At 54.1% G+C, this 138,634-nt stretch overlaps 5 protein-coding genes across 15 annotated transcripts in view; 3 read left to right on the top strand and 2 right to left on the bottom strand.

Annotated features, from left to right (window-relative positions):
* Positions 1–9,513, bottom strand: part of UNC93B1 (unc-93 homolog B1, TLR signaling regulator) — a 9,889-nt gene extending 376 nt beyond the window's left edge. The window contains exons 1-11 of the mRNA XM_070457739.1: positions 9,352–9,513; positions 9,055–9,196; positions 8,341–8,494; positions 5,767–5,928; positions 5,418–5,550; positions 4,981–5,074; positions 4,324–4,448; positions 3,675–3,857; positions 2,570–2,843; positions 1,323–1,441; positions 1–386 (exon numbers count right to left, since the gene is read on the bottom strand). The exon at positions 1–386 is cut by the window's left edge and continues 376 nt beyond it. Of these exons, the coding sequence (XP_070313840.1) occupies positions 51–386; positions 1,323–1,441; positions 2,570–2,843; positions 3,675–3,857; positions 4,324–4,448; positions 4,981–5,074; positions 5,418–5,550; positions 5,767–5,928; positions 8,341–8,494; positions 9,055–9,196; positions 9,352–9,447 (1,818 nt within the window). The 5' untranslated portion in view covers positions 9,448–9,513 and the 3' untranslated portion in view covers positions 1–50. The remainder of the gene's footprint in view (positions 387–1,322; positions 1,442–2,569; positions 2,844–3,674; positions 3,858–4,323; positions 4,449–4,980; positions 5,075–5,417; positions 5,551–5,766; positions 5,929–8,340; positions 8,495–9,054; positions 9,197–9,351) is intronic.
* An 8,690-nt stretch (positions 9,514–18,203) lies between these two features.
* Positions 18,204–38,149, top strand: ALDH3B1 (aldehyde dehydrogenase 3 family member B1). 5 transcript variants are annotated; one of them, XM_070457741.1, is made up of 11 exons: positions 18,204–18,354; positions 23,834–23,996; positions 27,358–27,477; positions 27,948–28,058; positions 28,160–28,280; positions 28,570–28,655; positions 29,096–29,177; positions 31,355–31,741; positions 32,521–32,687; positions 35,648–35,747; positions 37,473–38,149. In XM_070457741.1, exons 2-11 carry the CDS (start codon positions 23,835–23,837, stop codon positions 37,661–37,663), a joined length of 1,527 nt encoding a protein of 508 aa, XP_070313842.1. In that variant the 5' UTR covers positions 18,204–18,354; position 23,834; the 3' UTR covers positions 37,664–38,149. The 5 variants fall into 5 exon arrangements, with proteins under 5 accessions (XP_070313842.1, XP_070313841.1, XP_070313845.1 ...); XM_070457740.1 differs by lacking the exon at positions 18,204–18,354 and adding an exon at positions 19,405–19,509; XM_070457742.1 differs by lacking the exon at positions 18,204–18,354 and adding an exon at positions 21,289–21,608.
* Positions 38,150–39,842: 1,693 nt separating this feature from the next.
* Positions 39,843–43,856, top strand: NDUFS8 (NADH:ubiquinone oxidoreductase core subunit S8). Of its 2 annotated transcripts, none has more exons than XM_070457747.1 (7): positions 39,843–39,943; positions 40,827–40,890; positions 40,979–41,029; positions 41,600–41,689; positions 41,787–41,959; positions 43,464–43,592; positions 43,678–43,856. In XM_070457747.1, the coding sequence occupies exons 2-7, from the start codon at positions 40,827–40,829 to the stop codon at positions 43,807–43,809; spliced, it is 639 nt and encodes a 212-aa protein (XP_070313848.1). In that variant the 5' UTR covers positions 39,843–39,943; the 3' UTR covers positions 43,810–43,856. The 2 variants fall into 2 exon arrangements, with proteins under 2 accessions (XP_070313848.1, XP_020736425.2); XM_020880766.2 differs by lacking the exon at positions 39,843–39,943 and adding an exon at positions 40,154–40,372.
* Positions 43,857–46,745: 2,889 nt separating this feature from the next.
* Positions 46,746–58,468, top strand: TCIRG1 (T cell immune regulator 1, ATPase H+ transporting V0 subunit a3). Of its 3 annotated transcripts, none has more exons than XM_020880772.2 (20): positions 46,761–46,878; positions 49,098–49,218; positions 49,578–49,656; positions 50,734–50,954; positions 51,040–51,125; positions 51,395–51,521; positions 51,604–51,686; positions 51,808–51,901; positions 51,983–52,195; positions 52,836–52,980; positions 55,420–55,559; positions 55,647–55,804; positions 55,882–55,972; positions 56,442–56,560; positions 56,637–56,850; positions 57,242–57,364; positions 57,469–57,573; positions 57,649–57,766; positions 57,924–58,101; positions 58,187–58,468. In XM_020880772.2, exons 2-20 carry the CDS (start codon positions 49,102–49,104, stop codon positions 58,263–58,265), a joined length of 2,490 nt encoding a protein of 829 aa, XP_020736431.2. In that variant the 5' UTR covers positions 46,761–46,878; positions 49,098–49,101; the 3' UTR covers positions 58,266–58,468. The 3 variants fall into 3 exon arrangements, with proteins under 3 accessions (XP_070313847.1, XP_020736431.2, XP_070313846.1); XM_070457745.1 differs by lacking the exon at positions 46,761–46,878 and adding an exon at positions 46,962–47,341; XM_070457746.1 differs by lacking the exons at positions 57,649–57,766; positions 58,187–58,468 and having other exon boundaries at positions 46,746–46,878; positions 57,924–58,047.
* A 1,877-nt stretch (positions 58,469–60,345) lies between these two features.
* CHKA (choline kinase alpha) lies at positions 60,346–119,824 on the bottom strand. Of its 4 annotated transcripts, XM_070457748.1 has the most exons (13): positions 119,208–119,821; positions 93,235–93,346; positions 83,411–83,440; positions 82,424–82,477; positions 75,494–75,607; positions 74,044–74,177; positions 73,586–73,690; positions 72,720–72,778; positions 71,500–71,587; positions 70,981–71,089; positions 68,182–68,288; positions 66,815–66,896; positions 60,346–61,428 (listed from the first exon to the last, which is right to left on the bottom strand). In XM_070457748.1, the coding sequence occupies exons 1-13, from the start codon at positions 119,546–119,548 to the stop codon at positions 61,369–61,371; spliced, it is 1,395 nt and encodes a 464-aa protein (XP_070313849.1). In that variant the 5' UTR covers positions 119,549–119,821; the 3' UTR covers positions 60,346–61,368. The 4 variants fall into 4 exon arrangements, 3 of the variants coding, with proteins under 3 accessions (XP_070313849.1, XP_070313850.1, XP_070313851.1); XM_070457749.1 differs by lacking the exon at positions 83,411–83,440; XR_011484421.1 differs by lacking the exons at positions 60,346–61,428; positions 66,815–66,896 and adding an exon at positions 68,769–68,941 and having other exon boundaries at positions 68,202–68,288; positions 119,208–119,824.
* Between the last annotated feature and the right edge of the window lie 18,810 nt (positions 119,825–138,634).

Consider the following 138,634-nt stretch of genomic DNA (forward strand, 5'->3'; position numbering starts at 1 on the left):
GCCCCGACCTGAGACGCGTTAAACCTAGGCCGGAGATCACGCTTGGTCCCTCACTGCTCCTCTGGCCCATCGCCTCCCTGCGCCTGTTCGTAGGGGCAGGGCCGGCGGTAGAGACCGGCTGGCTCCGGGCCGGGTCGTAGCCCCGCGGGCGGCGCCTCCTCCTCCGCGCAGTCCCCCCGGCCGCCGCCTCCGCAGCCGCCGCGCTCGCCCTCCGCGTCGCTCTCGTCCGAGTTGTCCTCCTCCAGGTAGCGGTAGCCGCGCACCTTGTGCTGGGGCCGCGGGATGCGGGGCTGGCGCGGGACCACGCCCCGCCGCAGCTTCTGCTCCATCCACAGGTACGAGGCGGCGGACGCCACCAGCGTCACCAGCAGCACCGTCAGCTTAGCCTGGGCAAACGGGGAGAATGCAGGGGACCCGCGGGCCACCGGCCGCGGCCCTCCCGGCCCAGCCCCTCGCCCGGATAGGCACGCTCAGTCCCTCCTCCAGGGGTCCAGCCAAGCTTCTTGGGTACTGTCCTGCCGGCAAGGCCCGAACCCCAGCCCTGTCCTTTATGGCCACCCTACTTCTCAGGGCCTCGGTTTCCCTTACTGTAATGATAATCCTTTTGCCTCCCGGGGTAGACGTGAAGGGAGGTTTGGCCCGCCTTAACAGGGCTTAAATTACTCTCTCCCTTACATCTGAGGACCGTAAGTGACACTTGTTACAGGGTTTGACTGTAACAGGCAGTCAGAAATAATTTTACATCATAAGGCAGTACATTCACACATATTCACAGGCATACTCCCTGCTATTCCCTATGCTATTTCATTTAAAAAAAAAAAAAAAAGTTCACCAGGGACTTCCCTGATAGTCCAGTGGCTAAGACTCTGTGCTTCCAATGCGAGAGGCCCAGGTTCAATCCCTGGCCAAAGAACTAGATTCCACATGCTCCACCTAAGATCCTGTGTGCTGCGACTAAGACCCAGTGCAGTCAAATAAATAAAAAAATTTTTTCATTGTTTTTAAAGTTGGCCAGGACCCTTGAGGGTCAAGAAGGGAGACAGACTTTCAGCATCCAGCTCGGAGCCCAACATCTAGTTAACAGGTGGCCAAACAGCCCACAAGGCAGCTGGGACATGCCCACAAGGCTAGAGGGCAAACCATGAACCCTTTCAGACACGGGTAAACTGAGGCTGGCAGGAGATGAAGCAGTAAGTAACAAGCCAGTGGGCTTTGCCCAGGGTCTGGCTCTCGGACAGAGAATGCCTTTCAGGGTCTGTGAGGCCAGGGTGGGCACTCAAAAGTACCTGTTGTCTAGGGAGTCAAGTAGGGAGGGTCCTCACCTTCATGGGCAGGCTTGAGCCCAAGTAGACGGTGAAGATGGCCACAGCCTGCCACCAGTGATAGATGGTGAAGATGAAGTCTTGCCTCTCCTTGTCCTCATACAGGATTCCCAGGAGTGCTGCAGACAGGGCAGGGCAGAGAGGGGAGAGGAGCCAGGTGGGGCCCAGAGCTGCGGTTCTCCCTCTGGGGACCCCCCCATGCCCTGCGCTGGTCCCAGCCCTTGGCAAGAGCCCTTAGAAAGCTGTTGTAAACCGGTCCTGGCTTGCCCCCTAGTGGTTCGTTGTTGTTCGGTCACTCGGTCGTCTCCCACTCCGCGATCCCGTGGGCTGCAGCACTCCAGGCTTCCCTGTCCTTCACCATCTACCGGAATTTGCTGAAGCTGATGTCCATTGAGTCAGTGATGCTAACTAACCATTTCATCCTCTGTTGACCCTTTCTCCTTTTGCCTTCAATCTTTCCCAGCATCAGGGACTTTTCCAGTGAGCCCCCTAATGGACACACCCTGGTTATTATTCTGGGATGCAACGGACCTGTTCTGGGGAAGAGACCTTGGTATGTTTCCAGTGTTCTGAAAACTATGCCAAGGTGGACCCTGCCCCCTAGTATGAAATAAGGCCTCCCCAGTGTTTTTTTTTACATGATTCCTAACAGGTGTCCAATACTTTGGCCACCTGATGTGAAGAACTGACTCATTGAAAAAGACCCTGATGCTGGGAAAGATTGAAGGCGGGAGGAAAAGGGGACGACAGAGGATGAGATGGTTCGATGGCATCACTGACTCGATGGACATGAGTTTGAGTAAACTCCGGGAGTTGGTGATGGACAAGGAAGCCTAGCGTGCTGCAGTTCATGGGGTCGCAAAGAGTTGGACACGACTGAGCGACTGAACTGAACTGAACTGAAGGGGTGTCCACAGAGCCCCATACTCAGCTCACGGAACCACACAATGTCACCCTGGATCCCATGCCTGCCCTGGGAGTCGACAGGATGTTCATGCAGGTGACTCCATACCTGCTTTGAGGGTGTCCACAGCCCCCATCTGTCCCTGCAGTGTCCACGGGACTTCCCCCCACCAACAGTGTGCATAGGGATCCCACCTGCACCCACCAGGGCACAGTCCTCATGACAGCCCTCCAGAGCGTCCATCGACCCTACGTCTGTCCCTGGGATGTCTGTGCTCCCCACAACTGACCCAAGGAGCCACTGGATCCCCTGTCCAGCTACCCAGGGCCACGGCTGTACTCACTGCTGATCCCAGTCTTGTTGAGGGCACTGCCCACACCCCAGAGCACGGCTACTGCGTAGAGGATCCAGATGTGCTGCAGGGTCCGGGGCTTGGGGGCCCAGAAGAAGAGGCTGAGAGTGAGCAGCAGGTGCAGTCCAGCCCCAGCCACCAGGGGCACCGGCCGTGGCAGCCACAGCCCCAGCAGGCCCAGGGCCGAGGAGGCCGAGGCGCCCAGGCTATAAGCCACGAGGAGGTACGCCAGGCGTTCCAGCCCCACCGAGCACACGCCGTAGCCCTAAGGGGGACGGGGGTGAGGTTGGTGGTCAGCTGGCCCAGGCTCTTTCACTCAGGTCAGGCCACACCCTGCCCTCTCAACGGCCACCACAGGGCCAACTTCCTCCAAAGCTTGTGGGGAGTTTCCTTAGGGATAGACCACGAGGGAATGCTTGGACAGTGGCCCCAGACACCAAGGTTGGAACCCGTATGGAACCAAACACTTTCTGGGCCCGATTCTGTCTCAACTGGAAGTGAGTCATTAGACACTTCCCAGATGAGGAAGCAGGCTGGGAGAGGTGAAAGTAACTTTCCCAAGGTACACGGGGATTGGGGGAGAGAGGCAAAAGGAGAGGGAGAGGATATCTGGGCCTATGATTGTCCCTCGGTGTCTTCGGGGGGTTGGCTCCAGGACTCTCTGCGGATGCCCTCTGTGGATGCTCAGGTCTCTTCTATAACATGCGGTAGTACTGTGGGCCCTGTGGATCTGCACAGGTGGAGGGCTGACTGTATTTGTATTACACATACTTATAAATTCGAAATTTGAAAAGACCCTGATGCTGGGAAAGATTGAAGGCAGGAGGAGAAGGGTACAACAGAGAATGAGATGGTTGGATGGCATCACCGACTCAATGGACATGAGTTTGGGTAAACTCCCAGAGTTGGCGATGGACCGGGAGGCCTGGCGTGCTACATACAGTCCGTGGGGGTCACAGAGTCGGACACCACCGAGCCACTGAACTGAACTGACTGATCAATTCGAAACTTATTTGAAACTTATTCGAAACTTGTTTTTCCAAAGTTCAAATGTCGTGGACTTTATCTGGCTTTACCCTCTGCAGGCTGCACTTACCAGCGCGAGACCAGTGCAGGCAAAGAGCACCTCGAAGCCGCTGTAGATGAAAAAGGGCACGAGGTGGCGCAGGCGGAAGTCGCGCACGTGCTTGAAGGGCAGCTGGAAGATGTTGCCCCAGCCCACGCTGCGCAAGTCGATCTCCTCCGTGGGCCGGTATGCGGCTCCGCACAGGCCCAGCACCTGCGGGCCAGGTGGTGAGGGAGGGGGCGGGCAGCCGGGAGTCCTGGCTCCGCCCCTTGAACTCGGCCCCGCCCTCTCAGCCCCAGCCCCACCCCCGGCAAATCCCAGGACTGGCCTCCCGGCCCCGCCCCCAGGTTGAAGCCACACCTCGGACCCACACCTCGGACCCTCGCCCCGTCCCCCCATTCCCCTCAACCCCGGTTCCGCCCTGTGTCATAACCAGTCCTCCAGGACCCTGTCTCCAGCTCGACCCTGGATCTGGCCTGGACCTTCTCTCACTGGCCTCCAGTATTCCAACTCCTCTCTCAGTCCACAGGCATCGGCCACGCCTCCGAGCCTCAAGCCCAGCGTTAGGCTCAGGTCCCCTCCGAGGATTCAGCCCTGACTCCGGACTCAGACGAAGCCGCCTCGCTCCCCGTCAGGAGCCCCAGACCCGACCCCGCCACACCCCCACCCCGGGCCGCACCAGCAGCATGGCCAGGAAGGCCACCGCCATGAGCACGCTCTCCACCACAATGAGGTTTCGGCTCCGCGGTAGCGTTCGCAGAACCGTCTTGTTGAAGCCGAGAAGGATGCCCTGGCTGTTAGTGCCTGAGAAACGGGAGGGTGGGGGGCATCGTGAGGCAGGGAGCAGGGCACACTGGCAACTCAGCCATAACGAAACGGGACCAAGCAGACGGGTGCGGGGAGTGTTAGCGGGGGTGGCGGAGGACCCGTGCCTGCAAAGGCAGGGCTCCTTTGGAAAGCACTTTGGAGGTGAGGGCCAAGGAGGCTGAAAGTACCTCTCCCCAGGTTGCCAGCCCACCGCCCACCTCCATACATCTATCTCCCTGCCTTGAGGGTGTACTTGATCCTGAGAGGTTCCACAGGCAGCCTCAGCCCAGACGGCACCTCCTCTAGGCGGCCTTCCCTGATGCACCCTACCCTGAGCCCAGGCTGAGTCAGACGTCCTAAGGACAAGGCCCTTTGCTTTTCCTGATCTCCAGAGCTGTGACAGCAGGCTCTCAGCTCTGGATCCTGTGAGTGAGGGCATCCTTTCCGCCCTTAAGGGCCCAGTGTCTGCCAGGTGACTCAGTGGGGGAGGCGAGCAGACCTTAGGGAACCCACCCCCCTGAGCACTAACCGCAATTCTGCACATTGTATAGCGTGTGGTTCAGGTCATACAGGTAGTGGTTCAGGAAGTAGATCATGGGCAGCTGGGCACAGGCGAAACTCAGCTGTGGGCAGAGGGTGGTGTGGGTCAAGTGTGGGGCGTGGAACCAGGCGGAGAGCACATGCACCATCTGGGAGGGGTCTGGGCACAGCCTTGGGAGGACAGGGACCCTCCCACCTCTGGGGGGCAGTCCGGTGGTGGGGGGTGCCCATTGCAGGAGGACTTCCTCCTGGTCAGCACCATGGACAGTGAGGTAATGAGGTCTCTGTCACTAGAGGTAAGCAAGCAAGGGTTGGCCTAAGAAAGGGCAGTGGACTAGAGGGCTGGAAAGACTGTGGGATGGGCTGCACTATGTGATTCTGGGCCTGGAATAGCCTGCCCCCAGGGTCCCCAGGTATGGCACTCACGTGGAAGAAGCTGTAGAAGATGGCTTGGAAGACCAGGAGGTAAGGTGCATGGGAGCCCCGTGGTGGGCGCTGCTGGGGGCCCTGCTCATCCTGCTCCTTGTAGTGGGAGTACTCATAGTATTTCTGGGCCATCCTGGACCACAAAGGAGAGAAGGCTTTCCCCAACTCTATGTCAGCCAGATGCCTTACTTTCTGTACCCAAGCATATGTGCTACCCGGCCTGTGTCCCACCTATGGGGAAGCTGAGGCCCAGAGGGCAAATAAGGCTGGCCTAAGGTCCACCAGCTGAAGTGGGCAGTACAGCTCTGTTGGGTTCCCAGTCTTCCACCCTGCTGCCCACCAGACTCACCTGGTGATGTAGTTGCCCATGGAGGCCCAAAGGGGCACAATGGCCATGCCCAGGGCCACGGCTGAGGGCACAAGCGTGTAGTAGCGCTCCCAGTAGTTGGTGGAGACAAAGAGGGCATAGATGCCCACAGCCAGGAACATCATCCACTTGGTGCCAAAAAACCTGCAGGTGGTAGGAAGGATGCTGGCACCACGGGCCACCTAGGCAGCTGCGGCCCCAGACCACAGGGGCCACAACTCTGGGTCCCAGCTCCTGAGGCTGGGTGAGGTGGGGAGAGACCCCTGGCCTTGGAATCGAGGGACCTGAACTAGAGTCTCAGAGATACGGACTTGCTGGTGGCCTCGGGTGAGCCACTGTAACCACACAGATGTAATGTGCATCGTGCCCCAGCTGCGAGCTTCTCATGGCCACCGCAGGGATAGAGGAGATAAAGCGAGGAGAAGGTGTCAGGAGACAGTGGCCTGTGGACACAAGGCCCCTCCTCTACCCACGAAAAGTGACTGCAGGACCCAAAGCGAATGTCTAAGGAACTTGTCCCAGGAAACTGGGTGGAGGAAAACTGAGGACCACGGAGAGAGCCCTAGCGCCACGTCCCCTCTGCACTTTGCCCTTTCAGTCCAGCATGGTCAGTTGGGAAATTTCCTCTTCACTGGCTCCTAGAACAACAGCCTCACTGGCTCTTGGAAAGTGTCACACTGTGTTAGGAAGGGGTTGACAAATGACAGGATAAGGGCCCATTCAGAGCGTGGAGGCTGATCAGGTTAGAAACCACCCCTCTGATCTTGGGATTAGCTTCGTTCTGGTTTTTGTTTGTCTGTTTTGAGTATTTGTGCTCATTATTTCCTTTCTTTGAGTTTCCAGCAAGCTCAAAGTTCAGTGACTCTGGTTTTCTGATACAATTGCTATCTTTTCTACAATAGGGTCCTGGTTCTTTTTTATTTTATTTTATTTTATTGGAGTATACTTGCTTGTGAAGAGATTAAGAAGAGGTAGCAAGAATACACAGAACTATACAAAAAAGGTCTTAATGACCTAGATAGCCATGATCATGTGGTCACGCACCTTGGATCAAAATAGTCAATCCTAAAGGAAGTCAACCCTGAGTATTCATTGAAAGGACTGATGCTGAAGCTCTAGTACTTTGGCGACCTGATGTGAAAAAGTCGACTCATTAGAAAAGACCCTGATGCTGGGAAAGATTGAGGGCAAGAGGAGAAGGGGGTGGGCAACAGAGGATGAGATGGTTGGATGGCATCGCCGACCCAATGGACATGAGTTTGAGTAAGCTCCAGGAGTTGGTGATGGACAGGGAAGCCTAGCATGCTGCAGTCCACAGGGTCACAAAGAATCGGACAAGACTGAGAGACTGAACTGAACTGAACTGCCATCTAATAAACAGACATTCAGCCTCCCCTGATCTATTTGGGGAAGGGCACCGAAACTGCACTGTACATTTTGAAACTGCAAAAAGTAAAACTACTAACACTCATTGCTGGTGAGGCTGTGGTTTTTAAAATGACACAGTCAGTGCTCAGGCAGGTGGTACAGTCCTTTGGAAAGTCCACCTGGGAGTATGGGGGTAGGGAAAGCGTGGGGGTTCCAAGTCACTCTGCCTGGGTTCAGGCTTTCCAGTCTGCACTTCTGCCTGTGGGAATCGGTTCAATCTCTTGGCCTCCCTGTGTCTAAGATTAGAGCATCCACCTTGGATTGTAGGGAATGCGATACACTTATAAAGTGCCCAGCACAAAGGAAATGAGGTTGCTGTGAATAACAGTGATAGGTTTCAAGAGCCATAAAGCCTTTTATATGCCTCTGACCTAGTCAGGGCAGGTCTGAAAATTTATCCTAGGAGGTTTTCTTCCTTCCTTCCTTTCTTTCTTTCTCAGCCTCTCTCTCTCCCTCACCCCCTCTCTCTCTTTAATTTTAAGACAAGGAAACAGCCCAGAAGCTTGGGAGTGGGGTGGGGTTGCTCCTGTTTTGGAAAGACAGGGGAAGAGATCCAGTATACGCACTGATCTCTGGGTCCCATCTGAACACAGACCTACCACCTGGTGGTTAGGTTCTTGTGGAGGGCCCGGCGATGGCCCCGGATGCCAGTAAGGCTCAGGTCTGGAGTAGACACCCCCAGGGCACCAGCCCAACCATGCCCTTTGCAGTGAGCAATGCCCCTCAACACTGCCACCGCTGATGGGTCCTGGAGTGTGTCCCTGGGCTTTGCTGGCTGATCAGATTCTTTCCAGAAACGCCACAGCCCTGACCTCATAAGCTCATTGTGGCTCCAGGCCACAAAGCAGGGCACGAGAATGATGCCATGTGGGGTACAGGCAAGCTGAAGGAAGGAGCCAGAGCGAATTTCTCTTGCTTGAAACCCACGGTGTCCCAGGTCAAAGCTCTTGTTTCTTCCCCAAACCTGGGTTTCACCCCTTCTCTCTCACCCCTCCAAGTCAGCAAGGCCTCTCCCCAGCCCCCAGGAACACCAGGGCAGCTGGAGACCCTGATGTCCAATAGTCCTTGTACCCCTTCAAGGTCGGAGTGCGGGCAGCCCAGCCCCGGCAGGGACGGTGGCCGGCGCACCTGATGAGCACCGGCGTGTAGAGCAGGGCCGCGATGGGCGTCACGTTGATGCCCATCAGCATCTTGCTGTCGATGTCGGGCAGCCCCATGTTGCCGTACTTCACCTCGCGGTAGGTCTCGTCATAATGCAGGATCAGCTGCATCTGCAAGAGGCCTGGGGGGCAGGGAGCGGGCATGGAGGGGGCCGCCTGGCTCTGGGGCAACCCAGCAGAGGCCGGAATGCAAAGCCCAGCAGGGAGCTCCAGGCACCAAAGGGATCCCTAACTGCAGCACCCAGGAGAACAGCCGGGAGGCCCAGGTCCCACCGGGCAGTGGCAACGACGGGGACTGGAATCTAGACTCCCCCCTCCCCTGCCGAAAGTCTCTCTGCCAGACTTTCGGACCCCAGAGCCCCCATGCCCCCAACCCCGAGGATGGCAGCAGATCCGCCCAGGGCCCCCTGAGCCGCCCACAGACTCTCGAGGGCCGAGGCTGGCCCCCACCCCGGGATGCCCCCACTGAGGGAGCGCCGCAGCTGCATCTGCGAGGGCGCAGACGGAGAAGTGAAAGAGGAAGGAAGGCCGAGGTTTCTCTTTCCCTGAGAAACAGATCCGCAGATGGAGCCGGAGGAGGATGGGGGAGCCTTGGGTCCCCGCGCGGAGCCCGTGGGCAGTGCCTCCTCGCCGGGCCCGGGGCCCAGCCCGCCCCCAGCGGGGCGCGCCGCCGGCCACCTACCCAGGTAGACGCCGTAGGTGAGCATGCCGCCCGCGCTGGCCGCCAGCACGTTCTTGAGCACGCCGAGCCGCTTGCGGCGGTAGTAGCGGCGCTCCTCCTCCTCCTCGTTGTAGTTGGGGTACGCGCCCACCAGCTCGTCCAGCTGCGGGGCACCACTGCCGCTCGCAAAGGCACATCCCGGCCGCTCCCGCGTCCAGCCCCGCTGCCCCCGCCCCCCGGGGCCGCATCCCACTCCCGCCGGGGAGACCCAGGCCCTCCCGGTGCCCGCGCCCCGACGCCATCCGCCTCCCCGCTCACCGGGGCCTCGGGCCCGTCGGGGACTCCGAGCCGGTCCTCAGCGCCCTGCGGCCCCGCGGCCCCCGCCACCGGGTAGAGCGGCGGCTCCGCCTCCATGGCCCGACCCGCGGGAGGACTCGCCCGGGAGTCCAGGCAGGGGGCCGGCACTTCCTCCGGGCGCCGGGACTGGCCGCGCCCCGCCCCCGGGCCACCTCCTCCGCTAGGGGAGGCCCTGCGCGGCCGAGGGCGTGCCTGGCGTGTGTGTGTGTGTGTGTGTGTGTGTGTGTGTGTGTGTGCGTGTCCGTGTCTGTTTCTAGGTCTCTGTGTCTGCGTGTCTCTGCGTGTAGGGGAGCACCCGTGTGTCCCTCAGTGGTCTCAGGGATGGGAGGTGCTAGTTCGAATCCCCACTCTGCCACTTCCCTCTGTTGTGACTCTGGAGATTAACTCCACTTCTCTGTGCCTCAGCTTCCTCACCTGTAAACCAGGGATTGAAAAGCAGAGACATCACTGCCGACAAAGGGCTGTCTAGTCAAAGCTACGGCTTTTCCAGTAGTCCTGTATGGATGTGAGAGTTGGACTATAAAAAAGGCTGCTGAGCAGGGAAGAATTGATGCTTTTGAACTGTGGTGTTGGAGAAGACTCCTGAGAGTCCCTTGGACTGCAAGGTGATCAAACCAGTCCATCCTAAAGGAAATCAGTCCTGAATAGTCATTGGAAGGACTGGTGCTGAAGCTGAAGCCCCAATACTTTGGCCACCTGATGTGAAGAACTGACTCATTGGAAAAGACCCTGATGCTGGTAAAGATTGAAGGCAGGAGGAGTAGGGGATGACAGAGGATGAGATGGTTGCATGGCATCACTGACTCAATGGACATGAGTTTGAGCAAGTTCCGGGAGTTGGTGAAAGACGAGGAAGGCTGGCGTGCTGCAATCCATGTGGTTGCAAAGCAGTCGGGGACTGCTGGACTGCAGTGGGGCGACCACCCCCAGCACCACACTGCGGCAGGGTTCAGAGCCTCCTGCCCCCTTCTGACTGGACACTGGGTCCGGGGTTTCAGTGAGAGCCCAGGAAATTTCTCCTCTGCTGGAGGTGACACTCCACAGCTCTGGGTATCTGTCTGGTTAGAAACACCTGGGAAACTTTTTAAAGTATTGATTCCAGGATAGTCTCTTCAACAGATGGTGCTGGGAAAACAGGATAACTACATGCTCAAAATGAAATTGGACCTCTCTCTGAAGGTACTCACAGAAATTAACTTGAAATGGATCAAAGACACTTTGTTGTTCAGTCACTCAGTCACATCTGACTCTTTGCTTCCCTGTCCATCACCATCTCCCAGAGTTTGTTCAAACTCTTGAACCGTTGAGTCGATGATGCCATCCAACCATCTCATCCTTTGCCACCCTCTTCTCCTCTTGCTTTTAATCTTGCCCAGGATCAGGGTCTTTTCCAATGAGCTGATTCTTCACATCAGGTGACCGAAGTATTGGAGTTTCAGCTTCAGCTCAGTCCTTCCAATGAAAATTCAGGGTTAATTTCCTTTAGGATGGACTGGTTTGATTTCCTTGCTGTCCAAGGGACTCTCAAGAGTCTTCTCCAGCACCACAGTTCAAAGACATCAATTCTTTGGCTCTCAGCCTTGTTTATTGTCCAGCTCTCACATCCATACACGACTACTGGAAAAACCATAGCTCTGACTATATGGGTGTTTGTAGGCAAAGACACATAATACCTAATAAAACTCCTAGAAGAAAATGTAGTAGCTCCTGAGAATCATGTACACACTTCTATATTCAAAATAGATAACCAACAAGGACCTACTGCATAGTACATGGAACTCTATTTAATGTTATATGCCAGCCTGGATGGGAGTGAGGTTGGGGGAGAAAAGATACTGTGTAAGTATGGCTAAGTTGCTTACTTGTTCACCAGAAACTACCACAACATTGTTAATCGGCTATATCCCCAATACAAAACAAAAAGTTTAAAGCTTGGAAAAAAAAAAAACCAGTAGCTTCTCAATATGGGTCTTGCAATAACATCTCAGTTATGACATCAAAAGCACAAATAACAAAAGAAAAAAAATCAATAGGTAGGACTATATCAACTTAAAAGTTTCTATACCTGATGCAAAGAACTGACTCATTAGAAAAGACCCTGATGCTGGGAAAGATTGAAGGCAGGAGGAGAAGGGGACAACAGAGGATGAGATGGTTGGATGGCATCACCAACCCAATGAACAGGAGTTTGAGTAAGCTCCGGGAGTTGGTGATGGACAGGGAAGGCTGGTGTGCTGCAGTCCATGGGGTTGCAAAGAGTCGGACATGACTGAATGACTGAACTGAACACTGCAAAAGAAACAATTAAAATAAAAAGGCACTCTTAGGACTACCTTGGTGATCCAGTGGTTAAGAATCCTCCTGCCAAAAAAAAAAGAATCCTCCTGCCAACGCAGGGGACACAGTCTTGATCCCTGGTCCAGGAAGACTCCACGTGCTGAGGGGGCAGCTAAGCCTGAGCGCCAGCACTGCTGAAATCTGTGCCTGCGCGCTCTGGAGCCCGTGCTCCGAGATGAGAGAAGCCACGACAGGAGAGGCCTTCCCTGGAAGCTCAGCTGGTAGAGAGTCCGCCCGTCATGCGGGAGACCCGCGTTCCATCCCTGGTCGGGAAGATCCTCTGGAGAAGGGAAAGGCTACCCATTCCAGTATTCTGGCCTGGAAAATTCCACGGACTGTGTAGTCCATGGGGTCGCAAAGACTCAGACACGACTGAGCGACTTTCACTTTCACCACAAGGTGAGGCCTGTGAGAGTAACTCCCACCCACTGCAACTAGAGAAAGCCCAGGCACAGCCCAAGGACCCAGCGCAGCCATAAAAATAAATTAATGATAAAAAGGCAGCCTATGGCATGTGGGGGAATTATTTCAAGGCTTGCATCTGATAAGGGGTTCATATCCAAAATTCATAAAGAACTCATACAACTCAATAACAGCAACAACAAAAACCGCTTTAAAACTGGGTAGGGGAGACTTCCCTGGCAGTCCAGTGGTTAAGACTCCGTGCTTCGGATGCAGAGGGTGCAGGTCCAATCCCTGTTCGGGGAACTAAGATCCCATATGCCTTGAGGCGAAAAAAAAAAAAAAAGAGAACAGGAGCTAAATGTGCTTTTTTTTTTTTTTCTGAAGAAGACATACAAATGGCCAACAGCACACAAAAGTGCTCCATAGACGAGTATCACCTGCCACATCAGTAAATAAAGGATGTTGCTGCCCTCAATCACTGCGGCGGCCCCGGACTCTGCTCCCCGAGGAGACTCAGGATGGAGAAAACGATGCTGGCCCTAGACAGTTCAGGTGTGAATCAAAGGAATGATTTCACTAAGCCTAGATTCTTGCTTCCCATACCTAGAAAAGCACTAAATTCATTAACTTTGGCATGTCTGATTTTCTTTCATTGTTGTAACAGTAATATTTTGATGTTCCCACTACGTGGTTTTTGTCGCATAACCTCCTATATATCCTAGCTCCTACCTGACCTCTTCAGAGCATTTCCTCAGAGCTTATTTGAGAGGCTGCCTCCCAGACTTAAGTCCTTAGCAGGTCTGTTGAATAAAACATGCTTCAACTTTGAGGTTGTACATTTTTCATCAACTGCAGAGCATCACCAATCATTAGGGAAATGCAAATCAAAACCACAAGCTAAGATATCACCTCACACGTGTAAGAACGGCTATCATCCAGAGATGACCGGTGCTGGAGAGGATGTGGAGAAGAGAGAACATCTGTACCCTGTTCGTGGGAATGTAAACGGGCCCAGCCATTGTGGAGAACAGTCTGGAGATTCCACAAAAAATTAAAAACAGAACCACCGTATGATCCAACAATCCCACTTCTGGCTACTTATCCAAAGAAAACGAAAACAGAACATCAGGGAGATACCTGTGTTCCCATGTGACTGCAGTTTTATTCAGAACAGTCGAGATATGAAAACAACCTGTGTCCACCAGTGGATGAGTGTGGATAAAGATGCAATAGACACATACAATGGAATACTATTCCGTCATGAGAAAAAAAGAGAATCTTGCCATTTGTGACAACTTGGATGGATCCTCAGGTTATGCTAAGTGAGATAATTCAAAGAAGTATGACGTCTCTTCTATGTAAAATCTTAAAAAAAAAAAAAGAATCTGAGAAAACAGGGTGGGATGCTGGTTAGCAAAGGCAGGTGATGGGGTATGGGAGAAATGTTGAAGGAACACACTTACAGCTAGTAGATAAATAAAGCCTGGGGACCTAATACACGGTACAAGGACTACACACAACAAAACTGTATTATAAATATTAAGCCTACTGAGAGAATAGATCTCAGTTGTTCCGCCACTAGAAGAAATTTTGTTGTTGTTGTTCAGTCGCTAAGTCGTGTCTAACTCTTTGTGACCCCATGGACTGCAGTGCACCAGGCTTCCCTGTCCTTCACTACCTCCCAGAGTTTGCTCAGATTCATGTCCATTGAGTCAGTGATGCCATCTAACATCTCCTCCTCTGTCGCCCCCTTTTCCTCCTGCCTTCAATCTTGCCCAGCATCAGGGTCTTTTCCAATGAGTCAGCTCTTTGCATCAGGTGGCCAAAGTACTGGAGCCTCAGCTTCAGCGTCAGTCCTTCTAATGAATATTCAGGTTTGATGTCCTTTGGATTGACTGATTTGATCTCCTTGCTGTCCAAGCGACTCTCAAGCGTCTTCTCCAGCACTGGAATTCTCCAGTGCACAGCCTTCTTTATGGTCCAGCTCTCACATCCATACATGACCGCTGGAAAAACGATAGTTTTGACTACATGGACTTTGTCAGCTCCTAGGAGTGCACCCTCCTAAAGCCATATCAGAAAGGGGGCCCTTGGACTGGGTGGAGACTAGCATCTATAGTCTGTTAATGACCTTCCTGTCTGCCACCTTCTGCACTTGAAGCAGTTAAGGAAAGAAATCACTCAGCCGAGTGTACCAGACTCCTCCAGCCCCTTGGATGGAGAACTGAAAATCCCAGACAAGCCAGGGCGGAAGGGTGGGGGACAGGCCCTGTCACCATGCAGGGGGGTCCCCAGGGTGCCCGGTCTTCTTTGGGTGTTCGTGTGGGAAGTCCCTTTGTCTCATTTCCTCTCACCCCAATATTCCCTCCCTTGGAAAACAGGCATACGTGAAAAAGGCTTCCGCCGACTGAAAACTGGGTGGAGGGGAGTGAGCTGGCGGCCAGGGAAAGAGAGGAGTTTTAGAGACTGGAGCAGAACTTTGGGGGTGAGCACGGAATGTGACAGCTGTGGATGAAAATAATCAATAAACAACCCATAATAGGAATAAAAAAGGGTTTTATTTGAGCCAAACTGAAAACGATAGCCCCAAAGAGAGCCTCTCAGGCTATTCTGAGGAACTGCTCCAGAGAAACAGGGTTTTCAGCACAATTTTATGTCTTGTCAGAACACAGAATGTCAAACAAGTCAGGGAGATGTTCCTTCAAGGTTTCACAGAAAACAAATCAGGGTGAATACAGTGAGTCAGTACGGTCTTAAATACCAGGTGGCCGGGTATTTACCTAGAGTGGAAGTGTGTCCTCCAATAAAGGTCAAAGGTCACCTGGGTAGGCTTGTGAGCTCATGGGCAGACACCCTTGGGCTGTGAATCTCTCACTAGGAGGGACCCCCAAGATGTAATCAGATGGAGTGTATTTTATGAACCAGCCAGAAAGCAAAGAGAAGGTAGGAGGAGATCAGGGACGTTGCCCTAGGAAGTGGGTGGTTTGCCTGTACAAGTGGGTCCCTCCGCCTCCTCTGTGCTGAGCACCACTGGAAGCTACTTCTTCTTTTATTTATTTATTTATTTTTTCGGCCTTGCGGCACAGCATGTGGGGTCTCAGTTCCCCAACCAGGGATCACACCCACACCACCTGTGTTGGCAGCACAGTCTTAACCACTGGTCTGCCAGGAAAGTCCCTGGCATCACTTCTCAGATGCTGGCTTTCTACAATATTGCTTGTTTTATGTGGGATCTTGGTCCACACCTAAGAAGCAGGTTACTGTACCGTTTAGGGTCCCAGGAATATTTAATTAGGTCTTAGAGTCCTTGTTACACGTGGACTTCTTCTGTGATTTTGCTAGCTTTTACTTTTGAATTACTTTCTTAAAATCGATTCATTTTAGAACATTTTGGGGAGGGGGGTCATGGTAGCTCATTTCCAAATCTGACTTTATGGCACCCACTGGTTAATGACACTATCTTAATCCTATCAGGCTTCCCTGGTGGCTCAGTGGTAAAGTATCTGCCTGCCAAGTAAGAGACGTTGGTTCAATCCCTGGTCCAAGAAGATCCCCTGGAGAAGGAAATGGCAGCCCACTCCAGGATTCTTACCTGGGAAAACCCATGGACAGAAGAGCCTGGTGGGCTGCAGCCCATGGGGTCACAAAGAGTCAGACATGACTTAGTGACTGAACCACAACTTAATCCTATTAAAAGCAAAAAGAAAATATATTTACACCTAAATAACAAAAAATCAATTATTTTTTCTTAAAAACACTGACATAAAGAGTACAAATTCAAATGTCCCAAGTTGTGAGTGCATGTATGCTAAGTCGCTTGGTCATGTCCATTTCTTTGTGACCCCATGGATTGTAGCCCACCAGTCTCCTCTGTCCATGGAATTCTCCAGGCAAGAATACTGGAGTGGGTTGGCATGCCCTCCTCCAGGCGATCTTCCCGACCCAGGGACGGAACCCTAGTCTCCTTTGGCTCCTGCATTGCAGGTGGATTCTTTACCGTTGAGCCATTTGGGAAGGTCCAGTTTTTTCTGTACTAGGTTCTGTTTTTGTCCTCATTTGAAAATAATAGATGCTCCTCACAGAAAAGCAAACAGGAGACATACACATTATTCCTGATTCAAACACCTTGAAACAGCTCCAGAGGCCTTGTGAAGTGTCACCCCTACACTGAATCCAAAAGAGCACTCAGGGTCCACTGCTAATTCCCCTAACACTGCTTCTGTGGCCTTGAGGCAGATTTTTGCCATTTTTTGAAACTAAAAAACATGGGAGGACTTCCCTAGGGGTTCAGTGGTTAAGACTCCACACTTCCAGTGGAGGGGGGCCGGGTTGGATCCCTGGTCAGGGAACTAGCTCTTACATGCCTCGACAAAGATTGAAGATCTTCGCACACTGCAACTAAGACCCTGTGCAGCCAACAAAATTGATTAAAATAGCTATTTTAAAAAATCATAAAAAAACACTGAGAACCACGGGGATGACGATTGTCACAAGCTATTGGGAGGTCCCGAGCTGGGATGTGCCACAGACCCTGCCTAGTGCCTGACACAGCAAGTATCCAGGATAGATGCTGCTTTCAACTGAGACCCAAAGGCTCCTGGGAGTGGGGGTGACCCCCACCCGGCTCCTAGGCAAGACAGCAGGGCCCCATGGAGACGCCAAGGGCTGGGCACTCAGACCTGGTCGGGTTAGAATCCCCACTTGTCCCTCTGTGCGGCCCTGGCCCGGCCACTGCCCGTCTCTGAGTCTGTTGCCTCGTCTGTGAAGTTCAGACCACACGTCTGAGAATTATACGAGAGTCTGTGTCCCGTGTGAGTGAAGCTTTGCTAAGTGAGCACACGAATGAGTGCCGACTATATGCTGGGCACTGTGCCCCAGCGGTCTCTGACTGCACCCCAGGGTCACACTGGCCTCCATGGGGGTGGCTGCCGGGGCAGAGACAGGTCCTGCCTTCAAAGCTGGGAGCAGGAAGGAGGGTGCGGGCAGGGTCCTGGGGACAAGGCCTGGGGTGGCCACTCCCATAGGAGGGTGGGCAAAGGGGCAGAAAATCCTTCACACCTACTGAGCACCTACTGTATACTGGGGGCTTTCCAGACGGATTTCACCCTCACAGCAGTCCTGTGAGGCAGAGAGCCCCGACCCCGTTTTAGGGGGAGGAAACAGGCCCGGAGAGCGGTCGGGACTTGCTCAAGGTCGCCAAGCAGGGGGCCTGGAGAGCCTGGGCTGGCCATGGGGTCAGATGCTCGGATCTGAGGCTCTGTGAGTCAGGCTCATCAGGTGAGGGACAGAATGAATGAATGAACGAATGAACGTGATGCCTTAGCCCATGACCTGCTCTCTGCCCAGAGAGGGAGCCCAAAGGTGATGATCACAAGGGTCTTTCATCCAGATCTCCAATCTGAAACCCAGAGGAGCTGCAGAAGGGCAGGGCCCGGCTGGTCAGATGTGCCCCCCTCCGCCAGCCGCCAATCTCTGTGCACCCCCAACACCACCCCGCCGGCTGACCTGGGTCCTCAGAAGACCCTCCCACCACCAGACTGGCTCCGAGAGTGGCTCCTAGTGGTACCTTGGCAACATCCCCTCATCTATCCCGAGCTCTCTGGGACAAGCGTGTCACCCCAGGTCCCATATGAGCCCCTGGAGCTTTAAGGATCAACACAAGGCATCCAACCCAGAGAGGGGAGGGGGTTGCCCCCTGTCCCTCCCCATGGGGAGGTGCCCCTTAAGGCTTGGGGAGCTTCCCTCCCAGGCCAGTTTAGGACCCTTGTGCCAGGAGGACAGTCCTCTCTGGGGACTTCCCAGGCTGAATTCGTGACAAGTTCAGGGGTAACCCCTGCAGGAGGGATCCCCAGTCAGGGAGGGGCCCCTCAGGATCCTGCAATACCCCTGCCAGCCACCAATGTCTCCCCAGGTCGGTCCCTGATTTGCTGTGTGGCCTTAGATCAGTGACTGCCCCTCTCTGGGCCTGGTTCCAGGCTGACCGCTGCCAGGCTCAGCTCCAGCCCTGCCCCGCCTGCCGCTGGCTCTGCCTCTGCCTGGCTCAGCTCCAGACAGCAGGGCAGGGCTGTCACATGCCGAGCCACGTGACAGGCAGCGGCTGGGGGCTCCATCCCACGCAGAGGACGGGGGCCCCAGCAGCCCCTTACCCCGTCCCAGTGGCTGAAGCCTCTGGGGGCTACCAGATCCTACAGGAGGGCCCAGAGGCCTCTCCTGCCCTCCCAGGTAGGCAGGGGCCGCGGGGAGGGCGGGGGCCGTGAGGAGCATCTCCCGGGGGCCCGGTCGGCCCAGAGGCCCTGGGCCACAATCCCGGGCAAGACCCAGGGCACCAAGGTGGAGGGGCAGCCGTGGGCCCAGGGCAACAGGCCTGGGGTGATGGCAAGGACGATACGCCTGTCCCCAGGCCTGTAACCTAATCACCCACCTGTCTGACACCAGCACCCGCGGGGGGATCTTCCCCCTTTGTGCTGGCTCTGACAGGTGTGCAGGCGTGGGGGCTGGGGTGACGCGGAGGAGCGGGCACATGGGAACCTCCACGGCTGCACTTGTCACCACGGCGGCTCACCTGGAGGGCAGAGGGCGGCGCTCTTTCCCGGGAGGTAGGAGGGGGCTGCTGGAGACCGACCCAGCCCGGCGCAGAACGACTGACTTCTCATGTGGGTCCCAGCCCGCCACTGTGCCCTGTGGCATCAGATCCTCCCCTCCCTGGGCCTCCGTCTCCTCCTTGTAAATCGTCATGTTGCAGGGGTGACAGGCGCCGCGAGTGGGGTGCTGGGGGAGGCAGATAATGCTGATGGACACAGATACGCGGCCGTCAGGACGAAGCCTGCGGCCCGCCTGGGCCCTGAGTTTGTGTTTCCAGACTCCAGCTGTCTTTGGATCTGATCTCTTCACTTTGCAGATGGGAAACTGAGGCTCAGAGGGGCAGAGGTGGGGGGGTTGTGGGGAGCAGGCTTTCCCTGCCGCTCCAGGCCGCCGCCCCCATCCATACCGGAATTCTACTCCCTGGACTCTCTACTCCTCCTCCAGCCAGGCCTGGGACCCTTCCCACCTAAGGCCTCAGGATGGAGCCTCAGCTCAGAGCTCCCTTGAGGCCTGCTGTATGGCGCTGGCCTGGTGCTAGCCCTCTCTGGGCCCTGGCCCTCTCTCTGTGGTCCAGGGAAGGACCTAGAAGTACCCCCACGCCCCCAACCAACTGAAGGAAGTGGTAATGAAATCTCAGCCTGCAGCCTCCGGCCAGTCCAGAGTCAAAGTCAGGCACGAGGCCAGGGCGGCCCCGCCCCAGGGGCCGGCCCAGCCCTGGACATTTCATAACAGCAGGGCGGGCAGCTAGGCAGAACGCGGTCGACCAGGAAGACGGGCATCTGGGCAGGTCCTCAGGTATGGTGCTCCGTGGCAGCTGGGGAGGCAGTGGCCAGTGGTCAGGGCCAGGGGCCTGCCGGCGGGCTGGCATGGGGACTCTGGGCTGCTGTCGGGACTCTGGCTGCTCTGGGTCATGGCAGGCCTGACCCCTTACGGTCGCATGCAGAAGCTAGCTTTGTCTTCTCAGAGCTGCTCTGCCCGCCTGGGGAGAAAGGAGGAAGAGGAATGGACTTCCCTTCGCCCCAACCTCAGAGATCAAAGAGAGGAGCAGAGGGTCCCTGAGACAGCCAGCACCCGTACTGAGTCTGAGCTGGGCTGGGGTTACTGAGGGAGCCAGGGGACCCAGCTCTGGACTGGCTGCCTCAGGAAGGAATACACCCCTGTCCCTGGGGTGGAGGGGAGTGGCGTCAAGCATCCATCTGACAGCACATTTCCTGGGCATCGGCCACACGTACCCACTGCTAGGGTAGGGTTCACTGTGAGTGGTTCTGAGCTATCACATTCTTGGGAATGGACCCTGCCAACATCCAGGAAGAAAGGTCAGCCAGGCCCCGCCCTCCCTGCCTCAAAGAGAAGCTGTTATCAGACGGACCTGACCAGCATCAGGGAGTCTAGCTGCCGGCACAGCCTCTCCATGCAGCGGGGCTGGGGTTGGCTCAGCCCACGGCCAAGGGTTGGTCCCCAGCTCCCCACGGCCCCCACGGAAGGGAGGCTGCTGCTGCCCAGAGTGTGGGAGACCTTGGGAAAATCCAGGTTAAGGCTACACAGGTCCCGGGGTGAGGCCAGACTAGAGACTCTAGGGTACTGGGGCCTGTGGGGCTTTCGAGGCAGGCCGGGGACCTCCACCTGACGGTCGAGGGGCTCCCCAGGCCCTCAGACCACCAAGGTCACCTCTGTTGCTCTTGCTGGCTCCGCTTCCCTGCCCCCACTGGGTCCCAAGTTGATGTCCTTGCCTCCCGGGTGTCCACACTGGGCCAAGGTCTCCTTGGGTTCCTACCCCAGGGTCTTCTCCTCTTGGCCCCCTCGGCACAGACGTCCTTTGCGGTCTTGTCTGAATAACAATCGTCAGCACTCATGGGGCTCGGCCCGGCCCCAAGCGCTTCCCAGCACCACAGGGTAAACATAGGCATCATGCTCATTTCACAGATGGGAAAAGCGAGCCACGGGGAGGCCAAGCCACCTGCCCAAGACCCGAGCTGATAACCTGGGATTTGGACCCAGGTCCTTGGGCCCCTGACACGGCATACTGGGAGCATGCTTTTAGAGGGACTGTGGTATAGATGGGGAAACCAAGGCAGAAAGCACGAGAGGGTGGACAGGGGTGACGGCTGGGAGGTAGCTCATCGGCAGGACCAGGCAGGGTGCAGGGGCAGGGCCCGGGCAGCAGCGGTTTCCCGATACTGCTTTGGAGGCGGCAGACCTGAGTGTCCACCCCGCCTGCCAGTGTCCTCGATGCCATGGGCCTGGGGTCTCAGCTTCCTTCAGGGATGCCATCCGAACTCCATGCTGTACCCACGTCTGGTGCCCCCGCCGCTGACACAGTACCTGCAGCATCAGCACCTGGTCGTTATTATTCTTACTAGCGCATCCCCGGGCCCCTGGCCTCAAGGGAAGGTTCCAGGGCCCCCGGGAAACCAGCCGTCCCTTGTCACATCAAATGACTTAACAGCTCCCAGGGAGGTGGGCTCAGGGCCCCCAGACCCCCCGGTGCAGGAACCCATGCACTGATGTGTCCACAGCAGCTGCTTGGCTCCCTTGTGAGGTCACAGGCCCAGGGTTCCCTCAGGCCCCAGGCCCCACAGGTAACTTTGGAGTCAAGCTCCCCGCTCCCCAGCAGGCACCCCTGGGGGGTGGGGGGGACTCGGTCCTGACCAAATTGCAGGGGGCACTATTGTGTGAGTTGGCCTCAGTGTTGCCGGGAGAGGCTGCTGGAATGTTCCAACCAGACCTCCACCCCCACAGAGCTCCCCGCCCCTCACTGCACCGGGAGATGCTCCCTTCAAGTGAGATGCCTCACATTTTTGTGGGTTCTGCGGAGACGCTTAGGAAAGGAACCCTGCAGAGGAGGGAGGGGGCAGGTGTGGTTTGCCCTCAGCATCGTCAGCAAGAATCTGAAGGTGAGAGGGGGTGGGGGCAAGGGAAGAGGGATAAATAAATATTTGCCGAGCACTTGGTAACAATAACCACAGCTGACCATTAACTATGCGGGCAACGGCCACTGCTTCCCAAGGTGATACATCATTTAATCCTCCGGGCAGTAGCAAGTGTTACTGGTAATGGTGGTTTAGTCGCTCAGTCGTGTCCAACTCTCTGTGACTCCACGGACTGTAGCCCGCCAGGCTCCTCTGTCCGTGGCATTTCCCAGGCGAGAATACTGGAGTGGGTTGCCGTTTCCTTCTCTAGAGCAAGTGCTATCGGCATCCCTATTTTACAGACACGGAAACTGAGGCAGAGAGAAGACGAGTGACTTGCTCAAGGTCACACAGCCAGAAGAGGCCGGGTCAGGGTTTGAGCTCACGAGGCGGCCCTGGGGGTCATCAAGGCTCTGGGCTCCTGGGCCTCTGGCTGCTATGCCTTCTTCCCAGGAGGAGGGTGGGAGCGGAGGGTGAGCCTGGGGCTGAGAGCGGCCCTGACAATGTGCCTGCTCTGGGGCACTGTCACTCTATCTGGGGGCCATGGAGCCCGCCCTGTGCCCAGACAACTGCCCGCTTTCTCCTGATCGCAGCAGGAGGCCTGTGGGCTCAGTCTGGCTTCCATCACGCGTATGGGGACAGCGCAGGGCTCCTGTCAGGCTCCGGCACAGAGTCCATCGTGCCAGGCCATCCTGTCAGCTGGAGCAGCTTGGCCCAGGCGGTCATGGAGCCCTGCAGAAAACTTAGGGCTGTGGCAGCAGTGGCCACTTAACCGTAGCTGACTGCCCTGGGGGCACTGATGCCGTGCCCTGGGCCCCGAAATGGCTGGCAGGGTCTCACCCTTGATAAAAAAAAACCCTGTCAGCTGGTAGGTGGAAGGGAGACTCTAACAGATGGGGAGCACAAAGACCCAAATGACAGGCCGAGAAGGCAAAGTGGGGTCCTACCTCCCAGTCTAGTGGGAGAGGAGAGGGATGGGGGTGGGGACAGAGAAGAGGATAGAAAGAAACCAGGTATTTACCACAAAGTACGACAGAGGGTGGGCTTCCCTGGGCTCAGAGGGTGAAGAATCTGCCCGCAATGCAGGAGACCCGGGTTTGATCCCGGGGTCAGGAAGATCCCCTGAAGGAAATGGCAACCCACTCCAGTGTTCTTGCCTGCAGCAGTCCATGGACTGAGGAGTCTGGCGGGCTACAGTCCATGGGAATCACAGAGTCGGACACGACTGAGCAACTCGTGGTAGGGAGCACGGTCGCGGGACCCCTGTGAGAATGTATGAGGGAGTAATCATGGTGGGCTGCCTGAAGGAGGCATCAGCCAAGCAGAGACCCGAGGGGAGTCAGAAGGGAAGAAGGAAAGGGCCCCCATGGGTCCTTGGCACCAGGCCGAGGACCAAGTGCGTCAGAGCACTCCTCTCATGAGCTTCAGGTAAACAGGCGGGGGCCCCGGGGAATGCCAGGGCCCTCACCCAGTTTGCCGGCCCAGGCTGATGCCAGCACGCGGGCCGGGCTGCCCCTCACTGCTCGCCACCCCCGACTCTCTGTTCCTCCTGCACCATGGCCGCGGGGTGGGGGTGAGCTGCGGCACCTGTGGGAGGCGAGCTCTTCCTTCCCCATTTTGCTGTGGAGCTGGGCCACAGCGGGGGCGGGGGTCCTGTCACCCGGCCTCTGAGCCACCGCCCACCAGCCTGTTCCTCTCTGGGCAGGGCCCCCCGCCTAGGGACCAGGGGTGGCAGGGCATTCTGCATCGGGAATGTCCCAGCGAGGTGTCTGCAGGGGCCGTTGGTGGCCACACTCCCCCCGTTTGCTCCACTCAGGCCTGCTGGGCTCAGGGCTGCCATCTCCGGGAGGGGTGCGGAGCGGGGGCGCCATGGCTTAAGGCTCTTCTCTGCGCGGCAGGAAGACACGTGGTCCCCCGACCGCCTGCTCGCCCTTAGGGGCTGTGGAGTAGCTGTCCCCCAGCCCAGGTCCAGGCCCGTGACTGCCCACTGGCCGAGGGGCGTGATCTGTAGTTCTGTCAGTGGCTGTCTAAGTGTGTCCTGCGTGTGCATGTGTGTGGTGTGTGTGTGTGTAGGTGGGGCAGCCCGGGTCCCTGGGATTATGTGTGAGTCCCTGAGGGGGTGTCCGTGGGCCCATGTGGGTGCGAGCAGGGGCCGTGGAGGGGGCCATGGAGGTGGCAGCACCCCGACCCACGCTGCCCCCGCCCAGCAGGATGGACCCCTTTGCAGACACCCTGCAGCGGCTGCGGGAGGCCTTCAGCTCGGGGCGCACACGGCCAGCAGAGTTCCGGGCCGCCCAGCTGAACGGCCTGAGCCGCTTCCTGCGAGAGAACAAGCAGCTTCTGCTGGAGGCGCTGGCTCAGGACCTGCACAAGGTGGGTGGGGGGCGGGGTGGGGGGAGGAGGGCAGGGGTGGGGAAGGGAGCAGGGGTGGGGACGGCAGGGGTGGAGGGAGGAGGGCAGGGGTTAGGGGAGGGAGGTTGCAGGGAGAGGGGCAGGGGTGGGGGGTGGGCAGCGAAGGTAGGGACAGCTGCATCCTCCACAAAGGGGAACTAAAAGCCATCACGAACCTCCTTTCCTGTATCAGAACCCACTCCTCTGCATTCAGCTAGTTGTTCATGCCTACCTCCTCTCCACTGCCATTTGGGGCTTCCCAGGTGGCGCTAGTGGAAAAGAACCCACCTGCCAATGCAGGAGACATAAGAGACACAGGTTTGATCCCTGGGTCAGGAAGACCCCCTGGAGGAGGGTATGGCAACCCACTCTAGTGTATTCTTGCATGAAGAACTCCATAGACAGAGGAGTCTGGTGGGCTACAGTTCATGGGGCTGCAGAGTCGGACCACGACTTAGCACGCATGCACATGAACAGCTTTTGGGATTTTAGTCCCCCGACAGGGAATTGAACCTGCACCTCGTCAGTGAAAGCGCTGAGTCCTAACCACTGGACCTCCAGGGAATTCCCCCACTCCACCGCTATTTATTGAACACTTACTATGTGCCAGGTTCTGTTCTAGGCTCTGGGGACACAACAAACACCAAGTCCCTGTGTCCAGGGAGCTGGCCTCCCGGGGAGAGACACAATTAGACAGTAAATAAATACAAAGCATGTTGGGTGGTGATAAATACCATGGAGAGACACTCCCAGTGTGAAGGGGGTGAGAGTGGGCCAGGGTCAGGGTGCTGTTTCATATGTGGGAGTCAAGGGAGGTTTCCTGGAGATGGTGATGTGTGAAGGGGGAGGGGGAAGTGTCCCAGGGACAAGGGGGAAAACGGCAGAGGGCCCAGCACATGCAAAGGCCCTGAGGCTGGAGGTGCTTGGTGAGTTTGTGCTGGAGGAGCAGCAAGGAGGCTGGCGTGGCTGGAGGGGAGGCCTCGAGGTGGAGACACATGAGGGATGAGGTCCAGCAAGGAGGGTCGCACCCCTAAGGCCATGTGTGTTGGGGGGACTCTGGCTTCACCAGGTACTGTGGGCATCACGGCCTCTGTCCAAACCCTGGAGGCCTGGGGCTCAGTCCCTCCCATTTCCAGCAGTAGCCATGACAGGACCCCAAGAAATATCCTTCCTTGTAGTCAACCTCCCACCCTCTCAGCCAGTAGGGCCCACCCATGTGGCTGCCGCTGCCCCAAGACAGCTGTCCCCGGGTTTCTTCTCTGGACAAAAGATCTCTGTGCTTGCCACAAAGCCACAGTGTCCAGACTCACCCTGGCGCCCCCCTGCCCCTCACCACCAATAACCCTCCAAGGCTGTGACTCTTTGGCAACAGTAAAGGTGCTATTCCAATACTTCACACCAGGACAGGCCCAGGATGCATGTTGGCTGCTGGGCAGCTGCTGTGGTCACCACTTGTCCCCAGGGGCTGCAGCAGTCCCACACTGGCTCGTGCTGAACACCGAGCTTTTCTTCAACCCTCCTGAGTCCATAAGCAGAGCCCTCCAGGGAACCCTGGGGTCATCCTTTACCGCCCTCGGGCCATCTTTGCCATTCTGCTGGGCCTGCTGGCTCCACCCAGTTCGTAGGAGAGATGCCAGCCCTGGCAGACCTGGGGGTGGCTTTTCAGCCTCCTTGGGACCCACCTGATTTGCAGACCCCCAGCCGGGTGTCCACCCTGGCTCCAGAGCAGGCCTAGACTCGGAGATTATGGGGTTTCGTGGCATCTGAGGTCATGGATCAAGGCACCCCCATTCCATGGGGACAGCAAAAGCTGGTGACAAGGACTTGTCCTTAGGACATGGCCTCCTGGTGATGCCTAGCCACTTTCTCAGTGTCCTCAACCTTCGGTTTATCGCCATGCTCCAGGACTATAGCTGGGCTCCCTCATCAGCTGTTTCTGGAATCAACTGTTGTCCCATTTATGAAACCAGGGTGCCAGAGCATGCTCTCCTTGGCTCTCTGACATCCAAGGGGCCTGGCTCTGCCTCCCTGTGTGGAGTGTCCTCACTGGACCTGGTCCACGACAGAGGGGACTCCCATCCCCTAACCTGGCTTATTGGGCTCCCTGGGGGCTAGTACCCCCACGGAGCCTCTGCCCGCACACCTGCGGGCCTGGCCTGTCCGCCTCTGTGACACCTGACCCGACGGTCTATCTGGTCCCTCTTCTCCCTACAGCTCAGTTTTCACCTCCCGCCTCCAACCCTCAAGGCTTTAGGAGCCAGGGCCCCATAAAGGGAGCAGCAGCCCAGGAAATCCAATCCGTCCCTCCCTCTGGTCTCAGTCAGCCCTGTTCCCACCCTCCCAGCAGGCAGCATCTGCCCTGTCTGCCCTGCACGGATGCTCCCACTTAACCTCCAACAGCCCTTCCAGGTACAGGTGGTCACACCCAGTCACCCTCAGAGGTGACTGAGAGACGGCATGTTCTTGCCTGAGGGCACACAGCCCCTGCTGAAAACAGCCTACTCTTCCACGGCATTCAATGGGGTCCAGATCATCCCTTGAAAACAGTGAAAGTGTTAGTTGCTCAGTCGTGTCCATCTATTTGTGACCCCATGGACTGTAGCCCACCAGGTTCCTCTGTTCATGGGATTCTCTAGGCAAGAGTACTAGAGTGGGTTGCCATGCCCTCCTCTAGGGGGTCTTCCCAACCTGGGGATTGAACTCGGTTCTCCTGCATTGCAGGCAGATTCTTTTCCATCTGAGTCACCAGAGAAGCCCCTTAAACAGGCCCAAACCTCACGCAGGTCACAGGAGATCTCGCTGGGCAGGAGTGTAGCTTGTGAGCACAGACACGGTAGAAGGCATGCCTGAAGCAGGCTCAGCTCCCAGAGGAGCTGGTGGCCAGGGCTTCCTCCTCCAGGTCCCCACACCCTTCCCGCTCAAGACTCAGCTCTGGCACCCTAGGCCCATCACGCTCATCTCTGGCAGGAAGGTGCTCTCACTATAACAGCAGAGTCTCAGGCATGAGGACAGCTTGGCTCTGGTGCCCCGGGCTATGGGCCTCCAGTTGCCTGCGGCCCACGCGCTGGGTCCCTCCTCCCTTGTGGGGGTGAGGCAGGCATGCCAGCCAGCAGAGATCAGGACAATGTCCCTATTGATTTTTGCCTCTTTCTGACTCCTGCCCTCAAAATCTGCCCTTGGCCCCTGGGCTGTGGGAACTGATGGCAATTATCCAGAGACACCTGTCCCCAGTGTCTGCTGCGGACTGACATCCACAAAAGCAGGACACAGGGGCCACACGGACAGTCCTGTTCAAACTTGAGTTCGATCCTGTCCCTGCTCTGCTCCACGGTCCTCACCCCAGTGGCTGGGCCTCGTCACCTCACCCACTCTCCTGCTTGCTAACCAGGAAGAGAGCCAAGCCTGCACCACCTCAGGACCTTCACACATGCCACACCCTCAGCTTGGAGTATCCTGCCTCCAGGTATCCATGGGCTACCTCCCTTTCTTTCTTCACTGCTCAAATGTCACGCCATCCCAGAGGCTGGTACTGACCATCTCATGTAAAATAGCGCAGAGACACACACACATGCACAGGCACTCACGCACACACCCTGAAACCCTGTTCCATCCTTCTGTTTCACTTGTCACGTCTTAATGGAGTAGTCAGTATTCTCATCATCACGTGGACTGTGCCCCACACCACAACGTCAGCTCCGTGGGGCAGGTCTTCTGTCTGCTTCATAACCACTACGTTCCCAGCATAGGAGTGGGACCCATACATTGTAAGCATTCAGTGAACGTGGAGTGAATAAATGAATGAATGAATGAGTCAACAAGACAGGCTTTGCCCTCCCCAGGGCTCCAGCCCTCTCCAGGGCTCCAGCCACATGTGGATCCTGGGTCCCCAATCCTAGCCCTGACCCTGCCCCTTCCCCCTCACCCACCCTGCAGTCAGCCTTCGAGGCAGAGGTGTCTGAAATCAGCATCAGCCAGAACGAGATTAACTTGGCCCTTAGGAACCTGAGGGCCTGGATGAAAGATGAGAAAGTGTCCAAGAACCTGGTGAGTGACGCTGGGATCAGGGGGCCTCTTTGGGTGGAGGGTAGCTGACAGGCTGAGACCCCAGCCCCTCACTGTTCTCCACCACTCTGGCCCTGGCCCAGGCCACTCAGCTGGACTCGGCCTTCATCCGGAAGGAGCCCTTCGGCCTGGTGCTGATCCTCTCCCCCTGGAACTACCCCTTGAACCTGAGCCTGGGGCCCCTGGTGGGCGCCCTCGCAGCAGGTGAGAGGGACCCTCGGCCTTCCCGGCCCCCTGCCCATCCCCTCCCAGCCTCGTGGCAGCTGCCCCAGAGCCAGGGAGGAGTGGGGGGGGGGGGGGCTGGCACCAGGTGCCTATGACGGCCTGGTTTCCATGTATGTGGCCTTGGGGCTGGCACCGCACCTCTCTGAGCCCAGCTTTATTCTTCGCCTGGAGGGGGAGCGAGGTGGGCTCCTGCCCTGCAGGTGTGAGGACCCAGTGGAGATGGGGCGTGGCTACACACAGCCCGCCCTCTCCCCGCCCCACCCCACAGGGAACTGCGTGGTCCTGAAACCCTCGGAGATCAGCAAGAACACTGAGAAGGTCCTGGCCGAGGTGCTGCCCGGATACCTGGACCAGGTGAGCCGGGCCAGGTGCAGACCGGCAGCCACACTGGGGCCAAGCAGGGCCAGGCCGGCCCCCTGGGCCCGGGGCAAGACCTGAGTTCCGACCTCCTCTGGGTTGTGTGGCCTTGCCCAGGTCACCAGCTTCTCTGTTCCCCTCTGCATGAAACAGAGGGGTGGCGCCTGTCCCCAGGGGCTCCCTGCCTGTCTCTGGTCACCCTGGCCTCTGTCCCCACCTTAACTCTGCCAGGCCCCAACCTCACACGTGGTGGGCTGGTACTGCCCATGCCCAGTGTCCCTGGGGGGCTCCCAGCTCCCCACCCAGCCCACCTGGAGCCCTGGCATCACTGGGTCAGGCCAGGCAAGGGCGGAACAGCCCCAGGCAGGCAGGCAGCCACCTGGGCTCTCAGGCTGGGACCCCAGAGGGAACCTCTGTTTGTCCATCCCCCCTTGCAGAGCTGCTTTGCCGTGGTGCTGGGCGGGCCCCAGGAGACTGGGCGGCTACTGGAGCATAAGTTCGACTACATCTTCTTCACGGGTGAGGGGCCGGGTGCAGGGGGCCGGCTGTGGGATGCCGGCTGCGGGGAGCATGGGATGGGAGGGGCAAGAGGCCTGAGCCCAGCTCCACCCTCGGGGCCTTGTCCCCAGCTGCTGGAGAGAGGCTCAGAGGACAGAGGTAGACAGCCAGTCAAGGAGGACACAGGGGTGAGTGCTGGGGGCTGCGCTTGGCTCCGGGACAAGCAGGCTGGAGAGCGGCCCTGGACCCCTGGGACCCTTGGGGAGCTGGGCCCTGTCCCAGGGAACAGGCCTCTCCATCAATCACAGTCTCACATGTCACAGCATCTGCCCTTGCTGAGTGAGCTCCGGCTGTGCCAGGCACTCCCTCACCACCCCACGGCCCTTCTGGAAGGCTGGATGGATGAGGGTCCAGAGACTTGGGTGACAAAGTGATGCAGTGCCCACCTCACTAGCCAGGGTTAGGCTGGATTTTGCCCCCAGAGGTCACCTGCCATCACCCTGGCATGTGCCCATGGGGCCCAGACACCACCTAGCTTCAGGGGACCAGGGCAGAATTCCCAGAAGAGAAGCCCACACAGCCGTGTGAGTGGGCCAGGCCCCGGAGGAGGGAGGCCAGACCTGCCTCCCCCATGGCACACCTTGTCCCTGTCCGGGGATGCTGTCTAGGCCCCTCTCCTCCCCAGACCCTGCCGCGAACCCAGGACAAGGCCTGCCAGCTGCCACCGTAACAGACAGTGAAGGAGACGGGATGAGCACAGAGGCAGGGTCCTCAGCTGTTCCTCCAGATTCCCAGGGGGCGGGAATACCAGGAGGAGGCAGCCGGCGGGGGGGCCTACCACCCACCCTCCACTCACCTTCCACTGCCACACCCCAAATCTCAGTGGGCTTTGGGCCCTGGTCCCTCAGGACTGAGGTTGCAGAGGCAAGGCAGGCAGACCCCAGAGGCCAATGTCCAGGTCAGGCCCTCGAGGCAGTCTGTGCAGAGGCTGATGGGCCATCAGAAGGCATTCTGCCACATCTCCTGACTTGTCCAGGCCTCAGTTTCCTTATCAGTGGGACAGGGGCCATCCCCAAGTCTCAGGCCTGTCCTAAGGATAGTGGATGAATGAAAGCCTTTGTCACAGCACGTGGCCCGGGCAGCATCCACTCACTCGCTCACCTGCTTGCTCAGTGAATGTTTACTAGCGCGCAGACCGGGCCTGGCACAGCCAGGCCTTGGGATGAAGTAGGGCTAGGAAGACAAGGTCTCCTGCATTGTCATGGAGCCCATTCCAAGTTGATCAGGGCAGAGGTGGGAAGGCACGTGGTGGGGGTTGGTCAGGATGGCCTCATGGTCAAGGAGGTGTTTGACAAAGATAGGAGGCCCTGAGAGAGGAGCTGTGGTCAAGGGAGGGCACCTGGGGGGTGAGGGGGGCCTGGATAGAGGGGACCAATGACAGGGAAGCAGGAGGAAGTGAGACCAGAGAGGTGACTGGGCTTCGGGCTCCCTCGGGCCGTGCTGGCTGGGGAGAAGGACCAGGGTCATCACGACACAAATGGCAGCATGGCCCCTTGGTCAGGCATGGGCAGGAGGGCCTCAAGGCCTGGGGGGCATCGGGAGTGGTTGGGGTGGCTGAGCGGAGGAGGGACTGTGAGACCAGGGCGACCAGCACAGAGGAGAGGCAGCAGCCGGGGGGAGGTGCCAGGGCTGCCGCGTCAGGTCAGAGGGACAGGAGACCTGATGTGGGCCAGCTGGACTGGGACGCTGACCTTGGGCTACAGGGGTCATTTTCAGAGGCCAGTGGAGAGAAGGGAGGGTGCAGAGGGGCGGGTTTGAAAGAGTCCCTGCAGGTCCCAGCCTGGGATCAGGAGCCGGGAGACATTGTAGGGGGTGGGGGGGTGGGGCGGTGGTATTCCTGGACGTCTAAGCCGGCAAGTCAGGTGAGGGAGCCGGCCGGCTTGCTATCAGGGACAAAGCTCCTGGGGACCTTCTGCTGTGTGGGGCTGGTCAGGGTTGGGGTAGGGGGAAGATGATGGGAGGAAGGTCCAGGTGTAGCAGCAACTGACAAGGAAAGGCCAGATGAAACCCCATTCAAAGGCCTCTCCAGGAAGGCACAGGGCAGGGAGTGAACCCCCTTGAGGGTGCCCAGCCCTGGGCTGGGGCCACCCTGCCTGGTCAAGTGATGGAGAGCCACTTTGGTTTCCTTCCTTGCCCAGGGAACCCTCAAGTTGGCAAGATTGTCATGACTGCCGCCGCCAAGCACCTGACGCCCGTCACACTGGAGCTGGGAGGCAAGAACCCCTGTTACGTGGATGACAACTGCGACCCCGAGACCGTGGCCAACCGGGTGGCCTTCTTCCGCTGTTTCAATGCCGGCCAGACCTGCGTGGCCCCCGACTACGTCCTGTGCAGCCCTGAGATGCAGACGCGGCTGGTGCCCGCCCTGCAGAGCGCCATCACCCGTTTCTATGGCGACGACCCCCAGAGCTCCCCGAACCTGGGCCGCATCATCAACGAGAAGCATTTCCAGCGGCTCCGGGGCCTCCTGAGCTGCGGTCGCGTGGCCATTGGCGGCCAGAGTGATGAAAGTGATCTCTACATCGGTGAGCCCCGCCCTCCCTGCCACTGTGCCCCACACCCCCCACCCCAGCGAAGGCCCCTCCACGCTGGAGGCCACAGCTTGGCCCCGAGTCTGGGCTCTGAGGCTCCCCCGACCCCGCTGCTACAGCCCAGCCTGGTGCCACGACTTCGTGACACTGGTGTTCCCTGTTGCTGGGGTCTGAGCCTGCGACCCCACGACTCCACACTCTGGCCCAAGTTCTCCAAGATCAGACAGACCCTAGAGTTCTAGGCTCAGGTTCCCAACTTCAGCCCCTTGATCTGCTGCTCCACGGGCCACACGACCCCAAGTGCTACGTGCCCACGATTCCGGTTCTCAGTTTCCACTGCCCGTCCTGAGTATCCGCTCTGCTGTGAACAAAGAACCCTGGTCTCCTGGGCCAAACGACTTGGAGGGTCTGACAGGCTGGGACCTGCGGCCTTAGCCTCTGGGGTCTAAGATCGGGTCACCCTCTGACTGTGAGACCAAGGCTGAATGCTTCTCTGGGCCTCACAGACCCTGTCAGGTTGGGGAGCCCCTCGTGGTCACTTCCCGGGGGCTGCGGGGATGGTACCATCCCTGGGACATCTGAGTCCCTGGGCCCTGACATCCCGCGGGTCCGCCCACCAGAGGCCCCACCTACCAGAGGCCCCACCTATCAGAGACCCCGCCCACCATAGGCCCCACCTATCAGAGGCCCCGCCCACCATAGGCCCCACCTACCCGAGACCCCGCCCACCAGAGGCCCCGCCCCTGGGCTGAGCAGACCCCTGTCCTGGGCAGCCCCCACGGTGCTAGTGGACGTGCAGGAGACCGAGCCGGTGATGCAGGAGGAGATCTTCGGGCCCATCCTGCCCATCGTGAACGTGAGGAGCCTGGGCCAGGCCATCGACTTCATCAACCGTCGGGAGAAGCCCCTGGCCCTCTACGTCTTCTCCAAGAGCAGCCAGGTGGGGCTGGACGCAGGCGGGGGCAGGTGGCAGCAGTGGAGAGTGGAGTGGGGTCAGCAGAGGGCGATGGCTCCACGACCAGAGTGGACCAATGGACCTGGCAGGAGGGCAGGGGGTCCTGGGCCCTCGGGGGCACTGACAGGAGGCACGCTTGGCTCTGTCTCTCTCCTTTCTCCTGGGGGCAGCAGGGCCTCCCCCCTGCCTTTCAATCTAGGCCACGTTCTCCTGGGCCTTTAGTGGGCAGCTCCCCAGGGTCTCCTCTAGGGCCCAGCGTCCCCTCTAGGTCAGCCCTGGCCTCTCTTATTCTGCATCATCTCTGCCTGGTGGCCACACTGTCCCCTTCAGTGCTTGGCTCGTGGAAGGCACACACAACATGGGATGGAATGACTGAGAGGGGATGAATGACCAGAACACGCAGACCCAAGAGTGAGCCCTGGTCCCCTGCCCCTTCCTGGGGTCCCCTGCCCGTCCCCAGGAGGGGAGGCTCACATGTGTGTGGCCAGCAATCTCCAGCTCAGAACACACGTCCCTCACCCCCAGCACTCCTGAGACCCCTCATAGGCTGGGCAATGCTTCCCTCCTGCCCCCCGCCCCATCCCGGTGTGCTGTGTAGCATGCAGTATCTTAGTTCCCAACCAGGGCTCGAACCCATGGCCCCCGCAGTAGCAGTGCAGACCCTCCAGGGGATTCCCCTGGACAATGCTCTTTTACTTTCTATTTTATTTATTTAGGCTGTGTCAGGTCTTAGCTGTGGCATGCGAACTCTTAGTTGCAGCAGGCATGTGGGATCTAGTTCTCCGATCAGGGGTGGAACACAGACCTCCTGCCCTGGGAGCATGGAGTCTTACCCACTGGACCACCAGGAAAGTCCTAGCAAGCCTTTTTTAAAATAAACTTTTAATTTTGGAATAATTTTAGATTTACAGAAAAGTTGCAGAGAGTCCAGGGAAGACCCATATACTCCAGTTTCTCCCCTTATGTTGGTCAAAACTAAGCAACTGACATTGGCACATTGCTGTCAACCACACTCCAGGCTTTAGACAGATTTTGCCAGTTTTTCTTTCCACCCCAGGATCCAGGCCAGGGTCCTGAGCTGCATTTAGTTGCCATGGCTCCTCTGATCCCCTTGTGGTCATCTCTCAGCTTACGCGGTGCTGGCCTTCTGTCCTGCAGAATGTCCCCCATATCAGTGGCCAGCTGTTTCTCTCATGAAAGAAACCCACAGGGCCAAGGGCCCATCTCTGCTCATCCTCAGGGGACTATGAGATCCATGCATCACTGGTGAGGTTAACCTTCATCCCTGGCCAAGGTTGGATCTGGCACAGGTCTCCACCAAGGACTATTTTTCCCTTTCCTTATTCTCTTCTGTGAGAGCAAGTCACTAAGTCTAGCCTACCTTCAATGGAAGGTGGTTAGAGTAAGCTCTACCTGCTGGAGGGGGAACACCTACATATCCTACCTGGAATCTTGGCCTGGTTCTTTATATCAATGCCTTTTTTCTTTTTGGCCATGCCACGTGGCACGTGCAATCTTAGTTCTCCAACCAAGAACTGAACCTGTGCTTCCTGCAGTGGAAGCACGGAGTCTTAACCACTGGCCCACCAGGGAAGCCTGGTTCTTTATATCAACATGGACTCCAGTGCATCTGCTTTATTTTCCGGGTTACAACCAAATGCCACCTGATTTGTTTCCTTGTTCAACCTGTCCCCAATAGCAACTGATTTTCATTCAACCTGTCCGGCCTCTGGGCCCTGGGAGCTGCTCTGTCCCAGACACCTGCCCATCCTTTGGTTTTCCCACCACTTCCTTCTTTTCTGGGTCTACAAGCTTCCTGGCCCTAGAATCAGCTGTTCCTCCAAGGAGCCCTTGTTTATCTGCATATTGTTAACTTTAGAGAATGCAACCCAGGGACTTTCCTTGTTATCCAGTTAAGGCTCTGTTAAACCTGCTCCCAGTGCAGGGGGCACAGGCTCACTCCCTGGTGGGGGAACTGACTCCACATGCTGCACAGAGCAGTCAAAAAAGGAAGTGCTACACAGGTGTTTGGAAGCGGGGAGGGGGGTCATCTGGCCAATCAACTTTCAAGCTTTCAAGCACTGTTCCAGAGCAAACCCTCATCCCACCCCGCGTGCCCTGCCCTGGGTCCTCACTGAGCACTGATGGTCTCAACTCCGCCTTCTGCTGTCCTTACTGCAGGTCTCAACGGGATTTTCTGACCCTGAGGATGGGGTTCCACTCTGCAGGCAGGCCCTGATCTAGCTGTGACCTGAGGGTCACACGTTGTAATTAACTACAGCCAACTTTTTGTGCAACAAGTCTTTAGTGTCTGCTCATCTTGGTGATGGGACAGGGAAGCCTGGTGTGCTGCAGTCCACGGGGTCGCAGAGTCAGACACGACTGAGCTACTGAACTGAATCTTTCTTTAGGGTCCACAGACTGAAGATGAAGGGCCCTCCCTAAGTAGAGCAGGGGTCAAGTTCATGTTTCCAAAGTACAAATCTCAGTGTCCTCCCGGTGGTGCAGACCGTAAGGCCTCCCACAGCTTCCCTGCCCCTCGGCCTCCCCACCTGGCCTTCACCCTGGGTGGGGGGGTCCCTCCTACTCACCTCTGCCCTCTGGACACCCAGCAGTCACCTCACATCTCTCCCAGGGCATCTCCCTGATCGCCCGCCCCTCCACGACCCTGGGAGGAGGCGGGGTTTCCCGCCTCCTCTGCCAGCCTGAGTCTGTGTCCGCGGCCGCCTTCATGGACCACACTCAAGGGAGGCTCAAGACACACATCTCCAGTGGGGATGTGGGGGTGGCAGGCTACTCTTCAGCTCACATGGTGGCCTCAGACCCTGCCATGGGCCCCGGTGTGCCAAGGGGGCCAGATGGAGCCTCGGGATTCTGAGGAGGGTCAGGTAGAGCCCTGGGGCCCCGGCAGCTCCCTCACCAGCCTCACCGCTGCTTCCCCTTAGGTGGTGAAGCGGGTCCTGGCCCAAACCAGCAGCGGGGGCTTCTGTGGGAACGACGGCTTCATGCACTTGACCTTGGCCAGCCTGCCTTTCGGAGGAGTGGGTAGGTACCATCTCTCACCTCCCCCCGTTCCCCTCCGCAGAGCCTGGAGTGGAACCTTCCACGCCGGTCCTGGCACTTCCATCCGCAGGCGGACCCACAGACACACAACTTAGGTTGTTTTCAACATCACTGTGATTTCCGTCCACGGTGCCTGCTGCGGCTTTTCTCCCCGAATGGCCTGGCAGCGCGTGCAGGGCGGCCCGGCTGTGCTCTCTACTCCACATGCGGCTACACGCGGCTCCTCCGAGCCCTCCCACACCCCCTCGGGCCCATGACGGAGATGGGGGGCTGCTGTCAGCTCTCCCCTGCACCAGGCCCTAGCAGCCCCCAAGCTGGCTGCAAGGTCCTGGCCTCTGAGGCTGGCCCCAGCAAGCCCGATGGCTGTGTGAGGTGGGGCCACCACGGCCCCTCTCTGAGCGACCGCGTCCTCAGGGGACGAGAGGGCCCACAGTGGGCACCGCAGTAAATGACTGGCAGGGCCTGGCGGGCTGCCCTGGTGGTCACAGGCCCTCCCAGGGCTGGGCACGGACCGACCCCCTTCTGGAAGTCCCGCCCCCAGCCCACCTGGCTCCCCACCTCCAGGCCCAGTCCCTCCTCCTCAGGGAAGTGAGCGGGTCTGTCGGTGGGTGAACCTGGTCCTGTTACTCCCCTGACGAAGCCCCCCATAATTCCCAGCCCCTGACGGAGCCACAGGACCCCAACTCAGCTTCTGGAGGCTGGCCCTGCCTGGCCTGGCCGTGGAGTCCTGCTCCCGCCTCCTCTCCCGTTTCCCTAGCTGCTGCCTCAGCCACACGGAGCTTGACCTGGGTCCCAGCACAGCCAGGTCACCCACCTCCAACGCTCTCTTGAGTTGTCCCTCAATCTGGGGCCTTCCTGCCCCCACATGCCCACTTTATCTGGTCAATGCCATATCCCTCAGGCCTCACCCACTCCAGGAAGCCCTCTCAGATTGCCCCTGCTTCCATCAGGCTGCATCCCCTGGACTTCCTACTACCTGGTCCTTGACTGCCTCCCTACCTAGCTAGACATTGTGGACTCAACACAGCACTCACTGTACCTATGGGGCTGAACACTTGTTCCCACGACTCTAGAAGGTAGTGCCACTGTCACCCCATGTCACAGAGAGAGACCAGGCGAAGTCACTTGCCAGTTCAAAGCTGGGATTCAAACCTAGGGAGTCACCCCAGAATCCACTGTAGGGTTGCTTTCCTTACTTTCCATCTTGCCTCCCTCTTTTTTTTTTTTTAACTGAAGTATATTTGATTTACAATAATGTGTTGGTTTCAGCAATTCAGTTTTATACACACAGACACACACACACACTACTTCCCTGTAGCTCAAATGGTGAAGAATCTGCTTGCGATGCAGGACACCAGGGTTCGATCCCTGGGTTGGGGCCACTCACCCACCGTCCACCCATCTTGCCCCAGACCTGGCGTCCTCAACATTTATTTGACTGGGTGCTGGTGCCAGGGTGGGGCTAAGCCCTTTACCCACAGCATCTCATGACTAGCCCACTTTACAGGTGGGGAAACCAAGGCTCAGGGGATGAAGCAGCCCACCCAGGTCCTACCCCGTGACCAGCAGAGCCCAGTGTGTCTGACAGCCCTCGGCTGGCCACTGGGGGGCCTGACCGTCGCGCCCCCTGCCCCTCTGGGGGGCCTGACCGTCGCGCCCCCTGCCCCTCTGGGGGGCCTGACCGTCGCGCCCCCTGCCCCTCTGCAGGCAGCAGTGGGATGGGCAACTACCACGGCAGGTTCTCCTTCGACACCTTCTCCCACCACCGCGCCTGCCTGCTGCGCCCCCCGGGGCTGGAGAAGATCTACGCCATCCGCTACCCGCCCCACACTCCGCGCAACTTGAGGGTGCTGCTGATGGCTATGGGGACCCGCAGCTGCAGCTGCACCCTGCTCTGAGCCCACCCCAGGCACGGGGGCACCGAGCGTCCCTCCCAGCCCACGTCCACGAGTCCTCTGCTGCCGTGGACACCTGAGGCTGGCAGAGACACGACCTGGGATCCACGACGCAGGGGGAAAGGATCTGCCAAGGCCTCAGTCCAGACCAGTGCTTGCCTTCCTCCCTTCTCTTTTCAGGCCCTCAGCTGCCCCCCAACCAGGATGGGCCAAGGTGTGGGAGCGTGGGAAACTGTAGCCTGCTCTCTAGCTCCCAGACTGGCCACCTATGTCCCAGGAGAGTCGGGCAGCTGTGGGCACTTCTCGGGACCCCTCTTTCTGTGGAGGGGTGCAGAAGGGGCCCTGGCATCTGGTCCATGCCCTGCTGTGGACCTGCCATGACCTGGGTCGTCCCTGCCCTCTCTGAGCCTGCCCCCCTATCTCATGTACAGAGGAGGTGATGAACATCATCTCCTGAGATCATTGTGAGGATTAAATTTTGGAACATAATTGCGGACTCCAAGCTCCAGCGTCCTGTCTCCTGATTCGGGTGGGGGGACACTGCCTCCCTTGTCTCTCTCCCCACCTCTCCCTCCAGGAAAGATTGATGAGATGCCCGCAGTAGATCCCCCTTCCCTTCAGCTTGGGCCCCAGAGGTGCTCTGAACATGCTCCTGTCCCCCAAATGGCTGGCCCTGGGCATCCTCCCCCTCCATGTCCCACCCTGGGCTCATCCGTCTCCCTGACCTGCTCATCCTCCTGAACCTTGATGCTATGGAGTGGTCCCCACCCATTCAGCTGTCAAACTCCCAAGCCTCCTGCTGGACACTCCCTTCTACCTCCCAAGTCCCATCTTTGAGCAATTCCTGATGATTCGATGACGCCACAGATCTCCCCAATTCACACTCTAAAGGCTGTGCCCAGGGCCATCCATCACCTACCCTCTTCCCGCAGGCCCGGTCCTTCTCCTCAGTGCACCCACAGACCTTCCCAAAGCCCACTGGACCATGCCAGGCCTCAGCCTGAACCCCTTCACTGGCTCCCTCTAGCCCACGTCTGGACGGGAAATGTCCCTTCGGAGGCTCTGCCACAGCCCCGCGTTCGCCCTGCACCGCCATCCTCGTCCTCTTCTGATGCCCTTGATGTGTCCTGCTCACGCCCTGGGCGCGCCCTCTGGCCCTTCTTGTTCTGCCCAACCCCTCCGTGCTCTCTGCTTGGATGTCAGCTCTTCCAGGAAGACCTCCTTGTCCACATTCCACTCCTGGCCCCCCTCTCCCCCCCAAGATACGGGCGGCCTTCGGGGTCTTCTCAGTGTCTGCAGCCTCCCAGTTCCCTCTGCAACACAAGTCACCGGGAGGAAACATGGGTTTGTTTGGTGGCTGTTTGGGTTATGGGGCTCCCAAGTCGTATACATCCAGGAGCGGTTGAGGCGGCCGCACTGCGCGGCTCTCAAGGATTGGCCCAAGCTCCTGCACAAGCCCGGGTCTCAGTTTTCCCATTCGTAAATCGTTCCTCCACATAGGGTTGTGGTGAGGATTAAGTGAAGCTGCCCGGGTGGAGGTTTGGCATAGAGCAAGCACAGCTATGATGATAAAGCGTCTGCATGCAGTGCGGGAGACCCAGGTTCGATCGCTGGGTCGGAAAGATCCCCTGGAGAAGGGAATGGCAACCCATTCCAGTATTCTTGCCTGGAGAATCCTAACTGGAGGATTCCTGACTGGAGGGCTCCAAAGTGAAAGCGAAAGTCGCTCAGTCGTGTCCGACTCTTTGTGACCCCATGGACTGTATATGGAATTCTCCAGGCCAGAATAATACAGTGGGTAGCCTTTTCCTTCTCCAGGAGATCTTTCCAACCCAGGGATCGAACCCAGGTCTCCCGCATTGCAGGCAGATTCTTTACTAGATGAGCCACAGGGAAGCCCAAAAGCCTACCAAGGCCCAACTATGGTGCAGAATCACCGTTATCACCCGTACCCCGCCGGGGCGCAGCGCGTCTCCCTTCACCCGGAGGGCCCGGTCGGATAGGAGCTGCACCCTGAAACCACTCCTCGGATGTCCCGCCTCTAAGGGTTCGGGAGTCCACGCCCCTTCGCCCTTCCAGCGCCTGCTCTTCCCTAGCCAATCGGGAGAAGATTGTCTTTTATCCCGCCTCCTTCGGCTGCACCGCCAGCCAATCAGACCACGCCATGGAGAGTCAGCGCGGAAATGGCGAAGCCAGCCGGCCCAATGGCAGCGTCTCGGGAGGCAGGCTCCGCCTCTCTGCGGACGGGCGGCGCCGCACCGGACGGAGCGGCCGCGCTTCAAGGTGGGTGATGCGGTCTCAGCCCTTAAGGCCGAGTCTAGGCAGCGCGGCATCGGGGGGCGGGGGTGCGGCCCCCGTGGGCCCTGCCGGCTCCGCGCCCAGGTTTCACCTCGGCCTGCTCAGCACGCGCGGCCGCCGTGTCCTTGGGCGTGCAGCCGGGGGCGGGGGTGACCGAGACGCCGGCGGCCTCCAGGGCGCATGCGCCGCCGACTCCGTGGGGTCAGAGGTCGGGAGGAAAGTTAAGGAAGGAGCCGGTTTGGGCACCTGACCCTGAAGTCAGCGGTCGAAAGAAATGGGCCCGCCAGAGGTCGCAGGTCACGGGAAGGGCACTTTGCGGCTCTGGCTAAGTGCCAGGCTCTGGGCTAAACCCGTGGCCTCTTCGAGCCCCCCTCCATCCTCCTGACCCCCTTATTACAGAGGAGAAAACCCAAGGTCATTCGGCAGGCAGGGAGGCAGTTCCAGAAGGACCTTGATGCGGGGGGCAGGGGAGAGGAATTTGATCTTGAGGGTTATTTAAGCCTTTAAGGGGTCCCAGCAGGGGAAGGCTGGGGGGTGTGAAGGGTGGGGTTTGGCCTGGTTCACATCAGGAACCCTCCCTTCAGTATGCGACTTTGGGCAAGTCACTTAACATGACAGTGTCTCACCTGTGATCCCTAGCACTGTGCCTGGCACGGCTAGCTCTCAATAAATGCAAGTCAGTGTTACTTGGGTCAGGTTGGAGGTTGAGAGGGGCAGCTGCTGGGAACAGGGAGGCCATCTGTGCCTCTGGCAGGAACGAGGGTGAGCAGGGGCCGAGACGCCACAGTGGCGTGCTGGAGTTTCATATGGGGAGGACCACACCTGTCTGGGACCCACCTGTGCCTGCCTCTCTTTTCACACCCCACAGATGCGCTGCCTGACCATGCCCACGCTACTTCGGGCCCTGGCCCAGGCCCAGGCCGCACGTGCAGGTAGGACCAAGGGCACCTTTCCAGGGTGTGGGCGCCCAGCCTCCTGGCATGAGGTCACATCTGCATGGCGTAACCCTTCTCCTTGCAGGGCATGCCAGTGGCCGGGGCCTTCACAGCAGTGCAGTGGCAGCCACCTACAGTGAGTCCCGGGGTGCCTCGAGCCTCAGGCTTGGTGATCATGGTCCTGCCGGGGGCAGGGGCGAAGGCCTGGGTTCTCGTCCTGGCTTTGCTGGGGGCTCCCCCTCTCGAAGCCTGTTTCCCCTCTGTAAAACGAAGCGGGTGATCAAGATGATTCATGGGGGAGGGGTCTGTTATTGCAGGGCAGCGGGGGTGGGGTTGGGGGGGGGGGTCCTTTCCTGTGGCTGTGCCTGTGATCTCAGACCTCCCTGCGTGGGACCAGGAGGGGACTGCCAGGTGTGAGCCCTGGGAGCCTGTACCTCCTCCTCAGGACCCGAGCACCCAAGCCCCACCTGCGTCCCCTCCGGGCCTGGATGGCCACACAGGCGGAGGGAGAAGCAGGCCAGGGCTGCCCCTGGCCGGAGGCCAGCCTCGAGGGTTACTGAGGCAGGGGGCGTTTGGTGAATGAACAAGCCCCCCAGGGACCCAGATCTTATGTCTAGGAGGCCAGGCCTCATCTCCTGAGCTGGAGTCCTTGAAGAGGGCCTGTGCGTGGTCCCTGCCATGGCCTCTCTGCCCACCTCCCCTGCAGAGTATGTGAACCTGCGGGAGCCCGCGATGGACATGAAGTCGGTGACCGACCGGGCAGCACAGACCCTGCTGTGGACCGAGCTCGTTCGAGGTGGGCCCGGGGGATGGGAGGCTCAAGGCAGGCTCAGGGTGGGTAGAGATGTGGGAGGGAGGAGGGCCCCCCTCCACTGCGCCCGTGCTGCCCCCAGGCCTGGGCATGACCCTGAGCTACCTGTTCCGCGAGCCGGCCACCATCAACTACCCGTTTGAGAAGGGCCCACTGAGCCCGCGCTTCCGCGGGGAGCACGCGCTACGCCGATACCCATCCGGGGAGGAGCGCTGCATCGCCTGCAAGCTCTGTGAGGCCGTCTGCCCTGCCCAGGTATGCCCCGACCCCAGCTGACCGCCACCCTGACCCCGGCCGCTGGGAAGGGGTGGCCACAGTCTGCTGCAGAGAGAAAGAGAAGCGGGCAGCCCTGGGTCCCAGTTCTCAACCCCCTGCTGGGTGTGTCCCCAGGGAAGTCCCCTCCCGCTCTGAGCCACTTGCCCCGGGATAGGAACCATGAGGCCTTTTTGCCGGAGCCGACTCAGAGGTGGTGAGTCAATGGAGGGAAGCTTCCAGTCCTGAGCAGACCACAGGACACACTTGGGGCCTGCCCTTGGGGGTCTGGTCGTGAGTGTGAGAGCCAGGCCAGAGCCACCACTTTGACATGGTGCAGCAGCAGTGTCAGGAGCCCTGCCTACACGTGCGCCCTTCACAGGGCCGGACCCGGGGCCACTCGGGCCACAGCCGGGCCGCCTGCTGCCCCTGGCTGCAGCTCCTTTGAGCCCCTGGCATTTGGTTCTGTCTGAGGGTCCCGCACGGACTGCCAAGAGTCACAGCCTGTGGGTGCAGAAACAGACAAAGTGGGGGGCGCTCAGGTGGTGGATGTGCCCGGCAGTACACAGCAGTCACAGGGTCCTCACTGTCCACACAGCGTCCCCCTCCCAGCGGTTGCTCAGGACGGCTTCCGCCCGAGTCCTGGCTCGTCTCCTGCATCACTCCCAGGTTCTGCAGCCCATGAGCTGTGACCTTGCAGTCCCCAGTCTCTGGAGCACATAGGAGCCCCCCCAGAAATAACAGTGGCATCTGGGCAGTGAGTGCCAACCATAGACCAGCACTGTGCCAAGCTCATGACCTCTCTCTGCAGCAGCTCTAGGTGGTCAGGGTTATTATCCCCATTTTTATAGAGGAGGAAACTGAGGCACAAAGAGAGAGGCTGCTAGGCAAAGGTCCCTCTGTGAGTGGTGGGCCTTATGCTCCTGGGGACGTCTCAGGGCCATGGCCACATCCCTTTGAAGGTCCTCGCCTCTGCGGAAGCCCTGGGCCACCCCTTCCTTCGGCGGTGCCAGGCTGCACCCGGGAACTGAGAGTTAAGGACCTGTGTTTGAGTCTGGGCTCTGCCCCTCGTTTACTCCTTGGCTTTGGGAAGGCCCTCCACCTTTCTGAGCTTCAGTTTTCTCATCCATTAAGTGGAGATAACTAGGTGTAGTTGGGAGGGTTGTTCAACTTGCAGCCAGCAGAAAGTGCATTATTTACAGGGTGAAACCCCCTGGGGCTGCAGGTGCTATGGTGTGCCAGGCAGGCAACAGCCCTCTCCTCGTGGGACTCGCGTCCTCGGGCAGGAGGTGCTGGCCGATAGCAAATGAGAGTGTCGGCTCGGGCAAGCATGCAGAGGCCGGCCTCATGGCCATGCCACGTGGCCTCTTAGGAGGGGAGTCAGGAAAGGCCCACGAGGGCTGAGAGTGGACGACAGAGGAGCCTTTCTGTAGGCCCATGCAGGGCTGAATCCTGTGCCAGGGGCCAGTGTGGCTAGCAGCTGACAGTCCCCTGTGCCACCGCCCAGGCCATCACCATCGAGGCTGAGCCGCGGGCCGATGGCAGCCGCCGGACCACGCGCTACGACATCGACATGACCAAGTGCATCTACTGCGGCTTCTGCCAGGAGGCCTGCCCCGTGGACGCCATCGTGGAGGTGAGTGGGGCCCCGCGGTGGGGGAGGAGGGGGCGGGAGCTCCTGGGAGGGGCCTGACTCACCTGCTCCTGCTCCCTGCCCGCAGGGCCCCAACTTTGAGTTTTCCACGGAGACGCATGAGGAGCTTCTGTACAATAAGGAAAAGCTGCTCAACAACGGGGACAAGTGGGAGGCCGAGATCGCCGCCAACATCCAGGCCGACTACCTGTACCGATAACCGGCTGGCCGCAGCCCCTCCTGCCCAATAAAAAGCTCTGACCTCCCCCACTGCCTCCGTCATGCGTCTGCTGTCTGGGCCGGGACCGTCCGCAGCCTGTGGATTCTTCCGTTGGATCAGATCCTTGGACCAAGTTGCCTTCCTGTGGGACCTGCCAGGCCCTCCCTGTGGCTGGGCCCCAGCCCACAGCAGCCCGCGGCCCACACGTCTTCCTGGGCTTATTCCACAAAGGCTTAGCTGAAGGTCGGCTCAGGGCACTGTTTGCATAATCCTGTGTGTCCAGTTGGTGAGGCCGGGGCCTGTCCTCTCCTGAGGACCACCCACAGCTGAGACCCTTGAGAACCTAGAGCCTTCTGAGAAAGGGGGCTCTCCAGAAATAAGTTGGGCAAAGTCTCATTTGCCCAACCGCAGGCAGAAGTACATCAAGTAGCAGGAACTTGGAAAGGCCAGGGCATCCTTGCCAGGGGTGGAGTGGGGGAAGGCTGCTCTGGGGTAACAGTCACGAGGGGATGACACAAGCCCTGCTGCCCGTGAGCTGGCGTTGCCTGTCCTCCAGCCACATCCCTTTCCTCCCCAGGTTCCTCGGAGCAGACTGCTCGCGTGGCCTCTGCTGCTCAGCACTTCCTGCTTTGTGGCCCCGGCAAGGCCATGTGGTCCCTTCTGGGGCCCGGTGCCAGAAGAATAGCCCCCACAACAGCCCCTTCTGACTTGGTGCCGAGCGGTGTGAGAGTATTTCAGTTCATTCTCAGCAGTGAGGAAGCTGGCTCAGAGAGGTGAAGTGACTTGCTCAAGGTCACACAGCACACATCTTGAGGAAAAAACTAACTGAGGTCTGAGAGATCTCAAGAATTCCCTTCATCATTTCCAAAAGTGCTTTTTTACAAAACACTAATCTCCCCAGATGCATCTTAGAAGGGGGAGGGTGTTCTTTGGATCAGTAAGTGTAGGAAGTGCCCCAAGGGGCCTCTCCTGGGACAGGCTCTGCCCGGGAGCATATTCAAGGCTCTGAGAAGGCCTGCAGCAGAGAAGCCCAGACTTTGCCCAATTCATTCCCGGAGACCCCCCTTTCTCAGACCACCTGTTGACATATGGGCCTGCTTACCAGGACCTGCTGGGCCATCTCCCAGGACCTGTGTGGTCCCACCATTGGCCAAGGTTTGGGGGACCTTACATCCCACAGGGTGGCTCAGAGGTAAGAAGTACAGGACCAGAAAGGACAACTTGAGCCCTGGGAGTGCCAATGAGTCCAGCACTGTTAGTCCTGGCGGCTGCTGGCAGCAGGAACTCCAAAAAACAGGCCAGCTGTCAGAGGCAGGCTTGAATATCCTAAATCACTTCTAGTTTTGCTTTCTTTTCAGACATAGCTTGACATTGAGTCTATCTGTACACAGGGAAATTGTTCACTCAGTCATGTCCAACTCTTTCTGACCCCATGAACTGCAGCACACCAGGCTTCCCTGTCTTTCCCCATTTCCCAGAGTTTGCTTAAACTTACGTCCATTCATCCGATGATGCCATCCAACCGTTTTGCCCTCTGTTGCCCCCTTCTGCCCTCAATCTTTTCCAGCATTGGGGTCTTTTCTAATGAGCTGGCCTTTTGCATCAGTTGGCCAAAGTATTGGAGCTTCAGCATCAGTCCTTCCAATGAATATTCAGGGTTGATTTCCTTTAGGATTGAATGATTTGATCTCCTTGCTGTCCAAGGGATTCTCAAGAGTCTTCTCTAGCACCACAGATGAACCTGTCCAGCCCCTGACTTAATTCCTTCCCTTACTGCTGGGTCAGAGTGCAGCTCTTAAGGCCATTTTGAAACATGTTAAGAGTTCCAGTTTGCCCTACACAGGAAGCACTGACCTGAGGCCCCCAGTGGTACTAAGTTCAATTGTGTTGAAGTTTCTCCTTGAAAGTAACCCTACCAAAAGTGTCCCCCACTCTTCTGAAGACACCTTGGCTGTGACTCAGTTTCCAGCCCCCAGCTCTGGGGCTCCATTTGCCCACCCCTCAGAGACCCTTGGGCTTCCCTTATAGCTCAGTTGGGAGAGAATCTACCTGCAATGCAGGAGACCCAGGTTCAGTTCCTTCAATTTGAGAAGATCCCTTGGAGAAGGAAATGGCAACCCACTCCAGTATTCCTGCCTGGAGAATCCCATGGATGGAGGAGCCTGGCGGGCCACAGTCCATGGGGTCACACGAGCTGGATACGACTTAGCGACTACACCACCACCACCAGAGGCCCCTCCTCTGCTGTGGGGGTTCAAGGATCACCAGATCTGACGGGCCCCAGTGGGTACAGTCTTGGCCCGTCCAAAGTGCAGGCAGCTGGACAGTGGTGACCCACAGGCTGGGACCGGACAGGCTGCATGCAGCTAATTAGGAGTAAGGACACAGGGACAAGTCCAGTCACAGGAGCAGCGACAGTGAGGGCAGCGCACTGCCCAGTGCCTGCTGGCTGCGGTCTGCCGCCTGGCCCTCGGGGTCCTGCTGCCACTGACGGGGAGGCCCAGAGCACTGGGCCTGGAGTCCCGGTGGCTGCTCAGAAACAGGAAGATAGAAGGACCTGTGTGACTACAGCCTCACTCAAGAGGGAAGGGGGCCCAGAGGTGGGGACACGTGGGTCGGGCCTGGGGCCCGAGTGTATTGGGGGTCTTGTCAGCCATAGGCCCAGGTGGAGGAGGTCGCCACATGTAGCCCCTGGGCCTGGGTTGAGCACTTCCCCACATCCCAGCCTTGTAGACGTGCACGGTGGGCGCCAGTGTCTGCCCTGGGGTCTGGGCTTCCTCGCCCAGATTTAGGCGGCTCACGGCTCTGAACGGTTTCCCACCTTGGGGGCGAGGAAGCGAGGGCCCAGCCCAAGGCCTGCCTCCCGCCCGCCCTCGGCCGGGCTCGCGCACCCGCTCCAGGACTCCGGGGGCGGGCCCGGGGCGGCCTGGGGGCGGGGCTTCCCTGGCTCCGCCCCTCCCGGCCCCGCCTGTCGGGAAAAGTGAGTTGCGTGGGCGCCGCGGAGGCAGAGAGAAGTTGAGCCAGGAGATCCGGGTGGAGTCGAGCGGTGCCGCGTGCGGCCGACCCGGGGTGAGTGCCCCAGAGCGGGCTGCGGGGCCCCCCGCTCTTCCTGCCGCCCTCGCTTCCCTCCGCCCCGGAAGGGAGTCTTGGCGCCCCCACCCGTGTGGATCAGTAGAGGCAGCTCAGTCCGCAGGCCCGCGGGTGTCAGCCCTTGTTGGGGAGTGGGGGTGCACAGTTGCGACTCAGAGGAGGAAGAGGAGGAGAATAGGGGTGTTAACAGCCTGTGATCCCTCGTATTGAGCTCTGCCGGGCCAGGCTCTGCTCAGAGCTTTCTCTGCTGCATCTTTCTGGGAGGGAGGAACCCATTCTACAGATGCGGAAACTGAGGCCCAACCGAACGAGGAAGAGGCAGAGCTAGAAGAGAGCGCAGACCCTCGCCTGCAGCGCGGCTCATCGTGGCGAGCCAGGGTCTCAAGAGGAGAGGTGTCTGGAGGAGCTGGCCTTAGCCTCCAGCCTCCCAAGGGAGAAGGAGGTGGGGGGTACAAAAGTGACTAGTCTGGATCCTGAAGGGCCTCGGCCCCTTCATTTGCTCTGTAAATGTCGCGGGTGCGGGTCCTGGCCCAGGCAGGGGCCAAGGTAGAGGAGGGGGAGGGGATGAGCCGGTGGAGGGCTGAAACCCCAGGGGAGGGGTCTGACCAGGTCTCTGGACTCCTGTGCTGACCACCCAAGGGGAGGGCCAGGCCCCGTGGCCCTGTGAGCCGGGCACCAGGCCAGACTGGTCACAGCAGCTGTCCGGGACTGCTGCCCACCGCGATCCCGGATCTAGCTCCCTGCCACCCCTCATTTGGCCAGCCCCGCCTTTCAGGGAGCCTGGGGCAAAGAAAAACCCTCCCTCTGAGGACATACTTCAGGCCGGAACTTCCAAACCTGCAGCCCGGAGACCCGGCTCCTGCCTGACTTGGCCATCTACTGACCTGTCTATAAAACAGGGGTACAGTGCTTCTCGCCTCCAAGGCCTGCTGTTAGTTTTAAATGAGGTAGTGGAGGTGAGGAGGTACATGGGGACCCTGGTTATTTTTATCTCCCCACCAGGTCCTGCTTCTGCTGAGTGGCCGAGTCCCGTTCACCCAAAGAGGAAGTGGAGGCCCAGAGAGGGTGGGAGAGTCCCCCAAGGACACACAGCTAAACCCCAGCTTGGGCAGGGCTCAGAGCCTCCGTCCCTGGGCCGTCTGCTCACCCTCCCCTATTCAGGACCCCCAGCCGTCTCTTGCCATTCTCTCCAGCTGGGGAAGGGGCTGCTTTTCCTATTTACTCCTAAGTTAACCAGACCCAGAGGAGGAAGTGACCCGCTAGGTGGTCCCAGCCCAGGCAGCGGGTGGAGCGCTCTGGCGCCAAACGTTCACCCTCAGCGGGGCCCTCGCCCAGCCCTGCCCCTCTCCCACCTCAATGGGAGAGCTAAGGAGAGGGAGCCCCACAGAGGGGCCGGGGGCCGGGGGCCGGCCCCGGGCCCCCAGGGCAGCAGCTGTCGAGGCCTGGCCTGTGGGCCGGGTGTCCGCAGGGCCCATCGGAGGCCAGGGGAGCCTCCCCTGCCAGGCCCTTCCTGCCCATTCAGTTTCCATAGTTTCACTTTCGGTGGTTTCGACACCTGGAGGACTCCTCCCGGGGCTGTGGCAGGGCTGCCTAGGCCCCAGGGGAAGGTCCTCCGTGCTCAGAGGCCCTTCCTGTCCACAGTGTCTTCCCCGAGGCCCGGGGGTGGCCCCCACCCCCTCAGCACATGGCTGCCGCAGGAAAGAGGCGGGCTCCGACCGCCCAAGGGGACAGGCCAGACCTCAGCCCCGTGTCCTTGTCATGGATGCTCCCCGGGGTGGAAAGGCAAGGGCTCCAGCTGGCCACGGTGGGTCAGGGGCCCAGCTCTGGAGGTGGCCTTTGACCTGGGGCCCTGAAGAGGTGAGGGCAGGTCACAGAGAGGGGACACAGGAGACGGGGCCAGGTGTGAGAAAAGCCAGTGTCGCCAAGAGCTGGGGGTGCAGGGGTCTCAGACAAGTCAGATCCAGCTGGGAAGGAGCTTGGTGTTGGACTCTGGGTCTGGCCGTGGGGTCAGCTGCGCCGCCTACTTCTGGTGTGACCTCAGCATGCTGCTGAGCCGCCCTGGGCCTCAGTTTTCCCATCTGTCAGATGGGGTAATGACAGCACCTTGCAGGATCATAGAAGCATGGAGTTCCTAGGCGATGGGCAGCTGCCTGTTTCTTGCCTCCCAGCCTGAGCCCCCATCCCTGCCTGCCCCACAGGACCATGGGCTCCATGTTCCGGAGCGAGGAGGTGGCACTGGTCCAGCTCTTCCTGCCCACAGCTGCCGCCTACACCTGCGTGAGCCAGCTCGGGGAGCTGGGCCTGGTGGAGTTCAGGGATGTGAGTGGGGCTGGGATGGGTGTGGGGGGAAGCCTCATCCCTGGGCATCCCAGAGGTAGACCATCGCCCTGTTCTGACCCCCTGCCCGGCTCAAATCCCGGCAGCCTCTGTCCCTGGGTACTCTGTTCTCAAGAAGGCTGGCTTTACTCACGCTTGCCCCAGCCTGGGTTCAGCCAGGCCTCCTCGGCCCTGGTCCACGTGGGGCTTGGTCGTCCTCACCTGGGCATTGAGAGGGTCATGGTGTGGTCAGCACCTTTTGGGGGAGGCAGCTATGGCCTAAGGAGAGCCAGCCTGGCCCTCGTGGGGGACCTCCTTGGCTCCCCGGCCTGGAATACTGATCCCTCCATGCACAACCACAGCTCAACGCCTCGGTGAGTGCCTTCCAGAGACGCTTCGTGGTGGATGTTCGGCGCTGCGAAGAGTTGGAGAAGACCTTCAGTGAGTTGGCCCTGGGCCTGCACACCCCAGGCAGGCTTCCTGGAGGAGGTGCCAGTGGAGCTTGGTCTGAAAGGAGGAGTCCCAGGCACCCAGTAGGAAGGAAGAGAAGGGAGAGCCAGGCCAGGCCCTGCAGAGCCAGGCCAGGGCAGCTGGGATCTATGGGGTGTTCCTGAGTGAGCTGAGCTGATGCCCAGGCCAGGGTTTGGACGAGCCCTTGAGTGCCGAGTGAGGACTCAGGACATCATCCTGCAGATGCTGAGCGCCACCTGTAGGTCTCTAAGCAGGAGAGAAGCGTGGACAGAACTTTCTCTGCTGCCGTTGGACTGGGGTGAGCAGAGGCCACCAATCTTGGCTCGGTGCCCCAAGGAGTAGCTTCTCCAAGAAGGACCCCTGCCCTAGGTTGTGTTCCAGAAACCCCTACCAGGAGGACCCGGCACAGTGGGAGGATAGAGCATCTGGTTAATGGTTGGCTTGCCTGATGGGTTTTAAGTAGTCAGGCAGGTCCTCCGTGGGCCTGCATGCAAGCTGCTGTCCGAGGCCCTGCCCTAGGCCGCCTGCCGGAAGACCGCTGTGGGACCCAGGCCAGGGGCTGGGGACGGACGGAGAGCAGCCCAGAAGAGCCCCGGGGCGGGGAAGCCAAGTAAACACACAGGGGTGGACGTTTAAGCCTGAGGTTTTTCTGGGGTCTTGGACTCAGTGAATCAGTTGGCTGGTGGCCAGGGGAGTTTGAGGTGACATTTGGAATCCCCTAGATGTTAGCCAGCCCTTGGCTGTGTATGCGCTCAGTTGCTCAGTCGTGTCTGACTCTTTGCGACCCCATGGACTTCAGCCCACAAGGCTCCTCTGTCCATGGAATTCTCCAGGAAAGATTACTGGAGTGGGTTGCCATTTCCTCCTCCAGGGGATCTTCCCGACCCAGGGATTGAACCTGGGTCTCCGATGTCCGCTGCACTGGCAGGCGGAATTCTTTGCCCGATGAACTGCTGGGGAAGCCTTCCAGCCCTTGGCTAGTAGCGGCCATTAGCTGGTGGCGGCCCCCGAGCGGCGCCTCCTGACACCCCTCCCCTCTGCACCCAGCCTTCCTGCAGGAGGAGGTGCGGCGGGCTGGGCTGACGCTACCTCTGCCCGAGGGGGGGCTGCCGGCGCCCCCGCCCCGCGACCTTCTGCGTATCCAGGAGGAGACTGATCGCCTGGCTCAGGAGCTCCGGGACGTGCGGGGCAACCAGCAGGCCCTGCGGGCCCAGTGGCACCAGCTGCAGCTGCACTCGGCCGTGCTGGGCCAGGGCCACAGCCCCCCGGTCAGTGTAGCCCACCGGGAGGGGGCGCAGGGTAGGGGTGCTGGGCCCCCCCAGGCTGGGGCTCACGGTGCCTCTCGGCTCCTAGTCGGCAGCCACGCACACAGATGGGCCGTCAGAAAGGACCCCTCTGCTCCAGGCCCCCGGAGGGCCGCACCAGGACCTGAGGGTCAAGTAAGTGAGGGGCAGCTTGGCGCTCTTTCCCGTCAGCGCAGACTCCCTGTCCAGTGCTCCCTCAGACTGTCCCCTGCCTCCTCCTCCCTCGGGCCTGGGATTCCCCCTGGCCCACGGGTTTCTTCCCCTCCTGGCTGTGTGTGTGTGTCGGGTGGGCTCCTGCCTACCCCATGGGGGTGAGGGGTGGTGTGCCTGGCCCGGATGGGGAGGCTGGGTGGAAGAGAGGGGAGGTCGGCGCAGCCCCTGCCCAGCCCTGCCTGGCCCCGCAGCTTCGTGGCCGGTGCAGTGGAACCCCACAAGGCCGCAGCCCTGGAGCGCCTGCTCTGGAGGGCCTGCCGCGGCTTCCTCATCGCCAGCTTCCGGGAGACGGAGCAGCAGCTGGAGGACCCGGTGACGGTGTGCAGGCGGGGGGCGGCCTGGGTGGGGGTGCGCCCCCCCAGGATGGGGACTGCAGGGTGACCTGGGCCCCCCTCTGCAGGGAGAGCCTGCCACGTGGATGACCTTCCTCATCTCCTACTGGGGCGGGCAGATCGGGCAGAAGATCCGCAAGATCACTGACTGGTGAGACCCCCAGGGCCCTGGGTGTCCCTCCCACCCTCGACGCTGAGCCCACGCCATCCTCCACACTCCCGCGGGCACGGCCTGGACCCTGGGCCCCGCTCACCGCCCGGCTCCCTGCCAGCTTCCACTGCCACGTCTTCCCGTTCGCGGAGGAGGCGGCGGCCCGGCGCGCGGCCCTGCAGCAGCTGCAGCAGCAGAGCCAGGAGCTGCAGGAGGTGGGTGCCCGCGGCCGCGGTGGACCTCCGGCCGCCACCCCAGCGGCCCACCGCCCCCCTGACTGCCCACTCTGGCCACAGGTCCTGGGGGAGACGGAGCGCTTCCTGAGCCAGGTGCTGGGCCGCGTGCAGAGGCTGCTGCCGCCCTGGCAGGTGCAGATCCGCAAGGTGAAGGCCGTGTACCTGGCCCTCAACCAGTGCAGCGTGAGCTCCACGCACAAATGCCTCATCGCCGAGGCCTGGTGTGCCACATGCGACCTGCCCGCCCTGCAGCAGGCCCTGCAGGACAGCTCGGTGAGTTGGGCTGGGGGGCCTCCCACCCACCCCGCTGCTAGGCAGGAGCTCCTCCTCACAACACACTTCCCGTTCCCCGTGCCGTGGGTGTGCTGCCTTTCCCGGGGCTCACCCTCCTCCAGGGAGTCCTCCAGGATGACTCTGGCCCCGCAAGCCCTCTCCCCAGCCCCATTTCCCCCTGAGGCCCTGGGATGCCGTGTTGGGTGTTAGAACCATGTTGAGATCCAGGCTCTGCAGGCCCCAGCCCTGTGACCTTGGGCTGATTGGAGGGAGCCTTGGGCTCATCTGTGAAATGGGTGTGCTGACCCTGCCTCCCGGGCGTGGCCACGGTAGGCAGGGTCTCTGGCGGCAACAACGGGCTCCCTCTCCCCAGCCACCTGGATGGGGAGAAGCACGCTTGTGTCTCCCAAGTGACTTCTGGGCCAGTCTCTGGCCATCTCTAAAGCTCCCTGAACAGGGGGCAGGTGGGGCTGGTCGTCCGATTTCACTGGGAGAGAAGGGGCTGCCCCAGGTGAGTCCCCACAGTGCTCTGCCTCTCCAGCTCTGCCTGGCTGGGGAGGTCCGAGGCCCCTGGAGGCTCCTGCATTCAGCCTTCTCTGTCTGTCTGTCTGCCTGCCTGCCTGCCTGCTGGATGCTCCAGAGCGAGGCAGGTGTGAGCGCCGTGGTTCACTGCATCCCCTGCCGGGACATGCCCCCCACGCTCATCCGTACCAACCGCTTCACGGCCAGCTTCCAGGGCATCGTGGACGCCTACGGTGTGGGCCGCTACCAGGAGGTCAACCCCGGTGAGGGCCACCGCCTCCCACAGCCCCGGCCTTCGGGAGGGTCGCTGCTGCCCTGGGTAGAAGGCTGGCAGGGCTGCGTCTCCACGCTGGGGCTGCCCCGGCCTCCTGGGATGAGACACGCTCTGCTTCTCATGCTCTCAGGGGGCGCCTTGGGGCTTCGAGTTTATCCCCAGAAAACCCCACCTTGTTAAACGTACAAGGGAGCCAGCTGAGTTGTGCAAAGGAGTTTGCAGTAGGAGTGGCCCGGGTTTGAGATCCTACTTGCTTACTTTGATGAGTTTTTTAGCTTCTCTGAGCCTCAGTTTCCTCATCTGTAAAATGGAGATAACAGTTCAGCTCTGAGCAGTCTTGGGAAGATGAATGGTCACCAGAGGTTGCAAACCAGTGGCCCACGAGGCCAGAATCCGTCTGCTGGTGTGTTTTGTTTGGCCATGTTGTCCAGACATGTTGAAAGGTTTGAGTTGGGTACAGCCCTAGGTCAGGTTTTCCCAGAAGCAGATCCTGAGGTGGGGTCTCTGGTGCAAGTGGTCTCTTAAGAGAGGTGCTCCCGGGAGAAACCAGTAAGGGACCTCAAGGAGATGGGGAGGCATGCGGGGAAGGGACGGCTGAGCAGGGCCAGGCCTGGGTGAAGTCCGGCCACACTGGAGCGTGTCTGTCTCAAGGCCAACGAGCAGGGCTTCCACACCCAGCGCCCTCAGTTGTCGGCCAGCCCTAGTGGGCAGGCAGCGAGGCCATCAGCTCCTGGCACTTCCCAGGTGCTCACCAGCCTGGTGAGGCTGCTGCTTGGAGACTGGTGCACCCAGCAGGGGCCCACACAGAGCTGCCGAGGGCCCCGTGCCACCTGGGCCGAGCGTCTGCTGCAAGCACCAGGGAGTTTTGGCAAAAGTCTGCATTTTCCTGAGACTTTGGCAAAAAGTGAGAGATTTGGCATCATGGTGCCCGCCCCCAGGAGGCTGGAGCTGGGTGTGGCCGCCCCTCCCGTTTGGGTCCGTCCTGGGGTCAACGGGCACTGGCTCCCTCTCTCCCTGGCCCTGGCCACCTTCCCGAGGCCCGTGGGACCTGGCCTGTCACCCGCCCGGTCCATCTCCTTCCAGACAGCACTCCCCCTGAGGCAGGCTGGCTGCCGTGTGCCCAGTGGCCCAGCGTCCCCAGTGTCACTGGGCGAGGGCTGCAGGGCGTCTCCGTGTGAGCCCGGAGGAGGGGTCCGGGGGTGAAGCGTGAGGAGGGCCCTTTCAGGAGTGGGACTTAGTCCGAGGCCAGGGAGGGGTCCTGCCTCACCCAGTGGGCAGGAGAAAGGGTTTGGAGCCCCCAAGGTGGTGCGAGCAGGACCTGAGGGTGGAATCCGGGGCTGTGTGGACCGAGGCCTGGCTCACATGTCCCCTGGGCCTGCTGGCCCTCCGGGACGGCGCCTGGGAGCTTGGTGTGCGACCCCCACCCATTTCCACTGCCCGTAGTTCCTCTGTACTGGCAGGTGGCAGTCTGCTCGGAGCAGCCCGATCCCCAGATATCACGGCTGCTGACGTGCCCCCAGCTCTCAGCAATGGCTCTGGGGAGGTATTCATTTGCTCGGGCTGCCGTAACAGAGCATCCCCGATGGGGTGGCTTCAACAGTAGGTATTTATCATCTCTCCACTCCGGAGTCTGGAAACCTGAGATCAGGGTGTCGGCAGGGCTGGTTCCTCCTGAGAGCTTGAGGGGGCTTCTGTTAAGGCCTCTCTCCTTGGCTGGCAGGCAGCCGTCTTCACGTTCGCATGGCCTTCTCCGGTGTCTGTGTCTAAGGTCCAAATTCACCCATTCTATAAGGACAGCAGTCATATTCGATTAGGACCCACTCTACTGACCTCGTTTTCACTTGGTTACATCTGTAAAGATTGGATCTCCAAATGAGGTCACTTTCTAAGGAGCTGGGGGTTATGATTCCAACCTACCTTTGTGGGGGCGGGGTGCACAATTCGACCCATAACTGGGATGTGCATTAGAATCCTAACATCTATGAGAAATTCTCCCTATTTGCTAAATGGGAGCTGAGGCCCCAAAGATTAAGTGACCAACTTGGCCTTCTGGAACTTGCCACGGGCCAGCCAGGACTTCCACTGGGCTCTCTGTGCTTCTGCTTAAAGCTCTTTTCATAAATAATAGCTGGAACTAATGAGTTTATATTGCTTATTTATGGCCTGCTGTCTCATTTTTAATAGCCCCAGAAAGTAGTGGTATTATCATCTCCATTTTGCCCATGGGCAGATGGAGGTTCAGAGAGGTTAAGACACTAGCCAAAGGTTGCACAGCTAGTAGATGGCTGGCTCTTGCATGCGGGCGAGTGGTGTGGCGGCCCTGCCTGGCAAACACCACCTTTGTGTCTCCTGGGGCCCTGGACCCTGGCTTGGGGGCCCCTCTACAGGGCCGGGGTCCTGGCTGACCATGTGGCCCCTCTGCCCACAGCACCCTACACCATCATCACCTTCCCCTTCCTCTTTGCTGTCATGTTTGGTGATGTGGGCCACGGGCTGCTGATGTTCCTCTTTGCCCTGGCCATGGTGCTGGCCGAGAACCAGCCGGCTGTGAAGTCAGCGCAGAACGAGGTGAGGGGTGGCGGGGGGCTGGGGGTTGGGGGAGAAGCAGGGTGCAGGCACGGCCAGGGCTGGCTCTCACCATACCCACACCCCCAGATCTGGAGGACCTTCTTCGGGGGCCGCTACCTGCTGCTGCTCATGGGCCTGTTCTCCGTCTACACTGGCTTCATCTACAACGAGTGCTTCAGCCGCGCCACAGCCATCTTCCCCTCGGGCTGGAGCGTGGCAGCCATGGCCAACCAGTCTGGCTGGAGGTGAGGCCCGGCCACTCCCCTGCTGCAGTCCTGAGGCCCCTGGGCCCCTGACCGCCCCCTCCCCACTCTTGTCACAGCGATGCCTTCCTGGCCCAGCACCAGCTGCTTGCCCTGGACCCCAACGTCACCGGCGTCTTCCTGGGACCCTACCCCTTCGGCATCGACCCTGTGAGTTCTGGCCATCCGTCCGGGGTGGTGTGGGCGGGAGGGTGGGTTGGGGCTCTCCGCTCAGGGTCCCTCAGACCAGGGCCTGCCTGGCAGGGCCCACACTGCAGCCTCTTGAAAAGCAGAGAAGTGAGTCCTGATAAGGACAGTGTTCTGTGCCAGGCGGGCACCGTTCTGAGGCCTTGTTGAAACGATTTCGTGTCCAGTCCTTGTGACAACTCCATGGAGTGCATGCCAGTGCACACTCTCCCCATTTCATACATGAGGAAGCTGAGGGTACATGCCCAGAGTTGCCCGGCCAGGAGGAGCTGGGGTAGGGGCCCAGGCTGTGCTCTTAACCACGACGCTCTGCTGCCCCTCATCGGTGGGTGACGGATTGTGCAGGGGGCCCTGGAGGGGCACACGCAGGCCAATGAGAGTGACTCGGGTGGGGAGGCCCCTTCGTGACCCCCCGGCCCTCCTGCTCCCCCAGGTCTGGAGCCTGGCGGTCAACCACCTGAGCTTCCTCAACTCCTTCAAGATGAAGATGTCCGTCATCCTGGGGGTCACCCACATGACCTTCGGGGTGGTCCTGGGAGTCTTCAACCACGTGTGAGGGCCGGGGTCCTGGGGTTGGGGGGCCTGAGCAGGGCCAGAGTGGCCTGGTGACCCGATGCCCCTGCCCCAGGCACTTCGGCCAGTGGCACCGGCTGCTTCTGGAGACCCTCCCAGAGCTGGTCTTCCTGCTGGGGCTGTTCGGCTACCTGGTCTTCCTGGTCATCTACAAGTGGCTGTGCTTCACGGCCGACAGCGCTGCCACGGCCCCCAGCATCCTGATCCACTTCATCAACATGTTCCTCTTCTCGCGCAGCCCCACCAACCGGCCGCTCTTCCGGGGGCAGGTGGGCGGGGCCGAGGCCGGTGGGCTCGGGCCGGTGGGTGGGGCGGGGTGGAGCCGGTGGGCTCGGGCCGGTGGGTGGGCTGGGGCGGGGCGGGGGCGGGGCCGGGTGGGCCCACCCACCCCCACGACGGGGCCCCGCCCCTTGGCGGCAGGCTCCTGGTCTGAAAAGCGGGATGCAGACCTGAGGCCGTGAGACGAGGAGGGAGGTCGGACGGAGGACCAGCAGAGATGGTCCAGCCGAGGGGGTGCTGGAAGCCTGGGGTGCCATCCTCCCAGAACTCCGTGTGGGGCGGCGTCCCTGCTCCGTGAGGGGCCCCGGCGGAGGAGTCGGGGGCAGGCTCCTTGGGCCCCGGGAACCGCGTGGCGCCCTGACTCCCGCCCCTCCCTCGCAGGAGGTGGTGCAGTCCACCCTGGTGGTCCTGGCCCTGGCTACGGTGCCCGTGCTGCTGCTGGGCACTCCGTTGTTCCTGCGCCGGAAGCACCAGCGCCGCCAGTTTCGGAGGCGGCGACCGCTGGTAGGGGCAGGGGAGGCGTGTGGGCTTGGCGCGGAGGGTCCCGCCGGGCCGTGAGAGCCCCCCGGGGCCCATGCGTCTGCTGATGCTGCTGCTCCCACCTCCAGGATGAGGACAAGGCCGGGCTTCTGGGCCAGCCCGAGGTGTCTGTGGCCAGCCAGAACTCTGATGAGGAGAAGGCCGGATGCCCCGGGGACCAAGAGGAGGAAGAGGTGGGTGTGGGGACTCCCTGGGTTGCAGGAGGCCAGCGGCCCGGCTTGCCCCTCACTGCTGCCCGTCCCCCCCAGTTTGTCCTGTCCGAGGTGTTCATGCACCAGGCCATCCACACCATCGAGTTCTGCCTCGGCTGCATCTCCAACACGGCCTCCTACCTGCGCCTCTGGGCCCTAAGCCTGGCCCACGCCCGTGAGTCCCGGCGCCTGCCCCCACACATCTCCTCCCAGCACTTCCCAGTGTCCCTGTCTGGAAAGGGGGGTGGGGGGGTGGGGTCCCCTGCTGACCTTGGGGAGGATGGACTTCGGGACGCCAAGGCGGTTCCCACTGCTCCCTCCCTCACCTGCAGAACTGTCGGAGGTCCTGTGGGCCATGGTGATGCGAGTTGGCCTGGGCCTGGGCGGTGAGATGGGCGTGGAGGCCGTGGTGCTGGTCCCCGTCTTTGCCGCCTTCGCCGTGATGACCGTGGCCATCCTGCTGGTGATGGAGGGGCTCTCAGCCTTCCTGCACGCACTGCGGCTGCACTGGTGAGAGGCCACGGGCTGGTGCGGGCAGCGCGGGGGGTGGGCCGGGGGGCAGGTGTCCTCTCACCAGCTCTCTCTCGTCCCCCAGGGTGGAGTTCCAGAACAAGTTCTACTCGGGCTCCGGCTACAAGCTGAGCCCCTTCACCTTTGCGGTGGAGGATGAGTAACACCCACAACCTGCCCTTATTGCACGGAGCGGGAAACAAATACCGAGGCCGTGGACTTCCCTGGTGGTTCAGCACTTAAGACCTCATGCTTCCAATACAGGGATGGTGCTTCCAATACAGCCCGATCCCTGGTCAGGGATCTATGATCCCAATGCCACATGGTGCGACCGAGTTAAAAAAGTAATAAAGGCAAAGAAGGCCTAGGACCCGTGTCTTGGTCTTGTCTGAGAGGCAGGGCCTGGGAGGCTGGTGTGCAGGAGCCTGGGCTCTCGCTGGGCTGGTCCTTCCTCAGGAGCCTCTTCTGGTTTGAGGGACACCGTCCCAGCCTGTGTCTCTCTGAGGTCTGTCTTTGCAGCTGAAGCTGGTATGGGGTGTGGAGAGGTGGGAAGCACTATCTAGGATCTGGGGCCTCAAGATGTCACCAGAGGCCCAGAAGCACATCTGCAGGACCCCCAGACTCGGGGAAGCGGGGAGAGGGCAGAACTAGGACAGATGACAGATGTGTCTAGTGCATTTTAGCTCAGGATGACTGTTGTCCCAGGCTGGACCAGGGGGAGTGAGTGAGCTCCCTGTCCTTGGAGGTAGGCAAACTGTAGGATGATGTCTCGGATACTCAGGGTGTGGAGGGAGGTGCTTGGCATGAATTGGCCAGATTCTCATGTCCTTATGCTGGCGCTGGCCACTGGCACTCACAAAGCTCTGGAGTGGAGAGCAGCCTGGGGCACTGTGTGACCCGCACTGCACAGGGGGCAGTGCATCACTCCACAGGGGATGGCGGGTCACACCCAAGGCCACCTTCCTGCAGATGTGGGCAGAAGCTGTCCAGGGCACCCCGAGCATTGCCCAGGGCTCTGAGGGTCAAAAAAGGGCTGAACCGGACCCCACGGCCTGCCTCCCTTCCTGTCCCCAGAGGCCACCATCTTACCCGTTTCCCACCCCCCCACCCTGGTGGGCAATCCTGCCCCCTGGCTGTCCAGCTGCTGGGGGGAAGGTGGCACCCTGTGGGCATCTCTGACCTGGGTCCCACCGCTGGCTGGGGGGCAGAGCCAGTGCTTCCCCGAGGCCTCGCGCTCTCCCTCCGAGGAGCTGCCAAGTGGTTCTTCCGGCTGCAGGCCCCAGGAACAAAGGCTGCCTTGAAGGCAGAGACGCCCCGGGCACAGCCAGCAGGGAGGAGGCCCCACCACTGTGGCTCCATCTGGCCAGCTGCTGGGAGGAGCCTGTCCCTCTGGAGTCCAGGGCTGCCCCGGCTCAGGGCCCCAGGCCTCTGGGCTACAGCCCACATGCCTGGCAGAGACCTGGCTCCAAGAAAGAGCAGCGTCTGGTTAGGAACAGAGGGTGGCGTGTGTCTCAGGAACTGGACTGAGCCCAGGACTCCGAGCTTCACCTTCCTGGGGAGCAGAGCTGAGCACTCGCAGGTGGGGCAGGTGCCCAGCGCTGAGCCGGGCGTGTTTGGGGGGAGGGAGGTGTGAGCCCGGAGAGAGGCTGGCCGCACGGACAGCTAGCAGCCTGGCTGAGAGCGCTGGGCGCTGTGGGACCAGCACACCCAGGGCTTGGGGTGGCACACCCCGGGGCTGGAGGTCACCCTCAGGAGACGCAGGGACGGGGTGGGTGGGGGGCCACCTGCACCAGGGACAAGCCTGACCCCTGCTCTGGCGAGCGTGCGGTCTGACCCAGGAGGACACTGAGGAGATGGGAAGCCGGGAATGCTACCTAGGATGAAAGCAGTGAGGAGGGGGCGAGGGTGGGGCTGGGAGGAGAGCTGCCACCCGAGCCGTGACTTCGGAGCTGACCTGACCCCGCGGGTCGCCGCCCGGCAGAATCCTGGGGTCTAAGGCAGATGGGGCTGGGGCGGAGGGCCTCGTGGGCACAGGCAGCGTTGGGGGCTGTGTCCCGAGACCTTGCACAGAGGGTATGGCTTCGAGGGCCCCTCCCGGCCAAGCTCCAGACATCTGGAAGGACGGGTGGTGGTCTCCCTCCACCTGCCCGGCCACCCCGCCGTCCCGCCCATCCTGCCGCATCGGGAACAGCTGCGTCCCCCCAACCCCGAGACTCAGGACACATTCCAGGGTGACAGCAGAGATAGCCTTTTATACTTTTTATTGTTTGTATGGTACAATCTTTGTGGTAGCAGGAATGTATGCACAAAAAAACAATTCAAATAAGAGTTCAGAGTAAAAAACAAAAGGATTTATCCCAAAGGACATTTAATATACATGGACTTCACAGCTATACTCTATCCATGCCCCAGACTCCACCCACGGGCTGTGGTCTCCCACTGGGATGGCCGCGTGATGACCACATGAGTGGGCAGCGGGCGCGGGCACGCCAAGGCCCCAGCACCGGGGCGGCAGAAGGCTTCCGAGGGCACGGGGCAGGACCAGGCCTGGGGGCCGGGGGCCAGCCCTGCCGGAGCAGCCCCAGCTCCAGGCTGAGCAGGGGGTGGGAGCTGGGGGCAGAGAGCAGGTGGGGGGACAGGTGTGTCCACGTGGCCCTCGGTGGCCATGGCCTGCCACCCGCCCCGAAGCCAGGGTTAATAAAGCACTTTGTTAGAGGGCACGGGGTAGGGCACATCCAGTTGGGGTGAGATTCACCAGCAGAGGGAAGTTCGGACGACAGGAAGCAGGTAGCCACGTTCCTCCTGGCCTCCGCGCCCCCCGCACCGTTGGGGGTGGTCAAGCCAAGGAGCATGGTCACAGTGTCACCGCCCCCTCGGGAGCGGGCAGTGTCTGCACACCCATCACAGGGCCCACTCAGCGCTGTCCGCCAGCACGGCCATTCTCATCGTGTAAAGATCAACATTAACCACAAAAGGCACCTGCGACAGAAACGTCTTCTCTAGATGAGAGGGGTCTGAGATATTGCACTATTGCACTAGTGTACTATAATTCTGCTTCCCAATCTCAGAGTCCTAGTGAGGTCGTAAACGAGATAAGAAATAAATGTTACTCAATTTTAATACAGTCTTTCGTATCATACACATCTGTGTTGGGCGGCGAGACGTCTCAGCCTTCTGGCCGCGGGTACAGTAGTCGGAGCATAGAGGCGCCGCGGGCTCGGCCACCCCCATGCCATCCAGGGATGCAGGCGGGAAGGCCGCACATGGTCACACCCCGAGCTTCCTCTTCTGGTCAAAGTAGGCATCGAACCTGGCCTGGGCGTACTCCTAGGAGACACAAGCAAGAGTGGCCTCACCAAGGGTCCCACCTGTCCCCGGCACAGACGGAGCCGCTGCAGGCGGTCCAGCAGCAGTGCTGCCCCCAGGCCGTCCTCTCCCGCTGGCAGCCCAGCTCCCCGCTGTGGCCTGCTGCGCTGGCCCGGCCCTGCTGACCCAGACAGGAGACGGGACGTCCGTCTATGGACCTGGCGCTGCCACGGTGCACCAACTCATTCATTCCAACACTATGGACACAGGCTGACAGCCCCAACAGGCTCCCCTTCCAAAGCCCAAGACCCTTGGGCGTCAGCAAGTGTGGCACCAACGTGGAAGACAGGATGCGTATGTGTGTGTGCGCCACATATGCGCTGGGATCACCGCAGCACACTTGCTAAAAGGAGGGAGTGAGCACAGCTGGCCAGCCCCCGTGCCCCCAGTCTGTCCCCCGTCGGTCCGTCAGTGTGGGGACGGTTTCTGAAGGACCACTCCCAATTGAGAAGTCTGCCATGCCAGCTGCCAAGATGACAGCGTCACCTTAAAAAACCCGAACACTGAGGGAGAATTTATAAACCAACACGCACTCACTCATCTAAAACGTGCGCTGTTGGCTAAAGCACACAGCCGGCCTGCCACCGGCACCGCCGTCACCCTCCGAGTTCTCCGGGGCCTCCGCAGTCAAGCCCTCCAGACTGCAACAGAATGCTTCCACGCGAACGCAATCGTCAGACACGGCCCCGCTGGGGTCAGGGACACTTCTGCGCGGCTGGGGAGGGCAGTGTTCGTCCGTCCGCTGTGGAGCAGTTCTCTGTGACACGGCCCCAACGCAGCGTGGTCACACACTCGTCTGATGTTGGGCACATAGGATGCTCCCGGTCTGGGGCTATCAGAGCATGCGAATTCGAGTCTTGGTGTGGAAACAGGCTTTCATTTCTCTTGGCTCAGTACCAAAGAGAGAGACTGCTGGGCTGTATGGTTAAGTGTGTATTTGACTTTATATAAGAGGCAACTGTTTTCCACACTGGTCACCCCCTCTTGCAGTCCCACCCGCAGTGTATGTGACATCACCTTCTTGCCAACATTCAGCATTGTCGGTTTTAATTCTACCCACTGACACGGGTGTGCAGGGCATCTCTCTGGGCTTTAACTGGCATTTCTTTCATGACTATATCAGCACAAGAACAGATGCTTCCTGGTCATTTATCTTCTGCATCGTGTTCAAATCTTCTGTCCTTTCATAAAGTAAGTTGTTTGCTTTCTTGCTGAGTTGTGAGTTCTTTAGGCATTCTAAACACAAGTCTTTGTCAGATGTAAATTTGCAGTATTTTCTCCCAGTCTGTGGCTTGGCTTTTCATTTTAACGATGTCTTTCAAAAAACAAAAAGTTGTAAATTTTGAATCAGTCCAATCTATTGTATCGTTTTTCTTTGATGGTGAGAGCTGTATGTAACCTCCAAAACTCTTTGCCACAGTCATGAAGCTTTTCTCCCATTTCAGCTTTTCCATTTAGGTCTATTATCTGTTTCAAGTCAACTTTTGTGTACGGTACAAGTTCAAAGTTCATTATCTTTTTTCCGTACGGCTTATTCAGTTGTTCCCATGTCACATTTGGAAAATCTAACCCTTCCTGCAATGAATTTTCTCGGCCTTTCTGGGGAATACCAGTTGCCTATGTGTGTAGGAGGCCATTTCTGGGAACTTGATTCTATTCCATCTGATTTATGTATGTCTTTATACCAACACCACATGATCTTAATTATCTTGCTTGGTAAACTGTGAAATCAGGTAGCATGTCTTCCAAACTCTGTTCTACAATTTTGGTGTTTTAGTTATTCCAGGGCCTTTGCATTTTCACCTAAGTTTTAGAATCACCTTGTCAATGTCTATCAAAAGCCAGTGGGGTTTCGATGGGGTCATGGAGATGCATAGATTGGTTTGGGGACAATGAGCATTTTAAGTCTTCTAAATCCATACATGTGGTTATTTCTCTATTTATAATTGTCAGTGTACAGATCATGCATGTTATTTTAAGTATTTCACATTTTTTATGCCAAACTATTAAATTTTTTTTTTTTACAAATTGTTTCCAGCACATCGGAATGCAGCTGGTTTTTGTATATTGACCTTGTGTCCTATGACCTTGATAAACTCAGTGATTTAAACAGCTTTTCTATTGACTCTTTTCTATTTTTCCATGTACACAATCATGTCACCTATAAAATAAAGGCAGTTTTCTTTTCTCACCTTCCTGTACTGGCGAGAACTCAGCACACACACCCTGGCCGTGCTCTCCACTTGGGGCACGTGTGGGAGGAACATCGCGTCCTTTACTGTTAATGGTCACGGCCCACTGTGGGCCCCCATAGAGCCCTTTACCTGGCTGAGGAAGTTCTCCGTTGCTAGTTTGCTGAGACTTTCTGCTGTGAACAGGTGTTCCAAATGACTGAATTCTGTCAAACACTTTTCCTGTGTTCACTGAGGTGACTGTATGATTCTTCTCCTCTCTTCTGTTAACATGGTGAATTACACTAACGGGTTTTTCAAATGTCTTGAATGCAGTCTTGCATTTCAGTGATAAATGCCACTTGGTCATACAATAATTATCCTTTTATACATATTGGATTTACTTTTGCCAGTATTTTGGTAAAGGCTTTTGGGTGATGTCCATGAAGGGCACTGATGTGTAGTCTTCTTGAAATGTCTAGTTTTGGTGTCAGGGTCATGCTAGTCTCGTCAAATGAGCTGAGAAATGATCCCTCCCCCTTTATTTTCTAAAAGCTTCTGTTAGACTGTTATTTCTTCCTTAAATGTTTGATAATATTCACCAGGACCTGAAGTTTAGTCTACATGTTTTTGATTATCAGTTCAATTTAATAAATACATGGCCATTTATGATGTCAGTTTTGGCCATTTTTATCTTCCAAGAAATTGGCACGTTTCAAGCAAGTCATCAGATCTGCAGACAGAGTTGTTTCTCATTCTTGTACTTTAACATCTACCGACTTTATGAGGATGGCCTCTCTCTGTACCTGGTTTTGGTAATGTCTGCCTTCTCCTTTCTTGCTCAGTATAGCCAGATATTTTAAAATACTTTTGTGGTATCATTGATTTTTTTTCTCTATTTTTAATATTTTATATTTCAATGATTTCTGCTCTTACCTTTATTCTACTTCTATATACTCTGGCTTTAATTGGTTTTTCACTTTCTAGCTTCTCAAGGTAGAAGCTTATGTTACTAGTTTGAGAACTTTCTTCTTACCCAGAACAAACGTTTAAGCTACAAAACCAAAAGATTTCAAACACTGTTTTAACTGCATCCCACAAATTCTAGGATGTTGTGTTTCCACTCTTGTTCAGTCGCTAAGCCATGTCCTTTAAAACCCCATGGACTGCAGCACGCCAGGCTTCTCCGTCCTCCACCATCTCCCAGAGTTTGCTCAGATTCATGTCCATTGAGTTGGTGACGCTCTCCAACCAGCTCATCCTCTGCTGCCTCCTCCTTTTGTTTTCAGTCTTTTCCTGAATCGGGGTCTTTCCCAACGAGTCTGTTCTTCACAGCAGGTGGCCAAGTATGGGAGTTTCAGCTGCAGCATCAGCCCTTCCAGTGAACATTCAGGACCAATTTCCTTTAGGATGGACTGGTTGGATCTCCTTCCTGTCCAAGGGACTCTCAACACTCTTCTCCAACACCACAGTTCAAAAGAATCAATTCCTTGGTGCTCAGCTTTCTTTATGGTCCAACATGCATGTCTGTACACGACTACTGGAAAAACTATAGCTTTGACTATATGGACCTTTGTCAGCAATGTGATGTCTCTGCTTTTTAAGACACTGTCGAGGTTTGTCAAAGCTTTCCTTCCAAGGAGCAAGTGTCTTCTTTAATTTCATGGCTACAATCACCATCCACAGAGATTTTGGAGCCCAAGAAAACAAAATCTATCGCTGCTTCCACTTTTTCCTCTTCTAAAAAAATGGTGTTTCCATTATAACTCAATTAAAATGTTTTCTAATTGTCCTTTTAATTTCTCCTTTGACCTAGGGTTTATTTAGAAGTATACAGTTAATTTCCAAAAAGAATTTTCCAGATATTTTTGTGGTGATTGGTGATTTCCAATTAAATTGCACTGTGGTCAGAGAACTTACTCTGCAGCAAATGTGAGGGCTCACAGCCCAGCCCGTGGCCTATCCTGATGAAGGCTCCCCATTCTCTGAAAAGGAAGTGTGTCCCGCAGCCACTGGGGCTCCGCACATGTTCGTCAGGTCGAGCTGGCTGGGGTGCTGTTCAGACGTCAGACATCCCTGCGGCAGGGCTCCTGGCTCCACCTGCTATCGCCAGGGGAGCAGCCTACCAGGTGAAGGAGCCCCTCTGTTCTTTCAGCTTTGTCAGTTTCTGCTCTATGACTTTCGTTCTGGCCATGCTGTGAGCCACGTGAGATTCCAGTTCCCTGACCAGGGACTGAAACCATGTCCCCTGTGGTGGAAGCACGGAGTCCTAACCACCGACCACCAGGAAAGCTCCTGCCCTGTGTCTCCTGAAGAAGACAGGGGCACACACACTCAGGACCTCTGTGTCCCACGGGTGAAATGACACCTGTTCTAGGATGCAACCCCTTTCTCTGTCTTCAGTGGTCCTGTTCTGAAGTCCACTCGGTCTTACAGTAACATCTGGTCATGACTCCAAATCCACTTTAAAAAACCTGAATGTTCTCTTGTTTACGAGTGTCTGTGTGTTGCCAAAGCTTCTGCCCATCAGCAGAAACCATCCTCACGGTGGACTGAGGACAAAAGGAACTGGCCATTTCCCACCACAAGTGCCAAAGCCAGGTGCCGCTGCACTCGGGAGCACTCCTGCCCAGGACACCCCCACCACTCACTACGGAGCGGAGTCAAATGCAGGGTCTGTGCCAAGCACAGTTCTCAGGATAGAATAAAAAGACAGCCTAGTATGCTACAAAACTTGCTGCAAAAAGAGGTCTAATTCATTCAGCTTCCAGTTCTTAGGCCGGGCACTGCAGGCCGGAGGATGGGGTGGGAAGAGATGAATAAACTAAGGCGTGGGAGGCACAGGCCCCTCCCCGTCAGGGGGACTGAGGTCGGGGATGGGTCTTGAGGGGCCGGATTTCTACATCCAACATCCGAATCACAGGACCTGAAGCAGGGAGGTGGGGACTGCGGGCCCGGGAAGGGAGGGCAGCTCCAGAGGCAGACTCCGCACCCGCAACAGGGGCTTCTATTATGCGGCCGGGGGAGCCCGCAGTCCCGGTGTTGGTCACCTGGCACAGGTACATGGAGGGGAACGGATGACCCTCTGGAAGGAAGAGCCATGTACTGCCAGGTGCTCGTGTACAAGGATGCATTTCCCCTGGGAGTAGAAGAGAAAAACCACCTGCAACACATACCATGTACCCAAATTCAATGGAGGAAATCTTGGCCTGAACGATGGACCAGAGTCCCCAGAAGAAATGGGATGCAAGGGCAAACCTGTAATGACAGAAGCAGGACGTGCAGTGAGACAGGGCCCAGGACGTCACCCCCTGCCCGGCGGGGTGCTCTGACTCGGCAGGGTGCAGGGGACGACATGCCCCAGCAAGGGTGGCGGGAGCCCTCGGCCAGCCGTCCCCGCCCCCAGCCGGCGGCCCTGCAGGGGTGAAGCCCTGACAGCCCGTCCCATGTCGGGCACATGGGCCAACACTCACAGGACCCACACGGGGGCCCTGGTGGCCGTGCTGGTGAAACAGGGCTCACACGAGGAATGAAACCCTCTGCACGTAGGTGGGCACCAGTGGCCCCCAGCGCACACCAGCGATAGGCGGACAGCCCGGACCCGGGGAACCTGCTGCCGGTCCCGTCCCTCCTGCCCCGGAGGTGGACTGGGGGGAGGTGTGGCCAGGTCCCACCTCTAGGCTGTGCCATGCCTCTCGCCACCGCGAACCCATACTCCCCTCCAACAATGAAGATGAGCTCTCACTCGGGAATGAGCGCTTTGGGGCTTCTGCTGCTCTTGCCCCTGACCCACTGGATCCCTGGCACCACCATTCTGTCTGGGCCTCTCCTCCATAACCCGCTTCCTATTTCCATCTGTTCAGGAGCCAGAGAGGGAAGCTCTCTGCTGCAGGAGGAGCTGAGGGGCCACCGCGGTGGCCACAGCTCAGACAGAGGAGTTTGGACACTTCTGAGGCCTGCGAGGAGGGGGCTCTGTGCCAAGGGAGGGAGGTCACAGGGACTCCAGCCATCCCTGGTACCACGGAATCTCACGGGAGAGCCCAGAGGCTAGGGGTAACTCGGGCTTCTCCACTAAAGAGATGAGAGAGGGTGAAAACACCGTGCTCTAGACTTCTGTGGAATCTGGGGGTTTCTCAGCCTTGCTTCAAGAGCTGCCCAGGACACAGACGTTCGGTTATTTCCTCGTATTACCTGATGGAGCCCCCACTCCAGGAGCATGAGTGACGGGAGGGCACGGGCCCTGGGGGCAGGGGCTGGGCAGCGGGGTCTGTGGTGGGGATGACGGCTCGGAACGCCACCCCACGCACTGACCCTGTGCACAGACCCCTCTCCTAACTTGCCGTGTGCTGAGAGCTGAAGGATCCTAACACACTCAGCCACGTGGGCCAGAACCAAATGGTCTGGTGTTTTTTTTGGGCAAACTACAAGACTCATAGATGTAGGGTTATGAGGAAGCTCCTAAAATACTCTTATTTGCAAGGAAGCATCCCAAGTTCGCACCTTGAAGGAAGCTATTGTGACAGATCAACAAAGGAAAAGTTACCTATTGACTTCAAGCAGCATTTCTTCTTCTATAACAGACTTTTCTTCATTGCTGAGGTTTTCAAATTCATTTTGGAATGCAGCCAAGTAATTGGAAATAAAATGGAGCTTTAAAAAAAGTAATGACATTAGGATCAATGATGGTTAAAAATAGATGATGTCAAAGTTGTCACTCAGTGGACATCTCGCGTGACTCTTCCAGATGTCAGAGAAGCCCACACGCTCCTCTGCCCAGGGGCAGGGATCCAGGGAGCTCACCCACCCCGTTGGGGTGCCGGGGTGACAGAGAAGAAAGGACTCTCCAGGCTGTACTGTCGCCGAGACCACTACTACTTCTGCAGAGGGTTGTTTAGGTAGAGTCGCTCTTCTCCTCTTACCCACACTCCTGTCTCCCACTGTCTGCCCACAAAGCGAGGCCAGCCAACAGCACACCCCCCAGCCTGGATGGCACTCCACGTGGCATGGGCTTGAGGCGCCAGGGCACCCTGACCTTCACCAGTAAATACTCCCTCAGGGCAGGAGCTGGCCCGGGCGCTGAGAAGGGGCCTTTTTCCACCTCTCAGATGCCTTGACTATCTACACACTCACGTCCGTGCACTAGCAGCGTCTGATTCCAGTCCAGAGGAGACACGGTTTACCCTGATGTTCTACCAGGTGGCACCATGGGTCTGCGTGTGAATTCGGATTTCTCAGAGTCCCTGTGCTTCACTATTTCATACTGTATCAAAAGGTGACAGAACATGGCCAACCACTGCAGTTTGCTTTTGTGAAGAAGAAAACAGCCATCAGTCTTTCTTCCAGGTAGGAACCCCTGCTAACTGGTTACCCGGCTAGAAGTAACCAGTACCTCTCCCTCCCCAACCTGCCTCTCTTTCATCCTCCTGCTCTGAAATCAGCTTCCCACACTCTGCCCTTCCTCCATCGGAAAGCATCCTTCACGTTCTACCCCTGTTCCAGGCTGGGGGCCGTGGATTCTGCAGTGAACTTGGTACAAGACACCTATTAAACTCTGTGTGCCAGGCACCAAGCTGAGCATCGTTTCCGCACAGTAACTCACTCCCAAGACACAGTAAGTTCCACAAGATGAGGAAACTGAAGCATGGAAACAGCAGGTCAAAACCAGCAGTGGCAGACCTGGGATTCAAATCCAGGCCTATTAGTTTTTAAAGCCCATGCTGGAACCACCACCCTAGATGGTTGATTTCTGGGAGACTCTAAATGCTGAAGGTAGCAAATGAAGATAGAAAATTTGAAGAGACGGAAACCCTAACAAAGTGGTAATTAGTGGCTCTCCCTCCCAAAAAAGTTCTAGGCCCAGATGGTTTTATGGGCAAAGTCTACCAAACTTTCAAACAGCACCATCTTATGAAAATTTGCTCCAAAAAATAAAAAGGGACACTCAATTATGTAAACTAGCATAATTTTTTATTCCAAAAGTAGGTATGAATAATTTTTTAAATCAACACTGAAGTCCTGTTTCACATACATAAAAACCGCGAAAATAAGAAACTGCCTAACTGGATCCAACCGAGCATCACAAAATAACATAACTCACTCAAATAATTTATTTTAGGAATTCCAGTATCGTTTAACATTTTAAAACACCTCAATGCACTCAAGAGAGAAAAGCATGAGATGACCTCCGGAGATGGTGACAGGGTAGGTGGCCAAGCCGGACACAGCATGTGATTGTTAAAACCTCTCAGAAAACAGAAACGGCACTTCCGTGCCTTTCCACCACTGTGCAGTGAGGATGGCCACACAGCTCTGCCTCCACTAGAATGCAATCCTTCTTCTTACTGACAATCTCCCCTTACTGGTTTCAGAGCTCCCTCTCTGGAGACAGCTGCCCAGTGTCACAGCAGGAACCTGAAGCCTGCTATGTGCTGCCCTCCATGGGCTCACCAGCCTTCCTGCCCACAGAGCATGGCCCTGAGGTTCCAAACCATCCTGGCCACTTTGGACATAAGCAAGGTCATCAGGTCAGCCTGAAACATGGCCAGAGGGAAGCGGCCCAGCTCTGGCTGCACAGTGTTTCAATGGCTGCCCCTGAGCATGGGCACCTGCTGGAGACAATGCCTGTGCCCAGCTCAGGCGGGCACTCGAGAAGCCTCTCCTGAGTGAGCTACTGCAGCAACTGACCATCTGTGTCCTCGCCCCCAGCCCCTGGGCAACGCTTTGATCAGGCAGGGCTCCTGGGAGAAGGCTGACCTAAAGCAGGGCTGCCCAGCACAGACAGAGCTGAGGCCCTGCAAGGCTGGGAGAGTTGGGGTGGTGTCCCCTCTGCCCAGCCTGCTTGCTTCCACATCGCAACTTACTCATCCTCAACCCAAGGCTTGGGCCATGGCTTACGAATAGAACAGAGAGCTTCCCGGGAGAAGTCCCACAGGACTGACTCCAGTCACTGGACTCCTCTCACTCAGGACAGAAAAGGGGGCTGTGGGTGCTGCAACAGCTGCTGAGTCAGTGCCCCCAAGACCACCTTTGTCTGTGCAGAGTGAAACACAGAGGAAAGTCAGTGACCCCCAAAAGGCCAGAGGGCAGGGCAGAAAAAACCGGAAGGAGTTATCAAGGAGACTGTGGTCCTCTCTGACTGGCTACAGGCCACCTCTGGCAAAGGACTTTAAAAGGCTGGACTCCAGTACTGTTTGTATCTCAACACAACATTTTAAAGCAAAAGGACCTGTTTAACCAAAACAAGCATCTTTAGAAGTGAAGCTGCAGTCAACTCTAACTGGGTAAACCGACATATGTATGAGTCACTCACTTCTCAGCAAGTGTGCATGCATGAGGCGCCTACCTGTTGCTTCCTGGTAGGGTACTTCAGGATGTTTGCTCTGAAAAAAGGATACTTTTCATAATTATAATCATACATCCATTCACAGAAATGATTCCCAACGTCGAATCCCCTGAAAAATAGTGACAGGCAGAGAATGAGGCAGCAGGCCTGCCACGAGCCCTCCCCGGACCGCAGGGCCCCGAGAACACGACTGCGTCAGCGACAGGCCCGCCAACTGGGCAGCCCCAGTGACCACAGCGCCCAGGCCCATCGTCCGGAGCAACTGCTCGGGAGCCCCTCTGCGGTCAGCGCTCTGAGGAGCCAATGTCAGGCCAAGCTCTGGACTCTCAGGAGCCCGGGGCTGCTCCTCACTAGCTCGACTGAGAACAGGCTAAGTGCCCATCTCATCCACTGGGACAGAAAGTGCCAGCCCCCAGCGAGGAAACTCGCAGCTCAGGGTGGTACCGTGACCCAAGATCTCCTTCAACTGTTTCATACACGTATTAAAATGCTCACAGAAATAAAAACATTTGACATTACCTATAGTTGTAACTGCTGTATTCAAAATCGATGAGCATGAGTTTCTGTTTTTCGGAATTCTCCCTGCCATCCAGCAGTAAGATGTTACCTGCAGAAGGGTTTGGATGACATGACGTTTACTCTGGGCATGTTCCGTCACCGAAGATGCAGGTCCTCCAAGAGCTGGGCCAAGAGTGGTTCTGATCCGCTCAAGGCATCCTACACACGAGGCTGCCTTCCCACACCCTGCCCAATCTGACTTGTCCAGCAGTCATCAGTTAATTAGTAAAAGGTATTCTGGCTCAAACTGACATCTCATTGATGACAAGTCTTCACCAGGGGATGTTCTCAAAATTAAAAACAACCTGAAGAGCCTGGAAAGGGCCCAAGGGTGGACCTCAGCCAGCTCTTCTGGGAAGATCAGGATGAGGACAGCACGGCAGAGCCAGGTGCCACGGCAGTGTCGGAGAGGGAAGCCCGCCAGATGGGGCCTCGGAGGAAACTGTTTCGGTTTGAAATGACACTGAGTGAAGTTTGATTACAGTCAGCAGTACCTGGCATTGCAATTTTTAAAAAAATTTTAATAGCTTTTAAAACAAATTTATTTCTTTGACTATATTATGTCTTAGCTGCAGCATGCAGGATCTGGCTCTCTGACCAGGGACTGAGCCCGGGCCCCCTGCATCGGGAGTGTGGAGCCTTAGCCACTGGATCATCAGATAAGTTCCTGCAGTTTTTCAAAGAGGAGAAACCCAAGGTCATTAGAAGCACCTGAACCAGCGCTGAGAGAGCAGGGGCTCTAGCCAGTGCAGTACACGCAAGGTGCAGAGGCCTGGGCCCCCGGGCTGGTTGAGGAGGCCACCTTGCTCTTTAATGCTTCTTCACATCAACAAGGTCACATGTTGACCAAAAGGAGTTAAACACTACACAAATATGTAGCTTTGTCGATCCCAGATCTCGGTTTAGTGGATCCTCTCAGAAGTTTTTCTTACGGAAATAGGATGATCTTACATATTTTTCTAAAACTTGCTCTTTCTGCTCCCGGAGGTTTTTCTGTTGGTCTGTATAGAACTCAACCTCATTATTTTAATAGTCGCACAATACACATGCACGGCTGGGCCATAAATCCATGTATCTCACCACCCCCTCAGGGGCCCCTGGCGGTTATCACACACACTGGAGCGAACCTTCTAAGCAGACACACAGGGCCCAGGTTCTGCACCACGGGCAGCGTTTCTTACCTTCCTGACAGTCGTTGTGACAGAACACGACGGGAGATGGAGTGGATTCAAGCAATGACCTGGGAGAGGAAGGTTCTGCTGTTACTTCTCAGACCTGCAGCTCCCTCCCCTGGCAGGGCCTCTGAGCACATGCTCCCTGCCCGGGGGTGGGGGGCCTCCTCCTCAGAGCCCTCTGACCACGGAGCCCAAGCAGAGCCCTGTGTTGGGTCTGTTTGGGCCTCTGGTTTCCTTCATAGCGCTCATCACAACCTGACACTATTTTATTTACTTGTCTCCTCTCTCTCCTAACAAAAGAGACGCTCCCTGCAGGATGTCTTGGTCATAATAGCTCGGAGCCATTCCTGATGTCGGTACAGCAGATGCTCAAACTTGTGAGAAATGAAAGATGGAAATACTGACACTCAGCTATGGGTGAGAGTCTAGAACCCTGCACGCCCCACAGCCTAGGGATACCCCTATAGTCTCTACTCAGAAACCTGTGTCAAGCTTCCTGTTCCGTGCCCTCCCAAGCTTGGGCTCAACTGTATCCCTCGTCTGCTGACACCCTCCGGCCTGTCCCAAGGGTTCTTGCTTTTTGTTTTTGTTTCAGAAAAAACCTACTGCCCTAGTCACTGACCGGGCCTGGAATTCTGGCATTTTACCTCCTCCGTGAAACCTTCATGAATGATCAGAGGAAGGTGACGCCGCTCATGTAAAATTGAGACGGCAGAATTAACCTGTTTAAACTCACCCCACCAACCCCATGTAAGACACCAGGCCTGAGACGATGCTTGCAGTGTTGCCTGGCAGCAGACGCAGTGACTCAGAGCGTTGCCCTGTCTGGGCAGATGCGCTCACCAAGGCAGGACATGGAAGCAAACACTCACCTCAGGTTTTCCAGCTCCAAAGGCAGGTTGTAGCTGAGGAACCTGTGCAGCTGCTTCACTTTGGACTCCCCCGTAAATCTAATTCTCAGCACTTGATTCAGGTATCTTGGAAGAGAGGGAAGCAAAGGATCAGGGCTCAGTTCACCGTGACCTCGGCTCGGGGCTCCCACTCAAGAGACCATGCAGGATCTGCAGGGTCCCCGACCCCAGAGTCTAGGAAGTTGATTTTCTGGCCACCCAGCCTGTTCAGGAGCATTTCTGCAAACACTCTTTCATGGCTCAGGAACTGATTTTTACACGCTAGAATGATTTATTCATGAGACCATAAGTGCCAGCAGACAGCCTGTGTGCCGGGGGACTGAGAAAGGCCTCTGACCCTCAGGGCAAACAAGAACCGCTCCGGAGACTCGAGGAGCCCTGGGGAAAGCCACGGGAGAGCCGAGCGCCCGACCACTTACTTTTCCATTGTTCCAAAGAGCCATTTTGGTTCCTTATTGAATGGCATTTTCATACCATGAAATCTGGCCATTTTCTCAGCTATTTCTGCAGAAATATCTGGCAAACTTAATTCTTCAGTTTCTAATCGCCGGCTCTGAAATAAAAGAGGAGTGAAAAGATGGCATTTATCCAGGTAAACTTGACATGTGGGGTCACATGACCCTAGACCTAGAGTCTCTTTGGGGGCATCTCAGCCTTGTCCAGGGAACAATTCCTCCTGAAAGGGCACCGTGCCCACAGATAGCACTGCTCAGGGAGGGGCAGGCCACCTGCAAAGGTCCACTTCTTGGAGAGAACGTCCTTCCCACGTACAGTCGTAGCACCCCAGGCCTGCCTTCCAGTGGCCCCACCCCATGCTGAAGGGGGCCTCTTCCCCGGGTGCAACACGCTGGGCGCGTCTCCAACAGTTTACGACGGGATTGCATCCAGCTCTGCCCCTCCGCCTGCACAGCTGGCCCGCGAGGCGCGACGCTCAAGGCAGCTGCTGACTGGAAGCGTTTCCCGCTCCTGCCCTCGGGCAGCCTGGCACCCAGCAGCTCTGGGTGGGGACCGTGCCCACGACCCTGACCGGCAGACGTTAAGGTGACACTGACGACGGGCCAGCACAGGGAGAACAGGCGCGTGGCCCTGACTCTCGGAACCGGGATCGGAGCCAGGCCTGGCCACGTGAAGGAGCCGACAGGCACATGGGGGCAGGGGAGGCTCTACAGTAAAGCAGGCAGCTGGAGACAAGGAGGGGAACAGCAGTGGCCCCGCCCCTGCAGGGCAAAGACACGTGTCAGTGTGGCCAGGACCACCTCCTGCAGTGGTTCTATGACCAGGGCCAGCGAGATGAGACCTGGGTGACCGGGCTTGGTTCCAAGGCAAGCAGCTTTAGAGGGTGATGCAGTGCCAGGTTCCATGAACAGCTGTACCTGGAGATACCAGGATCGGTCCCAGATCACCACAGTCACAGTGATGCCACAACAAAGCAAGTCACATTGATGTTTTCATCTCCCAGCATGTACAAAAGCTATGCTTACGCTATACTACAGTGCATTAAGTGGCTATAACATTATGTCGAAGAGTCCCATAGCGACTTAATTAAAAAATATCTTATTGCTCAAAAATGCTAACCATTGTCTGACAGTACAGGGCCACCACAAACCTTCAATTCGTAAAATACGCAGTATCTGCAGAGCTCAGTTAAACAAGGTCTGGCTGTGTGTTTTGATTTGGATGAATGTATCTTTGCAGGAAAGACAGAGGTTTTGATGCAAATTCAATAGAAATCCTGCTTTTGTTTCCTTCTGTGGTAACACAGGCCACACTATTTCGGATCACGGTGCCCGGGCTCCTGCGGTGATGACATAGACTGCGCCTTCTCTGTGGGCCTCCCCCAGCCCCGACCAGTGCCCCCGCACTCCTTACCGGGATGAACTGCTCCAGGCGGCCTTGGGGGAAAATGCCGAAGAGCTTCGGCCCCAGCGACCTCTCGGCGAGAATGGCAAACATGACGCTCTCCAGGACCATGGCCTCGGCACCCTGAAACACACGGTGGCATGCAGATGGTTACCGGGTCAGCCACACGCCAGAAGCCCTTCCACCTGAGCCGTCCATCTACTCCCACAGCGACTCTGTGACTGGGTGCTGTGACTACCACTGTTGTTATTAATACGACACTTGTTGTCATCATCACCCCTACTTTAAATATGAAGAAACAGACTGGTGAACTGCAGGATCCATGCTGGCAAGGGCTTCCCAGATGGCTCAGTGGTAAAGAACCCCCCTTGCCAGTGTAGGAGACAAAAGAGATGCAGGTTCAATCCCTGGGTTGGGAAGACCCTCTGGAGTAAGACATGGTAACCCACTCCAGTATTCTTGCCTGGAGAATTCCATGGACTAAGCAGCCTGGTGGGCTATAGTCCAAGGGGTCATAAAGAGTCAGACACATCTGAATGACTAACACTAGGATGCTGGTAAGCATCACACTCTATTGATGAGAGTCAAAATTCTAGTTGAATTTAGGTCACTGGTTCCAAAAATAGAACAGTATCAATAGTTTACCACTTCAATTTAGTCTCACCCTTGGCATCTCATCAAAGGCCGCTCAGTTCACCCGTCCTGGTGAAGGTTAATTTGCTTTTCGGTTGATAGCACCCAGTGAGAGTAAATAGGCAAAGGGCCCTCCGCCCAGGAAACTATGTCTGGGATTACTGGTTCAGACCTGCTCTGCACTGGAGCATAAAGCAACCAAGGTTTCTGTTTTCTGCTTTTACTCCCAATCCTGTCATTTAATGTTAGTTTGAAAATGAAAGAACACACCAAGTCACAGACGCTGCTACATTCTGCCATTAGTCCTAATAACTAAGTGGGATCTAGAGTCATTCTGCCTTCAAAATCCATCTTTTGTTCTCAATTCAAATCCATTCCTTAGTCCTCTTCCCTTCAGCAGCAAATCATAGCTTAAGTTTCCAGCTGTTGGGGCGGACAGGTGGGAAGGAGCCCTACACCCAGCTCTCCGAAGGAGCTGCTGCAGGTGGAGCTTCTAGGTTGACGTGCCAGGAGGGCGGCAGGTGTGGTCTGGGAACACTCAGGGGTGGCCTTGTCACCCCTTGTTCAGAAAGGGGCTGCGTGGACAGGATCTCAGAGGACTACTGCTCACATAGAACACAGCTTTAAAATACACTCATTTTACCAAAGCAGATGGAGAGACTTCACAGGACAAACTCACCAGGCAGAGACATGATTCTGAGGCTGGCGATAAAAAAACAAAAAGGACAAACTGCTTTCAAAGGATATGGGACACAAATTAAGGTAAAAGGTGACCCAGTCACTTTTATATTTGGGGGACTGGGTAATCCATCCACCACCTCGTGTAATCCCCACGACTGTCTGACCATCACCACCTTGTGAGTTACGATATCACCACCTTGCCAAGTCTAACCATCACCACCTTGAGAGGCCCCATCCCACTAACCTGCAGTTCTGTACATATGACTGCAACGAACCAAACTGCATCCTCCCCAAATTCCTAGGTTCGTTCACACCCTCACCCCTAGTGAGATGCTATCTGGAGATGCCTTTGGGAGGTGCTGAGTTTAGATGAGGCTGAGTTTAGATTAGTTTTAGAGGGCGGAGCCCTAATGCATCAGCATCCTTGTTAAGAGGGGACTCCAGAGAGCGTGTACCCTCTCCCAGGCCCTCTCTCTCTCTCTCCCTGCCGCGTGAGGGCACAGGCAGAAGACGGCATCTGCAAGCCAGGAAAGGACCATCACCAGAACCCAGCTGAGTGCTGGCACCCTGACCCTGCCCGCCAACCTCCGGAACCATGAACAGTAAACCTGGGGTTTTTCCTGGCAGTCCAAGCAGATGAAGACACCACCATCCAGACACAGCATCGATCTGTCAGGTTCACGGATTTGAGGAGGATTTCTACCAGACAGGTTCTACTCCTTAAACCCTTACAGAATGACAACAAATTCCTAACAGCTCTACTGAACTGGCAGAATGTTTTCTCTCTGTCATCTGACCTCACAGCAAACCTCGGCAGGAGGTATGGTCAGCGTGGGCCTGTTCACCTCAAGTCCAGCCTCAGAGACACCCTGCAAGCGAAATGGAGGCTCGCATCGTGGAAAGGGGGTGCTGGGATCAGGCCCGGAGAAGGCCATCCACAGGCAGTGGCTCCTGGCAGCCCCCTGCCCTCTGTACAACCTCCCACTTCAAAGATCCAACCCCCTCCCAACTGTTTCCAAGAGCAGGACCAGGGTATCCTCTGTCCTAGGTAGCCAGAATTCTGTGAGAATTAAAGTTAGGTTTTTCAACTTTTTTTGTGTAGAGTAACTAAGCTGGAGGGCACTGGAGACACGTGCACCCAATCAGAAATGGCCCTTTTTGTCTGAAATATCTAGATCTAGACACGGATTTAGCCCACGCCATGACTTCAGGAAGTTCAGCGCTTTGCTCGTGGCACCCAGTCCGTGCAGAGAGCGGGAGCTGCCTTCACCCTTGTCGCCGGTGCTCCTGCCCCAGGCTGAGCCCACACCGTCAGCACCCTCCTGAGCAGAGGCAACCAGCGCCAGGACGGCAGAGGAGAGTGAAGAGACTTTGGAGTGTCCCAGTTCTCCTTGGCATTGCTCTGCACACTGTGAACAAGAAATACCTCTGCTTTCTTGTGATGTCATAGGTCAGCATTTATTCACAGCCAGGAGAAGCAGAGGGAAGAGTTTGGAGAGGGAGAAAATGAAAGAACACACCAAGTCCCGGAACCACAGCAGGTAACCTCGGGTCTCCAAACCTTCAAGGAAAGCACACCCAGGGAAACATGGGTGTGAGGGCCGTGACCCGATCCGCTGCCGATCACCTGGGCTGGACTCTGACTGTCCACCCACAGCTGGTCCTGCTTTCTCAGGAGAGAAGGCAATACCTCCACTGGAAACGATTCACGCTGGCTTCAGAAATACACATTTATATACTCCAGCCCCACGGAAACAAGAACTGGACATACGTGGCCACTGCCTGGACGGCGCCTGCCTTCCAGGGACAGAAGCAGCCACAAGTGAGCAGGGCCATCGGCAGACTGGGGCACACGCAGGGAAGGAGCAGAGGGCATCCTGACGGAGTGTGAGGGCGGTGGCCACCCTCAAGGAGAGATGCGGACCCCGGGAGGGGCCGATGTGCGGAGCAGAGGAACCCAGGAGGAAGAGGACGGAACCAGTCCGGAGGAGCCCCTGGGGCTGCCCAGGGGTCTGGGCCAGATAGCCCTTGGCGTCCAGAGAGCATTACATGAACTGGCCCAAGAGGAGGAAGCAGCATGGAGCCTGAGGACGCCCCACGTTTGCAGCAACGCTTTCATACTGTACATGGCAAGCCAGTGTGCGCACGCGCACACACACGTACACACACGCTTGAAACAAACCATACATGCTCACAGCTGGGCAACGCTAACATTTCCTACTCTAGTTCACTTAAGGAAGCAACCGAAGGCTGACATCTGATGCCCCAGTGGAGGTTTACAGCCCACCCCATGAAAGCGGACGGAGATGGGGCGGTGGGGGAGGGGAGACGCCTGCTGTCAGGACGGGGCAGCGGTGTTTGACGGTGAACAGGGGGCAGAGGAAAGTGGCCACTGGATCTGGCCACATGAGTCGCTGGCAGCAAAACCGAGAGTGGTTCCGGAAGCCACAGGGACAGGGCTCAGAATGCAGCTGGGACAGAGGAGCAGAAGGGGCGGCAGGGGCCCCAGGGGGCGGGGGACATGTGAGACTGTCTTTCCACTTTGTCCATGACCCTCCTGAGAAGATAACAACAGTGCTTCCCTGGTGGCGGGGGGCAGGGGGGAGTCTGAAGAGGAAAGAAGGTGGGACACACCGCCACTGCAGGCCAGGGAAGTGAGCCAACCAGGCTCGCAGGCCCCCAAGCAGAAATGGAGTCGGCCTCCTGCACGTTTGAGGGAGAGGAGAAAAAGGCCAGCCATTCAAAGAGGCTCAAAGACCAACCACCTTCCCTGTTCTGACCACCGACTGCCCACCTTCTGACCCAAGGGGATCATAAACAAACAGCACCAACTACTGCTGTCTGCTGGGCCCTGGGTGAAAATCTGTCCAGGAAGCTCCGTGGGGTCAGGCCTCCCGGACCTGGTAGGATAAAGCTCACCTAACTTGGATCAGGAGAGAAAGTGATCACCAAAGGACTGTGTCAGCGAGAGGCCGACACGATCAGATGAGCAGTTCAAAAATATGGCTCTGGTGATGACGAAGGGAATGGTCTGTGGGCAACAAGAGTGGAAGCGGGAGCCCTGAGGGGAGCTGGGGCAGCTTGGACTAGCCAGGTTCACAGCCTGGGTGGAGAGAAACTTACAGATCCAAGGTCTGGTTCAAAGGAAAACAACCAAGAGTTGTGAGTGGGACATGGGGTGAGGGGAGAAGAGTGACGAGGTGACTTCCTGCTTCTGGCCTGCCCAGAAAGGATGGACTGAAAGAGAATGTGGGTTCAGTTTTGGACCTGGTGAGACACCCTGGGAGACAGGGAGCAGCTGGGGTTAGTTCCACTGGCTGGAAGAGCTGCAGATCCCTGGCCTCCAGGAGAAACGAAGGACCAGCTTTGGACCAGGTGGTCTGGAAGAGTGGGGAGGGATAGGGCGTCGGGCCTGGGGATTTCGAGTACTTAAGACAAGAGGAGAGGGACTTCCCTAGTGGTCCAGTGGCTAAGACCCTACATTCCCCATGCAGAGGGCCCAGGTTTGATCCCTGGTCACATGTCACAACTAAAGATCCTGTGTGCCACAAGTAAGACCCGGTGCAGCCAAAGAAATAAATAAATACTGAGTGGGGGAAAAAAGACAATAGGAGAACGAGCCCAGAAAGAAAGCAAGGAAGGGATGGAGTAAAGGGAGGGCCTTCGTTTGGTGCCCGAGTCCTGGCCCCTTGGCTGCTAAGAAGTCAAGGTGAAACAAGAACTGAAAATACATTTCGGTTCAGTGTCACAGAGAGCCTAGTGACCCAACAGTTTCAATCCCAGTATAGACAGAGGTCTGGACGCAAAGGCCCAGGAGATTGAAGATAGAACATCAGCTACATCCCCCCCGACAGCGGCTCAGTCAGGGTCTCCCCTGAGAGCATACAGTCCAGACCCTCCAGTCTTTGGAGCTGGGCCCAGGAAGAAGATCCATGGAAACTCGAGAAAGAATGTCAATACTTTTATTCCATTATAATCTCAGCTCTCTTAAATTCCTATTTCTTGATCATTTTAATAATTAGTATTGCTGCTGTTCTTCAGTTGCTAAGTTGTGTCCGACTCTTTGCGACCCCATGGACTGTAGCACGCCAGGCTTCCCTGTCCTTCACTATCTCCCGGAGTGTGCTCAAACACATGTCCATTGAGTCAGTGATGCCATCCAACCATCTCATCCTCTGTCTTCCCCTTCTCCTCGTCCCTCAAACTTTCCCAGCATCAGGGTCTTTTTCTAATAAGTCAGTTCTTCGCATCAGGTGGCCAAAGTATTGGGGCTTCAGCTTCAGCATCAGTCCTTCCAATGAATATTCAGGACTGACTTCCTTTAGGATGGACTGGTTGGATCTCCTTGCAGTCCAAGGGACTCCCAAGAGTCTTCTCCAACACCACAGTTCAAGAGCATCAATTCTTTGGTGCTCAGCCTTCTTCATGGTCCAACTCTTACATTCATACACAACTACTGGAAAAACCATAGCTTGACTAGACGGACCTTTGTTGGCAAAGTGATGTCTCTGCTTTATAATACACTGTCTAGGTTGGTCATAGCTTTTCTTCCAACGAGCAAGCCCCTTTTAATTTCACAGCTGCAGTCACCATCCACAGTGATTTTGGAGCCCAAGAAAATGAAATCTGACACTTGCCACTTTTCCCCCATCTATTTGCCATAAAGTAATGGGACTGGATGCCATAAAGCAATGGGACTGCGTGCCATAATCTTCGTTTTTTGAATATTGAGTTTTAAGCCACTTTTTTCACAATAAGAGACAATAAGAGAGGGATTTCCCTGGTAGTCCAGTGGCTAAGACTAACTTCCAATGCAGAGGGCCCAGGTTTAATCTCTGGTCAGGGAGCTAAATTTCACATGCCACAGCTAAAGATCCTGCATGCCACAGTAAGTGCACAACGAACAAAACCAGTTTATTCACATGCATGCAGGTACTTCTTTGGTCCACAGCGTGTGTGCGCGTGCACACTGCACACACATCTCCGCACACTGGGAGAGAGGGCTGCACAACAGTCGCTCCCTGCAGTGTGGGGGACACGACACTGGGCTCCCCACCTCTGAGTCTCAGGGCCAGGTGCTCCTGACCTGAAGCTCCTCTGAGCACACACACTGCTGTGACTGAGACCTCACAGTTCAGAAGCAGCCTCTGGAGCCGGGCACCACAGCGAGAGGGCTTCCAAGGGTCCACCTGCGGTGCAGAGGGAAAAACACTCCCGCCTGCCCAGGGATGGGCAGCCCCTGAGACCCCTGGGCAACGACAGGGTCAGGGCAGCACGGACGCCAGGCTGCCTCCACGTCGGAACATCACGCACGCCGGCCACCCAAGCTGCCTCCTCGCAGCCCAAGCGCCGTTCAGCTCCCTAGAGCCCTCCCTACACCCTCAGCAGGAGCCGGGAAGACGGGCTCTTCGCGGCCTCTTCCTGAGGTGGCTCCCAGTACTCGGAGCCCCTCCTCTGGGACACAACCAGGACTCAGGGACAGAAGGGGCACAGCCAGAGCGGGGCCGAGGCGCGGACACCCCGTGCCCGCTTCCTGCTGCACAGGGACCCTCGTCCACCCAGCGCTGCCCTGCCCACCACCAGCTCACACCTCACACCAGACGCAGGGTGGGCTGAATTACTTACTTGAAATTCACTGTCTTTCTGAGCTTGTTCGGATCCCTCCTTATTACAGGACCGCTACGAACGAGAAAAAGCAAACACTTCCGGTGAAATGGGGAACGCTGAGCAGGCACTCACTCAGCAACCATCAGAACAGTCAGGGTGCACAAGACATCACAGATCTTTAAACAAGGGTTTCTTGCACAGTCTAAAGCACCACCAGAGTCCCACACTCGGACCAACACCTGAGGAAGCGCCTCACGGCTTTAGGAGAAAAGGGAGGCGCTGTGGGGTCCGCACAGCCGCCACCTCACCACCACCCTGGTACCTTTTACAATTTCATCGCTGGAGGAAAGTCAGCGGAGGGAGCTTCCCGTGGGCACCCGGCCGGCTCACCGGTTTAGCCAGGTGGGTCTTTCGAGGCAGCAGCGGCCCAGGAAGACACTGTCCCACAAGGCCGGGGGCACGAGGCCCGTGGCCACCGACGGTCAGCACTGGGTGGACGAGGGTGCCCCGTGCGGGGAGGCCTGCTGGTCGGGCCACCACTAGCTCAGCGTGGAGTCTTCTCCACCCAAGAGAGGCCCGAGCCAATTTAATACAGGCCCGAAACTTACTTCATCTGTTAACGTATTGAGAGAGACTTCTACACCCCTTTCCTCAATGAAATTGCAAGTGAGCGGTAACCAGGAGTCTGTCAGGAACGCACCCGGAGCCTGACCTTCCACAAGCTGCTGTCTGCCCGCTTCGGCCCCTCACGGCAGATCTGAGCCCTTAAAAGCAACCCCCACCCAAGTGCTCTAAAACCTTCACACGGTGTTTAATCGGGAGACAGGGGGAAGCAAGGGAGGAACTTACGTGTCCTGTCAAAGTTTATACTCAAATACTGCCCCTAGAAAGATGTTCTTTAATTTATTAAACTAAGTCTGCTTAAGTCAGACACGGAGGCCCATAAAGGAAGCTCTTACAGAAGTTTAAGGTAAAAGATTCTTGAACATCGCATGAAAAACATACCTTTCCATTCCACAGCTTTATCAAAAATACCTGTACCAAGGGTAGAAAGTGTGGACAGGAAAAAAAAAATGCCACGTTAAGCACCACCAGCTACTCTAGCACCATTCAAAACACCTAGCCATACAGAGCGACCACTCCCATCCATCAACAGGGAAATAATCTCCCACAGACATTTTAATGTATGTTCTGTACAAACAGTATATGTTCCAGCTTACTCAATATAAAAAGTAAACAAAACAATGTTCATATGAAGTTATCTGCAAAGACTTGCACTTATACGTACTTGGTAATATCTTTAGCTCACAGTGAGTGCACTCTGTACAAAGTGCAGCAAGCACAAATGGGGGATATATGCGATTTTCTTTTGTGTAATCTGCACTTCTCTGATGGAAAGATGTTACAGGTTAAATCCCGTTACAATGAAACCTACAAAATGAAAATATAGAGAGACAGTTTTTTACTCTTGCTGATGGCTTGACGCGGGGCGGGACAAACCCTAGGGAGGAGGAGTAGGTACTCACTCCTTCCCTAAGTGCAAAACGCCCTCCTGACTGCAGCGTGGCCTCAGCCCTACACTCCAGCGTCCCCTCCCCGGTGGCCCACAAATTCCTAATGAACAGGGACTCCACCTTTTCTTTACTGTTGGTCTTTCCCAACAAATCCTGGTGCTCACAACACTTTGTGGATGGCAGGACTAAATAAACACTCCTGCACCATGAAGCTCAAGGAGCGACCAAGGGCGATGGAGCCTGGCGAGGGGAGACCCAGGTCTGTGACCCCAGAAGTGGGGAGACGGGCTACAGCATTGGGTAGGATACCCAGGGGGCCACAATGCCCCCCAAAGATTAAATTCTTGTGCTTTCTCTCCCCAAAGGACACTAAGAACAGAACAAGTTCTATGATCTGATATTCTACATATTGTTACTTCATAGGAAGAGACAAATAAGGAATTTGGAGACACCACTGAGGTCTGCAGTAACGGGATTTGACCTGTACACCCTTCTAGACAACTGTGGTTATTTCTATGCTGTTATTACCTGAACTGTATCTTCTTAGGGAGATACAGTTAAGGGGTTATTGAGCCAACACAAGTCCCTCTCCCTTGCCTAATGGTGCTTTCAACAACAGCCAGTCACCTCATCTGAGTTACCAATTGTCTTAGTTCCCAAGGCCATTTCTTTTTAACAAAGTAGCGTCATTAGGTAGAAGTAAGTTCTATGAATACTTTCGCCATCCGCCCACTCCATTCTGCCCGCTGTGAATCACTACCCACCCCCCCATCATAGCACCATCAGGAAGGCAAGACGGACTTCTGTCACACCCAGCCCTCTGTTCCGTTTCCTCAGTACAGAATGCTCAGAATCCCTCGATCTTGCAGGTAAGAAGAGCAGGAAATCAAAACTCAAGCAGGCTAAATATTCACAGAAAAGTGAGGGAAGTGGCCTCCCGCAGAGAGAGCTACCGAAAAAGAGGCCTTTCTGCCCAGGGAGAAAGGAAGTAAAACTTAACTTGGAATCTCTGGGATTTTATTTCAGAGGCACAGACTTAATCAAAGCAGATATTAAAATACAATATACAGATATTTAACATGACTCTGAGTTCTTCACCAACTAGCTTGTACATTAATAAAAATTAGCTTTCATTAAGTTATAAAATAAAGGTGAGTTTTAACATTTATTAGAAATATGGACACTAACTCATTATTTAATATTAAATAATTGTTTTAAAATTTTCATTTTTGACACTATTGTGGTCATGTGTTTAAAATCAGCTTACATGAGTACAGACTGAAACCTGCATGCAAGAAATACTATGAAATCTGGAAGAACCCTAGAGAACAAGTGAGGGTAAAGACAAAAGAAAGCTGGGCAGAGACACAGACGAATATTGGGCAGCTGGGGTTCGCTACGCTCTTCTGGTCTACTTCTATATGCATCTGAAATTCTCCATAATAAAATGTTTTTTAAAATAAACACTGAAACCTAAGAAGTCAGAATGCACCAGATATGCTAAAGAATACACCCAACTCTAGGAATAAAACGAAAAACTCCTGAATTGTACACTTAAATAAGTGAATTGTGTGCTACAAAGAGAGAAGATATCCAATGATAATAAAAATACACTGTCACCGGTTTCCTGACGTCTTTCTTGTTCTTTTCTTCCTAGTTTGGGCTTGGTTTTCAAGAGAATCTACAAGTATTCATTATAATCTAAGTATTCATCAGCGCTGCTATAGGAAACAGGCTAACAGGACAGTAATAAAAAAGGGGGTGTGGTTTACATTTTGTTTTAAAGTCATAGAAGAATTTAAAAGCTGAAACAGAATTTTGGTTGGCCAAGCACCTCTAAATTTAAAACCTAAATTCCTAAATGCCTAAACACTATTGGCTAGGTAATAAGATGAGACCAAACTGGACTGTGACTTTTCACTTTACATACACCTATACTTAGAAAGTATTTAAAGGTATGCTATTTCTACAGGAAATATATTTGGTACAAGGTTTCAAATGTTACTCTTCTGACGAAATTGCATTTAAAGGATTTCATACTTTAAAGACTGTGAAGAAAGTAAGTAACCTAATATTCCACACTATAACAGGGTTATTTCTTTACATTTTTTTAAGCCAAATAAACTCTCATTGCTCAGGCAGTTGTTAATAAAAGATTCTGCTAATGATGAGGGAACTAGTTTAACGATTACACTACTTTAATAAAGCCACATTTGCTGGATAAACAAAAGCAGCATCTGTATTTTCCCTGGTCTGTGATGTGTGGCTGTGTGTGTAAATAGAGGGGCATACAGCTACTTCAATATCATGTGTAAAATCTGAAACATTTTATCTTCACAGTGCATTTAAAGACCCACTATTGCATTAGCTGCTTGTGGGGCAGGTTGGGGAAAATTGATGAACCAACTGAGAAAGAAGAGTGACACGTCATCCCTAGTATACTAAGCTGGAAATGCTGTTTAAAATCAAATCATCAATTACAGATAATGTCAGAAGGAGGAGGTTGTACCATGTTAAATATGATGGTGGCTACAGAGATAAAAAGATACAAACGGGAATCTACACACAATAAGGGCAAGGATCATTCACCTATTGTCTCTTTTAAAAGCTCGTATAAAACAAAAGATTAAGTTGGCTGCAGCCTTTTAATAAAAGAGCTTTGGGATCCATAAATGAGTAATTAAGAAAGAATAAGCCAAATGTTAGCTAGACTCAGCTTCCAGGGCATCTAAGACTCAGTCTGGGAACACCTTCCCTCTCTCCACTAACCAGAGGGTCTCCTGCTGAACTGCACCCCAAGGGACTCCGGGCTACCAGGGTTCACCCTGGGCTTCCTGCCCACCTGCCTGTGGTTCTGAAGGTGACTCAGCGCAGAGAAGAGGTTCTCAATGTCGGGGCTACACCTGTTGCCACCCCTGTTAGCCAAGGTGGCAGGAATGCACAGCAGGGATGGGGCTCTTCAGTAACCTTTTGCAGTATGTCTTCTCCTCAATATCATGGACCCTAACCTTCCTGCTTCCTGATTTCTATGAAAACATTCTGTATTTATTGCTCTTACGGCCTCTTCCACCATCTTCTGAAAATATTTTACAGAACACATTAAAATGTGAGGTGACAATGAAGTGACCTAAAGTGTAGCTTGTGTGATTATCTAGTGAACACACAGGGACAGTGAGAACTGAAATCGATAAAGATTTCCAACATTTCACTGGGGTCTCTAGAGTGTGTTCCATCTACTCAAGGACCTATCTAAAACAGTCTGATCCCACTGAACTCTGCAAAACCAGATGATGTGACAAATATGGAGAGGAGAGTAGAACTTCTTAAAGGCTCCAGGCAGACGTGAACTAGGAGGAAGACAGGTGAGTGCAAGGCCAGGTGAAGACGGTGGCTTTCCGAAGGTGACTTTCTCAAAACTGAGGTCTGATCCCAGGTGACCTGCTGCCCCAGGGCTCTGACGGCTTTGGGTTCCTCCGGCACGAGCACCCCAAGGTTGACCTGCAGGCAGCACGTTCCCAGGAACAGATCCTGTGTGTCCTCCCACGTCAGAGCAGCACTGCTGAGCTTCGTAAAGGCCCGGGGCGGGGAGAAGGACACTACATGATAAGGGCAGAGAAGAAAGCTTCCAACTCCAACCACAATATCAGTATGTACATGGCATTTCCTGAAGGCTGAAAATGGCATGAGAGAAGCAGCAGCTGAATATTAGGAATGAATTTTCAAGCTGAGGCCCATAAACGTCTATAATTACTAAATGTTTGTCATTTTCTACTGAGGAAACAGAAGAAAGGGATCTGATTTGCCTGGGACTGAAAAAAAAAAGCAACCACCCCAAAGTGATATATTCAAATACATAGCATTCTGAAACCTTAATTACTGTAGCTTTTTAAGCAAGCACAAACTGTAGCTGGTGCTACTTAACAAAAGCATTACAACTTTGTTTTTTTTTTTTAAAAAAACATTTCTTGAAACCAAGAACTAAAAGAAAGAAATGAAAGCTGTAGAGAACGCTCCAACTTCAGAGGACTCATACTATACCGTGAATCGTGTCTGTCACCTGGAAACCAGTGCTCCAGGCACGATCGCATGGGCAGCCTGCAGCAGAGAACACATGCACATACAGCTAAAGTCGTACATTCCCCCACGCCCCTCACACCACCCAACGCAAAGACATGCCTTCCCGGGAGGGCGGGCTGCAGTCGCACCAGCGTTCCAGGGGCCAGACCTCTGTCCTGGCTTCATGCTATAAACCCCAAACACTTAAGACCAGCAAGACAAAAGACACTTTGCATATGTCAAAATTAGACAAAGTAGCCTGTGGTTTATTTCATTATCAAAAGAAGGCACCAAAGCAGGTATGGAAGGTGGTACCACGGTAGGGGGTAATTTGGCAACTGTCTTTGGAGAGGATTCATGGAAGAAATGCTAAGTGAGACCAGATGGGAACATGCAATACTAGAAAGATGCTTCACTTCCGGGAGGAAGGTTTTGACTGCTTTACAATAGATATAATTACACCATGCTCAACATAGAAGGGGAGTTTTTAAAAGTAGAGTAAATTAGGTCACAATGACCTAATACAATGAGAAAAAAAAAATCCAATGCGCCGTGTTCATCCGACGGGAACGTGAGCCCAGCCACTGGGGACTGAGCTGGGCTCTGCGTGAAGCGGGGCGGCCACCCCATCTTGGCTCCAGAGACAAGTGCTGCTCGCAGGCGGCTTCTCAGGAGGCCAGCAGTTTACTGCTGACTACCTGTGGGCGGCTCCGGACTTTATCGTGCCTGAATTTTCAATTAAGCTGGGGTTAAGACAGGGACAGTGACTTTTGGTTTTCTCGATTCAAAAAAGACTCTGCCCCAGACAGTGCTCTTTGAGTCCCTGAGACATATCTGCGTTGTGCCTTGATGCCTTTCATTTTATTATGGTTAGTACTCCAACAAGCACTAATATTAGCCTTCTATTACTCAGAGAACAAAAACAAAAGTTCCCCAGACAACACTCGAGAGATCTAGGGTGTGTTACAAACGTTCAGGCCCGTGAGGCTGTTGGGAAAGGCCAGGCCGAATCTCTCCATTCATGCAGAGAAGGGACCGGCTCCACACAGTCACTGTTCTGACAGAGGAGGGGACAAAGCCTCCTGAGACTTCCACCCACTGGCACAGGTCACATTAAAGGAACAATACGTACTGACATTTGTGTCTTCCACAATTCATGATAAATAAGCAAACTGGTTATTTGTAATCAGCCAAACTCGCTTCTGGGAAAAGGCTGCTGCTGGACGATGCAGAGCGCATGTTCCTTCCCAGAAACCAGAAAGGAAAAAAAATCATGTTACATTGGCAGCTGACGTCATCAGTTCAAGCTCTCTTCTAGCAATTATACCTCTTCCCACAATGGCAAAGACTAAACCAGGACTTCTCAAGGCTTCTACTCAGCTATCCTACCTGCTTTAGTTATGGTCGATTTTATGGTTAATTTCAGTTTCCATCGTCTATCCAGCTAAGGAGGATAACCTCCTTTTCATTAAATTTAGAGCTGGCCCATGGGAAATAGACACTAAATTCTACTGATGTACACTGTTTGAAGATCAGACTAATATGTTTATGTTTAATAATCTCCTACAAACAATATTGTGAGGTGTGGCAGTTCTTCAAACTGTGTGTCTGATCTTGTTTCATTCTCAAAAGGGCCCATTTTCCTCTTGTCCAATGCAGGACTTTCATGCGCCCCTAAAATTAACATGAATCCTGAACAGAACCTCCAGGGTTCAGCTGGGAAGTCTGCTTCTGATTCATCTCGTGGAGAAATGGGGGCTGGCAGAGACAGCTGTGTGGGGACAGAACTGTCGGCCTTAAACACGCCAGGAGGCTTCACCTTGGACATCTATTGTTTAGCCCGTGGTGAGCTGCACCAGAAAGTATCTCAGGGCTGCTATGGAAACAAGGTCAGACATCTCGCAATACCAAGATGAAGAATGAGAAAGTCGAGAAGCATCTTATTATTTTAAACCAAGTTACTTGTGAATGACTGTAAATGCAAATTTTAAAAGTACTATTGAATATTCAATTCTCACAGAGGTAAAAAGTCCCAGAGCTGAAAACAAGGAGGAAAAAGGGAAAGAAGGGATGTGTGAAACTCAACCAGGCTCTCATGTTATTAAGCCAAACAGCTAAACATTGAGAAAATATTACATAAGCTGATCATCACATGCTGTCATGATTTGTCATGTTTCAAGGAAGAAGCTTATTCTAACCCAGCTTGACGGATGTGAAAACTGCATTTATATATGGCCAATGCAGGAAATACCATAAATGCACACACATGTATAGGGACATGTGTGTGCTTCCCTCTAAGGCAGAGCAAAAAATGAGGCAAGCATGACGTATGTGTTGTATGATATTTCTGTCTTTAATCCATGTATTCATGAAAGTAATGTGACTTATTATTTGGGTTCCATATTTGCTCAGCCACATCTCTTAATGAATGCAAATCCTGACAAGTTACTATCAATTCTGGCCATTTTTTTAGTTATGATGGGAATATAACCTGTAGATTATAAATACTCCTCCCCCCATAGGAGGCCAGATTCACTGCAAAGAGATGATCAGCAATATGACCCAGCAACAAAATAAGTAATAGACATTTTAAAATCTGACTTGAAAATATGAGAAGAGGAAGAACTCACATTTGTGGTCAAATCCTGGCCCCACGCCAGTCACCAGCTTTTAAAGCGCATGGCGCTGCACTTGGATAGTGTCTTACTGGCCGCTGAGTCTCCACACCTGACTCCCCACTCCTCCTCCCTCTTAAACAGAAGTACCTGCTCAGAGATCCTGAACTTCTCTCCCTCCTCGTGCTGCCCAAGTGTTCAACGGCCAGCAGGTGACAAGGGCCATTAACATCTGCAACTCTTAACTGGCAAGAGCCCCTGCCAAGCCCAGAAGAATGTGGGAACCAAAAATATTTGAGGCTGTAGTTTCACAGTTTTTACTAAGTTCAGACTTCAACAAAAAAAGTGTACTTGAACTAGGGGCTCAATCAAAAGTGTACTTGAACTTGAGTAATTACGTGAAAATACCGAGTCCCACCTAGAAAGCAAAGGAACAGGTCTTTTTCTAAGAAAAGCAAGTCTGTTGTCTCATGAATCAACTGTGAGGCCGTCAGACGCTTGCTCAGTACCCATCTCGTGAGCAACCTGTTTCCCTCTCTATCCGTGTGCTTTCAAGCATAGCTTCTGTGCTTCATCAGCAGATGCAGTTTTAGGAATGGAAACTGACAGCCTAGTAAAAATAGAACTGAGAAGCTAAATGCAGAGTGCTGCCCCCACCTCCCCCGTTAGAACTGCGTGTAGAACATGCTCTGATCCATTAGCTCAGTAAAAAGTCACATTCATTTTAAGTGGTGTCCATTATTCTCTATTTTTCTACTGAGTTACCCAATAATCTTTCTTTCCCTTTAAAAATAAATAGGGACAGAGAATTCTGTTAAATTCTATTTCCAGACATGTCTATTGCACTTAAGTACTGTAATGTAATAATTCTAAACTGCTAAAATTTCAAAAAAGGTAGAATATTAACTACAGATGATGAATCTTTATTTATTTCGGGAAAAGAAAATTTCGGGGTGCACAGGCTATACTGTAGCTGGCTTTCTCTAAGTTGCCCATCCTTAACATGGCACGCTCTAGAGTCGTGCTGGCCAACACAGCAGTCACCAACTACACGGGACCGTGTCCATTTAAATGAATTAAAATTAAATAAAGTTTAAAACCCCATTCTGTGGCTGCCCTTGCCACATTTCAAGTGTACCTAATGGCCACAGGTGGCTGGTGACCGGCGTCCTGGACAGCATGGATCAGTGTATCATCCCCTTCGGACAGGGCTCCGGGACCCCATCTGGCCCAGGGGGAGCACACAGTGCATGCTGAACACGCTTCCATTTAAGTTAAAACAGGAGCCTCAGGAATCAGAGGTAAATAACAGTCTTATTGCCTGCGATTCCAGGAGGTGGATATTAAGATATTTTTAAAGTGTTGCTTAAATGGAAGCATACAAAACAAATGAGCCGAAAGGAACTTCACTGTTACAGAAAGTCCTCAGGGGGGAAAAATGGCTGAAAGTTGATTTCATTAAAAGACCCAAAAGGACATAAATTGAATATTTCAAGAACTTCTCTGAGACTGCAACTTGATTAAATAAAACAACTGAAGCGCAGGGTCAGCGGGCAGGGCCGGGTGTCAGTCACTGTGAGAACCCGACTCCACGGCAGCCCAGGCTTCCTCAGACATGCAGGCTGGTTTCCAACCTCGGACCCTCACCCTCCGAGCCTGACAAGCCTAAGGGGAAGCTACCCAGTGGGAAGGTTTGGGCAATCATGAAAACTTTTTAAGCGAGTTAACACAAAGAACAGCAACTTTATTACTTCTAAACATATAATCGATTATCACAGATAATGGACATGACCTGCTTTTTAGACTGAGCTGAGAGAGACTAGTCTTAGGAAAAAAAACTAAGTGAGAAAACTAATTTTCCATTTCATGAGGATCAAAACGGGCCCTTCCGAGGAAGATTTAAATGGATATAAAAATTCTGCCATTGCAATATACACGCATTTATATGTGTGTTCAGTAAAATGATAAATTCATGTATAGGTTTTTTTTTTAATCCAGACATTTGTGATATAATTGGTTAAGACAATTCAACAAATAAGGCACTTTAACTGTGGCCATTAGGTACGCTTGAAATGTGGTAAGGGCAGCCACAGAATGGGGTTTTAAACTTTATTTAGATTAACTTTAATTTAGATTCAATTATTTAAGTCATATAAAAATTCAGAAAGATTAAAAATCTAACAAACTCAGTTTTAAAACAAATCTCAAAGGGAGGGACTTAATAAATTCAGCTTCACTGAGCTTGTTCCTTTGCACTGGGGTTACCCTGTAGCCCCTTTCTGACGATGCTAAACAAACCATACCTTCCCCACATTGGAACCTTACAACCTAAGTCTGAGTTGAAAACTTCAGTGTGGGGAAAATCTAGGCGTCAACAAAGCACTATTGCAGATTTGACCAACACTGTACTTTTTCTGGACATAAAAGTGGTATTTGTACTAGTTTGCTAACAAATAGTAAGACAGAATTCACTTGGAATAATAAAGAAAAAAACTCAGGGGTGCAGCCTGATTACAATAAAAGCTATGTTTTTAAATGATTCCCACAATACCACTAACACGTCTTAAATCTACTCCCCGGTAATCAGGACAAGAGGATGAGAACTGTGGCCAGGCCCCCTGCCCCGAGCAGCCAAGGGACTCACCATCTTCAGGATCGCCCCGTACAGCCGCAGGAGCACCTTCCGAGGCTCGTCTCCGACAGAGGCCAGGGTGTCGGGCAAGGAGCACTGGAACAACATGTTGCTGAGGCCACCTCTGTTGGAAACAAGAGCACCATAAGCAGCGGAAGCTGAGGGCGAGCCAGGTCACTCTTCTGGGGTAGCTATGGGCAAGAAGTCGGCTCCTGCCCACTATACCTGCCCTCACCTGAGTCTCCACTCAGTCTCTCAGGGCACTTGGAACCCAGATGAACTCCACAGTTCTCATATCAATTCCACATGCAAACTCCCCATCGGTCCTTCTAAGACAGCCATGAGGGAGGTTTTGTGGGTTTTTTTTTATTTTACTTGGAGGTAATTACTTTATAACATTGTGATAGCTTTGACATACATCGGCATGAGCTGGCCACAGGTGTGCCTGTGCCCCCACCCCCGCATCTGGAGCCCCATCAACGTGAGCTGGCCACAGGTGTGCCTGTGCCCCCGCCCCCGCATCTGGAGCCCCATCGACGTGAGCTGGCCACAGGTGTGCCCGTGCCCCCGCCCCCGCATCTGGAGCCCCATCGACGTGAGCTGGCCACAGGTGTGCCCGTGCCCCCGCCCCCGCATCTGGAGCCCCATCGACGTGAGCTGGCCACAGGTGTGCCCGTGCCCCCGCCCCCGCATCTGGAGCCCCATCGACGTGAGCTGGCCACAGGTGTGCCCGTGCCCCCGCCCCCGCATCTGGAGCCCCATCGACGTGAGCTGGCCACAGGTGTGCCCGTGCCCCCGCCCCCGCATCTGGAGCCCCATCGACGAGAGCTGGCCACAGGTGTGCCCGTGCCCCCGCCCCCGCATCTGGAGCCCCATCGACGTGAGCTGGCCACAGGTGTGCCCGTGCCCCCGCCCCCGCATCTGGAGCCCCATCGACGTGAGCTGGCCACAGGTGTGCCCGTGCCCCCGCCCCCGCATCTGGAGCCCCATCGACGTGAGCTGGCCACAGGTGTGCCCGTGCCCCCGCCCCCGCATCTGGAGCCCCATCGACGTGAGCTGGCCACAGGTGTGCCCGTGCCCCCGCCCCCGCATCTGGAGCCCCATCGACGAGAGCTGGCCACAGGTGTGCCCGTGCCCCCGCCCCCGCATCTGGAGCCCCATCGACGTGAGCTGGCCACAGGTGTGCCCGTGCCCCCGCCCCCGCATCTGGAGCCCCATCGACGTGAGCTGGCCACAGGTGTGCCCGTGCCCCCGCCCCCGCATCTGGAGCCCCATCGACGTGAGCTGGCCACAGGTGTGCCCGTGCCCCCGCCCCCGCATCTGGAGCCCCATCGACGTGAGCTGGCCACAGGTGTGCCCGTGCCCCCGCCCCCGCATCTGGAGCCCCATCGACGTGAGCTGGCCACAGGTGTGCCCGTGCCCCCGCCCCCGCATCTGGAGCCCCATCGACGTGAGCTGGCCACAGGTGTGCCCGTGCCCCCGCCCCCGCATCTGGAGCCCCATCGACGTGAGCTGGCCACAGGTGTGCCCGTGCCCCCGCCCCCGCATCTGGAGCCCCATCGACGTGAGCTGGCCACAGGTGTGCCCGTGCCCCCGCCCCCGCATCTGGAGCCCCATCGACGTGAGCTGGCCACAGGTGTGCCCGTGCCCCCGCCCCCGCATCTGGAGCCCCATCGACGTGAGCTGGCCACAGGTGTGCCCGTGCCCCCGCCCCCGCATCTGGAGCCCCATCGACGTGAGCTGGCCACAGGTGTGCCCGTGCCCCCGCCCCCGCATCTGGAGCCCCATCGACGTGAGCTGGCCACAGGTGTGCCCGTGCCCCCGCCCCCGCATCTGGAGCCCCATCGACGTGAGCTGGCCACAGGTGTGCCCGTGCCCCCGCCCCCGCATCTGGAGCCCCATCGACGTGAGCTGGCCACAGGTGTGCCCGTGCCCCCGCCCCCGCATCTGGAGCCCCATCGACGTGAGCTGGCCACAGGTGTGCCCGTGCCCCCGCCCCCGCATCTGGAGCCCCATCGACGTGAGCTGGCCACAGGTGTGCCCGTGCCCCCGCCCCCGCATCTGGAGCCCCATCGACGTGAGCTGGCCACAGGTGTGCCCGTGCCCCCGCCCCCGCATCTGGAGCCCCATCGACGTGAGCTGGCCACAGGTGTGCCCGTGCCCCCGCCCCCGCATCTGGAGCCCCATCGACGTGAGCTGGCCACAGGTGTGCCCGTGCCCCCGCCCCCGCATCTGGAGCCCCATCGACGTGAGCTGGCCACAGGTGTGCCCGTGCCCCCGCCCCCGCATCTGGAGCCCCATCGACGTGAGCTGGCCACAGGTGTGCCCGTGCCCCCGCCCCCGCATCTGGAGCCCCATCGACGTGAGCTGGCCACAGGTGTGCCCGTGCCCCCGCCCCCGCATCTGGAGCCCCATCGACGTGAGCTGGCCACAGGTGTGCCTGTGCCCCGCCCCCGCATCTGGAGCCCCATCGACGAGAGCTGGCCACAGGTGTGCCCGTGCCCCCGCCCCCGCATCTGGAGCCCCATCGACGTGAGCTGGCCACAGGTGTGCCTGTGCCCCGCCCCCGCATCTGGAGCCCCATCGACGAGAGCTGGCCACAGGTGTGCCCGTGCCCCCGCCCCCGCATCTGGAGCCCCATCGACGAGAGCTGGCCACAGGTGTGCCCGTGCCCCCGCCCCTCCCTCTGGGTTGTCCCAGAGCACCGGCCTTGGGTGCCCTGCCTCAGGCATTGAGCCCGCACTGGTCATCTATTTATACATGGAAATGTACATGTTTCAGGCATTGAGCCCGCACTGGTCATCTATTTATACATGGAAATGCACATGTTTCAGGCATTGAGCCCGCACTGGTCATCTATTTATACATGGAAATGTACATGTTTCAGGCATTGAGCCCGCACTGGTCATCTATTTATACATGGAAATGTACATGTTTCAGGCATTGAGCCCGCACTGGTCATCTATTTATACATGGAAATGTACATGTTTCAGGCATTGAGCCCGCACTGGTCATCTATTTATACATGGAAATGTACATGTTTCAGGCATTGAGCCCGCACTGGTCATCTATTTATACATGGAAATGTACATGTTTCAGGCATTGAGCCCGCACTGGTCATCTATTTATACATGGAAATGTACATGTTTCAGGCATTGAGCCCGCACTGGTCATCTATTTATACATGGAAATGTACATGTTTCAGGCATTGAGCCCGCACTGGTCATCTATTTATACATGGAAATGTACATGTTTCAGGCATTGAGCCCGCACTGGTCATCTATTTATACATGGTAATGCACATGTTTCAGGCATTGAGCCCGCACTGGTCATCTATTTATACATGGAAATGTACATGTTTCAGGCATTGAGCCCGCACTGGTCATCTATTTATACATGGAAATGTACATGTTTCAGGCATTGAGCCCGCACTGGTCATCTATTTATACATGGTAATGCACATGTTTCAGGCATTGAGCCCGCACTGGTCATCTATTTATACATGGTAATGCACATGTTTCAATGCTCCTTTCTCAAATCATCCCACCCTCACCTCCTCCCACTGGAGCCAAAGGTCTGTTCTTTACGGCCGTGTCTCCTTTGCTGCCCTGCATGTAGGAGCATCAGTACCATCTTCCTAAACTCCATATGTATGCGTTAATATACAGTATTTGTCTCTCTCTTCCTGACTTACTTCATTCTGTATAACAGGCTGCAGGTTCATCCATCTCATTAGAACGGCTTTTAATTGCATGTAGCATCTGCCTGAGAGAGGGACAAGGGGCAAGGAGACCCTCCTCAACCCTGGAAACTGGGGGTGGGGTATCTCAGATGTATCCCTTCCAGTCCATGTTCATCTGTGACCCCAAATTTCCATCCTGTTCCCATCACTGCTGAGTTAAAATCTTGGAGCCATACCTAAACCATCCCCCCGGGGGCTTTCCACTTGAAGTTGCACGATCCACCCCTTCTCAACCAGATTTGACCAACAGCTGTTTCAAACAACTTGCAACATTAAGAATTATTGGAGCTCTCAGAGGAAAGGGGAGACCTCAACAAACCCAAAACCTTTCATATGACTACCGCAGACAAGGAACACGTTACAGGGGACACTTAACAGGAAAGTGTAGCCTTGAGGACAAATCACCTGCCTGGGTTGGAAATGATTAGTTAGTGCAGATACTGGAGACTTAAATGAAGGAACATAAACCACTGTACAGTTAGGAACTCAAGACCCCAGGCACCTCAACTGTAGTAGGCTTCAGGATCTAGTCAATAGATCGTGAAGAGCTATCACCTAAGCGAAGCACGATGCTGGAAGCTCAGATAACACAACTGCCTCGAGAAACTTCCACTCCAGGGAAGAAAGCAGACATAAAACTATAAGACAGATTGCAAAATCGCAGGACAGTGTCTAAACCAGATGCTCAGCAAACCCTGGCCTACACCTGCCCATCAGATGCAGCTGTATCACACAGCAATGCTGAACCTGTGCAACTTCTGGAGACAAAGTTATGAGCCAGTTGGAGCAAGGCTTTCTAGAACAGCAGCCCCCAGTCTCAAGAGCCAGCTGCCTCTCTCCCCGTTCTATCCACCAACAGTCCAGTGAAACTATGCTCCCCAGGGGAGGCTAAAGCACAAACCACAAGGGAACCATCACACGCCCAGACAGGGGTCACGGCACACAGTGGGAGGTACCGCCAAGAACCAGTCCGAGAGAACAAGTTCAGTTGGTGTGGAGGAGAGCGATAACTGGGAGGAGTTTTTATCTGGAGGTGTTAGCGCTGCTGCACGAACGGTGGCACAGAGTCGTGCCCAGCTCCGCTCCCGTGGCGGACGGTCTCCGCCCTTCCTGGGTTAGAGAGGCTGGGCCGTGCCCAGGGGCAGCCTGCCGCGCCTCGGGACTGTACTTAGCAGCTGCCTCTAGAGCCGTCCAGGCCTGTGCGGCCAAGTGCCAGCACGGAGCGGGCAAAGGAAGGGTCTGAAACCAGCGCCAGACCCGCTCACGCACTGGGCCCTTGCCCGTCCATCCTGCGGTGTGGACCGGCTGCCAGGTCGGTTCTGCGATGATGCTGGCGTCTTCGGGGACACCCCTCCGTGAGCAGCAGCTCCCGCGTCACCGGGTTCTGGCGGCAGGCAGACCTGCCCACGTGCTGTGGTACCATCCCGCCCGCTCCCGTCCTCACTTCTTTGGGCAACCCCAGAAGCAGCCTTGTGGTCCCCCCCAGGTACCAGCCCAGAGGTCAGGGCCCCCACAGCCTAGCAGTGCCCTCGGGGGTTGGGGTCCCAAGTCTGCGGGCCCCTCCTCGCAGCTCCCAGGTTCTGGTCCCTCTTCCCTCGCCTCCCCAGCTCCAGGAGTCTGCCCCTGCACGCTCAGTATCCTAGGCGTACTCACTTGTGCTCCGCTTTTTGCTTTTCTGGTTCTCCTCCACCTGTTCACCCAATTTCCTATATTAAATGCTCTAGGTTTGCTGAAATGCGTGTTGTTCCCATTTTCTTGCCAGGATCCTGACGAGCACATGTGGCCAGAGCGGCAGCGGCTTCTTAAACCATGAGGTTAAGGGCCGCATCCCAGGAACGGCACAGCCATCAGCCACGAGGAGTGCGCGTCCCCACCGAGCCCGGGAAGCTGGCGCACCGGCTCAGCCTGGCGACTCCCGGGCCTCTTCCAGAGGGAAACGAATTTCTAGGTGGTTTAAGCCACTGTAGCTCTGGGGTCCTCTGTCACAAGCAGCTAAGCCCAACACTAATGGATACCACCTGCCACCTCACCCACTGACTCCTGTTCTTCCAGTCAAAACTCCTCACTCTTCTCTAACTACCTACTATTTAAAACCAAGCTGAAGTCCACGCTCCTCAGGAAGCTTTTTCTATCTTCTTGCTAGCTCCTTGAAGGCAGGGGTCATATCTAGCTTCAATTCTCCAGGCCCACAGCCCCAAGGGAAGACGCTAGACACCTTCTGAAAACAACAAGGCCCGCGGCACTCTCCCTTCACTGGTCTCCTCCCTGTTACATCAGAACTGACCATCCTACACTGTCCTCTAACAGGCTGGCGGGTTAGTCCCGGCTCTCTAATGAGGCTGAAAGCTCCCCCAGGGACAGTCCCTTTCTCCTGAGGGAGGGCGTCATTTAAGAGAAAAACCACAGGCTTCCGGGTCAGGGAGCCAGGGATTCAAATCCCAGTTCTGCACTCACTGTGAGACCTCGGGCACAGCGCTAAAGCTCTCTGACTCACAAAAATCCACTGCTCGGTCAAAGAGGAGCACCTCACGTAGTCACCGCAGCAGGCAGGGTCACGGAGCCCGGGGACCACGACGCTCCGAGTATCCAACGGCGGGACCACCTCAACCTCCCGATAACCTCAGGGCGGCTGCTGGGCTGCCCGCATCGCACGCAGGAGGAAGCGGAGGTGCAAAGCAAGGAGGTGGCCAAGCTGGGAGGGAAGGCAGGCGTCGGGCTCGAGTTCCTGGGTTTAATTCTGACGCCGAGAGAGGCGGGAGACAGAGCAGGAGGGCGCCACACGCCACGCCGGACACACAGCAGGTCTGGGCACCCCCGTGGGTCACAGGGGCCTGATGTCAGGACGAGTCTGCAGAAGTCTTGCGTAAGACAAATGACTGCTCCTGTGGTCACATATGACCACAAACTTTGTGGCTTTAAACAGCACACATTCATTGTCTTACAGTTCCGGAGGTCAGATGCCTGAAAACAGGTCTCACAGGGCTAAAATCAAGGAGTCAGCAGGGCTAGACATCAACAGGACATACCACCTTCCAGGAAACACAAAACATAGCTGAAACAGATCTGGAGTGAGTGGCAGGAGTCACGGGTTCGATCCCTGGGTTGGGAAGATCCCCTGGAGAAGAAATGGCAACCCACTCCAACATTCTTGCCTGGAGAATTCCACGAACGGAGGAGCCTGGCTCCTCTCCACGGCAGAGGAGTCTACAGTTCATAGGGCAGCAGAAGAGTCAGACAAGACTTAACGACTGAACAACAACAACAAATGAATTTCAAATAGGGGTCACCGGCTGGGATCAGGAGTCCGTGTTTAATGGGCACAAAGGTTCAGTTTAGGAAGATGAAAACATTCTTGTGATGAATGGTGGTGATAGTTGAACAACAATTGACTGACTTAATGCCACTAAACTGTACACGTAAAAATAGCTAAAATGGTAAATGTTATAAGGGGACGACAGACGACAAGATGGTTGGATGGCATCACCAACTCAATGGACATGAGTTTGAGCAAACTCCCAGAGATGGTGAAAGACAGGGAAGCCAGGTGTGCTGCAGTCCATGGGGTTGCAAAGAGTCACACGTGACTGAGTGACTGAACGCCACCACCATGTACATTTTACCATAATTTTTAAAAAAGGAGTGAAGTCCTGACACACATGCTACAACACAGATGAACCTTAAAAACATGCTCCACGAAAGAAGCTAGCACAAAAGACCACATACTCTGATTCTATTCATATGCAATGTCCAGAACAGGAAACCTACAGAGTGGGTGCCTAGGGCGAGGGTAGAAGGGGTCTGAAGGGGCCTGGGTTTCCTTTTGAGGTGAGGAAATGCTCTAAAATTGATTGTGGTGATGGCTGCATATACCCATGGATATATTCAAAACCATACACTAAAAACCATTGAATCTATCATTTAAGTGGGTGAATTATATGATATGTGAACTGTATCTCAATAAAGGTGTTTTATGGAAAAAAAAAAAAGAACTTTTTTCCTATGTAATGATTTTTTCAGAACCAAGTAAACTGGAATGTGCTTCCACATAAACATTTCACAGATGTAAATAAGTCATTTTAAAGAATATTTTCAACAGCTTATTTAAAGAAAATCAATCACGCAGCATCTGGGAGCTTCTATAAGGGACTATTTTCCCAGGAGTCTGATATTCAGAATATCAGTCCTAAATATTCATTGGAAGGACTGATGCTGAAGCTGAAGCTCCAATGCTTTGGCCACCTGATGTGACGAACTGACTGACTGGAAAAGACCCTGATGCTGGGAAAGATTGAAGGCAGGTGGAGAAGGGGACGACAGAGGACAAGATGGCTGGATGGCATCACCGACCCGATGGACATGAGTTTGAGCAGACTCCGGGCATTGGTGATGGACAGGGAGGCCTGGCGTGCTGCAGTCCATGGGGTCACAAAGAGTCAGACATGACTGAGCGACTGGACTGGACTGAATTTCCCAGGAGGCAAGCTGGCTGTGCACCTCAGTTCGTGAAGCCCAGAAAGACAGGAGAAAAGGCAAACTCGGAGACAGGCTGGCCCAGCAGCCTCCACCTTCCATCACGAGGGCCCGCAACGTCCAGTCCTGGCCACCATGGGCGTCTGGCTGCCAAGCAACAGGACCGGCATGACATCAGCTAAAAGCCCTAGTTTTCCTTCCTGTCACATACTCTCCAAAGCTCAGTCCACAGCGAGAGCAAACAGATGAGCTACTGTTCTAAGCTGTGTAACTCGATTCAAAGTTTATCCTTGGACTCCCGAAGAAGACAGGCAGGCCGGCTTGGCCAGAAACAGGTCCACAACCTGGAAATCCTTCATCTCTTGTATTTTCTGTAGCCTCTTGCTCAACATGCTCTAGTGGGAGGAAGGAAACCATTGATGATTGTGTGTGTGTGTGTGAAAATCAGATGAAACCCCGACAGGCCACAGAAACGGCAGCAGAAATACAACAGCTCATTTACCAAAACCCCAGGAACGCTGGAGGACTCCAGAGAAGTCTGAAACCCAAGCTTTCTGTCGTGTGGCAGAAGTGCTTTATAATAAACATATCTGCCATAATTCGATTTAGGAGGTAACGGAGAGACTTACATAAGCAAAATATCAAAGAAAATGAAAATAACACCTTTATTTCATATTCAACACATGTAAGTAAGCAAGCAAGCCATGGCAGATAGGATGCTGAAGAGAGGTCCCTGTGGTGGGAATTCTAACCAGCGCCCTGGGGATCCAGCTGAGTGTGGCCCCTAATCTCCACCCCACGGTCCCTCAAACAGCACCAGCAGGACCACAAGAGAGGACAGAGCTGTCTTTACCGACTGGTGTTCACACAGGAAAATCATTTCAATTTCTCTTGAAACTGATACGCAATTTCAATTGAAATATACAATTTCTCCATTCAATTTCTCTTGATACTAGTAAGAATTAACTTATGGGCTTCCCTGGTGGCTCAGTCTGCTGAGCCCGCTAAAGAGTCTGCCTGCCAACGCAGGAGACACGGGTCTGGTCCCTGATCTGGAAGATCCCACGGCCGCAGGGCAAACAAGCACACGCACCACAACCACTCAGCCTGCACTCTCGAGCTGCAGCTCCTGAGCCTGTGCGAGGCAACGCCTGAAGCTCCTGCGCCTGGAGCCCGCGCTCCACAAGAGGAGCCCCTGCAGCGAGAGACCGTGCACCCAGGCTCCTCGCAACTCGAGAAACGCCCTCGCAGCAACAAAGACCCTGCAGGGCCAGAAATAAATAAATAAAATACACTCAAAAAAGAAACAAGGGAAGAGCCAGTCAACAATGTTAAAAAAAGAATTAACTTACAATTAACAATAATTTGATGTGTCAAGTAACAATACACATAGAACATAAAGGATATCTGGAAAAAAAAATGCAAAAACAAAATGAGGAACACATCCCTAACTGAAGACCCAAACGGCTAACTGGATCACACGCTAAAGAAAATGAGTTTGTGATCACAGAGCCACAACGCAGTCACTTGGTAGGGCTTCGATGCTTCCAGCACCTTCAACGTCACCTACACACAAGTGACAAAGAACCTGCGTGACCCAGGCATAGCTTTTAAAGCTCAAATAAGTTTATCAGTTTATTAGTTGTTGAAGCAACTAAAGTAGGCTATTTTAACATGTATTAAACATTTTTTGACTTTCAGACTTTAAAATCTAGGTTCCAAAAATTTCTGTGTACAAGGATCTGAAAGACCTTACCAAAATAAAAAAGACAACTTCTTGCCCAAATTCTATTATTCAAATATTACCAGTTTGAATACTGTGGTATATATTTTTTCCTGTCATTTCCCCAAGCTCTTTCTCCCAGTTTCTTTCTATTAAAGTTGGAATCATAGTGCATATACTGTTAAGTTGCTTTTCCGCTTCTATTATGAGCATTTTCCATCAATTCAGTATTAAAAACTAATTTTTAATCATGCACAGAATTTCACCTTAAAGACACAGCATGGCTTAACCATTGCCTACTGCTAAAGATAAACAGTTTTCCCATTATTTTTAACTTCTATACACAACCCTATAAAATGCATACCTATATGTCAACCTTTATTTACAATCTGAGGAGATCCTTTAAAGTTGGGTTTTCTGGGCCAAAGGGCACTACCATTTTAAAGTTTCCTGATGGCCGCTGTCAAGGTGTCCCAGAAAAGAGCCACACCAGGTCACTCTTCACCCATTAGTGGTGTCAGAACTTCTCTCATAGCTAGATGGACCTGTTTTTTTAAATCAATTAAAACCTGATATAGCAGAATACAACTTTTTTAAACATTAAATTGCTAGTGAAGATAATGAAATTTTTTAATGCTTCAAGATATATATAAAGTTAACACATGGCATGAAATATGTTAAAGTTAAAAAAATACTGCAAAGGGAATATTTGTAAGTACAACAGTATGGGAAAAGAAAAATCATTAATTCAAGTAAACTATGAAACATACTGAAAGTTAGCCAATTTAAAGGGATTTCTTGAAACATCTTATGATCCAAATCATAACTAACTTCCCCCTAAACTGATAAACATCAATTCATTACTCCCCTCAAAGTCATACAATTATTAAATCATTGAGAAAAGAAAACTGGAAAATGTAAAACAGCAGATAATCTAAAAATGTAGTTGATCCAAAAATGGATCAAAGAAACGGTGTCTCAATAGGCATCATATTGATTAGAACTGACTTTAAAAGAACCAAGACCAATTCCACAAAATCAGTGCAAAACAAAAGCCCCATGAAACTAAGATCTGGCATCTGATGATACTTACTCTCAAGGTTTCTCATAGCAGGAAATATCATTATGCTTTCCTGATATGAAAGGTCTTCTTAAAACAGAAGACTAGATGAACCAGTTCCATTTGGTTAAACTGGAACCAAAATGTTTCAAAACACACAAGATTATTAACCCTCCTATTACAAGCACACCTGTCACACAAAACGCTCTAACACTTTAGCACTTACACCAAACACACAGATTACGGAAGATTTCAAAAGTCTGCTCTAATGATCAGACTCATTTCAGAATGAAACAAGCAAATTTTAACATCAATGTAAAATGGTGGTTACCTCTGGACAAAAGAAAGGAACCCGAGGCCAATTTGGCAAAATGTTCAGATTTGATAAAGCTACTTTATTCTTTTTAAAATTTTGTTCTTTACTACTCTACAAATGTAATTTTTAATAAAGAGAACTTATCTTGCATAAAAATTCATGGCATCTACAACACAATCACCAGCATATGCTATAATGAACTCTTCTCAAAAATCAGTTGGCAATTTAGCATATGTATAAAACCAAGATCACCGGTAGTAAGGGGAAAAGAAGGTGCTGGTGAAGGATCACAATGGGTCAAAGCAATGACCTCTCGATCTCAACAGGGATATTTGTGGGGGCCCACGGGGGTCCTCTGACATAGGCCTCAAAAACTCAGTGTGCTGCTGTGGGTGCTGGGTCGCTCAGTCGTGTCCGACTCTGTGACCCCGTGGACTGCAGCCTGCCAGGCTCCTCTGTCCATGGGATCTCCCAAGCAAGAATACTGGAGTGGGCTGCTGTGCCCACCTCCAGGGGATTTTCCTGACCCAAGGATTGAACCTGCATCTCTTCCATCTACTGCACTGGCAGGGGGGTTCTTAACCACTAGTACCAGCTGGGAACATCTTCAAAAAGTTAAACACTGAGTTACTGAATGATCCAGCAATTCCACTCCTACACATATACCTAGGATAAGTGAAAACCTATGTTCTCACAAACACTGTACACAGAATTTTGTAACAGCCCCCAAAAGAGAAAGAACCCAAATGTCCATCAGTTACTGAATGAATAAACAAACTTTGGTATATCATGTAATGGAATATTACTCAGCCATAAAAAGGAATGAAGTACCAATATACACTACAACAAGGATAAACCTAGAAAACATTATACTAAGTGAAAGAAACCGTCATAAGAGGCCATACATACTGTACGATTCCATCTGAGACGTCCAGAAGAGGCAAATCCATAAAAATCAGCCAGTCAGTGGTTGTCAAACTAGGGAGAGGGGAGGATGGGAGGAGATTGCTAACACAGTAGAGGGTCTCATTTTGAGATGATGAAAATGTCCTGGAAAAATCGCAGTGAATGCTGTATAACTGTAAAAATACTAAAAAACACTGAACTGAACCATTTAAGAGAATGAATTTCACACTATGTGAGTTATATCCCAATAAAGCTATTATATTTTCCTTTTCTAAACCAGTAACAACTGGTTTATTAAGATCAACCATTCATTGATTTATCTGAATCTATGAATGACCATCCTCTTTAATATTAAGCTCCCTGTGTAGGATCTATGGCAATCACTATTCGATTAAAATCTGCTCCCAAGTACTGAACACTTTCAATGAAACTGCCAGAGCTTAGAGTAATCAAGCCCATGAAAAAGACGCCTCTGATTTTAGGATCTGGAGAAAGAAGTGCTACTAAAGGCTTTGGAATGAGAAAAGTTACCAAGTTTCAGGAAACCTCTGTGGTTACGCTGGGTTTCCAGCTTCCCACATCTATCTGTAACTCTGTTCGGAGGTGGCCCCTGTCCCCCACCAGTTCCACCAGAAGTCCTTTCCTCCAGTCCTGCCATAACTTCTTGCTTTCCTCCCCACGTATCTTCTGAAGGCCTTTCCCTCACCACCCCTGCTCAGTTGAGGCCTGTCAGGGAGCGCCATCACACAGAGCCTTCTCTGCCACAACCCAGTCACCTTTCACAAGCCAGGTATCCAGGCCATTGTAAAAACTGTCAAGAGAAAACATTTCAGAATCAAGCCCAGGGATGGAAGATTTGCCAACCCCTGCCTCCTCTGCCCTTTGCCTTCCTCCTGCTGACTGGCTCACTTCCATGTGCTCATAATCCCTGGACTTCTCAAAGTTTTACAATTACGCTTTAGTAGCGACCACCTCTGCCCTGGGGGGCTTCTACAGTACTCTTTAATGCAGCGTCCTGAATTCCACCCCTGCGCTGCCAGGACAAATGTAGTGCAGGAAAACTAAGAGAGGAAGACTCGGAAGAAATGCAATTTCCAACAGCCTACGTGCATGGGAAAACAATAAAATGCCACCACCATCGCTTCTAGTATTAATTACCGCCACCATATGTGCACCCACAGAACCCTTAGCATCCTTATCCACAATCCACAAACATACAAAGGTGACTCACAAACCCGGTCTGTCTGCAGTTCTCATCGGAGAAACAGGGTCCCTGGCAAGGTCAGACACCCCCGCCTTCTCCATGTGGCGTGTCCATACGAACATCACGCGGCCCTGGACTGTGACAGCAGGCCTATCCAGAGGTTTCTAATCCACGGGAGCACTGACTGGACCTGAGGGCAGACCTGTCCCTTGACTGGATTTCTCACCTAAAAGACAGGACTCGTCAGCACACTCAAATTCATTTGACGTTCTTGCCAGACATCATATTCTCAGCATACTTTTGCACATACTTCACAAGCAGTAGGTAGTGTTGTAGAGAACTGCTTGTCACAAAAAAATGTGGGCAAAAAATAGAGACAGGTGTATGTAATCGCTGCCAAAACTGAAGTGCATGCCTGAGGGAACAGTGAAATAACCATCACACTGTGTTACAACTGGCAAGGAGTCACCACCTGTTAACACATTAACTTCTGGCAAGTTACTCAACCTCTCTGGGCCCCCAGGGTAAAGAATACCTTCTTGAGGGACTTTTCTGGCAGTCCAGTGGTTAGGGCTCCGTGTTTCCACTGCAGGGGGCACAGGTTTGATCCCTGGTCCAGGAAGGAGGATCCCGCCTGCCATGCAGCTTGGCCAAGAAAGAAAAAAAGAATACTACTTCCCCTGGAGGCCTGGTGCCCAGGTTAACTGAGATAAGCACAACTACCATGACCTGGCAACAGCAGGCACTTAACCAATGGAATCTTTTGTTACCACGTTAACTTAAGAAAGCAGAAGCTCTAGTCTTTAATTGTCCTGAAAAAAATCAAAATGATACTTCAATTAAAATATAACACCATATGGCTATTCAAGAGAATAAGACAGCTCAATAATTACCAACACAAAACAATCTCTAAGATACAGTGCTGCTTTTAGTGCAAAAAAGTTAGTGAGTATTAACATTAAAGCGGGAGGGGAAGTCAGGCACTCCCGGCCTCTGGCACATTGCAACTCTCGAGTCTGCTGGATAAACAGGTAAACCCACACATGCTCTGTGCCTGACGTCTCTCTGGAAGAACGGATAAAAGGAGGGACAGTGCTTGCTTCTAGGGAGAGGCACTGGGGCCAGAGGTGGGAAGGACACCCTTCTGCAAAAATTTTTGAATTTTTAAACCAGTACACCAATTACCTACTCAAAGATTTTTTTTTAATATAATGAACAAAAATAATCTTTATTTTTTTTCCAACTATCTTCTCTAATCACTGCACAAACAAAAAGAAGGGAGCTATCCCACTCAACTGAATTTCCTGGTTAATCACCAAGTCGTATGAAGTTCCATCCTAACCACAAGATAATTAGAGGTTAACAAATGAAATATTCTTGTGTAAAATCTAAACACTCTTCACACCTCCCCTTCATTCCTGCCTTAAATCTAGGGTGGCAAATACAAGGAAACTGTTAATGTTTCGAGCCCCTCACTGGTCTGCGGCCCTCATCGTGAACATAAAACAGCACTGAAGAGTCCCAGGAGGTAAGACACACACACAGAGGAGCTCAGATGTGAGCAGCTCCCAAGGCAGGCCAGGAAATGTTCTGAATTCTTAGTCTTGCTTTTTCTTATTTTCACACTTTCTCTTTAGAAAATTAAGGGAAATGGTTAGTAACTTTGGCTCCAGTTAACTGAAACTTTCCTGCTGATTTCCTTCCTCTAGTCACATAACAGATAAGACCCTGGGTACGTTTCAGGATTTTTAGGCCCAGGCCTCATTTTCAGCCCTGAATTTCCTGGCAGAGTCCTTAAAAAAACCAAAGTATTTTCCGCTGATGGCACTCTATAATAATAATGATGAATTTGCTTCTTGGTGATTTTTCTAACCTTCAACTTGAGAGCCAGTTCTAGATTCAGCCAACTTGATTTTTTTCTGACTCATCTTTTCCTACATTAGCCCCACTGTTCCAGAACCTACAGCATAACCCTTTCCAACCGAAGACGACTATGTTACACAATAAAAGGGCTCGGGGAAATTTACATGTTACCTACACACAGGGCAAAGCCCCCAAACCTGGCAGGGCACAAGCTTGATCGAGACCCCCTTCATTTGCTAATTGTTGTTGCTGTTGTTCAGTCGCTGAGTCCTGTCCGACTCTTTGTGAGCCCCGGGACTGCAGCACTCCAGGTTCCCCGTCCTGCACTAACTCCCGGCGTCTGCTCAAACTCACGTCCATTGAGTCGGTGATGCCACCCAACCATCTTGTCCTGTCGCCCCCTTAGGTCCCTACATTTCAAACAGGCTACTGTCACATTTGGAGAAGGAAATGGCAACCCACTCCAGTATTCTTGCCTGGAAAATCCCATGGACTGAGGATCCTGGTAGGCTACAGTCCATGGGGTCGCAGAGAGTCGGACACGACTGAGCGACTTCACTTCACTTCACTGTCACATTTGGGATAAAGTACAATTCATTTCCAGACTTAATGGCAGTGGAGATTTTCAAGGAGGGAGAAGATGATGAACACATCCCCACGTCCCTGCCATGAGGCCAATGAGGAAACACTGCTGACTTTTTATCAGCTCACCACTTAGGGCACTGCTGCACTTTCCCCGGAGGCCAGAGGTGGCAGAAGCGCTCCCCACTCCAACACAGAGAGCCAGGAAACCTGACTGGAACACGGGGAAGCAAAGGAAAGTGGCTGCAGCCCCAGCAATGGGAAAACCATCCTCCCAGCCCCCGGTCCCTCTAAGGCTCATTCGCGAGGTGGACACCTGGCCCGGCCCAGCCCTCCTCACTCCAGCCAAGAAGCTGCAGGGCAAGACAGCATCTTGCTTGCACGGCTGTTTCACAAATCCTTCCCGACTCTTCACCCACCTTGTGAAAAAACACTGACATTTTTTGGGGTGTTTTTCAGGTATTGGCTGTTAAGACTGTCCGTCAAGTTTGGTTGCTCTAATTAGTACAGACACTATGGAAAACAGTGTGGAGATTTCTTAAAAAGGTGGAAATAGAACTGCCATATGACCCAGCAATCCCACTTCTGGGCATACACACCGAGGAAACCAGATCGGAAAGAGACACGTGAACACCAATGTTCATCACAGCACTGTTTATAATAGCCAGGACATGGAAGCAACCTAGATGCCCATCAGCAGACGAATGGATGAGGAAGCTGTGGTACATATACACCATGGAATATTACTCAGCCATTAAAAAGAATTCATTTGAATCAGTTCTAATGAGATGGATGAAACTGGAGCCCATTATACAGAGCGAAGTAAGCCAGAAAGATAAAGACCATTACAGTATACTAACACATATATATGGAATTTAGAAAGATGGTAACGATAACCCTATATGCAAAACCGAAAAAGAGACTCAGATGTATAGAACAGACTTGTGGACTCTGTGGGAGAAGGCGAGGGTGGGATGTTTCAAGAGAACAGCATTGAGACATGTATATTATCTAGGGTGAAACAGATCACCAGCCCAGGTTGGGTGCATGAGACAAGTGCTCGGGCCTGGTGCACTGGGAAGACCCAGAGGGATCAGGTGGAGAGGGAGGTGGGAGGGGGGACCGGGATGGGGAATACATGTAAATCCATGGCTAATTCATTTCAATGTATGACAAGAACCACTGCAATGATGTAAAGTAATTAGCCTCCAACTAATAAAAATAAATGGAAAAAAAAATAAAAATGAAAGAAAGAACAGCTTAAAAAAAAAAAAGTTTGGTTGCTCTAGGAAGTTCTCATAGATGGAAAATATCCTCCACGTGTAGAAAGGAGGTCAAGGTTGAGTCCACGCTAAGCCCGTTAAGGCGCAAGAGCCCGGCAGATCCGACTCACCCGCACTGTGCTGTGAGTCACTCTGACTTGGCGGCAGGAAGCCGGTCTACGCGGGGCAGGCGCTGGGCACCTGAGAACGTCACGCCCGGAGCGGCGAGTACTCACTGGCGACAGGAAGTGGCTGGTACTGTTAAGTACAGTGATAAAGAGAATGCGGGGGAGAGCCTGCGTCCAGCATGTGGACTGTCCCAGAGAAACAATCTCTGAAAGTTCTGGAGTAAAATCAGCTCACTAGACAGCGGTTCACTGGGTAACACAGCTTCTGTTCTAGCAACGTGTGTTCAAGTAGCTTTACAAATGGCTTGGATCCTTTATCTGTAGACTTAACCAAGTCTTAGTGAGGTTATTTGTTTGATTCTACAACGTTCTACTTGGGGAAAATCCACGCTGTGGGGATACTACACTTTGGTGCAGTGCCCAGGGTCTTGCAATACACCATTCCTAACGTCAAACATCCAGAGTGCATTCCTTTCCAATTTGTAAGTTTGAGGTAGAATACACATAACACACAGTTTGCCATCTGAACTATTTGTGACTGTCCATTAGGTACATTCACAGTGCTGTGAATCCCCACCTTCCACCTCTAGAGCTCTTCATCTCATAAAGCTGACCCCCTTTAAACACGAACTCCCCATTCCCCACCCCCAGTCCCTGGCACCCACCAGGATACTGTGTCCCCATGAACTTGACTCCTCTGGGGAACTCACAGCAGTGGTGTCAGGCAATATTTGTCTTTTGGGGACTGGCTTATTTCACTTAGCATAACGCCCGCCAGGTTCACCATGCTGTAACATTTCAGCATCTCCTTTTTATCAAAGCTGGATAATACCTGATTGTATGTATATGCCACACTCTGCTCATCCATCAAAAACATCTACATATTTTTAATCACTTGTAAAAAGAGTCAGCTTAAATAATGAGAAACCCAAGATGCTGCCTGCTCCAGGGAAGCCTTTAATACAAGGGCTTACACTGCTAAACTGCCGTGGTTAGTTTCTGGTCTGCACCAAACCGACTGCACTCTGCTGAAAACCAAAAAGTTGCTGAAACCTCTGCAAACTGTCCACAAGTAACCTGGTTCAAAACCCAGCACACACAGGACTTGGCCTCCCTAAGGCTCAGGGCCTGCACCCAGGAGCTGCAAAAGCACCATCTAAAAGTCAAGAGGACCTCACTCATGGTCCAATAGTTAAAGACTCCATGCTTCCATTGCAGAGGGCACAAGTTGGATCCCGGGTTGGGGAACTAAGACCCCACATGCTGCACGGTGTGGCCAAAAGAAAAAAATGAAATAAAATTATAAAGAATAAAATAAATAAATGTCAAGATGATTAGAAAAAAGTTAACATCATAACCAATACCTAAGCAGAAAAAAGTATCCTAAGTCCATAGGGCTGTAAGCAGGGAAGATGGAAGACAGGATATTATTGAAACATATTTAGATGGTATCTAAATTCCTGAACATCTAAATATCTAAATTCCTAAACACCTAAATTTAGAACACAAACAAGGGGGGGAAAGTGCACTTTTGAAAAATTTCTTCTAACCATGTAAAATTCAACTTGAACCAACCACAGCTCAGGGGGAAAAACCACTTCAGCTCCGTGACAGCAGGCTGTGCCATCATTGGGAGCAGGTGTCTGAGCGCCCAGCCGTCTCAGCACCGAGTCTGTGGGCACAGTTAAGGCAGAGGCTTTGTCCCAGGTGGGCCGCTGGCCCTGCAGACAAGATGCCCATTTTTCCCTACTGGGCCTATATATTCATGCGATCCCAATAAAAATCCCATCAAGTTATTTTGCGGATGTCAGTAAACTGATTCTAAAGCTATATGGAGAAGCAAAAGACCTAGAATAGCCAGCTTGATGATAAAAAAGAACAAAGTCTAAGGACTAATCCTATCAGATTTCAAGACTTTACTACAAAGCTACGGTAATCAAGACACTGTGATACTGGCAAAAAAAAAAAGACATACAGATCAATGGAACAGCATGCAGAGCCTAGGAACAGACCCACATAGTCAACTGATCTTGACAGAGAGCAAAGACAAAACTGTAGAGAAAGGACAGTCTTTTCAAAAATGGTGCTGGAACAACTGGACATCCACAAGCATAAAATGAAATGTAGGAATTCCCTGGTGGTCCAGTGGTTAGGACTCTGTGCTTTTATTCCAGGGGGCATGGGTTCAATGCCTGGCTAGGGAACTAAGATCCCCCAAACCTCGAAGCCCAGCCAAAAGAAAAACGAACTCTAGATACAGACCTTATATCTTCACAAAAATTAACTCAAAATAGAGCATTCCCGGGTGGTCTAGTGGTTAGGATTTGACACTTTCACTGTCATGGGCCTGGGTTCAATCTCTAGTTGGGAATCTGAGATCCTGCAAGCTGTGCAGTGAGAAAAAAAAAGAACCTCAAATTGAATGACTGACCTAAATGTAAAATGCAAAACTATAAAACTAGAAAATCACACTGAAGAAAATCTAGAAGACCTTGGGCATGGTGATGAGGTTTTAGGTACAACTCCAAAGACAGGATCCATGAAAGAAATAATTCATAAACTGGACTTCATTAAGATTAAACAATTCTGCTCTGCAAAAGGCACTATCCAGAGAATGTGAAAACAAAGCCACAAACTGGAAGAAAATATCTGCAAACGACAAATCTGATAAAGGTGGTACTCAGTCATTCAGTCAAGTCTGGCTCTTCACGACCCCACGGACTGTGGCCCGCCAGGCTCCTCTGTCCATGGATTTCCCACGCAAGAATACTGGAGTGGGTTGCCAGTCCCTCCTCCAGGGGATCTTCCTAACTCAGGGATCGAACCCATGTCTCTTGTGTCTCCTGCACTGGCAGGCAGATTCTTTACCACTAGTGCCACCAGGGAAGTCCTCTGATAAAGGACTATTATCTAAAATATTCAAAGAACTCTCAAAATTCAACAATAAGAAAACAACCTGATTGAAAATGGGCAAAAAACCTAAACAAACAACTAACCAAAGAAGATAAGACAGATGGCAAGTAAGCATATGAAAAGATGCTTCACATCACTTGTCATTAGAGAATCACAAATTAAAACCAGATCCCATTACATACCTTCTCAAATGGCCAAAATCCAGAAAACTGACATCAAATGCTGATGTGGGCGTGGAGCAGCAGGAACCCTCACTCACGCTGACGGGCATGCGCAGTGGCACGGCCACTTATGCGGTTTCTTACATAAACATACTCTCACCATACCATCCAGCAACTGTGCTTGCTCTTTACCCCAACGAACTGAAAAATTATGTCCACACAAAAACCTGCACAAGGATGTTCCTAAGAGCTGTATTCATAACTGTCAAAACTTGCAAGCAATCAAAAATATCCTTCAGTAGGCCAATGGATAAAACTGTGGTACACCCAGTCCATGGGAAATGATTCAGCATTAAGACTATCAGGCCATGAAAAGACATGGAGTAAATGTAAATGTTTATCAAGTGAAAGAAGGCAATCTGAAAAGGCTATACTGCATGAGTCCAACCATATGACATTCTAGAAAAGGCAAACCTATGGAGACACTAAAAAGATCAGGGGTTGAGGGGAGGGTGGGATAAACAGAGGACACAGGACTTTGGGGGTCATGAGGCTCTTCTGTAGGAGCCTAGAGTGGTGGATACGACACGTCATTATGCATCTGTCCAAACCTATGGAACGTGCACCACCGGGGGTGAACCCTAATGTAAACTGTGGACCATGATACTGACATGTCGGCGCAGGTCTGCGGACTGTAACAAGGGTACCACTGCGGGAGGAGAATGACCAACAGTGATGGCGGCTGTGCGGGAGGGGGAGGTAAAAACGAACTCTGTACTTTCTGCCTAACTTAGCTGTTAATGTAAAACTGCTCTAAAGTTTATTCTTTTCTTTTTTTTTGGAAAGAAGTAAAAGCCACTTAAAGGACCAAATTTTCAGTGTGTAGTAAAAACAGAGTGTAAATGAAACTTTATCTTGAAAAATGAAACAATCATTAATGTTTTTACATGTAACATAATGTAGGTTATAAATGGAACTATGACATAAAAAGGAAACCAAGTAGAGAATTTTGGCTTAATTTTTCCAAAAACATTTATGATGGCACCATAAAGTACAACTCACTCCTTCTTTAACTTCTGCTGTAGAATTGTGCAAACACAGCTGAAGATTTTGCCAGTCTTTTTCAAGGGCCTCTCTGTCTTGATACTCAAACGATTCAATTTTGAAGAGCCTGTGGTACCATCTACCCCATCATTTCTTAACTAGTAGTTGGCTGTGGAGGGACATGTGTGAAACTTTCAGTCCTCAAACGTTTCTTTCCTCAAACTTACAAGACATCATGCATCTTTTGCAAGACTGACAATTACATTTCACAACCGCTTTACCAACCAGCACTGAGTGACAGTAACACTGATTTGATGGCAGAGGTACAGGCTGGTGTCCAGCTATGATGTCCGGGCACAGAGAAAACTCTCAAGGGGTCAGCTCATTACGGACAATTTTCATGTTACAATAATTTTTATCTTTCCCTATGCCACTCTAAGCTGGAGGGACTTGGGCAACCAGCAGTCTGATGACAAAGATCCCTGTCATCACATTAGAAGGACAGAAAAGAAGCCAATTTAAGCTAAAATCCAGGGGCTAAAGTCAGGCGCTTTTCTACCGCTGGAGATGTAAAGATGAACATGACCTCCCTCTAAAAATTCAATCTAACACAGTTGAACGAATAAACAGACAATATGGTAAGTGCTGTGACACAAAGGTGTCTATGCAGAAAGTGCTATAGAAGGAACCTAAGCGAGGAAGAAATTAATTCTTCTGGCTCTCTAACTCAGGCCTTGAAGGAGGTATTTTAAAAGCAGACACTGGGCTGCCAAGTAGAGTGTAGGAGCAAAGAAAGGCCTGGAAACACAGAGCTCATTCAAGAAATACAAGGTCAAGTGTAACTAGCTCAGTTCGTTGTCGCTGGTTAGAGGAAAGGAGAAATTTATAAGACAATAACAAAAAACGAACCACTCTGAAAAAGTAAGGCTGGGGCCCAAGTGTAACACACGCAAACAAGTTTGGATTTTGTTTTCCAGCTACAGAAGCCACAGTAAACTTACAAACAAAGGAGTCAGGATACTTGAGAAATCCCTGGCCATGGGGTACTGAACGAGGGTGAGGCAACCCACAGCACAAGCGCCTCCTGTTACAGGGTCTGAGCCAGGACAGCAAGGCAGGAGCAGACGGGAGGTGTGGGCGCAGAAGCAGGTCACCAGGGTTTAGCTGCCATCGAGTGTTGACAAAGGCTTCCAGAGAGAATGAGAAGACCGAGAAATAACCCTGGGGCACCAGCAGGCTGCTGTTAACATTAATAGTTCAAAGAAAAAGAAAAAAAAAAAAAGCAGGAGAAGCATATTCCAGGGTGGGGGAGGAACAAAAGGGTTAAACATGGGACAGACTGGCTGGGCTGAGCTGAGCAAGCACTCATAAACCAAAGACGGACCAGCACCCAGCAGAAAGCGGGGGCTGGAGACAGGGGCCAGGGGCCGTGATCGCCAGAACCTAGAAAGGAGCTGGCTGTGGATGGCCACTGAATTTCAAACAGGTGTACCCCTCTCCCCACTCTAAACTGTCTTTTTTTTTTTAAAACTAGGCATCACCCACTTTCTATACCCTAAAACACATCATTTCTCCTCGTTCAACTCATTCCATAACTACATTATTCCAGAAAACAGGGCTGACACCACACCATACAACATTATTCTAAAAGGTCCACCAAGCCAGTAGGAAAGCTGTGTCTTCCAAGATTACCGATTCTTGAAGAAAAAAACAAAACATTTTTGATGAAATCAAAATTTGTATTTTAAGGCAAGACATGAAAAATTTTAACACAATTCTTCTCTGCCCATTTCGGCCTCCTCCCTCCCCCCTGGAGTATTACATTGTTAACCAGCCTTCCCCAATGGCAGAAATGCCCACTCAACCCTAAAGATCACTTTCCTTCTTCTGGAGCCAACGGCGAAACTCCTCTTGATCCTTCCTGTCTCAGTCCTCTCAGGGCTCACTCACCTTGCATGTGCAGACATCTTCGGTAAACTTTAGTGCCAATATATCATTTCCCTTAAAGTATATCCTACATAGATATATCACATTTACAATGCCAATACATCATTTCCCTTCAAGACAGCAATTGGCCCAGAAGAGACTGGGCTGCACCTAACACAAGATCTTAGTTTAAATACTCACTCGTGACCTTGTTAATGTCACTAGCTATATTATTTGCATTCTGCCTATTTTATAAGATTACTGTCTCCTGAGTTACCAAATGTGTGACTAAGCCTCCAATAAAATTAATGGCCATTAGATAATTTGAAATGATTGACTAAGTATATAGCTCTGTAAAACCAATGATTATAGTAGTATAGCTCTACATGTGGGAAGAAGCAACAAGAGGAAGCTGTCTCTTAGAGCATAACAGACTACTAAGATACGTGGTCCAGAGGCTTTTGGTTACTATTCAGAGGGCCTAGTCCACTAACAGCACATCAAGGGGTCTATCAAGGAAATCCTCCCCTGACCTGGGAATGAGCATTGCGAGCACCATGGAATTACTCACCAAATGCCTCCTAAACCTTGGTCAAATTAATACCGAAAGGGAAAGGACTGTAGAGAATCTTGCCTACCGTCCAGTTCTATAAGAATCAAATCATTAGCCACTATAGTTACTGACTCACATACATCCCAAAAGGAATTCAGGGCAAAGATTAGGATGAGGTACTTCTTGCTCTAGGAAACGACAGAATTGGCCCTCAGATTGTTTCCAGGAGAAATATTTCACAAAGCCGGATTCCTGCACCTTCCCACACTGACATCATTAACACAGATGTCTGTTCCTCCTGATTAGCAGCAACCTTCTGCTGAGACGTGTACTTGTTAGCAAGGTCGCTCTTGGCCACGTACACACAGCTCCCCACACCCCCAACAGTTCTTAGAGCTCTCAGAGACTGTCTCTGGGTTACGACGAGGCTCAGCCTCGCTCGAATAAAACTTCCCATTTCTTTCCTAGATTGGCGACTGATTAGTTTTTTCATCAACATCCTCTAAGCTTTTATTTTTTTTTTCTCTAAGCTTTTAGATTGTCAGATTTATGCAAAACCCAAAAGGTTTCGTTAATAAGTGACACTCCTCAGAAAGGGGTCACAAAAACACCTACAGCTGGATCCAGGGTGTCCAGATGTTTTCAGAGGCAACAGGAGAGAGCACTGGAGTAGGCAGTGGGTTCAAGAGGCTGGGCAGCCCGCTCCAAGGTCGGCTCAGAGCCACTGCCCCGTTACACCGTCCACTGCACAGCTGGGTGATCCGAGCATCACAGGGGGCAACCCTCTCACAGAGAATTCTCAGGCCTAACTAAATGTGATAGCATGGAAGAAAGTTTCATTTGGGGAGAAAAAAACAAAAAAAACAAAACCCTGCCCTAACGTTTAATTAGGCAATTCTTGGGCTTTCCTTTCTCTTCAACTCTCACTGCTCCTCAGCATATCTGTAAGAAAGGCCACTGGCACAAAAAGAAAGTGAAGGTCAGTTAATTCTGCTGCATTTGCGGCTCTGGTGAAACACTGGGCACAGAAAAGGAATCAAATGACGAAAACTGGATTTCAGAATTATTGGTGGCAGCCAGCCAGCCAGTTTCTAGACACTGCACCCAACCGAGTCAAACAGTTAAAAGAAAATTAGCAATACACAACCACACATTTTTAAATGTCTCAACAGAAGGAAGCCTACTAAACGCTAAGTGGTCATCTCAAAAGTGCAGTATTGACAAAAACCAAATTTATGTTTTCTGTTAAGCCTGAATATGTACGTACACACACACACACACTTCTTGTAATTTAAACTTATGATTAAGTTTTCTAAGCTTAAAAAAGGGGGCAAAATCTTTTTACCTTCCTCTTAATAGTTATTTTTAGAGCCACATATCCTAATTTTGGCTTCTCACCCACCTACATGTCTGCATGGTTAGTGAGGAATGAACAGAGGCCACCCCTTCACCTTATACAAATGTCTCTTTCGGCAGGAAAGAGATCTAATCTTGGACTAGAGGAACTAAAAGCAAAAGTCACCAAGTGATTTTTTTTTTTTAAGCCGGCCACAATATCCCTCCTTCATTCAAGGCCCTAAACCCAAAGGGACTTGCTAGACAAATTTCGGGCTTGCTGGGTGGCTCAGACGGTAAAGAATCCGCCTGCCTATGCAGGAGACCCGGGTGCGATCCCCGGGTTGGGAAGATCCCCTGGAGTAGGGCAGGCAACCCACTCCAGTATCCTTGCCCGGAGAATCCCCATGGACGGAGGAGCCTGGTGGGCTACAGCCCATGGAGTCACGAAGAGTCGGACACGACTGAGCGACCAACACTTTCACTTCTTTCGGACCCATTTTAAGCTTCTGTACAAAGTGTACTCTGTGACTGAACAGTATTGTTCTCCTTAGAAGAGACTGCTTTCCCACGACACCGGTATGTTTTCAACAGCCTGCCTTCAGGCCTGGGGTGGGAGGGTGGCCTTGAGGGGCCGCGGGGTCCGTTTTACTGGATCTGGCCCCTGTAGGGCTAGAGAAAGGAGGCTTAGTCGGCCGCAGAGCCCCCCCCCCCCACCCCCGTCGGGCCCGCGCCCCTTTCATCGGGCCCCGCCCCCGGCCGGCGTCACCTGACCGCCCGCCCCCGCCGCCACCGACCTGATGACACTGATGTGGAACTGGTCCTCGCGAAGGCCCCGCCAGGCGCCGGGCAGGAACTCCTTGCACCACAGATAGGCCCTGCGCCGCGTCCGGGGCTCGGGCTGGTCGTCCGCCGGTGGCGGCGGGGGCGGCGGGGGCAGCGGCAGCGGCGGCGGCGGCGGCGGGGGCAGCGCGAGCGGCGGCTGCCGCCCGCCCAGCTGCTTGGGCTCGCGGTCACTGGCGGCGTCGCGCTGCTGCCCCACGCCGGGCGCTGGGGCCGCGCTGCCGGTGCCGCAGCTCAGCAGCAGCCCGAGAGGCGAGGGCTCCGCCTCGCCCCCGTTGCAGAACTTGGTCTTCATGCCGGGCAGGCGGCCGAGGAGGCGCGGTCGGCCGCAGCGCGTGAAGGCGAGGCTCAGGGTCCGGCCGGACGCCCCCCTCACGGAGGCCGGGCGCCGAGGCCGCTCGCCCCCTTGCTGACGGGCAGGTCCGGGGCGCGGGCGACTGGGGGCGCGGCGGACCGATGCGGGGCGGCGGCGGCGGCGGCGGCGCGGAGGTAGCGAGTGGCGGGCGGCGGCAGCGTTCGGCTGGTCCCGTTTGCCGTGGCGCTCGCTCCTATACCGCCGCCGCACGAGGAGCGCCGGCCGCGTCACAGCCCGCCCTCGCGCTCGCCGCTGATTGGCCGCGGCTCGCCGGCCCCGGCGCATCACAACCGCCTCCGCCCTCTCCACGCCGCCTTCCCATTGGCTGCGGGAGCACACCGGCCCCGCCCCGCCTCCCTGCCAACACCGGGAGCTGCGGGGGAAGGAGGCGGGGCCTAGAAGGGGCGGGGTCTCAAGGGGGCGGAGCGTCGAGCCGGCTTCTGGGGTCGCAAGGATGGAGAAAGCTAGTAAACCCGCTTGGGGGCTCCCCGAGAGCGGTCGGGGGCCGGGGGGCCCTTGAGCTTCGGGAGAGCCAGACCTCGGCTTTGGGGGCTGAAACTTTGCTTGGACCCCCCTCGAAACCTGCAGGATAGCAGAGGCTGGGGCCTGGCAGGGGGCAGGCAGGCAGGAAGTGGGTACCCGGAGGCCGGCTTCTCTTTCCCCACGACCTTGGAGCGAGGCACCTCCTTCTGCAGCTCCGTACGTGTGTTTTTAGAACGTTTCCCGGCGCTGGCTCCGCTCTCCGCGAAGCATGGCCACGCCCCGTCCAAGCTGGAGCGTGAGAAATTATTGTCCCCAAGTCAGAAGCCGAGGCCCGAAAGGGGGAAGACAGGTTCAAGGCCGCGCCGCCGGCCCTACCCTCTGAAGCCTCAGTTTCCCTGTCCGTGGTGCTGAGGATGCCTGGGCCTATGGGCGCGGGGCGGGCGGGGCGGCGTCCCCGCGACCTCCCTGAACACTGGCCAAAGGTGAGTGTCGCGGGGGCTCCTGGCTTTGTGGAGGCCGCCCCGCCCGCCCCCGCACAGGAGGCAGTCCTGTGACTGTGACTAACGCACCTTTGCCCGCGGAGGTGGCGGGGTGGGGGGGCGTTCAGGGCCCCCCCTCTCCATTTATCCCATGTGCTGCCCCGGCGCCCCAGTCCTTTCCAAAAGTAATTGGAGTACGGATACATTTAAAAATTACGGATCCTCTTTTCTCTGGTTGCTTAGGAAATTCAGCGCCTGGCATACAGGAAATGGCTTATGTGTGCGGATTTCACAGTCTTCAGGAAGAAAACATCTCTTCTTAGCAGTGTGCGCTTGGCTGCACTTGCTCCAAGAGGGGAAAAAAGGTGGGGGGGGGGGGCTCATTGAACAAAGGATTATGATGAAAGGGGGCTTTTGTCAAGACAGCTGTGGAGGTGGGCCTGGACACTGAACTGGACGGAGCTGGAAGCCGACCCAGCACTTTGGGGAGAGGAGGAGCTGGATGTTGGGAAAGCTGAGAAGTCAAGGTCTCCAGTCAGGCCATTTAGATAAGAGGGCCAAGGACTTTGTCTAAAAATACCAGCCCTGAGAAGGTGGGGCTGTGTCTATGGTCTGCCCAGGTGACAGGCCTTTATTGCCACTGTCCCGTGGCAGCGGCCTGGTAATCTCACAGGAATGCTTGAAACGTGGCAGGGAGGAAGGGGTACAGAAGTGAGGGCTGGGCCTCTGTCACTTGAGGGGCCTCTGTCTGCTGGTGTGGGCTATTAGAACCCACAGCTTCCTGTGGGATCACAATTCGTTGTAGGAATAAGAAATTGCCTCGTTAAAGGTGTTGGAAAGTTATGTCCATTACTGCTTCCATTTAATGGATGTGGAGACTGTCCTGTGAAGGCTGAACGACTCAGGCGAGGACCCTTGGCTACGGTGAAGAAGGTGAAGAGTAAGGCAGGTGTCCTGGTTCCTTCATGTGAGAAGCATCATGCCTGTATGGATACAAAACTTCCCGCAATAAATTCCTGGACTTGCTCTCAATGGCCCATCCTGGGCCCGGCCAGTCAGGGCCCACCCTTAGCCCTGGGGTTGTCAACTCCACGCAAAACCTCCCTGGCAGAGACAGTGGTAGCTTGGCATGGTAATGCTAAAATATTAAATTTTACATTAGGGGGTGTTCGAGCTGGGCTTTGAAAGGTTGAGAAGACATCTCTCCTAGGCAGTCAGGAACCTCAGGCTGCTTTTACCTCTGCAATGAGTATAATAGGAGCAACTTTCCTGAATCATCTGTGATGATGTATCCAACACACAGTGGGTGTTTAGGAAAAATGTCAGACACATCACTACCCAAAGGAGAAATCGAGAAGGATAAATATGCCCACAACCCTTGAGGTAGCACCCATCTCCAAGACTTCCTCTCTGAACAAGAACTCGTCAGCAGCAAAAAGCCCCGAATACGTGTACAAAACTGGCCATCACCACGTATTTCTCACTGAAGAAAGCTGGAAATAACCTAAATGTTCAGGAGTGAGGTTGGTAGGAAGGGTTCATTTTTCCCTTGAGTGCCTTCAGTATGCCAGAAATATTTGCTGAAAAGGGCTTCCCTGGTGGCTCAGTGGTAAAGAATCCACCTGTCAATGCAGGAAACACAGGTTCGATCCCTGGTCTGGGAAGATCCTACATGCTGTGGAGCAACCAAGCCCATGCACCACAATTACTGAACCTGTGCTCTAGAGCTCTAGTTGCTCCTAGCTCTGGGGCTGCAACTGTTGAGCCCACGTGCCACAACTCCTGAAGCCTGCACGCCCTAGATCCTGTGGTCTGCAGCAAGAGAAGCTGCCGCAATGAGAAGCCGATGCACTGCAAAGAAGAGTAGCCCCCACTTGCTGCAACTAGAGAAAAGCCCACGCAGCAATGAAGATGCAGCACAGCCAAAAAGGAAAAGGTTTTAAAAAGAAATATTTGCTGAACGAATGAAATCCTGGCTCAGCACTTGCTAACTTTATGACTTTGGGTTGAGCCTCAGTTTCCTCAGCTGTAAAATGGGTTATCATTCGCAGGGCACAGGGTTGTTGTGAAGGGTGAACGGATGGATGCACATTATGTGTGCAGCAAGCAGGACACCCCAACCCTTCTGTTGTTACGTGCAGTCGCTGCTTGGTGTGGCTTCTTATCCAGCAGCTGACATTGAGTAATGAATAATGCACATCCTTGTAGCAAACCAGCCTCGGAAGACAATACTGTGTAAGACGAGAATGCAGTGTACATTCTGATCACCAAAATGTGATCGCTTGTGCACATGTGGACAAGGCTTGGAGAGAAATTTGCTATGGCAGATGCTGGTGCTGGGAGGAGTGTGTTCCAAGCATAAAGTCTTTTCTTCTAGGACATCAGAAAAAAATTTCTGAAAGCTCCTTGATGCTAAATTCTGTCTGAGAGCAGACACATGGTATGGGTGATGGGCCTTAGGATGGATCAGGGAACAGGGGAGTGGGGGCGATTGGGAGGTCCCTGCCCAGTCTCTGGCCTTCCTGCAGACTGGTTCCTGTGGTCTGGCCTGAGAGTCCTGGCAGGGAAGTCACTGGGCAGACCATAGGCAAGCTCCTTACACTTGTATCCAGCATCTTTGAACTTTCAAAGCCAGCAGTATGTTAAATATAATTAGCACTTCGTCTCTCAGGTGAGAAGGTTGAGATTCACCCCAGAGGTAAAACAATTTGTCCAAGGCAGACAGCTACTAAGGACAGGACCCAGGGACCCACCCAGGACTCCTCCCCCTGAATATAGGGGAACTCCATCCTTCTGCACCAAAAGCACCTTTGACCCAGAAAGTCCTAGGCACTTGGCACAGTGGGGATTTCCTAGAGGACTGCAGAAGGAGAGCCCTGGTTGGGCTCTGCTTACCACCCCCTCCCAGGCTGCACTCAACCCAGTCACCCCAGTTTCAGTTCTGAGCCTTAAAATATTAATGTGGGTGGAGAGAGGCCATTGGACTGAAATCCTAACTGCTCGAGATTGAATTACAGCCCCTGCCAACAGTGTGACATAGAACTGGGCCCTTCACTGAGTGCCTGGGTTTGACCCCAGCCCAGGATGCTCTGTTAGCCCGAGGCCTAGCAGGCCCAGCAGCTTCCAGAGGTCTCTGAGCCTTTCTGAGACACGATTCTACCTTACACCTAGCGTCAGTGCTTCAAGGCCAAGGCCACAGGCAGGACCCAGGGCCCAGAGAGTTTAATGAAAGCAGGGGACTTGTACACCCGTGTGTCTGGTGGTTGGGACAGGCTCTCACCCCACCCCATATGCAGGTATCCTGAGCATAGCATTATAGGTAAAAAGCTGTCTAGAGCATTTGCCTCCACCAGCTGTGTGACCTAGGACAAGTTACCTACCCCTTTAAACCAGATGGAAATGACTGTTCCTGCCCTACAAGTGTGTTGGTGGTGGAGAAAGTCATGGAAGGAGCCGGGAAAAGGGTGGGTTCAAGGTCAGGGCCACACAAAGGGTAGCTGTGCGCTTGTACTGGTTGCTCGCTGGATGGCGGCCCTGCAGCAACTCATCCCATTAGCCAGGGGCTGGGGCAGGGGGACTGAGGTTCAGAGGAGGTGGGAGCAAAGAACTCTGTTAATAGCAATACAGAGCCTCCCAGAAGTCTGCCAGGGCCTGGGGCCTTTTCCATTCTTTGAGGCACCTAGCACTTTTCAAAAAATGAAGAAATACAGGCAAAACTTGTTTTATTGCTCCTCAAAAATACCACTTGTTTTTTTTTTTTCCAAATTTGTGGCAACCGTGTATGGAGCAAGCCTATTGGTTGCATTTTTCCAACAGCATCTTCTCACTTCATGTCTGTGTCACAGTTTGGTAATTGGGGGAAACACTACTATTATTATGTTTGTTATTGTGATCTGAGATCTTGTTTTTGTGGACAAAAATTACTGCCCGCCATTTCGGTGAATGATGAATGCTTCGGCCATCGGAGCCATCAGTCACTGCGGCAGCCCCCTTGCTGTGCACCCTGAGGGCAAGCAGGATGGAGAAGGACAGAACACTGGCGCTAGACAGCTGAGATGCCTATCAAAGGAATAATTGCACTGAGCCCAGATTCTTGCATCTTGCCGTCCAGAGAAAACACTAAAACCATTAACTCGAGATGTCTGATTTTTGTGATTAGCAGTAATCTTTGATTAGCAGTAATCTTTTGATGTTTGACTCAAGTTTCATTTATTTGTTTGTTTGGTTTTTTTCCAGCAAAAATCCTGTATATCCCAATTTCTCCCTTTGCCTCTTTGGAACGTTTCCTCAGAGCTCTCTGAAAGGCTATTTCCTAGACTACACTCCTCAAGAAGTTCCCCAAATAAACATACCTCTCAGCTCTTAGGTTGTGCATTTTTTTCCTAGCTGATATTGATAGATTTGCCGCTCAGCGAAGGCTCAGATGATAGTTAGCATTTTTTAGCAATAAAGTATTTTTTTAAGTATGTGGATAAAGAATGTGACCTGCCATATCAATGAACAAAGGATGCGGTGGCCATCCAGCCATCAACCACTGCAGCCACGCCCAGCAGTGCACCCTGAGGAACCAGGATGGGGAAGAATAGGATACGGGCCCTAGATCGTTCAGGTGTGGAGCAGAGGAATTATTTCAGTGAACCTAGACTCTTACATCTTTCCATACATAGAAAAGCGCTAAATTCATTAACTCAACATGTCTAGTTTCCTTTAATTAGCAGTAATCTTTGAATGATCCCACTACCAGGTTTTTATTGCAAAAACTCCTCTATACCCTGGTTCATTCCTTACCTCTTTGGAGCAGTCCCTCCAAGCTATCTCAGAATGTTCACCCAATAAAACAATTCTCAGGCTTCCCTGGGGGTCTAGTGGTTAAGAAGCCACCTGCCAACGCAGGGGACACAGGTTTGATCCCTGGTCTGGGAAGATGCCACATGGCCCAGAGCAACTAAGCCCACGCACCTCAACTACTGAAGCCTGCAGGCCCAGAACCTGTGCTGTGAAACGAGAGAGGCCACTGCTATGAGAAGCCCCAAACTGGAGCTAGAGAGTAGCCCACACTCATCACAACTAGAGAAAGCCCGCAGGCACAGCGACAAAAACACAGCGCAGCCAAAACAATTTTTTAGAAAACTGTAATTCTCAACTTTTAGGTTGTGGATTTTTTCAGTCGACAGGATGTATACTGTTTTTTAGACATAGTTATTGCACACTAAATAGACTGTGGTATACTAGGAATATGTGGTATGTGCACTAGGAAACCAAAAAAAAAAAATCGTGTGACTTGCTTTATTTTGTTACTCGCTTTATTGACATAGTCTAGAACACAACCCACAGTATCTCCAAGGCATGCTGGTACCTCAACATAATTATCAAAACTGGGGCTTGGGGCTTCCCTGATGGCTTGGGAAAGAATCCACCTGCCAATACAGATGACATGGGTTCGATCCCTGATCCGGGTAGATCTCGCATGCCCCGGAGCTACTAAGCGTGAGCACCACAACTACTGCGTTTACTGTGTTCCAGAGCCTGGGAACTGCAGCTGCCGAAGACCGTTTGCCCTAGAGCCCGTGCTCCGCAGTAAGAGAAGCCACGGCAATGAGAGGCCTGCGCTCTGCAAAGGAGAGTAGCCCGCAGTCACCCCAGCTGTAGAAAAGCCTCTCAGCAACAAAGACCCAGCACAGCCAAAATAAATTAAAAAATTTTTTAATCTAAAAAAATTTATTTTTTAAAAAACTGGGACATATTTGAAACACTTAAATTGAACAAATCAATGCTTTTTTTTTTTGGGCCATGCTGTGTGGCATGGGGGATCTTAGTTCCCAGAAAAGGGATTGAATCCATGCCCCCTGCCGTGGAAACATGGAGTCTTAGCCATTGGACCAGCAGGGAAGTCCCACACGTCAGTGCTTTTATCACACGTGCAAAAGCTCCTGCACAAGGTAATTTTACTGTTCCCAAGCAGGATTCATTAAAAATAATTATGGTTTGTGGCTCACTGAAGAACATTGTCAAGCCTGACCACGTCTCTCTGATTATCCTTATTTAGAAATAACACCAAAAAGCTAACTCTGAGGCCCTAGGGCACAGGAAGCCCTCCTGGGGCCCCCGAGGTAGACACAGGTGCGTTTCCTGTGTCCCCACCGGAGAGCCTTCCAAACCCACCTTTCTATTTTGGTGGAAACCTGTCCCCTGGTTTTGTGCCCTAGATGCCTTATTTTTGTGACGCAATAAACACAGTTGTTTAGAAGATCCCTGTTCTGATGGAAGTCACCCTGTGGGGAACCAGACCCCTGGGCAGGAATCAGGAAACCTTGGTTCGGGGACCGTGCCCCACTGGACTCCTTCCTGCTCAGTCAGGCCTGGGCCCTGCGGACTGGACTTGTGCCAAGTGGCCTCGGGGTGGCTTTCCTTCCTGTGGAGAACAACCAGCAGGACCCGAGGGCCCCTTGAACAGATGGGTAAGCTGAGGCTGGGGCGCAGGCGGGAGTCAGTGGTTCTGTCTACCCGGGATCCCATGGCCCGCGCTGCGCCCCCCTCCACTCCCCACTCTGCACGCTCAGGACCTGGCCCCTCTCTCCTGGGAAGGTCTCTCCCCCTGGGAGGGTCTCTTCCCCAGGAGCACCTCCGGTCCCTAGCCTGGATGCCCCTAGCTCTGTCCTTGGTGCCCCCACTCCCACCTCATCTGAAGGAGCCTCTGAGAGGTGGGGCTCCCCGGCGCCCCTCTGTGTGACCTTGGCCGATGCTCAGCTTCTGAGCCATCTAACAGAGCAGAGGGGCACTTGGCGGCAGCCTTGGAATCCACTGGGTCCTAGAAACCAGCAGCCGTTCCCAGCACCCCCCTACAGCTGCCAGGCCAAATTCCAAGGCCAAGGGCTTCAGGGAGGAGGGCGGGGGAGGATTCCTGCGCCCCCCGGCCACTGTCCGGTGAGAGGGCACTGGGCCGAGGGGCGGGTGGCTGGGGGCACAGGCCTCCCCTGCTCTACAAGCCCCCTCCCCGGCTTGGGACCCGGTGGGAGCCGCTCCCGTGTTCGTCAGGAGCAGCTAAAGGCTTTTCCGGTTTTTTCCGACCAGCTTGATGAAGTCGCTTTTGCAATTACAGCTTATATTTACCAGATAACAGCTAGGCACCGCCCGAGGCTGTGGCGCCAGACTGGCCGGGGGAGGGTGCGGGGGTGGCCGGGGGCAGCTCCTGGAGCCTTGGGGCAAAGGTTTGACCCCCGGAAGTCATGTGGAATCCACTAGTAGATTCTCCCAGGAAGCCAGACCTCCAGACTTGGGCCCCCACAGTGACCTCCTACCCCAAAGGCCCGCAGCCTCGGTCCTCCTGCCCATGAGACCCCCACCCCCACCCCCGCCCCACCTCACCTGTGCTGGCCGCTGCCTCTACCCACCCCTTAGTCCTCGTCCTCCTCCAGGGGATGCTCCTCCGTGAATGCATGTGCTGGGATACCAGCGGTGGTGGGAACAATTTGGGCCCCTACCTCATACAGTTGTTAGAGGATTAAATAAGTGAATAGTTAGTTACCAAGAGCTTCAAACAGAGCCTGGCCCACAGCTGGCAGTGAAAAGAGAAAGAACTCTGTACTCCTGGCCTCTTGTCCACACGTCTACCCGCACTGAGTCATATGCCGGGGGCCCTCTGCTGTTTCATTATTTAATATGAGACATTATTTAATATGTCTCATATTAAAAAGCAGAGACATTACTTTGTCAACAAAGGTCCATGTAGTCAAAGCTATGGTTTTTCCAGTATTCATGTATGAATGTGAGAGTTGGACAGTAAAGAAAGCAGAGTACCAAAAAATTGATGTTTTTCAACTGTGGTGTTGGAGAAGACTCTTGAGAGTCCCTTGGACTGCAAGGAGATCAAACCAATCAGTCTTAAAGGAAATCAGTCCTGAACACTCACTGGAAGGACTGATGCTGAAGCTGAAACGCCAATACTTCGGCCACCTCATGCAAAGAGTTGACTCATTGGAAAAGACCCTGATGCTGGGAAAGATTGAAGGCAGGAGAAGAGGAGACAAGAGAGGATGAGATGGATGGATGGCATCACCGACTCAATGGGCTTGAGTTTGAGCAAGTTCTGGGAGTTGGTGATGGACAAAGAAGCCTGGTGTGCTGCAGTCCACAGGATTGCAGAGTCGGACACGACTGAGTGACTGAACTGAACTGTGCTGTTTCACCACCAGAAATAGCCCTTTACAGCATCCTGCTTTGGATCCACCAGCTCCTATTGTTTGATCTAAGTGTGCTCCACTGGGACCTTCCCTAGCTACCACTTCTATTCTTTTCTTTCTATTTTTTAAAGTATTTATTTATTTGGCTACACTGGGTCTTAGTTGCCCCATGCAGGATCTTCAAACTTCATTGTGGCATGTGGGATCTAGTTCCCTGACCAGAGATGGAACCCGGGCACCCTATGTTGGGACCGCAGAGTCTTAGCCACTTGACCCCCAGGGAAGCACCCTGGCCACCATTTCTGATCTTCTTCAACCCTCGGATCAAGCTGCAATTACCACGGCCTCTTAAACCCACCCTCCTGGCAGAGACTTGTTGATAACTCCCACTACTTGGGCTCCCTTCTCCTTCCTTTGAACATGGGAAGACCACACTTCCCTGTAACCCCTCCCCTTGCGGTGGGCTAGGACCATGAGATTCCTTGTGTCCTAGGGGAGCCTCTCTGCCCTCCTGCTTCTCTGGATCCAGGGGGAGAAGCCAGGGCAGGGGCACTCCTTCCAAAGTGCCTGCTTCAGGACTTCCCTGGCGGCCCAGTGATTAAGACTCTGCTCCTAAGGCAGGGGGCCCCGGGTCCAATCTCTGGTCTGGGAACTAGGTCCTGCTTGCTGCAACGACGATCCTATGGGCTGCGACAAAGACCCAGCGCAGCTGAAAACAACAACACGGAAACCCCAAAGTTCCTGGTTCCCTGGATCTCCGCGTGGAAGGTAGGCTGCCTGCCCACACATGGATGGACTGTGGCACGCACGGAGGTCAGACGCGCCCCTCCAGGGCCACGGAGGTTAAATGTTTGACATGCCTTCACACCTCCTTCCCACTTCCTGGTGACCTAGGGAGCTGCAGAGTGAAGGCAACAGCATCACGAGAAGGAGGGAAACTGGATCTCACAGTGACCCCCTGGAGGAGAGACCCCTGACCAGGAACCAAGAAGGCTTTTAACATGAGCTTGAAGCAAAGTTTTGTGGTACTCACCAGGGCGATCTGGGGGCTCTTTGTTACAGCAGCTGGCCCCTCCTAATACATCATTCTCCTCCTCTGTTAATTACATCCACCTGGCAACCCCCACTCGAGGCGAACCCAACCGGCTCCTCTTCACCTGCCCCGCTCAGCTGCCCCTGGAAAGCTGAATGTTCTGGATTAACATCCTGTGACTGGTTCTTCTGGTTTTCTTTCAAATTCATGACCCTGGGCCCAGTGGGGCCCTCACACCGTCCTACTGCCTGTCCTAGGAACCTGGAGTTGCTCATCTGAGACAACCAGCCTTACCATCTTAAACATCCTTAGGTGTCCTGCTCAGTAGCGTTAAGTAAATCCACATTGTTGTCCACCCAGTCTCTGGAACTCTTTTCATCTTGCAGAACTGAGAACTCTGTACACATTAAACAACTTCCTATTCCTGCTTCTATCTGGCCCTGGTGACCCACATTCTATTCTCTGTCTCTGTGAATGTGTGTATTCTAGGGACTTCATATAAGTGGAACTATGCAATATGTGTCTGACCTATTTTAATTCTTTTTAAAAAATTGTTTATTTGGCTTTGCTGGGTCTTTGTTGCAGCACATAGTATCTTTAGTTGTGGCATGTGGGATCTAGTTCCCCAACCAGGGATTGAACCCAGGCCCCTGTGTTGGGAGCACAGAGTCTTAGCCACGGGACCACCAGGGAAAGCCGTGACCTATTTTATTTAGCACAATGTCTCTGAGGTTCGTCCATGTTATGGCATATATCAGAATTTTAATCCTTTTTAGGCCAAAAAAACATTCCAATGTATGGCTAGATCACATTTTAAAAATCCATTTATCCATTGACGGACACTGGTTGTTACCACCTTTTGGGCATGCTCAGTCACTCAGTCCTGCCCAACTCTTTGCGACCCCTTGGACTGGGGCCCACCTCTGTCCATGGAATTCTCTAGGCAAGAATACTGGAGTGGGTGGCCATTCCCTTCTCCAGGGGTTCTTCCCAACCCAGGAATCAAACTCAGGTCTCTTACAAAAAGTCTCCTGCAGTGGCAGGGAGATTTTTTTTACTGCTGTGCCACCTAGGAAGTCCCCAAAATACTGGATGCTAATACATACTGTAGACATTTTAAGAAATCTTCAAAAGGTAAATACATTTATAAAAATACATGTGCCTTGCCACTCATTCAATAAATATGATTTGTTTTAAAATAGGTCACAAAAGTTCGATTTACCAAAATTCTATACCTGTTTCCTGCCTTTTTATTTCAGTCTCAAATCTGACTTTATATCAAAAGCAGTAGTTTAAGAATTGATTCATAAGATTAATCCCAAGAGTTACTGGGTAGATTTCAAATTATTTCACTCCTTATAAATATAAATGACTGGAAAGTCTTGACCAGTGGTTTCTTGCATCAGATATGTCTGGGGGGCTGCTTAAAATGTGCATAGGCCCTACCTAAGAACTTATGACTAAAGATCTTCCAGAAACTTTTTTTCTTTTTAAAGTTTTCAGGTGATAATATGCAGCCTAGTGTGGAAGCCTCTGACCTGGATCACCAGACCAGTGGTTCTCAACTTACAAGGTACATCAGAATCACTTGACAAAATTTTTTAAAACAGGGAAAAAGAGAAAAACAAACAGATTTGCTTCAGTAGACTGAGAGCAGTGCTCAAGAACCAGGATTTCAAATATTCATTGTAGTTGGACCGCAAACCACTCAAAGAAACAAGGTACAACCTTTGTCAGGTTATGAATTCACATTTTGGCTACTGTGAATAATGCTTCCAGGAACACCGGTGCCCAGATACTTGTCCATGTGCTTACTTTAGTTCTTTGGAGTATATACCGCGAAGTGGAACTTCTGGGTCAAATGGGAGTTCTGTGTTTAGTGTTTTGAGGAACTGCACCGTGTTTTCCGCAACTGTATCATGTGGCATTCCCACAATGCACGGGGGTTGTGCTTTTCCCACAATTCACCAACACTTTTTCTTTCTTGCTTCTTTTTTTAAAATAGGGGTCCTAGGGACTTAGCAGGTGGTTCAGTGGCTAAGACTTCACGGCTCCCAATACAGGGGATCCAGGTTGGATCCCTGGTCAGAGAGCCAGATCCCACACGTTGTAACTGAGAATTCATATGCCGCAATTCAAGATTCCACGTGCTGCAACTAAAGCAAGACTGGGCGCAGCCAATGTAGAAAAAGAAAGGCATCCTAATGGGTGTAAAGTGTAGCCCCTGGTTTTGTTTTGTTTTTTCTTTTTGACCGCGCCACGTGTATTGTGGGGCTTCCTTGGTGGTGGCTCAGATGGTAAAGAATCTTCCTGCAATGTGGGAGACCTGGGTTCGTCCCCTGAGTTGGGAAGATCCCCTAGAGAAGGGAATGGCAACACACTCCAGTATTCTTGCCTGGGAAATCCCACAGACAGAGGAGCCTGGTGGTCTGCAGTCCATGGGGTCGTCAAGAGCCGGGCATGACTGAGCGACTAACACATTCACTTTCACGTGTCTTGTGGGATCTTAGTTCCCCATCCGGGGGTTGAACCTGGGCCCTTGTCAGAGGAAGTGCCGAGTCCTAACGCCTGGACCACCTGGGAAGTCCCTCCTCTGGTAGTTTTGATCTACATCTCCCCGATGATTAGCGATGTTGAGCGTTTTTTTATAAACTCATTGATCATTTCATATCTGTTAAAGCTTTTTATAGAAACAAACACGCAAGCATAACATGGTGCCCAGTCTCTTCCTCTATTTTGTGCGTGCTAAGTTGCTCAGTCATGTCCAACTCTTTGCGATCCCATGGACTGTAGCCCGCCAGGCTCCTCTGTTGATGGGATTCTCCAGGCAAGAATACTGAAGTATGCCCTCCTCCAGGGGATCTTACCAACCCAGGGATCGAACCCAGGTCTCCGGCTCCTGCATTGGCAAGTGGGTTCTTTACCACTAGTGTCACCTGGGAAGCCCCTTTCTCCTTTGCCTTCTTCCCAAATCTCATCTTGGATGCTGCTTGCGAGGAGGTCCTCCCTGTTCTCATTGGCCACCTTCTCCACCTGGGGGTGGAGCCCCCAGAGCCCTTCGCTCATACCTCTCAGGGTCAGGAGGCCTGGGGGGCAGTTTGTTCTGCTTCCTTCAGTCACTCACCCTTTTCGTCCCCCAGGAGTCTCAAGCCACATTTACAGGACTCAGTTTTGGTCCCCACATTCTGAAAGCCCCTGCTGGACTCAAAAACCACCAAGGGTCTGAATCGCTCCTGGGCAGTGTCATCAACTTGGGTACCACTCTTTCTGCTGCCGGAGGTCCTGGATAACCACGTCTCTGTCTTATGGAGAGGCAGGCACCAGCTTTGCCCTGAACTGATGGTCTGCCCTGCAACCTCCTCCTCCTTTCCTTTCTCCAGGAGACAGGTTTACACTTGCTCAGGGACTTCTGAGAATTCCAGAAAAACATCTACTTCTGCTTCATTGACTATGCTAAAGCCTTTGACTGTGTCAATCACAACAAACTGAGAATTCTTAAAGAGATGGGAATCCCAGACCACCTTACTTGCCTCCTGAGAAACCTGTATGCAGGTCAAGAAGCATCAGTTAGAACTGGATGGAACAATGGACTGGTTCAAAATTGGGAAAAGAGTATGTCAAGACTGTATATTGTCACCCTGCTTATTTAACTTATATGTAGAAAACATCATGTGAAATGTCAGGCTGGGTGAATCACAAGATGGAATCAAGATTGCCAGGAGAAATATCAACAGCCACAGATATGCAGATGATACCACTTTAATGGCAGAAAGAGAAGAGGAACTAAAGAGCTTCTTGATGAGGGTGAAAGAGAAGAGTGAAAAAAACTGGCTTAAAACTCAACATTAAAAAGCTAAGATCATGGCATCCAGTCCCAAACAGATGGGAGAAAAGTGGAAATAGTGACAGACTTTATTTTCTTGGGTTCCAAAATCATTGTAGATGCTGACTGCGGCCATGAAATTGAAAAATGCATTTTCCTTGGAAGAAAAGCTATGACAAACCTAGACAGAGTATTAAAAAGCAGAGACGTTACTTTGCCAACAAAGATCCATCTAGTCAAAGCTATGGTTTTTCCAGTGGTCATGTATGGATGTGAGAGTTGGACCTAAAGAAGGCTGAGCACCACAGAACTGATGTTTTGGAACTGTGGTGTTGGTGAAGACTCTTGAGAGTCCCTTGGATAGTAAGGAGATCAAACCAGTCCATCCTAAAGGAAATCAACCCTGAATATTCATCGGAAGGACTGATGCTGAAGCTGAAGTTCCAGTACTTTGACTACCTGATGCGAAGAGCTGACTCATTAGAGAAGACCCTGATGCTGGGAAAGATTGAAGGAAGGAGGAGGAGGGGACGGCAGAGGATGAGATGGTTGGATGGCATCACTGACTTAATGAACATGAGTTTGAGCAAACTCTGAAGGACAGGGAAGCCTGGCATGCTGGGGTCAAAAAGAGGCAGACACGACTGAGCAACAGACTAGCAGTGACTTGCGGGGTCTTCCTGGGGCTCACCCTCCCTTGTGATGCAATTCTCACACCTGCCAATTTCCAAAGGCCAGGGTGGGGGTATAGCCTGCCCTTTACTCCCCCAGCTCTTCCAGTGGTTTTGCAGCCCCTGAGGGCCTGAGTTCAGTCCCTCTCTGCTTGAAATCTTATTTTCTTGGTTGAAACTTACCTAAGACAGAACCTGGTAAGGAAGGTGTTAAAGGAAATAGTTGGGCGAAACGAACACAATCCACTTCAATTAAAAAGAAAGGAAGTAGTTGGCGATGCACTGGCTTTAGAACAGAAAAATCAAGGTTCAGAAACCAGCTCTGTCAGTTCTGTGGGTCTGTGGTATTTTGTGCGTACATGTAATTTGACCCAATCACTAAAGGCATCTTCTTCATTCAGAACGTGCCAGTGGGGAGGTCCACTGTACAGGGCTGTGGGAGACATCAAGATAACAAATGGAAAATGCAAGCCCAGTGCCAACATTTAAGTGACAGCAGGCAATTAGCTATGATGATGATGATGATGATTCTCATTTGGCAGATGAAAAAAGTGAGCCTCAGAGAAGTGACATCATGTGTCCCAACCCACACAGCCAAGAGACGGCACGGTGTGGATTGAAACCCAGGAGTAGCAAAGTCCCTTCCTGCCGCTGTGCATGCCCAGGCCTGGTGTGGGCAGCGGCCCACAGGAGGTGCAGCCTCTGCCGACTGTCCGCTGCTCTGCCCTGGGGCCCCCGAGTGGAGCTGGGCAGCCCTGGCCTAGGCTTGTGAGCTTCACAAGGCAGGGGAGGGAGTTGGCTGTTGGCAGAAGCTTGGAGCGGTCATTGAAGGAAGTAGTTGCAGACACTGGCTTTAGAACAGAAAAGCTAGGGTTCAAACCCCGGCTCTGTTTGTCTTGTGGGTCTGTGGGTTTGGGGCCCAGTGCTTGGCCCTGGGTCATGCAGCAGTTCAGTGACCTGACAACCAACCTCCAACCCCATCACCAGGCCTGGCTTGCCCAGCACAGTAGTGAGGTGTTGAAGGCCTGGAGGATCTGGGCCACGGGCCCAGGTACCTGGGGTTGCAAAGCCGGCTGAATCCAACCTCCCCCCAACCCCCAACAGCCTCCCAGCTCCCCTCCTGCTGATGAAGCAACCCAGGTGGAGAGAGAGTGCCCCTTGCCTCAGGGTCCTGGCCAAAGTCCCAGAGTTGTGTTTCGTTGCCCTAACTTGGTCATAGTTCCCAGAGACAGGTCCTCTGATTGGCCAGCCCCAGAGCCAGGTGGGGATGTGTGGTCCACCCCGAGTCACATGAACTCAGAATGTTCCAAAGAAGGAGAATGGCCTCACAGAGGGGCAGGTAGCAAGTGACCCTGACAAGGGAACCAGGGCCCCTGCCTGTCCTGTCCCAGCCCTGCTGACAGTGGCTTCTTTGCCCCCTGGGCATCAGGGGCTGGTGGACTTTGGAGGAGGCGGCCAAGACGTGCCGGGGCAGCTGACCGTCAGCCCAGGTCCAGGAAGCCGTGGAGGAAGGCATGTCCTCTAGGGGGAGGGCAGTGTTTGGTCGTCTCCCTGCACACAAATGCTGAGTGCCCCGCCAGCCTTCGTTGCAGGGGCCTCCACCTCGGGGAAGGGGGACCTCTTCCAACAGCCAAGATCTGGGGCTTATCAGGAGCTGAGCAAATGCCAGGCACCAGGCTAGGTGTGAGTGTCCCCGGTGGCTCTGACGGTAAAGAAACTGCCTGCAATGCAGAAGACACAAGTTCAATCCCTGAGTCAGGAAGATCCCCTGGAGAAGGGAATGGCAACCCACTCCAGTATTCTAGAGGAGCCTGGCCGGCTACAGTCAGGGGGTCGCATAGAGTCAGACATGACTGAGCGACTAACACTTTCACCTTCATGCTAAGTGCACGAAGCCAGTCCTCTTATTTAATCCTCCCCCAAGCTCCGCAAGCATCCGTTTTACAGATGAGGAAACTGAGGCTCAGAAAGACGAAGGTTGCAGCTGGCACGTGACTGAGCCCAGGCTCAGAGCCAGGTCTCTCTGACCCCAGAGTCTGGCGCTATGACCTCCCCAGGCCTCCCCTCTTAATATTTTTGAACATATCTTCCATATGTCACAAAAGCAGAGGTCGGGGGCCATGTCTGAGGCCTCTGCTCTTCGCCCCGGGAGGGGGCTGCTGTGGGGGTGCGGTGAGAGGGTGGGAGGGGTCTTCCCTCTTGGAACAGCTGAGAACCTTACCAGCCCCTCCCCGAAAGGACACCTCCTCTGAGAAGCCTTCCCTGCTGTGTTCACCACTCTCCCCTGTGTACCTTGTCCCCTGGGCCGCCCTCCTCAGAGGCCCAGCCACAGAGTGTCCGTGTGTGTGTGTGTGTGTGTGTGTCTTTGTCTGTCCCTCTGTCTGTCTGTCTGTGGATTAGGAGTTCCCTGGGAAAGGGCAGGGACAGGGGATTCCCGGGTGCCCAGGGTGGCTCAGCAAACACCCCACGAGTGTAGGAATGATGGTGGGAGGGAGGCATCGCATCACAAAGCGAGGGGTCTAGCAGGTGGTCCGGGGCTGGCCGGGGCCAGAGTCCAGGATTAGGCCCTTCTCAACCCAGCTGACTCCGAGGCCTTTGGAAGCCACGTGGCCCATAGCTTGCTGCCTTCCTGGCTGCAGTCTGGCCCAGGGCCTCAGCGCAGGGCAGCCCAGCCTTCCTCTTCTTGGGCTGAGAGCCAGATGCCAGCCCCGCCGGCCCCCGTCCTCAGTCTGCCCGCTGTCCAGGGGCAGGCAGCTGGCAGGAGGGGCGGGACTGCCCCCAGGGCCTCTGCGTGGCCGGCCACCTTGGCCCTCATGTTCCTTGTCTCTGGGGTGGGCAGCTGAGGTGGCCTGTCCTTTCGAGCATCCAGCTTGGCTTCGTGGCCAGGATGCACTTTCTTCCCCGAGAGTCAGGCCCTCCTGCCTGCCCTGCCCCTACCGCGGGCAGACCCTGGCCTGCAGGGGCCCCTCTCTGAGCTTCCTGGCTGCCCCTAGGCTCATCTGGAAGGTTCGCTGAGCTGGGTGAGGCTGGGTTTGTGAGCTCGGGGCTCGCAGGGCCGCGTGGGAAGCCCTGGGAAGCAGGTGTTTCTGTCCCCAGAGCTGGGGGCGGGGTGCGGCCCGGGGACAGCTTGTGCCCTACTCTCCCGCTGGCCCTGGCTGGCGGTGGCAGCTGTAGCACGTGGAAGCGGAGAGGCCGCGGCCTCCACCCACGTCCCTCTTGGCCAGCGGCCTCCCACCCCAGACCCGGGGGGGTTCCAGGCTCTGCTCCCCACCTCCTTCCCCGCCGCCGGAAGCCCCTGTGTAGAGTCAAGTGTCCTGGGGCCATGTCTGCTTCGGCCCCTCCTCCCAGAGGCCCCTGTGTGTCCAGCTTTGCCCGGAGGGAGAGGCTGGCCCAGCGTCTCATGGCTGGAGGCAGCCTGAGGCTTTGGCTGTGTGTGTGTGTGTGTGTGTGTGTGTGTGTGTGTGTGTAGGGGTAACCTGACCCCTGCCGCCCTCCTATGAGGACAGGAAGTGGGAGTAGGTGGGGGGGGGTGTGGAAATCCCTCCCGTCACCTGTGCCCCCTCACCCAGGCCTCCTTGGGGTTGATCCTGTCCGGCCACAGGGACCCGTTAAGGGTACCAGGGCTTGGGTTGAGCAGAGAGGAAATCAGGGTGGGGTGGGGGGCAGAGAGGGGTCCGGGCCAAGGGAAAAGCAAGCAAAGACTGCCAAGGGAGCCCCAGATGGGACTGACGGAGCCCCACCCCGTCCCCATACCAGAGCCCCCAGCTCAGCCAAACCTCAGCCTGACCCAGACTCCAGTGGGCTTTTGTGAAGCTGGCCCACTCAGCAACCCAGGCTCCTCCTCCAGGAGGGCAACGCGGGCCCCCCTGTTGCCTTTGTGTGTCTCTCCCAGAAATCCAGGAGACCCCGGGAGGCCTCACCTCCCCAAGGCCAAGGCCCACTGCTGCCTGGGGGAGCGGCAGAAGGCTGTGGGCCCAGCACTGGCCTGGAGTCTCACTACCCAGCTTCCCCACCTGCAGCTCCAGGGTTAGAGAGAGTTGAACATTAACCCCCTTGGCAACTGGCCCCGGCCAAACAAACACCTGTTATCACATGTCAGCAGGAGCCGTCTCGATGGCCGGGCTGGCCGCTGACTCAGGGCAGCGGCCTGGGCACTGCCTGCCGTGGCCAGCGTTGGGGCCGAGTTGCCTCTTCCTCCCCGAGTCCAGGTCCTGCCTCTGCCTCGTGTTTGCTGTGGCCCCTGGCAAGGCACGGTCCCTCCTAGGCGCAGTGTTCCTCTCTGTGATGATGGCCTCCTGGGCTGCGGGGCCACAGGTGGGGCTGGGGTCCAGCGGAAGACTGAGGAGGTCTGGACTGG

Source organism: Odocoileus virginianus, chromosome 28 (assembly GCF_023699985.2).
Source record: "Odocoileus virginianus isolate 20LAN1187 ecotype Illinois chromosome 28, Ovbor_1.2, whole genome shotgun sequence".
In the NCBI taxonomy this organism is placed as follows: Eukaryota; Metazoa; Chordata; class Mammalia; order Artiodactyla; family Cervidae; genus Odocoileus; species Odocoileus virginianus.

What these genes read in the sequence shown, in the direction of transcription:
- CHKA (XM_070457748.1), bottom strand. Translation starts at nt 119,548, where the DNA reads ATGAAGACCAAGTTCTGCAACGGGGGCGAGGCGGAGCCCTCGCCTCTC. An exon ending in TTGGAGCTGGAAAACCTGAG is followed by an intron (nt 72,779 to 73,585) that starts GTGAGTGTTTGC and finishes TTCCTCTCCCAG; the next exon opens with GTCATTGCTTGAATCCACTC. An exon ending in ACCCTACCAGGAAGCAACAG is followed by an intron (nt 68,289 to 70,980) that starts GTAGGCGCCTCA and finishes CTTTTTTTAAAG; the next exon opens with CTCCATTTTATTTCCAATTA.
- ALDH3B1 (XM_070457741.1), top strand. Translation starts at nt 23,835, where the DNA reads ATGGACCCCTTTGCAGACACCCTGCAGCGGCTGCGGGAGGCCTTCAGC. An exon ending in AGAAAGTGTCCAAGAACCTG is followed by an intron (nt 28,059 to 28,159) that starts GTGAGTGACGCT and finishes GCCCTGGCCCAG; the next exon opens with GCCACTCAGCTGGACTCGGC. An exon ending in TGCCCGGATACCTGGACCAG is followed by an intron (nt 28,656 to 29,095) that starts GTGAGCCGGGCC and finishes CCCCCCTTGCAG; the next exon opens with AGCTGCTTTGCCGTGGTGCT.
- NDUFS8 (XM_070457747.1), top strand. Translation starts at nt 40,827, where the DNA reads ATGCGCTGCCTGACCATGCCCACGCTACTTCGGGCCCTGGCCCAGGCC. An exon ending in GGCCCAGGCCGCACGTGCAG is followed by an intron (nt 40,891 to 40,978) that starts GTAGGACCAAGG and finishes TTCTCCTTGCAG; the next exon opens with GGCATGCCAGTGGCCGGGGC. An exon ending in AGGCCGTCTGCCCTGCCCAG is followed by an intron (nt 41,960 to 43,463) that starts GTATGCCCCGAC and finishes GCCACCGCCCAG; the next exon opens with GCCATCACCATCGAGGCTGA.
- TCIRG1 (XM_020880772.2), top strand. Translation starts at nt 49,102, where the DNA reads ATGGGCTCCATGTTCCGGAGCGAGGAGGTGGCACTGGTCCAGCTCTTC. An exon ending in GCCTGGTGGAGTTCAGGGAT is followed by an intron (nt 49,219 to 49,577) that starts GTGAGTGGGGCT and finishes GCACAACCACAG; the next exon opens with CTCAACGCCTCGGTGAGTGC. An exon ending in ACCCCTTCGGCATCGACCCT is followed by an intron (nt 55,973 to 56,441) that starts GTGAGTTCTGGC and finishes CTGCTCCCCCAG; the next exon opens with GTCTGGAGCCTGGCGGTCAA.